The sequence below is a fragment of the Anolis carolinensis genome, chromosome 4, assembly GCF_035594765.1.
Source record: "Anolis carolinensis isolate JA03-04 chromosome 4, rAnoCar3.1.pri, whole genome shotgun sequence".
Classification (NCBI taxonomy): Eukaryota; Metazoa; Chordata; class Lepidosauria; order Squamata; family Dactyloidae; genus Anolis; species Anolis carolinensis.
This window is the reverse complement of record NC_085844.1, coordinates 123,030,552-123,174,730: the sequence shown is the minus strand read 5'-3', so window position 1 is coordinate 123,174,730 and position 144,179 is coordinate 123,030,552. Positions and strand designations below refer to the sequence as shown.

Below are 144,179 nucleotides of genomic sequence, written 5' to 3'. Positions count from 1 at the left end.
TGGAATGCATTGCTAGGCAGCAACACACCCCGGGCTTCCCTAAACCGGGCCTCCCTATTATCCAACAGATCTGTTTATCTGACATTCGGTCCGACCATTTAAGTCGGATAACCGGAACTCCACTGTATTAACTTTGAAAGCATCTGCGGAGCACGTGAAATTGTTGATATAGTACACATATTATTTGATTGTAAATTGTATCAGAAGGTGAGAGACTTGCACTTTGGTCTATATATCAAACGGACAATGTATTGGGAATCTCACATCAGAACAAAATATTTTATTGTGGCCCAGACCCAAAAATAGCATATAAAACAATTCTGTATTTAAGCAAAACAATGTACAGTAGAGTCTCACTTATCCAAGCTAAACGGGCCAGCAGGAGCTTGGATAAGCGAATATCTTGGATAATTAGGAGGGATTAAGGAAAAGCCTATTAAACATCAAATTAGGTTATGATTTTACAAATTAAGCACCAAAACATCATGTTATACAACAAATTTGACAGAAAAAGTAGTTCAATACGCAATAATATTATGTTGTAATTACTGTATTTATGAATTTAGCACCAAAATATCACGATATATTGAAAACATTGACTACAAAAATGGCTTGGATTATCCAGAGGCTTGGATAAGCGAGGCTTGGATAAGTAGGACTCTACTGTATTTGAGAACCACGTATGTGGGGCTGGTGGGGTTAAATTGTAGGGGTTGTGATCGAGGTGACCACCCCCCCCCCCCAGGACTTTGTAAAAGATAGTTCAAAAATCAAGACTTTATGTTCTATATTTCATATATTTATAGTAGAAGGTGATTGAGACTTTTTACTGGAGTTTACTGTGGATTATCCCTGCACTCTGAGGCAAGAGATAACAACTTCATGAATTGTAAAATCATGCTGCTAAAACTCCACTTTTATGAATTTCCATATTGGGTTCCCCAGATGTTATGAACTTCGTACTTATCAAATGTTTTTCAATTGTTTATATCACTCATGATTCCCCTTTATGCAATGTAACTCACTTTTATGGATTCTCCCTTATTTCCATGAAATCTATCTATCTGCCTATATGTATTTGTACTCTTTGGGATCCCCGGAAAATATGTATTTTTCCCAGCAGGGTTTATATTCCAACTTTGTTTTATTTTTCATTTTATTTCATATAATTGTCAAGTCATGAAATCAAATGGGAAATATTTTGACCCCAACATGAACCCCAGATCCTATGACCCAGGCTTCCCTTCCCAAAAACAAAAGGATAATCTGCCACAGCTTAATCCAATCTTATTCAGATTGCATGGACAATATAAGGCTTGAGTCACCAAATTCGGAGTGTTGTCCTAAAGGTGATTTGCCCCCAAGGCAAACATTGTCATATCTCATCCTAAGGAAATTCCAGGACACCTCAGGAAGGCGCCCTGTGGAGCCTGTCAATTATGGCTCATCACCACCCATCACCACTTCCCCCCCTGACACCCCAAGGCATATCTAAAAACTGTATATGCGACAGGAACCCTTGATTGCTGTCATTAATCCCTTTAGAAATCGGCCGGGCAGGAATTAATCCGATCTTTCCTGCCCTGTCACTTCATTGTTCCAATAACTCCCGCCTTCTCCTTCCTGATTGGCTCGAGTGGGGACAAAAAGCAGCTCCCTATTGGGCCAGCAGAGCAAGGCGGGAAACGAAAGCCCGCCTCGTTCAACCCTCTAGCCTATCCGCGATCAGATGGGCGGGGGAGCGGGGCGGGAAATTCAAGGGGCTGTCAGACTGAAACATTGTATAAATATGGCTTTATTTTGGTTATGTGGTACCCTAGTAGACTGAATGATCACTACTAGAGTCCTTTTCAGCTGAATCGCTCAATAAAGACTCCTTGGCGGATTTTCCTTCAACTTTGGCGGACCTGCTTCATTTCGGCTTCAGGTTGTATTGCGGCTCATATTTTCCTATTGGCTCCGCCAAGGTCCGTTCTCTCAGGACCGGATCGGGACTCTCCTTAAGGGCCCGATCCCCTAAAGCGCGGTCGACAACAGGGTGATAAGGAAATGTGATGTATATATTCAGTTTTATCATATTTATTTACTTTATTGTTATAAGTGCCTTATTTTAACTTACTACATAGAGTGTAATCAAGTCTTATCAAGCCTTTTTGTTTAGTTTGGTATTGTGATATGGCTTAAGGCAGTGGTTCCCAACCTGTGGGACCCCAGATTTTTTGGCCTTCAACTCCCAGAAATCCTAACAGCTAGTAAACTAGCTGGGATTTCTGTGAGTTGTAGGCCAAAACACCTGGGGACTCACAGGTTGAGAACCACTGGCCTAAGCTAATCATTAAAAAATATTATTTTGAAAGTAGTTGCTATAGTCCAGAAACTTCATTTTTGTGGTTGCTTTAAACTATGTTTAATTGGTTGAGACTCTATGAGATATTCATTGAAAACTATAGCAAAATGTGAAGGATAAACTTCTATGTTTTTATGATAGAACCAATTAGGAAATGACATATATAACCCAGGAACAAAACTTGTGTTACATAGTGTTATTTTCTACTAACAATTCCTAAGGATTGCCATCCCAACCCCATGGAATGAGATGTCTGGCATGGTTCAAGATCAAACAATGGACCAGAATCAACCAGTGAAGCAGCAATAGGTCTTTTTGGAGAGTGAGTGGATGTCATTAACCATATGAATGCAAAGCAAAGAAGTACGACAAGGCTGATATTTTAGTCAGAACTGAAAGCTGCTAGCAAGAAGAACAAAACCATGAGAGGAGGGATGAGTCAATTTTAACTCCCAGATCCTTTAAAACATATTCAGCAAATGGAAGTATGTCTTTCAAAGAGACTAACCCAAAGGAAGATTAAAATAGGAATGCACTGTGTCCTCAAGTTGTTTTTGACCCTTCATGGTGTCATTCTGGATTTTGTTGTTGAAAGAAATCTTAAGAACTTGTAGTTCTCCATCATTCTGGTATATCTTTTTATCTGCCTTTCAGGATGGACATGAAAACAGAGGAAAGAAAACACGTTTACTCTGATTTTATCCAGAATAATGACTGTGACTTTGACATTTACATTCTCCATAACTGATTTCTTTCCTTTCCTTTCCTTTCCTTTCCTTTCCTTTCCTTTCCTTTCCTTTCCTTTCCTTTCCTTTCCTTTCTTAAGATGGTTGAAGATACTTTGCAACTGGTTGTTTTCAATCACAAGCTGTTTGCTCAATCAAGTTCTTTATACTGTGCATAATAATCCTACGCCACCCACAAAAATCTAATTTTATGCAGTTTTGTTTAGACTAAGGGAGAAAGACATAACAGAGGCTTATAATATTTTGAATGGCCTTAAGAGGAAAATTTTGCCTCTTAGTTTGTGTGTGTGTGCATGCCTCAACTTTCTCTCTCTTTCACAAAAAAAAAAAAATACTTTATGAGATAGCATGTCATTAGCTTGTGGAATCCAGTACTCCAGTGACCGCTAAATCAAACAGCCTTTAAAAGGGATTAGACAAAATGATAGAGACTACATTTACTAGGGACTGTTAGTTATGAATGGTTTCTCCTTGCATAAAAGAAGTATGCCTCTCAATGCTGGGGCTAAAAGTGAAGGGGAAGGGTATCATTTGCATACACTTCTCCCTTGTGAGCTTTCAGAGACAGGGGGATAATTCATTGCCACAGTGGAGGATCTCAGCTCATAAAGTGGAACTTTCATCTCTGCTTGACCTTTGCAGTCCCCTGAAATCTGCTCTCAGGGCTGAATCCACACCTGCAAAATAATTCATCCTTACTTAGGTCAGAGTCCTGTTTGAACAACACTACATTTCTCTATTTTTGAAGTGAAAGCACTTTTGACTCTTAGTGCATTTTTAAAAAATGCCTTTTTTACTCTGCAGTTTCTAGGAAAGAAATGGCTTTTTACACAAGGGCTATCCAGAAAGTAGATTACGTTTTGGAATTAAAAATGAACAAAGTATAGGAGAAAACATTTACCATATGCAGTTGAAAGCCAGACCCAAATACCACTTCTCAATATATTTATTTATTTATTTATTACAATATTTATATCCCGCCCTTCTCACCCAACAGGGGACTCAGGGCGGCTTACAATAAAACACATATATAAAAATTGTGCAATACACTATAAATCAGTTAAAAATTTTAACTTACATTTTTAACATAGTTCCCATTGAAATCTAGGCACTTCTCATAGCAATAAAAGAGTTTGGAAAGACCTTCCCCACCCACCAGGAGGGTGCCCCTCTCTGCAGCTGCGCATGTGCATATGCTCAACTTTCCCCCACGCTTGTCATGGATCGCTCTTCTAAGGTTTTGCAAGAAGCATATCTTTCCTATCCCAAAAAACGGTTGCCATAACCTTCCTTGCAAGCATTTGCAAAACAGAAGAGCGATCCAGGAGGAGCGTGGGGGAAAGTTGAGCACATGCATATGCACAGCTGCGGGAAGGGACGCCTGCCTGGTTGAGGACATAAGCCAAGCGGCAAAGTTTGGTGTACTGTATGCTGGAGCTGAGATATAGCCCTCTAATAACAGAAAGCATTCCATCATCAAGAGAGGCTAACTTGTTTAAATATAAGAATAGGTCACTGAAAGCAATAGGGCTAGAGCAGGGGTGTCAAATTCATTTTCACTGAGGGACACATCAGCATTATGGTTGCCTTCAAAGGATCGTTTGTAATTGTAAGACTGTATAAATAAATATAACTATGTTGCCCTGGCATTGAAAGTCTCACGGGCCACATAAAGTGATGTTGTAGGCCGGATGTGTGGACTAGAGTTGCCCATTATTTTATTTAGATTCTTTTGATGTTGGTGGGTCTGATCAACAGAAGAAAAGTTGAAATACTACATCACAGTCTGAATTTTTAAACTTCATGAATCTGTAACTGCATTGTAGAAATAAAACAAAACTCCGTCAGTTAATTGTGAAGGTACACACTTGTGCTCCCCAATGTACATTGGACACATATCCAATGGGAATTCTGTTTCTGATTGTCACAGCCTCGATTGTTAGTTGGAAAGGGTTAGAAATGTCCTTCTTGCATCCCAATTGCAAGCTGAGGTGACTTAATTCACTTAATGTGGCTGCTTGCTAATAAAGTAGGTTGAGGAGTCATTTATGATTGTGGCCATTGTGTCCTAGTCATAATTAATAGTGTTGTGGTCAAATTTAGAGTCAGGACCATGGATAAGAGGATCCGTGCCCGGCAAGTGTTCAGACTAAACCAAAATAGACCAGGACAGAGAAGTCACTCAGGAGGATGAAGACAAGCCATAGAAGTTCATTTGATCTGGCTGGAAAGGATGTGTGTACAAGCAAACACTTTCAAAGGTATAGCGTAACATGAATACAGGGACACAGGTTTTACATTTGACAGCCATTTAAACTTCCTGCTCCCTCCCCTGATTGACTGAAAGAGAGGCCAGTTTGGATCCTCACCCTGATTGGCCAGTATTCTGATGATGTTGCATCCTCCAGGTGGGGATTCTTTCTGGTGTAGAGACGATGACGGATTGGTCCGAGAGGGCCAATCAGATGTGAGAGATAGTGTCCAATTCTACACCAAAAACAGCCTTAGGCATAAGTGTAAGCAAGTAAAAAAGGCTTTACTTCAGCCAAAATAAAGATAATGCGATTAGAAAACAGAAAGTACAATCTCAATGATACTGCATGGTCTTCAAGCAAACGTAAAGCAAAAGTCTTCATGACAGACAGCAAATAAAGTCTTTGATGATGACACACGGTCTTTAAGCAAATGTAAAACAGAAGTCTTCACAGCAGACAGCAAATAAAGGCCTACGAGTTGCAAACAACAGGAGACTTCAGAGATTCCATGCTGGACACAGTGCTGGTAACAGACAGACACTTTCTCGAAAGTAAGTCAGTTGCAGCCAGCACTGAACCCTGACTTTGCTGCTAATTTATAGCCCTGAGCTTCCCAGCACAGCTGACCCTAGGACGAGGTTTGATTGCTCAATGTTTTCTCTGCTAGCCTAGCTGATCTCCTTCTGACTTCTTTCTCCTTTCATTGCTCCAGAAAAGTAGGGATCTCTGCTATATCTGCCATCTCTCCTTCCTCTTCTTCCTCACTACTTAACCCCAAATCTCCTGCCTCATCAAGCACCTTCTAAGAATCAGAAGAGCAATCCACAACAGGTGGGAGGAGATGAGCTCTGAAAGATCTGTGTCTGTATTTGAAAAATGGAAATGAGTTTTTTAGTGGTTCAGCTCCAGATGATGGGAAATTTCTTTGGAAAACAAAGCTGAGGTGCCACAAGAACAAAAGGAGATGATCTCCTTGAATGAAGTCACGGACTCGGAATAAAAGGAGTCTACAAATGTATATATCTTAAGCTTCTGTTTCCGCAGTCAGCAATCTCTCAGCCCAAGCGAGATACATGGCTGCATAAACATCGGCTGGCTACCCTGTTTCCCTGAAAATAAGACATCCCCAGAAAATAAGACCTAGTAGAGGTTTTGCTGAATTGCTAAATATAAGGCCTCCCCTGAAAGTAAGACCTAGCAAAGTTTTTGTTTAGAAGCATGCCCATCAAACAGAACACCAGAGCATGCAGGATTGATAAATGTACGTACCATATACATGGAAATAATGGTAGTAATAAGAAATTCTTAATAGGATTCACAGTTTGTCTGGTTATGCTGGTTTGTGATGACAACTACTGTACAGTATATATTAAATTTTTTTTTTTTGTTCAACAATAAATGTGAATTCTTCTTCATGGAAGAATAAGACATCCCCTGAAAATAAGACCTAGCACATCTTTGGGAGCAAAAATTAATATAAGACACTGTCTTATTTTCGGGAAAACATGGTATATCAGATTTAATACAGAAACTGTCTATTATTCTACAAAATGGGTCTTGATTATTGCCTTGCCTGGGATAGCCAGGGGGATCAGCACAGCCTCTCCTGTTCCAGGAAATTGCGGGGTAGCTGAAAGGTGAAGACCTTGGATGCTCATCATTTATATTCTATAGGGGTAGAAATGACATTAAAGGATACAAGGCAGAAAGTTGAAAGAAATATACATTTTATTAACAGTTTGGAAACAATATAATCTTTACGGAGGAGCTGCTGCTGGTCTGTTGCTGGTATTATTCTTCTCCGCAATTGCGGAAGTCCAAAAAATAATTTAAAAATAAATAAAAATTATGTTTTTATTCTGATGCCCTTGGAAACTATAAATCATTACTGGGTGGGGTTATCGTGTTTGATAGCAGTGTCACTGAATAAGGAATAGAATTCAAAGACACAACCATGTTTTTTTGCATTAATATGCAAAACAATATGGTAGCACCTTTGAGTCTGAGAAAAATATGCTTGTGGCATAAGCTTTCATAGACTGACGACCTCATCACATGGGAAAAATGAGCATCCTAACACGCTGCTAGAACGCTTCCTTGACAGAGCCTATCGGATGCCATCACATGACATAGGGCTACTTTCACTTTGGCTCTGTAGAGGTAGCATCCTGACAGTTTGCTAGGAGGCTTCCCTGGGAACATGGGAAGTCTCCCGTGTTCCATGAAGAAGAATGGAGGGAAGCCAGGTGGCGATGCTTCCCCCGTGGGATGAGGTAAGAGCTGCAGCAGGTGATGCAGGGTGTAGGACAATGATTTTCCCCTGCTGCCCCACAGATTTGCAACACTGCATGACAAATCCCCTGCTGCCTCTCACCAATGTGATGAGGACCTGAGTCTGTTTCATCAGAATATACAGCAGTTGCCAATCTGTAGCTCTAGCTTACAAATTTGTCACTGCAATACAGAATGCTATCCACCACCTTTAGGAGAATGCTATATTTTTGCCTATTTGGTCTAGGAAACTGAATCTCTTTTTGCCCAACTCCACTCGCCGAAAGTGAGAAATGTTGTGGTAATCTCTGAATGGTTAGACTAAATTTAACCCTCTCTGGGGGAGATTCCACCAAAATGCAGCAGAGTAGCAAAAGCAAAAGCTTTCAAATGCAACAGTTACTTACATGGGGTGAGGAAAGAGAAGCCTTTCAGTTTAGGATGCAATCGATTGCAGAGTCTCAGTAAAAGTTCAAAAAGTATTTATTCAGGTAAAAAGAATTCCATTATAGATAGAAAGGCTTGGGAGCTGTGTAGTCTACTCTAGACTGGTTTCTAAGGAAAAATAAGAAAGGAAAAATAACAAACATCTAAATAGTTACATCTTGCCAGGAGAGACAGCAATATGCTGCTTGTTGGCTAGAAGAACAAAGGGAGAAGAATGAACCAAAATGGTGCCAACCTCATGGTCCAGTTTATTGGGGCCATAAAACACATTCTGACCAATGAGAAGTTAGTGTCCCTAAAGATTCACATTTCTACTAACTTCAAAGTAAGGGATGTGACGTACACAGGATAGAGTGAAACACAGTAAAGCCTATCTAGGCATGCTTTGGAAACAGGGAAAGGATTCCCTCAATCTAACTCTATCATCTATCTGACTACATTTAGACTTGAGTAGTCCAGGGTGATTCCCAACAAGAAAGACATCCAACAACACAGGAACTGCATTCTGCCAGTCCTGAAATGCTTTCTGGGTTGAAAAGTAAGACTCTGGGCTTCAGTTCTTTTCTTCCAGTGCCATTACAAAATGAATGCAAAAGAATAGGATTCTGACTTTAGTTATGCCTGGATAAGATATAGTCTTGGTGTCTTCTTCCACACAATCTCTTTGGTTTTGATAATGTTTGTGTATTTTCTTTTTTTAATGTTAGCACACATCATAGCAAAGCTGCCTCTTAAATATTTGCCTCCAAAAATGTAGCCTGTGTCTGAAAAAGAATGATTTGGCACCAGAGATACATTTTTCAGTATCCCTTTACCAGATGGATGGATTTGTTCAATACAACAGAAAAAGTTAGTAAACTGTGTGGAATGCTCTTAAAATACATTGCATTGTTTACTAGATTTCTCGTTAACTGTATGTCATATGGTATTTCATAATGAAGTACTCTTAAATTTTTTTGCTTATCCTAACAACAACAAAAGAGCTGAAAATGCATTTCTACAATATCATGATGGAAAAATGTGCTAAAGTATTTCCATAAATCCAATGTAGCACTTTGGCAATAGCTCTGAGGCAGTAAATTTAGAAAATTAGGACCAGATGAGTTTAAAATAGAAACTTACATAACTTTTTGCAGAGATACATTTTTATAATTTGTGAGTGTGTGTGTACTTGGATAAGTATGTGTGCTTAGAATTAATCAGATATAACTTTTACAAAAATATTGTGGTAACTGTCTGGGTGGAATTTGATACTGGAGGAGATTTGTAAACATAGATAGGCTTAAACAATTTTCATAAAATATTCTTAGGTGGAGGAGGAAAAACATACCCTTCTCACATTGTTTAAATGGACAAAATCACATTGTTTTCTAACCAAATAAGGAATGCATTAGCTATCCTTTCTTCTGTTTGAATTATACCCTCCAACGTTGTTCAACCAGGACGTAGTGGTCAAGAAACATCAGTGTGCTCAAGATGGCAAATGTTATTGAACAGCCAAGCTAGGAGAGCTTGTTGCAGTTTGCTTCTCTTCTCATCCTCCACTGAGTATAAACTATGTTTGCAAGCCGCGGTGCAATGAGTTAAACTCTTCTGCCAGCTGGGCTGTTGACCTGAAGTTTGGGTTGCTAACCTGAATGTTGCCAGTTCGAACCCGCGAGACAGGTGAGCTCCTGTCTGTCAGCTCTAGCTTGTGGGAACATGAGAGAGGCCTCCCAGCAGGATGGTAACACATCCGGGCATCCCCTGGGCAACATCTCTGTAGACGGCCAATTCTCTCACATCAGAAGTGACTTGCAGTATGTTCTTAAGTCGCTTCTGACACGATAAAAAAAAACTGTTTGCATTTTGAAATCGGTTTGCATTTATTGAAATAAGCTGAGGACAAAGGGGAAGGTAGGAGGCAGTAGAAAAAGAAACTGGGACATTTTAAAGGTTGCTGAAAAAGTGGGATGATGGAGCATTAATTGGAACTGTTCCAATAGTTGACGGGCAAGTTAAATGTTGACGACTGTCCTGTTATTTCAATAGTGAGAGGCTGACCTTGGCTACTGAGCTATCACATAGCCCATCCTGGTATTTGAAGTCTGAACTCTGTTTTGTTTTATAGTGATGCTGTTCTCCCCTCCCAGTTTCCTGGATACAACCAAGTCAGAACTGAAACTTGATTGGTTCTTGTAAGAAACAAACTAACCCTCCATTTCCTCTCCAACACAGCCAGTATCTGTCAACCAGATTGAGACAGATAATAGAGATTGCTCTGACTTTTAGAGGAAATGTTACCGTTTTCATAAAGTTGATGGTAGTAAAGTTTCACCCCATCTTGCCTCTGACAATTCCTTGTTCAAGGAGACAATGGTGACGTCTAAGGGCAGACGTCTTCAACCTGGTGTTACAAACAAGCCAGATCTATTATCCCAATGATCATGCTGTTCAGGAGATTTGTGAAATTGTAATCTGATACATCAGGAGAGCAGCAAGTTGAAGAAGGCTGTTGTTTGAAGCAGGGTCATTCTGGGCCTTGTGTTCAATTTTTTGGTGGAACAACTCAATTTGCTCAAAATCAACCTCTATTCCCCCCACCAAGCCAATGGAGAACTTGCTATGTCCCTGTAACTAGATACTTGACAATGAAAGAATCATCAAGGACCTCCAGTGTTTTTTGGGTGAAAGAAGTCCTTCAGAAGTCCCAGAGGATAACCTTGCCTATGTATTGGCTCATCATTCAAAAACATATTGAATACCCTATACATTCAAAGATAAGCCGAGTTTTTCAGCCCTTATTTATGAGCTGAAAAAAGCCTCCCCCGGCTTATATAATCGGGTCAAGGTCAAGGCTGGCAATGGAGCCTGCAAACCATTGCTTGCAATATATGATCTATTTCTCTCTTCTCCTCCCTTATCAGTGTGTTTTCTTTTTCAAAGCCTCCCTCTCTCTTAACGAAGGGAATGTTTTGAAAAGAGAAAGACGCCCTTGCATGTCAGGAAGAAGAAAAATATATATTCATTAATCTTATGAAAGCATTTCCCCCTGAAATATTTGTTAAACTCTCCTACAGATATATAGGCATTAACCCCTTGCAAGCTTTTGCAATCTCTATGTACCTTTATATTTGTATCTATCTATATACAATAATTTTAGATATGAATTTTCCCCTCATATGTTTGCAGGTCTTTGCAAATCCTTTATACATATAGATTCATGTACCTGTGTATCTGTAGCCATACATATACATTATTTTTATATATGAATTTACCATCATATCTTTGTAAGTCCTTGCAAATCCTATATAGATATAATTATCTATAGATATCTGGATCGTGATGAATATATTCTTACCTACCTATATATAGGGCTTGCAAAATTACGGGGGGAAATGAACACACAAATATATATAGACATGTCTAGATAGATATGAATATATATATATACACATACACGCGCACACACGGCTTGCAAATATTGTAGGAGAAACGCACACACACATACACACACACATACACACACACAGAGGGGAGATTTGCAAACATTTCAGGGGAAAATGCATATGTGAAATTAGTATCTATAATTATAGATCTACATCTAGCTCTGCATTGTTTATATAAGCATTGAATGTTTACCTGTTACTATGTTGGCAGCTGGCCTGAGTCCCCATGGGGAGATAGGGTGGGATCCAAATGAAGTTTTTATGATGATGATGATGATGATGATGATGATGATGATTGTTATTATAAGGTTATTGTTGGTACCATATTGCTTTTGTTGCCCCTACTTTTCCACTTATAGAGCTAGTTTATTGTTTTTCTTTGAAATACGGTAAATATTCAAAAACATTTAACCTACTGATGCCTCGATTAATGAAATTGTATTGGTATCTATTTTTATTTTGAAATTTACCCGTAGCTGCTGCATTTCCCACCCTCGTCTTATACTCGAGTCAATAAGTTATCCCAGTTTTTGTGGTAAAATCAGGTGCCTCGGCTTATATTCGGATCGGCTTATACTCGAGTATATATGGTAGTTCTATTCTAGTTAGAACTAACCAACAGGATGCTATTGTTGACATCCTGGGAGTAGTAGTTTTACTATGACGAAAGAGGTTTGGTGTCTTTCCAAGCTACAGATGTCAGGATTCCATAGCACTGAGCAATGGGCAATTAAAGTGGTGTCAAACTGTATGACTTCTACAGTGTAGATGTACCTGTGCTTATAGCTGTTTGGTTGGTTTGTATCTTGAATGAGCTGCTTTTAGCTCTTTTCCTGTACTGTACTTGTTTTTTTTACTTGCCTTTAAAATAATGTTATTCTACATTTTGAAGCAAATGCTAACTGTTGTATTTTTTTGTTTTGATTTGTATTTATTTATATTTGTATTTTACACAGAAACTAGCTAGTATAATTCAGTACATAAATTCACTTCTAATTCATTTCTAATTCTAAATTATTCCTATGTAGTGGGTGTACTCACAGCATCTGAAATTGTGGAAATGCAATTGTAGAACAGAAAAGCAGTCAAATGAAACCTGAATGCACTATTGAGTTGTTCCCTATATTGTTCACTAAGGAGTTCATGCCACACAGTAACACTATTGTCTGTCCTTAAAAATCTCAGAGTCTCCAGTTATCTGGGTGCGGCAGGGAGGAAATCAAAAAGTTATCTTGAGGGGTACCGGACTGAGATTAAAGAGGGGGGGGGGTGAGATGATTATATTTTTGGGCTGAAGCATAGGTGCAAGGCAAGGCCACACATGTGTGCAAATGCAAGCATTGTGTTAGCACTGAAAGATGGCTCCACTCTTTGAATTTTAACCATTGTTTTGGTGGGAGTTTTTTGCCTTTAGCAGAAGTAGGAGGTTTGGCATTTCACTTAACATACTGCAGTGTGTCTGTGTATTAATGTGGACACTGCCAACTTGGTTTGGGGGAAAAATGGTTGGAGCAAGACAAGAAATGAACATTCAGTGCAGAAGGAGACTGCTTGTCGGCTTTGTTTCAGAAATGAAAGAATCTTTTTAAGTGTCACTTAAAGCTGCAAACTAGAACAAGCCACTTTACATTCCATTCCTTCTGCGCTCTTCCCTTCATAGCACAGATTCTTCCTCTGATATCAACAACACTGGGACCCCTTCTTCACTGCCATATAAAATCCAGATTATATGCTTTGAATGGGATTATATGGCTGTATAGACTCATATAATCCAGTTCAAAGCAAATAATGTGGATTATCTGCTTTGATAATCTGGATTATATGGCAGTGTAGAAGGGGCTTGGGCTGAACAACAACACTGAGTGAACAAACCAGCATCTGGAACCAGAGCTGTCTTCTGGGGCCCCACCTACACTGCCACATAATGCAGTTTCATAATGCAATTTAACATAATGCAGTTTAAGGAGCTCCACTGGCTGCCGTTTACTTTCCGGGCCCAATTCAAAGTGCAGGTTATCACCTACAAAGCCCTAAATGGTTTGGGACCCACCTACCTTAGAGACCGCATCTCCCCCTATGAACCCACACGTTCTCTTCGCTCGTCGGGGGAGGCCCTTTTCTCGCTCCCACCCCCCTCGCAGTCGCGGTTGGTGGGGACGAGAGAGAGGGCCTTCTCCGTCGTGGCCCCCCGGCTTTGGAACTCTCTTCCTAGAGAGATCAGGCAGGCCCCTACCCTCCTCTCCTTTCATAGGAGCTTAAAAACCTGGCTCTTCAAAAAGGCCTTTGATACCTAATTTGATGTCGGACTGATCCATCTGCCCATTTTATAATAGCCCCCATTTCGAGATGTTGCCAATGCTATTTTGCACTTTATTGTCCATTTCTACCAGCACATTCTGTTCTGGATTTTATGAATTAGTCTCTTGTTTTAATATTGTATGTTTTTCGTATGCTTCTTGCCGATTTTAACGATTGTTTTATTGCTATTGATGTTTTACTGGTATAATTGTTTTATAGTTGTGTTACTGATATTGATTGTTTTATCGGGCTAGGCCCCATGTGAGCTGCCCCGAGTCCCTTTGGGGAGATGGGGCGGGGTATAAAAATAAAGTTATTATTATTATTATTAACTGCATTGAACTGAATTATATGGCAGCATAGACTCATATAATGCAGTTCAATGAAGGTAAAATGCATTATGAAACTGCATTATATGGCAAAGTAGATGGGGCCTGGTTCTCACATTAAGGATATGGTGGCACAGTTGGTTAAACCACTGAGCTGCTGACTGAAAGGTCGGTGGTTTGAATCCGGGGAGCAGGGTGAGCTCCTGCTGTTAGCCCCAGCTTCTGCCAACCTAGCAGTTCGAAAACATGCAAATGTGAGTTGATCAATAGGTACTGCTCTGGCAGGAACGTAATGGTGCTCCATGCAGTCATGCCAGCCACATGATCTTGGAGGTGTCTAAGGGCAATGCTGGCTCTTTGGCTTAGAAATGGAGATGAGCACCAATCTCCAGAGTCGGACACTACTAGATTTAATGTCAGGGGAAACCCTTTACCTTTACCTACAGGTCACATGTGTAACAACTCAGGAGGAAAGTCTGCAAGAAGAGATTCATAGACATTAAATCAACACGACAACAAAGGACTCTATTCTCATCCTATTTCTGTCCTTCCCAAATGTACTCTCTCCCCATTTATTGTTGGAAGTGTTCGGATTCTCAGTGTATTGTTGGCAGGCACTGAATAGTAGATTTCTCTGGGGTGCCCATGCTTTCTTTGTTCCACCGGGCAGTTAGAACTGCCTAGGTTGATTTGTGAACATCTGGAGTATGGATGGTTCTGTCTGCCTTCCAGCAGGGAGCTGGACTAGATGGTTCCTAATTTCACACACAATTTCATGCCATGTTAATGTCAGGAATTATCATCAAGATGACATCAGGGCTATGATGCCTATAGTATTGTATCTGGGGTCTTAGTAAGTACCATATAATATTTGTCAGGTCTTTGGGACTAGGTCTTCCCTTGTGTTCAGACAAATGGCAGAAATCGTGGTACAAGAACACTGCCTTATTATGTGTGGCATTTTCACGTGAATATTACTGTATATAAGACAGTGAGCAGTGCAGGCCAAAAGAAGGTACTACATCGAAGTTGTGAATTATGTCCCAACTGAAGTCAAGAGTCTGTTAGCAAAGCAGCATAGTGAGCATTGTCTTCTGCTGGTTTCCTTGAGATAAGAAGCATTGGCGTGTTAGCTGTTACTGAAGTACATAAGTAAATGGCTCCATATTTTTGACTGCTGTAAGGTTCCAAGTCCAAGCTGTGTTGGTATCCAGTATAATGTAATTCCACTAGTACGGCAAGTTTAATGTAACTTCATTAGTACAGATTCATGCTATACTGAGGCTATATAAGATCTTGACCCAAACAAGTACAGTAGTTATCAATTTCCCCTTTTTAGATTGCAAACTCTCAACATCTTTCTCATGGCCATAAAAGGACCCCCCCCCCCAATGTTCTGGACTAAATGAGCAAGCTTTCTTAGAGCTCATATATGCATTTTTTTCATGTCAGGAGTAACTTGAGAAAATGCAAGTCACTTATGGTGTGAGAGAATTGGCCGTCTGCAAGGCCGTTGCCGAGGGGACACTTGGATGTTTTATCAGCCTGTGGGAGGCTTCTTTCATGTCCCCGCATGAGAAGCTGGAGTTGACAGACTGGAGCTCACCCTGCTCCCCGGATTCGAACTACTGACCTTTCAGTCAGCAGTCCTGCCAGCACAACCCATTGCACCAACGGGAGCTCTACATATGCAGATAATGTGGGGGAAAGAAAGGCTCATGGTGGGGTAGGTAATATTTATTGCAGTCATACAGTACCCAATGAAAGAATAATGAAAACTCATAAACAAAACCAAGATTTTGCAGTGACATATTTGTGGCAGTAGACTTTAAAGCCATTTCTGGCTTAAGGAAACTCTACATAGTCACGTTTCCAAGTTCAAAACACAGGGCTGTCAGGAGTGGGAAAGAAGGCCAACTTGTACATTTTGTGAAATATAATTCCAAATGGACAAGTCCCAAGTCGTGGTATGGGGTGTTGTGCCTTACTTACTATTAGTAAAACCAGTCTTTACTCACTTTGGACTCCCAGACTTTGATAGAGTACAAACCCCATTATCTACATCCATTGAGCTATCTGCTAGGATGATAATGTTTGCGGTCAAGTAACGTATCCATATTCCATGTGGGCTGGAGGAGGGACAAGAAACTGAAGTTTAGGTCTGGTAACACCAAGGTTTATTGTGGAAGTGGTGTCTGTTCAGATAAACAGCAGGAATGGGTATTGACACCTATCGTAGTCTGGTTCCTGTGATACTGGAGGCAAAATGAAGACATCATGAACATTAGCCATAATCTTTATTGGAAATAGCAACCTTCCAAGCCTCTCATTATTTATTTGTTAATGTATATATTTGCTAACCTGTATTCTATGTGTATGTTGATTTGCCAGTTTGACTTACCTCTTTGCTGTTGGCGGGGTTATAGACATATGATTGTACTGAGCATGTTCAGATTCAGGACTCCATTTTGTATTTCCTTTTGCATCAAATCTCAGTGGAGGTGAATGCATGTATCTATTTAGAGATTTCAATAGATGTATGTATGCTTATGGATTTCAGTGAGTACACCTATACTTAAAGACTATGGACTATTGATTAAGAAAGAATAATATACCCTGTGTACTCAATAGGAAATGTGCCTGCATGGTGCATTAATACAAGATGTTTATGAGCAAACAAGATATGTTATTTTTCAAAGAAGATTTTGGTTTTTATCACTGAGTACATATTTTAAACTAAAAGGTTTTTAAAGGGAGTGTATATGTTTTGGACAAATTACAATTACAACTACAAAGAAACAATCATCCATTGCTAACCAATTTCTTTTTGTAGTGACATGCCTTTGTCCTTGGCAGTTCAAAGACATGGTTCTTCATTTTAACAGCTGAGTTACTTATGTGCCATTACATGAATGCTTGTGAATATCACTTGTTCAAAGAGTTGACTTCTAACCAGCTCATGCTTTTCTTGACTAGTGGTTTTCAAAAGGTAGTCACCATATATTCATGGAGATTCACATTTGATAAAAGGATATGTGCCCAGAGACTGGGTGCAGTTATTTTCCAATTGGTTATGTCCAATAACTTTGCCTTGCATGGATATGTCTAATTCCCTTTTAAAGCTTGAATGATCACATTAATGAGTGAAGTCATCTTTGTATTTCTTGCCTAAGAAAACTCTTTCAAGGTAACTTGAAAGGACACACACACAATTTACTGATAGTGTACACTAGCCTTTTCTTAGGTTAAATCTGCAGAGTTTTCTGGATTTCAGATCCTACCATCCACACTTGCTGATATATTGATAGGATGATGGTGATTTTAGTCAACAACATCTGGAAAAGGCTTAGGATTAGTCAAATACATATTCAGTCAGTTTTTAATGGTCTCAGATGTCCCTGTTTAGAGGCTGTATGTTTCTCTGTGTACCAGATATGGAAATAAACAAAGGGGCAGCTCTAGTTTCATCTGCCTAGACTGCCATACTAAATGCCTGTTCTCTTGTTCCTCTTCTGCAAAGATGACTCATTTTCCATTCATGCCAGTAGTGAGAGTACTAGAGAATGAGAGTAAATAAAGGGAAGTTAACATTTTTTTTTTCACAGTGAGTGCCAAATATTTCTTAAGAAGAAAAAAAATCCCAGTCGAACTCAAAACATGCATGAAGATTGGTGTCATTGATTTACCTCTGATATATATGATTCAGGGCCCATAAACTCTGTGCATGTCATATACCCATTGAACAATAAGAAAACCTTTGGCATCACAATCCTATACTGAGTTACTTGGTTGAAATTCAATAGGAGTTTGTGTCTAATAGACTTACACGATTGTCCTACAAGGGTTTTTTAAAATTTCAGTGACGCAAACAGAGCCAAATACAAGACAAAAGCCACCAGAAGGTGAAGACAGTTAAATTTTCATTGACCCAGTCCTAAACCAAATGCACTAAATCAACACCCCATCAAAGTTCTCCCACAGTTTTACACACACAGTCAGCCAAATGACTAACAAAGGCATGCTAAATGCATGAGTATCGTGTTAAGTAGATGTGAACTGGATCATTTGTTATCTTTGGACTCTTTTGGAATAGGAATGGCAGAAGAATCTCCTAGTCAACAAACTGGATACATGAAGCAAAAGTGCATGGCTTCATTGTCAATTGTTTTTAAACGAACCTTAAAAACTCACTTGAAAGTGTTGCAAATTGGGCTAGAATCATCATTATTTCATTTTAAAAAAATTATTTGTGAAAGTTGTATTTACATAAAATAAAATATTAGCTCGAATGAGCTCAACTGGGGGAGGAAAGAGATGGAGGGAAGGAAAAAAGATGAGAAAAAAAAGAAACAAAAAGAAACAAAAAGGGAGTAAATTGGGATAGGGTATATGTGGATATTGTTGACTTACAGTCTCTACAGCTGAATTCGATCTTGTTTATATATAAAGTTGTTCTTCTTTTGTTGAATTCCATCCCTTAATTTGCGTATTGTCCATTCCTTTTTATTCTATTTCCTATCTCGTCTTTGGTTGTATTTTAAAATTTGCTTTGTAGGTTAATTTTTCTTTTGTAGATTGCTTTGGGAAACTTTGATCCCAACAAAGGTGCATCTACACTGCAGAATTAGTGCAGTTTGACACCACTTTAAGTGCCATGGCTCAGTGCTATGGGGTCATGGAAGTTGTAGTTTTACAAGATTGTTACCCTTCTGAACCAAAGGGTGCCAATGCATCACCAAAATACATAGCTCAAGATTCAATAGCATTGAACTGGGGCAGTTAACATGGTGCGAAACTGCATTAATTCTAGTGTAGATGCACCCTTAATCAGGGATTGGGGCGATCCAGGCCTCCAAAGATTGCTGTACTTATTGGGAGATGCAGTACAAAAGCATCTGAAGTGCCACCCCTGCTGCAAGTATTTTAATAGCAGAATGCTAGGAACTCAAAGCAAATAATAAATTAAATTAAAGTACCGGGAAATTCCAAATACTATTTATCAGAGATTTTCACTTCACAGATCTGCCAAAGAACCCCCAGGTGTGACTGCACAGTCACACCTCTAATTCATACAGCACTTTCAGTAGTTTTATTGAACAGTTAAATCAGAGAGGCTAAGTTTCCCAAAAGAGACTTGTAACTTAATATCATGCTGTAAAGCATTAACATATACTTTCAAAAAGGTAAGTAGTTGTATTAGCCGCAAATATGCCCTTTATGGAGTTTGTTTTACTTAATGTGCAAGGATTGAGGTGCATTTCTCTAATGTCCCTTTCAAATGGTATCCAATTTCTGACTTTTTAAAAGTCTCGAGAAACACAGTCACATTACAGAGTGTGTAAAAATGATCACATTAAACCAAAGCTTTTCATTACAGAGGAAAATAATTTTTAAAGGAAAACCCAAGAACAGATTGATATTTTAACATGGAGGGCTTGACATATTGACCTCTAAGTTCTGAGGACTCCCAAGTTTCAAGCATGGCTTTTTTCTTTTTTTTGTTCAGGGGTGGTATATATTTTTCTTCAGTAAAGATTGGCTGAAATCAAGTTAGAAGTGCTAGAAAAATGACACCTCTAAAAATGAAAAAGCAACTAGAAAATACTGTGCAATTGCAACAGTAAAAGTGACCTGCCCAACTTGTTATGATTGTCTTGAAATAAAAAATTTTTGCATCAGTATCTGCCATGAATAGGAGCCCCCGATGGTGCAGCGGATTAAATCGCTGAGCTGCTGAACTTGCTGACTGAAAGGTTTATATGTTTTATTGTATGCTATGTTTTAATTGATTATTTTATTTGATTGTTGTATCTTTGTTTTTAGTTTATTGATATGTGTTTTAAACTGTTATACTCTGTCTCTGTTTGGGCTGTGCCCCATGTTAGCCTCCCAGAGTCCCTTCGGGGAGATGGTGGCAGGAGAGAAAAATAAAGTATTATTATTATTATTATTATTATTATTATTATTATTATTATTATTATTATTGGTCAGCGGTTTGAATCCGGGGAATGAGGTGAGCTCCCACTAGTAGCCCCAGCTTCTGCCAACCTAGTAGTTCGAAAACATGTAAATGTGAGTAGATCAATAGATACTGCTCTGGCAGGAAGGTAATGGCGCTCCATGTAGTCATGCCAGCCGCATCACCTTGGAGGTGTCTATGGACAACACCGGCTTAGAAATGGAAATAAGCACCAACCCCCAGAGTCAGGCATGACTAGAATTAACGTCAGGGGAAACCCTTTATTTTTTATCTGCCATAGATAAAGGGATAATAGGGGGCATAGTGATGGCAGGAGTTCTAATGGCCCTTACATGCCAGAAAAGATGGATATCCAAGACTGTCTTCTTCCATATGATTCTGCCTGAAATCTACAATCCTCAGCAAAGGCTTGGTTATCACATTCCCACCTTTCCCAATTTGGCAGGGATAGTCCCAATGAGTTGTTTGTCATCGCTCTTTTCCAATTGCTTTTAAAGTGTCCCAGATTCTCCCTTCTTCTACACATTTCTCATTTTCTCTTTTGCTTCTATTGCTACAAAATGAGTTCAACAAAAATGGTATGTTTAAGTTTGCAGTAGGCTAAGGAAAAAGCAAACTGCTGTAGTCTCTCTTGACATGAATAGTCTTCTTCATTAGCAATTGTTTGCAATTTTCACCACATTCTGATGTTGCTCAGCTTCATGCAGTCTCTGGTATCTCGTTTATATACAAGGAAAGGTCAGATCTGCGCTGCTCTATAGCCCAGAATCTGATCCCAGATTATCTGGCAGTGTAGACTCATATAATCCAGTTCAAAGCAGATAATCTGGGATCAGATCCTAGGAAATAAGGCAGTGTTGATCCAGCCTAAGTCTGACTGAAGGGGTTTCCTTTATTTAAAAGGATACCTTTTAGTCATACAAGCTTCCCAAACCTCAAAGAAAGGGATAACCATTATAACAATGGTTCTCAACCTATGGGTCCCCAAGTGTTTTGGCCTTCAACCCCCAGAAATCCTAATAGCTGGTAAACTGGCTGGGATTTCTTGGAGTTGGAGGCCAAAACACCTGTGGACTCACAGGCTGAGAATCACTGCCTTATAATAAAGAACACATGCCAGCCTTCCAGTAGGGTGACACAAAGGGGAGATTTCTACTTCTTACTCTTTGGCCGCTTTGAATGTAACTCACTATTTTGCTCACAACCCATTATAATATGACCCCCATATCTGCAACACCAGTAGGGGATTTCACTTATCAATTTTTGACAAAATACCGTATGTCTTCTCCAGGCATTTTCTGGATCCGACAATGTGACTCTATGGTATTCTTGGGCCAGAATTCTTATGTTTCAATAAGGTTGTTGTGACTCAGCTGGAACCTCAGGTTGACTCTGATGAGGATGATGGGATTCAGGTTCAGAATCAGGTTCAATATGTCCCTGTTGTAGAAGATGAGGAACAAAGAGTGCAAGTTCATTTTCCCACAGCAAGGAATGATGTTGATGATACTGAAACTAGCCAGGTGCAAATTGACTTGGAAAAGGAGGACAGTTTTCAGTCTGATAACGAGACTCAGCAAACTAACGAGCAGGCTGACCTTGATGAAAGGGAATCTTTAGATCGAGCTGACTGTTTGGAATTCAGGGTTTGGAGAAGTGTGAGAATCGCTAACAAGAGGGAGGTTAGAGGCCAGAGAAATGCTTTCATGCTTTGCAAAGGGTATTAAAGCAATGTGTTTGGAAACAAAGCAACGTTCGTTCTACCAAGAAGCAAGCTCTCATTTTCCTGGATTATCTTGCAGCCTATGTGTTCATGTTCTTGGGACTTTGTCATGCTCTATTGGGACTTCGTTTATTCCTTGTGATTCCTGGAATTATTCTCTAAGACTGTATTTTGCAACGGTCTTTTGGAACTTTACTTTTGCTTTTAAAGAACTTTTTATCTTCTATTTTCTAATAAACTAAAAAGACTTCAACCTGTGTACAGTTTGGTGTACATAGCAAGGTAAAGCTAACCTGAGGTGCGACAAAGGTTCACTATTATTCATGCTTTTGTGTGTCCATGTGAAATCTGGGAGTGTGTCCACCATGGATATTGGAATCAAATTTGAGTCTTGGGGCAGAAATGGATGAAGACTGATAGATCCAAAAGATTACTTTCTCTCTTATCAACTTGCCCACAAACTATGATCTTTGTAAACTCAATGAGATATGAGGTTCTCATTTGTGGTAGAACCCCAGATATGAAATTCCCAAGTAGACCCAAACTCTCATGACTGCAGATCTTCTAAATTGAAGGTCTGATCCTTTTCCTTCTAATTGTTATTTATTCGTTTAGATGCTTCCGACTCTTTGTGACCTCATGGACCAGCCCACGCCAGAGCTCACTGTCAGCTGTTGCCACCCCCAACTTCTTCAAGGTCAAGCCAGTCCCATCAAGTCCCATCCATCTCATCCTTGGTCGGCCCCTCTTCCTTTTTCCTTCCATTTTCCCCATCATCATTACCTTCTCCATTTTGTCTTGTCCTCTCATTATGTGGCCAAAGTACTTCATCTTTGCCTCTAATATCCTTCCCTCCAGTGAGCAGTCAGGCATTATTTCCTGGAGTATGGACAGATTTGATTTTCTTGTGGTTCCTTCTAATACTTTTTTAAAAACTCCTAAAATTTAAATGGGTATGTTGCTGTTCTTTTGTATTTTGTAAGCTGATTCTTATTCTTTAAAAAATTGTCTTTATAAATGAATTATATAATAATAAAAAAGCAGATTCCCTCCACCAAGCCTATCTGCTCTGCAACAGAATCCTTGCACAGTAATCTGGTAACAGAATACAGCCTACTGTTCGTTTTTAGGCCATTGGAAGCCATCCGAGTCCATCTGTGACTTAGAAACACTGGGGCAGGTCCAAGTTGGTCAGAATAAAAGAAACAAAACGTTGAGCTCTCAGCAGCGGAATGCTTTGAGACTCAGACTGGAGATTTTTTCAGTCCAAATCATTTTGTCTGGTTGGAGTTTCTCCCAGTTGAGATAGTGAATGTCTGGCCAGGAATCATTTCAACCTAATAAAGAGGCCCACTTATAATGTATGGACATTGCGGGTAACTTTTGATTCATCTCTGCCTTGCCCTTGAGTGAACTAAAGCACCTTTTCTTAAACTGGTGCATCATTTAAATAATTGCCAACTTGGGAGGGGGGGCATCATCTATATTGTTTTAAACCACCTTGCCCTCCAGCATCCAATCAACTAGTAAATAAAGAACTTGTCCCCATGCCAAATGGAAACATTTGATTTTTAATGGTATATTATAGCATGAGTGTTAGGGAGGAAAGGACATAAGGAAAAAATTAAGGTGTGTTGGTGCGGAACCTAAACTATTAACCAGGAAAATTTTAGGATGCATATTCTCTCTAAAGCGAACATGAAACAAAATATTGGGAATGTGTTGTCAAAGGCTTTCATAGCCGGAATCACTGGGTTGTTGCAAGTTTTCTGGATGTATGGCCATGTTCCAGAAGCATTCTCTCCTGGCATTTCACCCACATCTATGACAAGAATGATCAGGATTGTGGATGACGGATGGAAGCTCTTATGTGTGCCCATGAACCCAGAGTCACCCTGTAGAATGATGCACCACTCAGCTTTGCAGAACAAATAGCACAAGAACTTTTACTAAGTCTAAGAGATCAACAGAACAATTGTATTTGCAATCGTCTCTCTGATTGCTTACAGAAATCAGCAGTCATAAGCAGTCCTTTCTTAGTCCATATATATGCTTCAGTGAAGATCAGCAGCAAACAAGGCCTCAGAAATAGTCAGGCCTCTCTGAGTACAGAGCTATCTTTCCAGTCAGTGCTCAGTAGACGCTCTCTGTCACACACAGAAACCTATTCAAACCGGTTCTCCAGCAGCAGGATAGCAACAGTTGCAAATCGATTCCCAGGTCCTTGCAAACTCAGTCAATCGGCTTCATGCATTTGATTTTCCAGTTAACACACATATTAACAAACCATGACAGGCTTCAAAGGCTTTCATAGCCTCAAAGCTTCAAAGGCTTTTATAGCCGGAATCACTGGGTTGCTGTGGTTTTCCGGGCGTATGGCCATGTTTCAGAAGCATTCTCTTCTGGCATTTCACCCACATCTATGGCAGGCATCCCCAGAGATTGAGACCTGAGTAGTGTTCTTTATTTACTGTCCTGAACATGGAAGGCACTGCAGACTAATCCAGCCAGGAAAGTCAGCCATAGCAAAGCACTTGACGAACCAGCCTGGACACAGTATATTATTGGAGAACACAGAAATGCTGTACCACTCTAATGACCACCATGTCAGACTACAAAGAGAAGCATGTGGACAATTTCAACAGAAAGGAAGAAATAATGAAAATGAAAAAAAATCTGGCTATCAGTATTAAAAAAACCTCTAAAATCAGTTCAGTAAATAAAGAACAACACTCTGAAAACAGGAATTCCAGACCTGAATCAATCAGGGCCAGCTAACACCTCCCAACTAAAGATTCCCACAGGCAGTAAGCAGCCAGACCTTGAAGCTGAAAGGCTATTCTGTGCTAATCAAGGTGGCTAATTGCACACACCTACCTCAGACAGAGAAGAGTTCTTTCTCCCACTCTGGACCTTCCACAGTTTCTTGACTAGTTTCTAACAGACTTCACAACATCTCAGGATGCCTGCCATAGATATGGGTGAAACCTGAAACGACAGGAGAGAATGCTTCTGGAACATGGCCATAAAGCCCGGAAATTTATTTATTTATTTGCTACATTTATATGCCGCCCTTCTCACCCCGAAGGGGACTCAGAGCGGCTTACAAATTAAATTTACGTACAATATTATATTATTAGCATAGTACAATAATGGTAATAAATTACTATATTGTACTGTTATCAATATATTGTAATATTATTAGTAATATTACATGTAAAATATAATATATAATTAATATTATTATATTGTATTATTAGTATTATATTGTATTACAATAATATTATGAATATTATATGTATATACAATATGTTATAATTATTATATATTATTGTATATTATATTGTATATTGTATATATATATACAGTAGAGTCTCACTTATCCAACATAAACAGGCCAGCAGAACGTTGGATAAGCGAATATGTTGGATAATAAGGAGGGATTAAGGAAAAGCCTGTTAAACATCAAATTAGGCTATGATTTTACAAATTAAGCACCAAAACATCATGTTATACAACAAATTTGACAGAAAAGTAATTCAATACGCAGTAATGTTATGTAGTAATTACTATATTTACGAATTTAGCACCAAAATATCACGATGTATTGAAAACATTTACTACAAAAATGGGTTGGATAATCCAGAACGTTGGATAAGTGAGTGTTGGATAAGTGAGACTCTACTGTACATATATATAACACTAGCATAGCATGTTATTCTGTGATTCCGGCCATGAAAGCCTTCGACAACAAATATAAGTACAGTAGAGTCTCAGTTATCCAACATAAACAGGCCGGCAGAATGTTGGATAAGTGAATATGTTGGATAATAAGGAGAGATGAAGAAAAAGCCTATTAAACATCAAAATAGGTTATGATTTTACAAATTAAGCACCAAAACATCATGTTATACAACAAATTTGACAGAAAAAGTAGTTCATTACACATTAATGCTATGTAGTAATTACTGTATTTACGAATTTAGCACCAAAATATCATGATATATTGAAAACATTGACTACAAAAATGCGTTGGATAATCCAGAACGTTGGATAAGTGAGACTCTACTGTAACACATTCCCATCTGTAGGTTTTGATAAAGGAATGGTGCTTAGAAGTGAGGAAAGAATACTCCTGGAACATGGCCATACAGCCCGGAAAATTCACAGCAACCTAACAAGTCTTATTTCGGGGTCAAAGTAAGCCTCTGCTGTGGCTCTGGAAAACTTTCCTGGGCTGCTCCTCCTCCTCCTCCCTTTCGTGCCAAGGCAGAGCGCTAATGAATGGCCCGCTCCAAAGGGAGGCGGGCAACGAGGAGGCATTCGCCCCTTGCTCAGGGACGTCTGGCGGGCTGGCCAATGGCGGAGAAGTATGCAAATGAGCCATCGCTTTGCCCCCTCCGCCAGGCAAACAATGCGCGGAGAGCGGCGGAGACTCCGAACGGCGCTCGACCTCCGGCGGGAACGCGCCTCACTCACTCCACGCGCGGGGACGCGCTTCGCTTCCAGCAGGGCAAGGCTATGGTGGGCATTGGCAAGGCGATTTCTCTGTAAAGTGGCTGGATTTTGACAAACGGGGACGATCCCTTCATTGAGCGTGCGAGGATGAAGTACAAGGTAAGAAAGCTGGTTTTTCTTTTCTTTTGGTGTCTCTCCAAACTCCAACTCTAAAGGATTCCAAAGCAGTGAAAGTGGTGTCAAGCTGCATTGATTCTACAGATACACACACAGGGAAGGGACTCTTCGATCTAGAGAGTTAACTTTTCTCCTCAGCGCTTTTTCACAGTTTCAGGAGCGAGCGTGAAGTTTCTCGCGCCGGCGACCTTTGCAGCTCAGCAGTCACTGGCTTCCTCCAGTCACTCGCTTCGCTTCCGTTCGGTTACTCCGGATTTAAGGTCTCTTTCAAGACCCAAAACTGATGCGATCCGAGCCCAGGCGCCTTCTGCCCCCCTTCCCTGCGAGGAACGAAGCCCTGGGGAGCTCAAGGAGCCCCAAAAGGGCAGGAATGTTTTGCCCAAGTCCTTATTTCTGAGCAAACACTTTTTATGTTAAAAGTTTTGATCAGAAACTTCCGTTTAGACACATACACACACACACACTAGCTTGGGTATCCGGCCTTGCCCGGGTCCTTTGAAAAAGTCGATTTTTAAGTGTCCAAAATGCATAAGGTTGTGGAATTGTTCACATCTTGCCAAGTTAACCCCGAGAAACTCCATCAGTACTTAAACTTTGTTCAATTGGGCAAGTTTGCTCTAGATGCATCATCTGTTGGGTTCAGTGTGCTCCCTGGCTGTAGGGTAAACTACAACTCCCACTATGGTGAGTCAGTCCCCTCAAACCCCTCCAGTAGGTTGAGTTAGTCATGAAGGTTCTGTGTGCCAAGTTTCATCCAGCTCCATCATCCCTGGAGGTCACAGTTTCTGTAGTTGTGGGTGAACTACAACTCCCAGAAAGGAAGGTCAGTTCCTCCGCCTCCCCCCCAAACCCCTCCAGTAATCAAATTTTGGCATATCAGGTATGCGTGCCAAGTTTGGCCCAGATCCATCGGTGTTTGGGTTCACAGTGCTCTCTGGATATAAGTGAAGTACAACTCCCCCAAATCAAGGTGAATTTTCCCCAAAGACTTCTGGTATTTTTTGCTGGTCATGGGGGCTCTGTGTGCCAAGTTTGGTCCAATTCCATCTTTGGTGGAGTTCAAAGTGCTCATTGATTGCATGTAAACTATACATCCCAGTACCTACAATTCCAAAATGTCCAGGCCAATTCCCCTCAAAGCCCACCAGTATTCAAATTCAGGCATATAGAGTACTAGCTGTGCCCGGCCACGCGTTGCTGTGGCTTAGTCTGGTGGTGTTGGTCAGTCTACATTAGGTTGTATTTATGCTGTGACCTCCACCTTCTTTATACTCACATTAGTAGTAGTATTTGAAGTCTGTTACCTTCTTCAGTTTTTGTGTTGATTGATAATTGCTTGAGATCCCTGTTGTCTTTGGTTTGTTGTTAGTTGTAATGTCTGATTCTGCTGAGTGCAGTTTATATTTTTATTGTGGTACAATAGTCTTTTTTTTGTTTTACCTGTGTAGGTGTTTATTCTTGTTGTTGTTGTAGTGGTCATGAAGGTTGGATAAGTTAGATGCTACTGTACTGTTTTTTGGAGGCCCAGTGTAGCACTGTCTGGCCTCTCAGCCTCAGTGCCTGGCTGTTTCTTGCCTGTGATGGTGTTGATTCTTATTGTTGTTGTTGTTGTCATTGTTATTATTGTAATTGTTTTATTGGAGGCCAAGTGTGAATGTAGGGATTGGGGAGGTGGATGAGTTGTGTTGTCAAATTTTGTATTTATTATAGTCACAATGCGTTGCTGTGAGTTTTGTGGGTCCGGATTGTGGTTTTGTGGTGTGGTTGTGTTGTTACAACTGAGAGGCAAGGCTTTTGTGTTGTGTTGCCAAGTTTTGTATTTCTGGGGCGTTTAGTAGTGTGCCACGTTTCGTATTACTGGGGCGTTTAGTTGTGTATAGTCACGATGCACTGTTGTGAGTTTTGTGGGTCCGGATTGTGGTTTTGTGGTGTGGTTGTGTTGTTACAATCGGGAGGGAATGATTTTGTGTTGTGTTGGCAAGTTTCGTATTTCTGGGGCATTTAGTTGTGTTGTTATAGTCATGATGCGTTGTTGTGAGTTTTGTGGGTCCAGTGTGGTTTTGTGGTGTGGTTGTGTTGTTACAACTGGGAGGCAAGGCTTTTGCTTTGTTTTGCCAAGTTTTGTATTTCTGGGGCGTTTAGTTGTGTTGTTATAGTCATGATGCGTTGTTGTGAGTTTTGTGGGTCCGGATTGTGGTTTTGTGTTGTGGTTGTGTTCTTACAACTGGGAGGCAAGGCTTTTGCGTTGTGTTGTCAAATTTTGTATTTCTGGGGCGTTTAGTTGTGTTATAGTCACGATGCGTTGTTGTGAGTTTTGTGGGTCCGGATTGTGGTTTTGTGGTGTAGTTGTGTTGTTACAACCGGGAGAAAAGGCTTTTGTGTTGTGTTGTCAAGTTTTGTATTTCTGGGGCATTTAGTTGTGTGCCAGGTTTCGTATTTCTGGGGCGTTTAGTTGTGTTGTTATAGTCACGATGCATTGTTGTGAGTTTTGTGGGTCCGGATTGTGGTTTTGTGGTGTGGTTGTGTTGTTACAATCGGGAGGGAATGATTTTGTGTTGTGTTGGCAAGTTTCGTATTTCTGGGGCATTTAGTTGTGTTGTTATAGTCATGATGCGTTGTTGTGAGTTTTGTGGGTCCAGTGTGGTTTTGTGGTGTGGTTGTGTTGTTACAACCGGGAGGCAAGGCTTTTGCATTGTTTTGCCAAGTTTTGTATTTCTGGGGCATTTAGTTGTGTTGTTATAGTCATGATGCGTTGTTGTGAGTTTTGTGGGTCCGGATTGTGGTTTTGTGTTGTGGTTGTATTCTTACAACTGGGAGGCAAGGCTTTTGCGTTGTGTTGTCAAATTTTGTATTTCTGGGGCGTTTAGTTGTGTTATAGTCACGATGCGTTGTGAGTTTTGTGGGTCCGGATTGTGGTTTTGTGGTGTAGTTGTGTTGTTACAACCGGGAGGCAAGGCTTTTGTGTTGTGTTGTCAAGTTTTATATTTCTGGGGCATTTAGTTGTGTGCAAAGTTTCGTATTTCTGGGGCATTTAGTTGTGTTGTTGTAGTCACGATGCATTGTTGTGAGTTTTGTGGGTCCGGATTGTAGTTTTGTGGTGTGGTTGTGTTGTTACAACCGGGAGGCAAGGCCTTTGCGTTGTGTTGTTAAGTTTTATATTTCTGGAGCGTTTAGTTGTGTTGTTATAGTCACGATGCGTTGTTGTGAGTTTTGTGGGTCCTGTGTGGTTTTGTGGTGTGGTTGTGTTGTTACAACTGGGCGGCAAGGCTTTTGCATTGTGTTGCCAAGTTTTGTATTTCTGGGGCGTTTAGTTGTGTTGTTATAGTCATGAAGTGTTGTTGTGAGTTTTGTGGGTCCGGATTGTGGTTTTGTGGTGTAGTTGTGTTGTTGTAACCGGGAGGCAAGGATTTTGCATTGTGTTGTCAAGTTTCGTATTTCTGGGATGTTTAGTTTTGTTGTTATAGTCACTGCGCCCGCAACTTTATCCTTTTATATATATAGATGCATTCCAAGTTTGGTCCAGATCCATCATTGTTTGGGTTCATAGTGCGCTCTGGATGTAGCTGAACTACAACTCCTAGAAATCCCTGCAAAGAGCTCCAGTAATTTTTTTTGTTGCTCATGGAGGTTCTGTGTGTCAAGTTACTTCCACATCCATTGTTGGTGGAGTTAAAAGTGCTCTTAGATTGCAGGTGAACTATACATACCAGTACCTACAACTCCTATAAATTATGGTGAATTCTCCCCAAATTTCTTTAGTATGTTCAGTTGTTGATCAATTTCTCTGTTTGCTGTGTGCCATAGAAAAGAATAGGAAAGGGTTATGGGAGAGGCAGTGGGCGGGGTCATGCAAATTCCACACCAATGGAGAAAGGAACACTGGAATGTCTGTGGTGGAGGAAAAACAGAAAATCTAGGAAGAAATTGTCCTTGAATGAAAGCCTTCACTTGGGTGGTGGGCAGTATGGTGTTTGTGGGGGACATTGGCAGGGCTCTTGGACATGTTCATGGCGCTCACTATAACCTGCAATGTCATTGGAATGAGGGCCATTGGTGTCTCCTGAGTAGTGGGAGCTAAAGCTCTTTGTGGAGGAAGGAGCCTGTCTGTGTAGGTGGATAGTACCTCAGCCACATATACATATTTTCACTTTTATTATGTGTATAGATATATCTTAAATTGTTGATGTTCCTTCCTCAAGTGTCACACTACTTCCTCCAAGTCGAATCCTTTATGTATAATTTCTCCAGCATAGGAATGTATTAAGCACCAAATGTTGCTTTTGGTGTCACTCTAGAATTCCGTTCTTTAGGAGTAATTGACAAGTTCAGGATCAGTTCTATGAGATGTTACAAGAAGTTTGGACTGTTCACTTGAGTGCACCTAGGATTCTCCTCCCTGCACACCATGCTCCATTTTGCATATATATCTACTCAGACTATCTGTCCCACGCCTTTTAGTACTTCCTTAGTAAGTTATAAGCTGGGTTGGTTCTTTTTTACAGAGAATAGTTTTGAAGGGCAGCAGTGCTAACGTGAATAGAAGCAGGCCTTGTAGAGAGTTGGGATCAAAGTCCTCCCCCCACCCCAGCCTTAAGACTTAATGGATGACTGGGAGGTTAGTCACTTCATCTTGCTGTTTTATCTAATTGCTTTCCACTGTTTGGGTGAGGATAAGAAAGGAAACCACCTGATCTTGGAAGCAAAGCAGGATCAGTCCCGATTAGTACTTTTATGGGAGACCACCAATAAATAGTGGGTGCTTTTATTTATTTTTTAACCCGGTGACACAGCAGGTTAAACTCCTGAGCTACTGAACTTGCTGACTGAAAGGTCAGTGGTTCGAATTTGGGGAGCGGGGTGAGCTCCCGCTGTTAGCCTCAGCTTCTGCCAACCTAGCAGTTCGAAAACATGCAAATGTGAGTAGTTCAATAGGTACCGCTCTGGTGGGAAGGTAACGGCACTCCATGCAGTGATGCCAGCCACATGACCTTAGAGGTGTCCATGGACAACGTTGGCTCTTTGACTTGGAAATGGAGATGAGCACCAACCCCCAGAGTCGGACACGACTAGACTTTATGTCAGCGGAAAACATTTACCTTTACCTTAGGTTGTATTTCAGTGGAAGGAACTGGCAAAACCTCATTGGAGTATTCCTTGTTTAAGAAAATTCTCAGAAATTTATGAGGTGCCATAAGTCAACGGGGACATTGAAGGCACACATGCACATTCAAGAAAGGTTGGTCATTGTGGATTCTATGCTCAACTCCTTTGAGGAAAAATGAGTAGTGAATTAGAATTAATAGAAATAGGTTAGTATATATACAATCATGCTATATTCCTTCCAAAACTACTGACAAGAGCCAGTGCAGGTTTGAGTGTTGGACTACAGTTCTAAAGATCAGGTTTGAATCTTTTCTCAGCCATGAAAATCTATTGGTTAATCTTAGATAAGTCATACTCTTTCACCCTCAGAGGAAGGCAAAGTCAAGAAAATCCTGTGATAGGGTTGAAGGCACAAAACAAGAACTAATATTCTAGTTTTATGGATAATTTTTGTTTTGTGTTGCATCACAATAAAATATTAAGCATTTAAGGAAAGTTTATTCTCCAGGGTTATCAAGATTGTGGTTTCAGTCTTTGTCCTGGCAGATGTTTTTAGACTTCATTACTAGAAGCCCCAGCTAGCATGTCCAATAGCCAGAGCTTCTACATGCTTATTTAGTTACCGTGTCAGAAGCAAATTGAGGATACAGTTTTAATGTATTTAAAAAACAAAGTTAAAAACTTGGCATTGTACTAGATTTCCTTTGATCAGAAGATGGCCAGTTGGAGTGCCTCTGGTGTCACTGTAAGAAGATCCTACTTCTAGATCAGTGGCTCTCAACTTGGGGTCCCCAGATTGTTTTGGCTTTTAACTCCCAGAAATCCTAACAGCTGGTAAACTGGCTGGGATTTCTGGGAGTTGTAGGCCAAAAACATCTGGGAACCCCAGATTGAGAACCACTGTTCTAGATGCTGGAGTAGGAAGACAAGGCAGGTTTGGGGCAGGAGTAAATTGTACAACCCCTTTTGAAGAGCATATTCAGATCACCCAGCTCTTTTCTAGAAAAGGAAAGAAAAAAACTATTAATTCATCCTCCCCAAATATTGTTGCAATCTTCTCTTTGCAGCCAGGTAGCCAAAAACAAACAAGCTAGCACAATCTATACTTATGCACATGCTCTCAATGAGAGCTCTTGTCTGTCTCTTCAAACAACAGGAAGCTTTTCCCAACATGGAACTAAGCTATGCGAGACTTTTACAATATCTTTTCCAAAGATGGGATAAGTTACTTCTGTGGATTACACCTCCCAGAATCCTCCAGCCATCCTGGTCAGTGAGCAATTTCTTAATAAGGGTTCTTTCTCTTTCCATCCCAACAACACATACAAGTCATCAGTGAATCCTTCCAGAACATTGTCTTAATTGCACTAGCTTTATCTCAAGGTTTCATAAAGACACTTGCTGATCACATTGACTCATCTTGCTCTGTTAAGTGAGTATCTCATTGACACATTGGGCCCTTAGCCATATAACACAGAATATCAAGGCAGATAATCCACAATATCTTCTTTGAACTGGGTGATCTGAGTCCACATTGCCATATAATCTAGTTCAATGTGGATTTTATACAGCTGCATAGAAGGGGCCCTTGAATTCCACACTGTTTCATTCAAGATGTTCAAAACCCAGTGTGAAAGACCAGCCTTGTCTGGAGCTTTTTCTGGAGACATCAAACAATCACCCATACACAGGGTAACATAATGGTCCAGGCCAGTGGTTCTCAACCTGTGGGTCCCCAAATGTTTTGGCCTCCAACTCCCAGAAATTGCAACAGCTGGTAAACTGGCTGGGATTTCTGGGGGTTGTGGGGCAAAACACCTAGGAACCCACAGGTTGAGAACCACTGGTCTAGGCACTCAGAATGTCTCCAAAACTAATGAGGAAGACATAGATCAAGCTCTACTGATCTGGGGCTGATTCCAGACAAAATATGAACAAGTAGCTGACAGTGGTGAAGTGGGAACAAAGAAATAAAGTTATTTGAACTCCCCTTCCCAAAACTTGGACATATCTTGGCTATATTTCAAGAGGAAGGGTCAATGTAAATATTACAGTAAGACCCCCATATCTGAAAGACCAGTACTGTGGTTTCATTCACCCATGTTTGACAAAATATGTCCTCTCACAGCCTTTTCTAGGTCTTCCAGTGTGACTATATCAGTGGTTCTCAACCTGAGGATCCCCAGATGTTTTGGCCTTCAATTCCTAGAAATCCTAACAGCTGGTAAACTGGCTGAGATTTCTCGGAGTTGTAGGCCAAAACTCCTGGAGACCCACAGGTTGACAGCCACTCCTCTCTATGGCATTCTTGGCCCAGAAGTCCTACATATTGATTATTATCCATGGGTTCACATATTCACTCACAGTCTGAAAATATGTCCCCTGTGAATTCATAGGTTGCATGTATTCTGACTGGGTGAACAACTTTTTACCCTCCATATGTTGTTGTTACACTTGCTTCTATCAGCTTCATGCATCATGAGAGTTCCAGTGCAGAAACTGCTGGAAAGCCACTAGTTGCCGCCCATGAATATTTCTAGATGTTAATCATATTCTTCTGCCACATGTCTGTGCTCTTTGTTATAGCTCATAATTACTTATTGTTGGATCCAAATTCCCCTAGCCTGCAGGCTTTTGAATATTCTGGCAACTTTTGTGTCTGATATTATAATTAAGAAGGAATGAGCCTTGAAGCATGAATTATCATTATAGTGATCTATAGGTTTTCTGTTTGCCTTCCCATGCTCAGATGTTGTAATCACAAATTGTGGCTGCAGCAACATACAAAACACATATGGCCAAATATTATTCACAGTGTGAGAAGGCATAACAAACATCAACATATGAAGAGGGGAGGAGAGAGGGGAGAAAGGAGTCTTGTGGTCTCTTTAAGACTGAGCAATTTATTTCAGCATAATATTTTGCAGTTCTGAAGAAACGGATTATGGTCCATGTGGAAGTTTCTGTTGAGCAAACAAGGCAAGGAAAGGACTTTAAAAAGCTCTTTGTTTCACGTTGACCTTGACTTATTTCTCTTCATCATCAGGAGGGGAAAACACACCCTTTCCTTCTCTTCTGACTCTGATTCCAACAACCCAAAATGCATTTACTAATCTGACCTCAGAATGTTATTACTAGACTCATAATAGTTATAACTAAATTTCAGACTTCTTGCTCTTGTGGCTTATGTGTTGATGTTGTACATCCTTATTAGAAAGACAAAAACCTTGCTAAAATCAACACAGTTTATTTAAGTTTAAGCTTCCAACATAGTTTGTTACCATTATAGGCACAATATATCCCTAGTGTCACAGCGGGTTAAACCGCTGAGCTGCTGAACTTGCTGACTGAAAGGTTGGCAGTTTGAATCTGGGGAGCAAGGTGAGCTCGCGCTGCTAGCCCCAGCTTCTGCCAACCTAGCAGTTCGAAAACATTCAAATGTGAGTAGATCAATAGGTACTGCTTCAGCGGGAAAGTAATAGTGCTCTATGCAGTCATGCTAGTCACATGACCTCGGTGTCTACAGACAAAACCGACTCTTTGGCTTAGAAATGGAGATAAGCACCATCCCCCAGAGTCAGACACAACTAGACTTAACATCAGGGGAAAACCTTTACCTGTGCAACAAAACCCCAATTGTTTCACTTTCCCCATTTCTTAAAAGCAATCAAAGCAATTCCTTGATAATAACTAAAAAGCTCCCTACATCCCATATTACAAATCACTGGTCTACAACAGGCTCCCTCCTTCTCTTCTTTCCTATTGCCTTGGCCCTCACAACATTGAATGTATTATTCTTCCATAGCCTTTGTATCACAAAAAGAGTGAAGCAAGACAGAGACTGAGATGCTGAACATTATTCATACCTAGAATTCTTATATTTGCTGTGTTTGCATTCCCTTGGTAACTTTGCCGGCCCCTTTTCTTCGGCTGTCTCAACTCTGTTGCTAAATGTTCAACAGAAGTTTTAAGTTACTGCAATGCTAGAAATTTGAGGACTAAAAGAACATTTTGGGGGGAGAGAATTCTTATTGGGGTAGCAATACCATCACATACACACACGCATATGCACTGCTTGATGGAGATTTATCTTAGAGCTTCAGATACACACAGAGCAGCAGAATGACATTGAATGCAGAAGATGACAATTACATTATTAACATTGCCGTTAAACATTCTGGCAATAAGTGAGGGACTTTTTAAGAACGTGTATGGATTGGAATTATTCAAGGATTGAAATTCAGAATACATCCTTCGAAATCATGTAAATTCAGAGCTGATATATGAGCCACCGGTGGCGCAATGGGTTAAACGCTTGTGCTGGCAAGACTGATGACTAACAGGTTAGCGGTTCAAATTGGGGACAGCAGGTTGAGCTCCCTCTGTCAGCCTCAGCTCCCCATGTGGGGACATGAGAGAAGCCTCCCACAAGGATGGTAAAACATCCAGGCATCTCCTTGAAGACAGCCACTTCTCTCACACCAGAAGCAACTTACAGCTTCTCAAGTTGTTTCTGCCATGAAAAAAATTGCTTTCACTCTCAAAAACCATGGACATATTGCCATTAGTTTTAGTTGTGTCTGAGGTCCTTTGCCTTGGTTGCACCTGGACATTTCTGGCTGCCCTCCCACACAGCTAGAAGAAAAGATCTTGTTTCATGCAGTTTCCCTTCTTAAAATACTAAATAAATTATTTCAGCAGGCAAAAATCTTCTGTTTCTTAATGCACTTTCTCTGTATTTTGTTAAAATTAGAACCTTCAGTTCAGAAAGCCATGATGTAATTGTAGATGGAACAGGCTAGGCAAAGGGAAAGAAACAATGAGGGAACCATAAAACCTTTCTGCCAGAGGAGTGTGTTTACATTTCTTCAGATGTCTGAAATATTTATTTAATCTATTTACCTAAGGCTAACATTCTTAAGCTGAAGTGCACAACTCATTGGCTCTGGAGTAATTCTATTGATTCTAGGGACACTGTTAGAAAGTTGCCGGTAGTTGTTTGGGCCAATAACTATTTTTGATTCAGTTAGATGCTCTTCTGCTGCCTTTATCGGAAATAAGCCAACCTATCAACCTGAAATGCATTCCATATAATAAAGGTAAAGATAAAGGTTTTCCCCTGGCTTAAAGGCCAGTCATGTCCAACTCTGGGAGTTGGTGCTCATCTCCATTTCTAAGCCTAAGAGCCGGATTTGTCTGTAGACACCTCCAAGGTAATGTGGCCGGCATGACTGCATGGAGCAAGGTTATCTTCCCACTGGAGATGTACCTCTTGATCTACTCACATTTGCATGTTTTCGAATTGCTAAGTTGGCGGAAGCTGGGGCTAACAGCGGGCACTCACTCCGCTCCCTGGATTCGAGCCTGCAACTTTTTTGTCTGCAAGTTCAGCAGCTCAGCGCTTTAACACGCTGCGCCATCAGGGGCTCCATATATTGCATTCTGTTATTTTTGTTTGTGTGTACAGCACAATCCTCACTATTATGGTGGTTTAAGTGTGGTTTTGATTTGGATCTAATAATGCAAACTGGCTTCAGGTATGAAGCTCAGTAGAATGGCCTATATCAAATCCAGGTCTCTCTGTCCAGTCATTTTACATTTTGTAAAGGAGGAAAAGAAGCATTTTGCAGGCTGCTTGGATTTTTCAACCTCTGATTAGACTCACTGATAAGTGCAAATAAAATGCCATCAGGAAGTGTTGTGTTCTCTTTTCCAAAATGCGCCCTACTTTTTGCTGTGCATGAGAAAGCCTACACAATTACACAGAGAAAAAAGTGCAAGAGACTTAAAAAGAAAGAAAGGGAAGGAAAGAAGTATTACGGATTGATGATAATAAATGGAAGCTTATACATGTGCCCACAATCCAGAGTCACCCGCAGAACAATGACATGCCACTCAGGTTTGTAGAACAAAAATACAGGAACTTTACTGATTCCAAGAGATTTTTTAAAAAATGTCATATTTACAATGGTCCCTCTGATTACTTACAGAAGTCCACAGTCATAAACAGTCTTTTCTCGGTCCACAAATCTGCTTCAGAGAAGAATACAGTCCTGGTTCTTCACCCTCTTTTGTCAGCAGCAAACAGGCCTCAAAATAGCAAGCCTCTCTGAGTACACTGCTCTCTTCACCAGCAGTACTCAGTCAGCATTGAAAGACTTGTCCAAACTGGTTCTACAGCAGCAGAACAGAAACAGTATCAAATCAATCCCCAGGTCTTTGCAGGCTCAGCCAATCAGCTTCATGCACTTCATTTTCCAGTTAACGTACACACAGCATAGTGCCTTTGCAAACCATGACATAAAGTACAGTTGAGCAGAAAGGGGTTGAGTTAACACAATGGCAGGCAGAGTGTGGAATAATTACAAAGCATAACATTAATTGGGGACCCCAAAGATTGTCCTCTTAGAACAGGGGTAGAATTTGTGGATTTCTTACTGTTGGATACCATAGAATCATAGAATCAGACTTGAAAGTGACTGCATGGGCTATCTAGTTCAATCCCCCACCATGCAGGAAAAGCACAAAGTACTCCTGACAGATGGCCATCCATGAATGGACCTCCACCACATTTTGATGCCAGACTCTTCTAGCTACCATCCCCATTTCTTGTTTAACTGTTGGATTCTGGGAGATATAATACATTGATGTTTGTGTGTTAGCCCATTGACCCATCAAACAGATTTATAATGGCATAATTTTTTTGCATTCTGGAGTCAGAAACATAAGGAAAGATTTACACTGATCTGTTTTTCCAAGTCTTTCCTTGTGTTCTCTATATGCCAAAATAATCTGATGTGCGTGGACATTGTTACATAAATCTGTCCCCTACTCTATAATTTTTTCTTATGGGAGTGACTTGTGGGAGCAGTCCCAAGACAGAAAATTGTAGCTTAGGGAGTGGCTGTAAGCCAGTGTTGTGGGGAATGTGTGGCCCCCCAAATTATGTTGTACTGCAGTTCGGTTAGTTTGGTTAACCCTTGCCAGCCTAGCCAATGATGAAAGATTGGGAGAGTTGTCTGTCAAGGTCCTAGTTCTAAGCTCTGAACCCTAAGAGCAGCAGCAGTCATCAGACTGGGGAGGAACTGGAGGTAACTGGCTAGGGAAAATGACAGTATACTAGAAGAACTTGAATCAGTAAATTCAGAGAAATGGCAAACTTGGGAAGAAGATACATTTTGGGCTCCAGATTTGGGTGTGTCTTCCACAGCCCTAACCAGAGCTAGTTTAAACCAAGTGACTATAAGACCAGTTTCCCAGGGAGATCTTATTTCTTCTGGAAGGTTGTCATTAAAAAACCCAACCAGAGCTTGTAAAATGTACTTTTTTGAGCCCAGAAGATCTCAGTTGGCATATCCACTGGCCAGAATAGGTTGGTGAGGGCAGGTCTATGAGTTGCTGTAGTCTTAAAAGTAAATTTTATAAGCTCAAATAAAACCAACAACCCTTTTGCTTTGAAAGTTTGGTGCATGTTTGCTCAGTTTGGAGTATAAGCACGTATGCTTGCATTTAGAGATGCTTCAGGGCATAGAAATGTAAAGAGTGTGATTCACCCTTTTGTAACAGATTTCAATTAACCTTGTTGTAGACACGAAGTCTGATTATTGAAATCAGATCACTAAGAGCAACTAATAATTGTCAAATTAAAAAAAACACAGAATAATATATTAGCCTTTATTTGTAAGATATGTAAATATTTCTCTTTCTTTTTATGCTTCTGCCAGGAAAGGGGGGGGGGGCGTTATCTTAAATTTGACAGGTGTTTTATAGATTTAAACGAAATCTGAGAGAAGCCTAAATACTTTGGAGGCACCAGGTCCTGTCTGGTCTTGAAACCTAAGTAGAGTCAAGTTCTAGCCCAAAGCACCATAAATGCCCAGAGGTTCTCTGCACCTTCTTTTGGATGACTCAAAGCAAACTAGAAAAGGGCCCGGTGTCTTTTAATGATTGTGTAAAGGAGGATTCTTTTTACCAGATATAGTTCCTCATGAACAAGGCTGAAAGGTATAGCTGGCTCAAAACCTTGTTTCTCTGCTTCAAAGGTAGAGGAGTCTTGGCTTAGCTTTGTTTGCTGGCCCATATACGTTGCATATCTAAAACCATGTTTGATGGTAACCTAAGAAAATTGAGAACATTTTTATTTTGTAACTTGCAGTAAAGTATTCCAAGATATACATATGCTTGTACAGCAACATGAACTGGAAAAGACTTGGTATGATATCAAAACCATATAGTTCATCTCGGGGCCTTTTTGCCTCAGTTTGCCATTAAGTACATCACACAAACCTTAACTGTGTTTTCATACTTGGAAAGACTAATATTTGCATATAGATAAGAAAATGCTAAGGCAGCTTTAGGCAAAATTTGGGGTTTTGTTCCTTTTGCCTGGTACTACTTTGCTGTGAATGGCAGAGACCTTTGAAGATCTTACAGAAAGGGCACCTTGAGATCCTTTTAAGTGGCAGTGCCAGGGAATGAATCTGACAATGTCACTGTCAAAAACATGTTTTTGCCAAGTTAGCTAAAAGAGCTGCTGTTTTCAGCAGTCATCTTTCTTTTAGAGCCCTTCCACACAGCCATATAACCCAGAATATCAAGGCAGAAAATCCCACAATTTCTGCGTTGAACTGGAATATCTGAGTCTACACTGTCATATAACCCAGTTCAAAGCAGATAATGTGAGATTTTATACAGGTGTGTGTAAGTGGCCTGAATGTGCAAATGGAACCACCTGAGTCTGGGAAAGTTATTTTTGAGATTATAGATCCCAGAATGATTGTGATGGCTTGAGCAATCTGTGAGCTGTAATCCTTCAAATGGCACTTTTCCAAATCTTAGGAGTTTTCATATAACTTTACAATTACTGTCTGTAGAAATGACATTTACCTTAAAATAGAATAAAGCAGACTAACTGTTAAACATTGGGAGTTCTTTAACCATAAAGGTTTGCTAGTGAATTAAGAGCCAGAAACCAAACTCACTAAGGAGGGAGTGGGTTGTTCATGATGTACAAGACATGTTGTGTTACTTACTCCCACAGAAAAACAGTATGAGGTATTGATTATCTATTTTTAGATAATTTGTAGGAAAGGAAGGGGCCTAAGCAAATTGGTTTGTAATGCCTGCCTTTTGGACGGTGCCACGGTCTTTAAATATGAAGTTGGCTTGCCAAGGCAAACAAAATCGTGTCACTGGGAAGAATTACTGTATTTTCTAACCATAAGTGCTTGCGAAAAGCTGTCGGTAACCAAGGCAATGAATGACTTGAAGCGTTTAACTATGTAGAGGGGAAAGAATGGCATGTACTTTGCTGACCAAAGCTCTGGAGGTAGTGTTTATTCCTAACATTCCTGACATTATCCACTGACCGTCAAGGTACAAAGTGTGGCCAATGAGATCAGTGAAATCTTAATCACCAATGGCATTATAACCACGATGTTCTGAAATCCATAATGGGATAATGCATTTCTTAGACCAGCTGAAAGGTCTTAAAATAAGTATGTATGCTTGCAAGTCCTCCAGAACTCTTTGTCAGGCAATTAGTAGACAATCTCAGAGATGGAGGAGGAGGTGGCCACAGAATGGATATGTATGTGGAACCTTCAAATGTCCTCTGCAGGTTTTAGACTACAGTTCCTGAAGTCTTCTACTATTGACTATGCTGGCTCTGATTTCTGAGAGCTGAAGTCCTGAACATCTGGAGGACCAAACATTCCGTACTTGATGCTTTTAGGTGACACCTAAGAGTTTCCCAACAGCTAGTACTAGAATGAAGACACAAATAAAATGTATTTGCCCATTTTTGTGTCTTATTCTCACAAGATAATTTCAGAAGTGCTTTAGTTATGTATTCCTGCATGGGAAGAGGTTGGACAAGATCCGTGGTTCTCAACCTGAGGTCCCCAGATGTTTTTGGCCTTCAATCCCAGAAATCCCAACAACTGGTAAACTGGTTGGGATTTCTGGGAGTTGTAGACCAAAACAGCTGAGTACCCACAGGTTGAGCACCACCGATCTAGAATCAGAGAGTTTCGTCATGGCAGAACTTAGAAAAGTTATTTTTGGGGGACTGGTAAACTGGATTTCTGGGAGTTGTAGGCCAAAAACATCTGGGGACCCCAGGTTGAGAACCACTGGACTAGATGGTCCTTTAGACCCTTTCAGCTCTGTGATCTAAGATATGGTAACTAGCAATTTTTATAGTCCTATGGACATATGATATTTTAAAAGCTGTGTGTCATGCATAGAAAGGAAAACGAATCAATGAAGCACTTGGACACATTTTGTCCTCTGTCATGTGGTGTTAGCATAAGTATGGCACGCAATTCTTCTCCTGTTACAATCTTGCATCCTGATGAAGTGGGTGCAAGATCAATGTCCCATACATCATATGGAGTCAATTTTAGCATGAGTGAAGAGGACAAATGCAAACCGAAGAGAGTTTGAAGAGCATTTTAAATTAGAATTACAGGACATCCTTACTGATCTGGATGCCCCAGAGAACATGAAGAGAGCTTGGCTAAAAATGGGAGCTGTGGTTTTATGCATATAAAGTTACAGGAGGGACTGTGTGTCGATTTGGTTTCTGCTGCCCTGTTAATGAGATGTGACCTTGAGTTATGTTTACATTTAGGTCACAAATCTGTACACAGTAAGTCCCATTGAATTCAGTGGGAATGTTTCTGAGACAGACAGACATAAATTGCATGACTGGAAAGTTACTAGATAAAAGCAAATAGCAAGCAGTTCAATGAGTTTGGGATGTGTATGCATGCATGTATGTATTCAAAATGTTCATTAGTTTCTTAACTTATATAGCTGGTGGGAACAGCTTTTTCTAGAGCAATGGTTCTCAACCAGTGGGTGCCCAGATGTTTTGCCCTTCAACTCCCAGAAATCCTAACAGCTGGTAAACTGAATGGGATTTCTGGGAGTTGAAAGCCAAAACACTTGGGGACCCACAGATTGAGAACCATTGTTCTAGAGGAAGTTTACTATTTGGGTATATTTATTTATTTCTATACCAAAGCTTTTAAAGGTTACCTTTAGACGAGTAGTCTCCAAATTCCCCAGCCAGTTTGGCCAGTTGGCATACAATAAAATGTATGAAGTGATTATAAATTGGTATATATTCAGTGTATTATGTCTGGTAGGGAGAAATTTATTTTACTGCACAGGATGTGATCTATCAACTATAAGTGAGAACATGGTGCTTCTTGAGGAGAGCACTTGCTGCCCGTCATAAAAGTTAGATTTATGCAAACTAGGCCAAGTTCTAAGGGTTTAAATCAGTGGTTCTCAACCTGTGGGTCTCCCAGAAATCCCAGCCAGTTTACTAGGTGTTAGGATTTTTGGGAGTTGAAGGCCAAAACATCTGGGGACCCACAGGTTTAACCCACTGATTTAAATCAAAGCAGAGTCAGTCCTAGTTAGTACTTGGATGTGCACCAACAAAATGAGCTGTATTTCAAAAAAAAAAAAGGAACTGGAAAAATCACTTCTGAATATTGCTTGACCCTATTAAAATCCGGTTGCTCCTGACACAAAAAAAATAAAATAAAATCATGAGGTTGTCATAAGTTGACAAGAAACTTGAAGACACACATAAACACACACACACACACACACACACACAGGCTAAGTTCTTTTTGGGAGCTAACCCAGGATTTTATCAAAGTATGTTTTTTTGTATATGTGACGTATTTGTTTTATTGATTTGTTTTTATACTGTTGAATTTTTATACTGTTCATTTCGCTTGGCCCTGGCCCCATGTAAGCTGCCCCGAGTCCTTTCAGGGAGATGGCGCAGGGTATAAAAATAAAATTATATTATTATTATTATTATTATTATTATTATTATTATTAAGTTCTGAAGTCCTTTTGCTTGTGACAATTTGTATTTTAGAGGAATCTTCCAAATTCAACCTGTTCTTTAAAATGATAGTTTCCCTTTTGTTCTCCCAAATTTGAACATAATAATAATAATAATAATAATAATAATAGACTTTATTTATACCCAGCCACCATCTTCCCAAAGAGACTCAGGGGCCTCACAAAAGCACGCCACACATGAAATAAACAATACATAAGCCTAAAATCAATAACAACATAAAATTACAACTGTGAACAAAATGAACACACATAACATCACACAGCCCTCAAAATACTTGTGTAATGTAATTCTCCAGCCCAGTTTTGTATCTGAATAGCAGTGACAAATGAAAGAACTGTTAAAATTTCAGTTGGGAAGCACTGTGTAGGATGATAAAAACAGTCTAGCTTTTTTTTTTTTAGAGGAAGAGAGGCCAAGTCCTGCTGTTTGAAGTTTGTGTTTTACACCCCTTCATTCATTCATTGATACAACCAGGCTGGATTAGTATTCTCAGAAGAAGGGAAGAACTAAGAATGGATTTAGCCTACATGAATGTAGGCAGCGTATTCAGAAGCCTTTCTTAAGATGTGCCCCATTGACTGGGAAGTTGAAATTTCAGTGGAGGAAACCCGGTGCCTCAGAGAGAGGGACAATAACCTTTGAGGAATGCTTTAAAATCGTGGGAATAAAATCTTTCTTCCCAAAGAATGAAAATCTAGATCATGTAAAAAAAGAAAAGGGAAGGACCATGCAGAATTGATTGAAATAATGCTTAATCCATTAGCATTAAAGAAATTCTTTATGCAGGAAAATTCAAAATATTCGGACTCGAAATTCACTAGGTACAGAATGGAAGAAAATCATTTATGCACCAAGAAAGAGATGATGATAAATATCACTCATAAATGTTATTTTTAATTATAAAATTGCCTGGTGATCACTGATATTTAGACTGTTCTTATTAAATTATGACATTTTAGACATCTGACGGAACTGATCTTTCTGTCTGAATGTCAGCGAGATAAGAGCGTTCTGTAGCATTCTGTTGGACAAAATGCTTACTTATGGAAAGTTCAGACCCAAGTGTTGCCTCCATTCTCTACTGCATAAGGACATATTTCAGGCAATCCTTTATATCTCAGATAAATGATATTTCCATTATTGGATACAAGATGACATTTATTATAGTGACCGGTCACACAGTATGTCCTTTCTTCACACAAACAGTCCTAGCCTTCAAAGGAACACACTGTGTGAAGATGTAGGTCATAAGTATAGTCAGCTATAATTCCTCCACCCGCAGAAAATATGAGCATATTTATTGAAAGCAGTTATGTGCTGACTTTCCAAGATAAGGTTTTTGAGATTGTTTGCAATCCAACTTAAAACACAAATAAAATAAAATTCAAAATCCACATTTAAATATAAGTTAAAAACCCACATAACTCTAAATCACGTGAGGCTAATAAAGAAGGAATAACAAAGTACTAAATGAATGAGTAGCTAAATCATTTTGTCCTTTTCCAAGGGTATAAAGTTAAGGCAGAGTTGAAAACAATGTAAGTTAGTTTTAACCATAGGGTGCATCTACGCTGTAGAATTAATTCAGTTTATTACCATTGTTCAATGCTATGGAACCTTGGGCTTTGCAGTTTGATGAGGCTCCAGTTTTGGCAGAGAAAACTAAAAGCCATTTAAAAATGACACCTCCCAAAACTCCATAGCATTGAATTGTTTTAGTTCAGTGGTTCCTAACCTGTGGACCACCAATGGTCCCTAAGAACTAAAATAGGGACCAGGGCCTCACCGTTACTACATTGTTGCAATGAGTGCGACTGATCTCACAAAACCCTTATAGTGATGAGGCAATGGGGATGTTGGGAGGGGAGAGATTGACTATCCATGAAAGGCGCAACAACAAGCCTTCTGACTGCTGCTTCTCCTCCTCCCTCCCCCTGAGCGGAGCTGTTCCATATGGCACCTGGAAGCTGGGGTGCCTTGGTGTCTTCATTTTTAGGCCTGTTCCTGCGGTTATTTGAGGTATTAATTCAGAAAATTGCATTGGATAGACGACATCAGCTTTAGATTATTAAATATGGTGGTTGAGCAGATGACGATTACTGAATGGCATATTTTCTGTTTCAGAAACTAGAGTTGATGTGGTCTATCCAATGAAATTTTCTGAATCAGTACTCCAAGTAACCAAACCGAAACTAAAGTTGACCAAAAATTGATTCAGTGGTCCCTGGTCAAAGTGGTCCCTGGTCAAAAAAAGGTTGGGAACCACCGTTTTAGTTAAAATGGTGTCAAACTGCGTTAATTCTTCAGTTTAGAAACACTCATAGCAGCTCTGAAAAGATTTCTTTCATAACTGAGGTCCTACCAAAGGGAAGGTTCTGCTCTCATTAGCTTCCATGACTGGGACATCCAGATCAAAGTCTTAGAAGACAAATTCAATTAATCGGTCTCGAAAGATGTCATTCAGTAGAGATGTAAAAATACATATTTTCTCATCCTTAACCAGCAGTAACATTATTGAAAATTTGCACTCATTAAAATAATGGTCAACCACTGCCATTTTATTTTGTATCCTGGGATTTTGTTTTGCAGAAATAATATGAAAAAGCACAAAATAAGAAATATTTTGTGTTTATCCCAACTAGAGAAGATCCATTGAATCACAGGATGCATTGATTCAACATTCTGTAATTGATTCAGCAAGCTGTTGTAGTTACGGCAAACCAACACAATTCAGGCCAGTGTCTTATGCAAAATTGTTGCTTTCGGCGTTTTTTTTCACATGATATTATTTTTGGTCCAAAAGATCCCAAGTGGGAAGTATAACTGAAAATGTAAATTTCACCCAACAGGCAGATCTTGGAGAATAAAACCAGGAAGGGTTTACATTCCTTTTTCTCAGATGTGCAAATGTTATGTGAATGTCATGACTTCAGTCTTGTTTTAAGTGGTTTCCCTCACATTTTATGAGAGTTACATCTATAATGTTGTATTGCTTTCTTTCTTCCACATATAGTTTTGTTAGTTTTTTCTCCATAGCACTCAACTGCCAATCTCCTTTCACTAGGAACTTGGTTGATGGCCTGGGGGAATTGTGTGTGTTTTTCCACCAAACAATTCTGTTTTTTTGGTGTGGCAGTAATTGAAAATCATAAGTGAGATCATACTTGCCTTCCTTGGTGCCCCACCTTCAACTGCCTGACTTTTGGTTTAGTTTTTTCTTTTGATCATGGTATGGAAGGCACATTAAAATTGCTGAGATAATAAAAGAAAGACCCCATAAGTTTTTCTTTTAAATAAAACTGGGGAAAGTTTTTTTTAAAGAGGGTTAAAGATGTATGGACAAAATTATTTGCATCTGTGGACTGCCCAAAGCTTTGACTAGTGTGAGCTGGGAGGGAGAGGGTGGGGTTTGCCTCTTTACAAAAATATGTAAGGATACATCATTGCAACACTGCTAATATTCCACTGGAAATACCCATGGAGTTCTGGAAGTGTGATCCCTCCTTGCATGCTACACTGTTTTCTTCTAGGAGTTGTACTCCTCTTTTTATCTTCCATATCTTACAGGGTCTTGATCTTTCTGGGCTTATTCCAAATGCATAACAAAGGTCTATGGTAGGCATGGGCAAACTTGGACCCTCCAGGTGTTTTGGACTTCAACTCCCACAATTCCTAACAGCCTACTGACTGTTAGGAATTGTGGGAGCTGAAGTCCAAAACACCTGGAGGGACCAAGTTTTCCCATGCCTGGTCTATAGGTATATAGTGAGAATTCCAAGTTCCTTAAGTCCATAATAGAAGGCTGAGTCTACATGGGCAAGAAAACTAGACTCATCTTGAATTGACTTTGGCTATCTCCAGAAGTACATTTTCTTCTAATGAGTATTATGGGTTTTCTAGCTTTAAACAAGCTTTGCCCCATTTTGGGCAAAGTTGGGTGGTATTCCAGAGTTTATTATCCCATCTGGATAGTAGACTGGTCTGAGTTAAGCTTTAGTATCACTGTAAGTCAGAAATGACTTGAAGGCACATAACAACAATAAAACTCCCAGAATTCCCCATTTGGAATACAGTAGAGTCTCACTTATCCAAGCTTCTGGATTATCCAAGCCATTTTTGTAGTCAATGTTTTCAATATATCATGATATTTTGGTGCTAAATTCGTAAATACAGTTATTACAACATAACATTACTGCGTATTGAACTACTTTTTCTGTCAAATTTGTTGTATAACATGATGTTTTGGTGCTTAATTTGTAAAATCATAACCTAATTTGATGTTTAATAGGCTTTTCCATAATCCCTCCTTATTATCCAAGATATTCGCTTATCCAAGCTTCTGCCGTCCCGTTTAGCTTGGATAAGTGAGACTCTACTCTACTTTGTTTTCTAGACTCTTTTACATGTACACCCAAAACTTTATTATGTACATTTGAATTGTGTTCTCCTTGTAGAGCAGAATTGGGCAACCATGGTCCTCTAAAACAGAGGTTCTCAACCTTTAGTCCTCCAGGTGTTTTGGAGTTCAGTTCTCATAATTCCTAACAGCTGGTATGATGGCTGGGATTTCTGAGAGTTAAAGTCCAAAACACCTAGAGGACCAAAGGCTGGGAACCACCTCCTAAGGCAGTGGTTCTCAACCTGTGGGTCCCCAGATGTTTTGGCCTTCAACTCCCAGAAATCCTAACAGCTGGTAAACTGGCTGGGATTTCTGGGAGTTGTAAGCCAAAACACCTGGGGATCCATAGCTCTAAAACTACAATTCTTATCATCTTTCATTGTTCATGCTGGTTTGAGTTGATATGAGTTACAGACTGACAACATCCAGAAGGATGTGTCATAAGGCTGATGACAACATCATCAGCCTTATGACACACTAACTTACCCAACCCCAATCAAAGGGAAAAGCAGATGATAGCACAGTTAAAGCCACCATTTTAATTCTCCTATGGCCTTGTTTTCCCCACACTACACCATGTGGACATATTTTTGAAGACATCTGGGATCTCTTAGTACGTATACATTCAGACATGGGAGTGGTTAGTGCAGTGTATGAGGACAAGGGCATAATGTACTGCTTGGGTATGAGACTGCAGTGTGAGAAAGAAAGATTCAAAACAACAATGAAATCACTTTGCCCTGAAATCTGTTTTGAGTTTTGAAATGCTTGTTCACAGGCATTTTAAAGGAATAACAATAATGTAAGCAAACAAACAGGCCAAAATCCAGCTCTTATCCAGACAAGCGCCAGTTTAAATGTGCTATTCATTAATGAGGCTTCTTGACAACCATGCAAAGTCATGAACATTTATATGGTCTGCTTGCAAACGTGGGCTGCCATAAAACCTGGAATGCTCTCACAGACAAAAAGGACCAACTCCTACATGTGGTTTGCTTCTTCAGAATCTATTTGTGTTGACTAAGCTGTTTCTGAAAAGATGCGCCTCTAAAATGGCCCCCTAATGCTAGAATGACAGTAAGTCTCTCATGAGTCGTGATTGAGTGCCGCCTTCATAAGCAGAAAGGAATCTGTGATGAGCCAGACTCAGGTGCTACTTTTTCACTCCTTTGCACAGCTTCTTGGAAAAGGTTTGTTTTCAAAGATGAGAATCAAGAGGATAAAGTAAACAGGATGAAATAAAATTAAATCGGGACAAACACTACATGGCTTTTCCCATAGTCCATTAAGGTCTAACAGAGACTCTAATCTCATGCTCCCACTTTTGTTTATATCTTTTAAGTAAACTGAAACATAAGCTTCCTTTTTCATACTTTTTCAAGGTTCAAAACCTAGCTTCACTTGAGCACAGATATTGAATAAATGCAGTGTTAACACTCCTCACCATTGACTATTTTTACAGGAACTGGTAAAAGTTTCAGTTTAGCCAATTGCTCAGTGTATTCTACATACTTTGGAATAGTACTGTTTGAGGCTACAACTTTCAGACTCATCCACCCAGCCTGGCTGTATTGACCAGGACTGATGAGAATTGAAATCTAGCAACTTTTGTAGGGCTACACATTGCTCATCTCTGCTTTAGAACAATGTCCTGACTCTAAAGATGGGGAATGTATGACCCTTCTCATTGTTCCTAAACATTTCCAGTGCTTGGTTATAAAATGAGACAGTGGGCCGAAGGTAGATCAGAATCTTTGGATGATTCTGCAGTACAGATTTCTCTATCCCAGTTATTTAAAAATATCAGCAACAACTGTCTCTCCCTTCACCGTTGGTTATAGTCATGAACTGGAGATAGCTTGGGATAACTAGGCTTTTATTCCATGTCAGGAGCAACTTGAGAAACTGCAAGTTGCTTCTGGTGTGAGAGAACTGGCCGTCTGCAAGGATGTTGCCCAGGAGACATTCCCTGGATGTTTTACCATCCTGTGGGAAGCTTCTCTCATGTCCCCACATGGGAAGCTGGAGCTGACAGATGGGAGCTCACCCCACTCCCTGGATTCGAACCACTGACCTTTCCATCAGCAGACCCATTGCACCACTGGAGTCTCCTGACAGTTAGGGTGTAAAAGGACTATAAAGTCTGTTCTATCCTTGTGCTAAAAACAAATACCTCAACTCAGAATTATGGAATTTTATGTATATGACTTTTCCTCCTGAATCGGTGGGTTCTTGGATGCCAGTAAAAATAAAATAAAAATAGATCCTTTAAGCTTAAAGTCTGCTCATTTTGGTCTTAGAAGACACTGAGCAACAGGCTTTTACAGGATTAGTCCTAAAGTCTAAATCATTCCTCAACTCCATCAGAATGAAACCTCTGAAACCTAATTATTTTGTTGGATGTATGCCTGGAACACCTTGAAAATATGACTGGCACCACTTGGTATGTTTTGGAAGTGAATTTAGGTCATTGTGCCGGGAGAGAAAATGCAAGGCATTAATTCTTTCCCCTGAAGGGAGGCCCTTAATTACCATTAAAAACACTCTCGCGGATAACAGTTCATTTTAAGTCATTGTTGACCACACAATATTGACATTCGCCAGTATTTTCCAATACAGAGTGGAAACAAGGGTGTCTGAAATAGTGCGGCGGAGCTATGAATTGAAATCCTGGCTTTTCTTTGGTATGCGCCAAAATCTTTCCACACTCCGTTGCTTCCAGACATCTTGGCATTCCCATTCCTGGAGATGCACAAGAATGAAATGGCAGAGCATTCAGGACTCAGCGCCTTCTCATGGTTCCTGCCAAGCTCTTGGAAACCTTCACTTTTTATTTGCATTAAAAACACATCATATAGAGCGGAGGGTGGAGTGAGACAGTTGGCAGTGGGTGAGATACCTTTTTTGCCAAATCAAATGCGCAGCTGCCATTGTCTTTGGCTAGTGTGCTCTATGAAGAAATCCTACCATCACAAAATACTTGCGGGATCCATTACTGCAAGTATGTGTGTGTCTATGTCTGGAAATTGCTTGCAAGTATGTATAACCCCATGAAATTCATAGAGATGTCTTGGGAAAGGAATAGTTAGAAGTGGTCTTGCTACTTCTTCTCTGAAATATAACTTACAGCACTTGATTTTCCTTGGTGGTCTCTCATCCAGGAACTAACCAGGACTGATCTTGCTTCATTTCCATAATCAGACATGCCTTTAGGGTGTAAATAATGGCCTGGTCACTTATTTAATTATTTGGTTCTTGCAAATTGTAAGGGTCGGTAAAGGTTTTCCCCTGACATTAAGTCCAGTCGTGTCTGACTCTGGGAGTTGGTGCTCATCTCCATTTCTAAGCCAAAGAGCTGGGGTTGTCCGTAGACACCTCCAATGTCATGTGGCTGGCATGACTGCATGGAGCACTGTTACTTTCCCTCCGGACCTATTGATCTACTCACATTTGCATGCTAGGTTGGCAGAAGCTGGGTCTAACAGCAGACGCTCACTCAGCTCCCAGGATTCGAACCTGTGATCTTTCAGTCCGCAAGCTCAGCAGCTCAGCGCTTTAACACACTGCGCCACTGGGGGCTCCTTTACACTTGTACTTGGGTACAAATAAACCCAAACCATGTCAGATGTGAAAAGGAGTGATTTTTCTCTGAAAGTGGTTCCAGATCTTTCTAATGTTATATTCATTTGTTTTGTTTTTCTTATTTGAAGCATTACTGATATGGATCTTTACTTGAAAAGCCTCCCAAAGGGGGTTACGTGAAGTCAATAGCAAACAAGGCAGTTCATACCTGTCTTGTTTAATTGTTGTCAAATTTAGCCATTAGCCTAAGTGATATCTTAACCAGATATTCATACATTGTATAGGTCCCAATTGCACAAAACTAGTACATGATGGTCATCTACATCCCTAGAAACAAAACATATTTATTTGTTTGTTTTGTTTAATGTTATTTTCTATATCTGCCCCTTTTCTCTGAGAGTGGGATGCATCCAAGGCAGCTTCCAAAGATAGTAAATTAGATGAAGACTGTAAAGCCATAAAGTCATTATCTGAATGGAGAGTCCCAGTTCTCACAGAAGCTTCTGTTTTGTCCAGACAGATTTGCAATACTCAATGCTCCAGTAGTTTTCCTCCTTATGGGTGTAGTACAATAGGCACTTTATTCCATGGGTGAGAAATGAGGGAAATCAAAGAGGGGTTTGAAGTGAAAGCTGTCGCAAAACTATCTGCCAACTTCCAGACAAGAGATACTTCATTGTCAGCAAGGACAACATGAAATGAACTTCACTCTGTTCATTTCCTGACCCTGTTTTACTCTGTGATATTTCTTATTATTAATTCTAGGACAATGCACTTTTTCGTATTCTGCTCTGTGTGAGAACTGACATCTGAACTGGCAACTGGCCCATAACGCTATCATGGGTGATCACTCATGACCGAGTATGATTTTAAACTACTGACAATGCTGCTGGGGATTTTGTAAATTGTAGTATAAAAGTTAAACTGCTAAGCTGCTGAACTTTCTGACTGAAAGGTTGGCAGTTTGAATCTGGGAACGGAGTAAACTCCAGCTGTTAACTCCAGCTTCTGTCAACCTAGTAGTTCGAAAACATGTACATGTGAGTAGGTCAATAGGTACCACTTGGGTGGGAAGGTAACAGCACTCCATGGAGTCATGCTGGCTACATGACCTTGGAGGTGTCTATGGACAATGCCGGCTCTTTGGCTTAGAAATGGAGATGAGCACCAAGCCCCAGAGTCAGGCATGACTAGACTTAATGTCAGGGGAAAACCTTTACCTTTACCTTTACTAGTATAAAAGTATCATTTCCAAGCTCTGCTTAGTCCATTGGGGCTACACTGAAAGTTGAGGCAGTAGAAGGGGGACACTTTGAATTCATAAGAAAATGAATTTTACTTATGCAAAGGTAATTTTTTACATATCTCAGGTGAAGAACCTTGCAGTTGCCAATATTATCTGGTCTATACCTATGGCGATCATGGCTCCTCAACCTGACATGCCTCACTGGGTTTTTATAAGGATAAAAAAAAAGAATTACAGCTATTTTCAACTTTCTCACAAGAGGAGAAGGGTGAAATGGGTGATAAATAAATAAAATATCCTAGTTCTAGGAACTGACTTAGGATACTAAAGGTTTTCACCTGACATTTAGTTTAATCATGTCCGATTCTGGGGGTTGGTGCTCATCTACATTTCTAATAATAATAATAATAATAATAATAATAATAATAATAATAATAATAATTATTATTATTATTATTATTATTATTATTATACCCTGCTCCATCTCCCCAAGGGGACTTGGGGTGGCTTACATGGGGCCAAGCCCAGGCAATAAACAATATAAAACACAGTAATAAAAAACAAATCATAAACAAATAAAATCACATATACCAATAAACAATAAGCACACTTTCATAAAAACCTGGGTTGGCTTCTAAAAAGGGTAGTGGGCCAGAAAAGTGCAAATAGTTTTATACAGTACAGAATAGGAAAGAGGTAGGTACCAGGGACTATTATCCCATTAAGGTGCTGGAGGAGGCATACACCCAAAGATTATATACGGCAAGGAGTAAAAATGCTATAAAAATAGAATGGACAAACAGGGCAATCTCAAACTAAGGAAATAAGTCACCAAAAGCCTGTTGGAAGAGCCAAGTTTTCAGGCTGTTCTAAGCCAAAGAGTCGGTGTTGTCCGTAGACACCTCCAAGGTAATGTCGCCGGAGTGGTCTACTCATATTTGAATGTTTTCGAAGAGCTAGGTTGGCAGAAGCTGGGGCTAACAGCGGGAGCTCACCCTGCTCCCCGCATTCAAACTGCCGACCTTTATGTCAGCAAGTTTATCAGCACAGCGGTTTAATGCGCTGCACCATCGGGGGCTCCGAGGAACTGACTTAGGTCACACAATTTACAGTACCACCAATAATAATTTACAGTCTCTTATCTAGATAGACAAAAGATTATTTTATACCTATTTGAGTTTGGCAAATTGTATTCCCAAAACCCCTTACACCATTCTTTTTGCCTTTAGATCCTTCCCACCCCACCCACTTCCTAACCTCTCTTTTTTTCCCCCTTGCTGTGGACAGAAGGAGACGGGACAAACCTTTTGATAGTTTCAAACAGCTCGTAATGGAAGAAGGGAGGCATTTCTCATTTGCTCAGCAAAGGTGATAACTACCAAGGAAACTATAATAACAAACTCTGCGTAGGTGGCAGAAGTGAGAAGGAGAGGAAAAAGGTTAATCATTCTGGAACATGGCTCAGTATAGACAAGGCTACGTGCTTGCAGACAGTTTCTCCTCCTCCATCTGTGGCAAGAGAGTCTGGTGAAGAATGGATTGTTAAACTGTTTTCTGTATTCATTATTGCAATCTGGACAGAGGCTGTTGTTCCCTGGTATTTTGTTCCAGGGGCTGTTAGCCTTTAAAGGAGGCATTGTACATAATCTCTCCATTTATTATCACCTCGCTGTGTGTTTGTTTCAAGGCTGCTACGCACTTTCCACCGCCTTGCCATCAACGTCATTCCCTCCCTGTTTACTTTTATTAGGCAGGATGGATACTCCCAGCGTTCCCACCCTGAATCCAGCTGGCCTTTTTTCTCTTTTGCTGTTTTAAAGCTGTTAGTTTGTATCTATCTAGAACATTTCTATCATCATTCTGTTCAGAATGGGACGTGTGTGAAAGAAACAAATGATTCAAAAGTATCCTCTCTTTATCAGTGTTATAGACTTTTGCCCACATCATCGAATCATTTCAGGAATGAATTTTTTACCCCCTAATTTTAGGGAGAATAGCTTTTAAGGTTTGACTGTAGTTTTTATGACTTGTCTATGCATCAAAATAGAGCCCTTGGTGCACAGCGTATTAAAGCGCTGAGCTGCTGAACTTGCAGACTGAAAGGTGGCAGGTTCGAATCCAGGGAGTGGAGTGAGCGCCCACTGTTAGCCCCAGTTTCTGCCAACCTAGCAGTTTGAAAACATGTAAATGTGAGTAGATCAATAGGTACCACTCCAGTGGGAAGGTAACAGCGCTCCATGTAGTCATGCTGACCACATGACCTTGGAGGTGTCTACGGACAACGCCGGCTCTTCGGCTTAGAAATGGAGATGAGATGAGCACCAACCCCCAGAGTCAGACATGACTGGACTTAACGTCAGGGGAAACCTTTACCTTTACCTATGCATCAAAACAGAGCCCCTGGTGGTGCAGCATGTTAAAGTGCTGAGCTGCTGAACTTGTGGACTGGAAGGTCACAGGTTTGAATCCAGGGAGCGGAGTGAGCGCCTGTTGTTAGCTCCAGCTTCTGCCAACCTAGCAGTTTGGCATGTTGGGTGTGTGTGTCAAATTTACTAGTTCCATCACCAGTTTGGCACAGACTACTCTCAGAGTGTTGGGGAACTACAGCTCCCAGAATTAAAAAATATCCCCCCCAATCCCACCAGTATTCAATGTTGGCCATGTAGGTAGTGTGCCAAGTTTAGTGCAGATCCATTGTGGGCTGGGTTCACAGTACTCTTTGATTGTAGGTGAACTATAAATTTCAGCACCTACAACTCCCAAATGTCAAATTCCATTTTCCCCAAACTCCACCAGTGTTCACATTTGGGCATATTGAGTATTCGTGCCAAGCTTGATCCTGATCCATCATTGTTTGAGTCTGATGTAGGTGAACTACAACTCCAAAACTCAAGGTCAATGCTCACCAAACCCTTCCAGTATTTTCGGTTGGTCATGGGAGTTCTGTGTGTCAAGATTGGTTCAATTCCATCGTTGGTGGAATTCAGAATGCTCTTTGATTGTAGGTGAGCTAAAAATCCCAGCAACTACAACTCTCAAATAACAAAATCAACCCTCCCACCACCACACCAGTACTCAAATTTGGGTGTATGGGGTATTTGTGCCAAATTTGGTCCAATAAATGAAAATACCTCCTGCATGTCAGCTATGTACATTACGATTCATAACAGTAGCAAAATTACAGTTATGAAGAAACAATGAAAAAAATTATGGTTGGGGTCACCACAACATGAAGAACTATATTAAGGGGTCGCAGCATTAGGAAGGTTGAGAACCACTGGCATAGTAAAATGATGTGCCACATAAAATGGCAAAATAACGGTTGGATTTTTGTGTTAGGATGGGAGGATATTTTGGAGCCATGGATAGTTGAAGCCATTGAAGTGTACTCCATGGATACAGCAGGCCAATTGTATTTTGGGGGATTTATCTGTACTCTTTTAAACATTCATATGAGCGATATCTCTAAATCTGCTCTCCATATGACATCAGACCAGTGAGTTGAACTTGTTTTGGACTTCTAGCTAAGGGCCTTATCCAGTCCACCTGATTTTTGAGCAAAGAGGTAATTCCCTTGCATTAGCATTCACATTTCTTGTGACTGGCACCCAAAGTTTTGTCATTTTAATTTCTTTCCTGCGGGACCGAATGTATTTGTTCGAATTAAATACTGGAAATCGGACTGTCTCTGCTTGACTGCTCAAACTAAATGCCTTCTTTCTGCCCATCCAGCCGTAAAAAGGGAGACCTGGCACATGAGCTGGGAGAAGTCAAAGGTAGTTATAGTTGGTACTGACTGGCTTCCTAGAAACTAAAACTACAGAAACAGGTGTGTTTTATCCAGATCTGTCCCAAGAGCAATGTATAGAGCTCTGAAAAGAAGGAAGATGTTGACTTTACAGGTTTCCAGTGAAATGATGTTTGAAGTACTGAGAAAGACACCTGTGTTGATGCTTTATAGCATGCAAATGCATTTAAATGCAGCTCCTTAATCAGTTTAAAGATAGAGGATTAATCAGTTAAAACTATTTTAATTATTTTAATTAGTTACTTAAAATGCATTCTCTCTTCTGAACACCTTCTCCAAAGCTTATTTTTCTCTCTTGCTTTATTGTTGTAGTGTAGGATTAAACCCTTGTGCTGACCTGAAGGTTGGGTTCCTGACCTGAAGGTTGCCGGTTCGAATCTGTGAGACGGGGTGAGCTCTCGTCTGTCAGGTCTAGCTTGTGGGGACATGAAAGAAGCATCCCAGCAGGGTGGTAACACATCCGGGTGTCCCCTGGGTAACGTCTTTGTAGACAGTCAATTCTCTCACACCAGAAGCGACTTGCAGTGTGTTCTCAAGTCGCTCCTGACACGATTTAAAAAGTGTAGTATAATTTCCCCCACAATTTTTCTGAATAATCTAATGGTTAGAATTATTCATCATTGTGATACACAGATAAGGAACTTTCCTTTATTGGAAGTCCCTAAACAGAGGTCAAATGGTCAGTTCTTAGGGATACGTTAGCTGTGTATTCTTCCAATGGTAAGTGATTAGACAAGATATTTATTGGGGTTCCTTCCAGTTCTTTGATCCTATACATAACTTCAGAATATATATTCTATATAATGTTTTCTTTACAAATAAAGTCTATGGAAGTGTCATTTCTTGAAGTGCTACCACTAGTTGGCAGAGAAGACTCAGGGCGCATGCAGGCAGCACCTAAAATGCGTGCATTCCTGCGTTTTTCCCTGGGAAAACTGAATTGTCCCAAAGTAATTTGACAGCTGGAAAGATCCGGGTATTTCAGAAGGCTTGGGTCTTTCCAGCTGTGGGCACTGTGTGGATTGGGCCTGGGGATCACATCATGCGAATTCCAGTGCCCATCCATACAGCTGTCTCATGTTTTTTTGGGCTCCTGGAGTGCAAAAAACCCAAGACCACCCCCTTTGGGGGGAAGTTTGTGGAATTTAACCTGGCCCAATTGAGTTTGAGAAACCCAAATGCGTGTGGGTTAAAGTCCTGTGTGGAACTGCCCTAAGAGCCTTGTAAAACAACTCCCACGATTCCATAGCATTGAGTCATGACAGTTAAAGTGGTATCAAACTGCATTAATTCTACAGTGTAGATGTACCCTTAGGGCCTTTCCAGGCAGGCCCTATATCCCAGGATATGATCCCGGGTTTTCTGCTTTAAACTGGATTATATGAATCCGCACTGCCAGATAATCTGGGATAAACAGAAACCCTGGGATCAAATCCTGGGACATAGGGCCTGTCTGGAAGGGTCCTTAGTTTAATGGGGCTTATTCCTGAATAGATGGTTACAGGATGTCACGCCATCAATTTGGGATAGCCTGTGTCTTGTTGAAAGTGTTTCCGGAGGTGGCTAATCTTTGACTTGGTTAGCATGAGAGTTTTTATATCTGCCATGTCGGTGCAGTTTTTAGTGCTTCTGATAAATTTAGTTTTGTAGCTTGCCATTTATCTCTAGCAGTCTGCTTTTTCTGGAGTGCAGGAGTGGATGGGCTAAAATCTGCCAGTGTGCTTTGATATAACTCATCCAGCCAAGAAAATGAAGTGTTCTCGGCCTTTGTGAAGGTTTCCAAGAATGACAGCCTATGCAGTTTGTGTCTGCTTTCCTCCGAATGTCTAGCTGGCAGACCGTTCCTGCCAGACAGACGTTTGTGCAGAAAAGAAAAGTGAGAGAGTGAGTGTGAGGAAGACAGGGAAAACATGTTATGTCTGTAAACAGAGAAAGCATATTTTTAGATAGGTATGGGTTAGGTTTATGTTATAAAACAAGGTGGAGGACCAGGGTGCTATATAAAGCAAGGGAAGGGAATATTTGGCCTGCCATATGGTTTGGCCTGCAATTCCCATCAGCCTCACCAGCATGACTAATGGCTAAGGATGGGAGAGGTGTAGATCCGGTTCAAAACATCTGGAAACTCAAACATTCCCCACCCTGCTATGATGGACTTAAAGCCTGATATGTATGTGACTCTGGTCATATGGGACAGGGAATTTTTACTGGGTGTCAATTCTCCCACTCAAAGAGTTTATGAGTGGAATCTTCTCCACTACATACAATCTGGCATTCACATCGGTTTGAATGTACATGATTTTTAAAGGAGAAATACAACACAAATTTGCAAATGTATTTGCATAAGTCAGTATCAAAAATATCTTAATTAAGGAGATGAAAATTCCTTATAAAGTCATATCAATGTTGGAAAAGGTGTGTAAAATGCAACCAATTGCATATTGCTCTCTCTCCCCCTCCCCTTCAACCCCTCTCTCTATATGAGTGACATTTTAATTTTTATTTTGCACTAATTTGTAAAAGGCAATGAAATCATGCAGTTCACTGATTCAGTAGTATGTCACCTTTTGTCTCCACAAGGTTTATCCATTTGAATACACAATTGTTACATACTTAAAATGAGAATACAGTAGTAGCCAAATAAAGTAGACATGCTTTGGTTTGAATAAGGCAGTGGTCATAAGCCAACAACAAACCATAGGTTCATGTTATGGCTCATGCTTGTCAGCAGAGTTACCTATTTATTTATTTATCATGTCAGAAGCAAATCGAGGGTACAAGTTGCAATGTATTTGAAAACACAAACAAAGTTTTTTAAAACAACAACAACCATCTTGACATGATATTAAGTGTCCTTTGCCCAGTAGCTGGCCACTTGGAGTGCCTCTGGTGTTGCTATAAGAAAGTCCTCCATTCATTGTGCATGTGGCAGGGCTCAGACTGCATTGTAGTAAGTAGTCTGTGGTTTGCTCTTCTCTACACTTGCATGCCGTGGACTCCACTTTGTGGTCCCATTTCTTAAGATGGAGCCCCCGATGGCGTAGTGGACTAAAGCCTCATGACTTGAAGGTTGGGTTGCTGACCTGAAAAGCTTCCAGGTTCGGATCCCACCCGGGGAGAGTGCGGATGAGCTCCTTCTATCAGCTCCAGCTCCATGCGGGGACATGAGAGAAGCCTCCCACAAGGATGGTAAAAACATCAAAACATCCAGGCATCCCCTGGGCAACGTCCTTGCAGACGGCCAATTCTCTCACTCCAGAAGTGACTCAAGTTGCTCCTGACACGAATTTTTTTTTTCTCTTAAGATAGGCTCTGCATCTCGTGGTGCCAGAGCGCAGTCTATTCAGCGCCTTCCAAGTCGTCCACTTTTACCTATGACAGTGATTCTCAACCTGTGGTGTTTTGGCCTACAACTTACCAGCTGTTTACCAGTTGTTAGGATTTCTGTGAGTTGAAGGCCAAAACATTTGGAGAGCTACAGGTTGAGAACCACTGACTTATGATGTCCAGAAGGCACTTCATGGCTTGTGATGTGAAAATGATCAGTTTTTAGGAAGCAGTATGAATGGTACATTTGAATTAAATGATGCATTTTCTTTTGTTGCTGGCATGAAATATACAGCAGTTGACTTCTCCTGCTATACAGTGTTCCCTCACTATTTTGTGGTTCGCTTTTTGCGGATTTTCTGTTTTGCAGTTTTTCCATAAACTCTGAAAGAATATTATAAATCATAAAAAATTACAATTTACAGCCCAAGGAAGGGAGGAAGGAGAAGCTGAAGGGAGAGAAAAGGAGCCCAAGCGGCAACAGGAGGAGAAGGAGGCTATTTATCAACACAAGATTGATTGATTAAAAACTTAAAATAGTGTATAACTACTAAAATGTATAAATATATAATGTCCCTACTTTGCGGATTTTCACTTATTGCAGGTGGTCCTGGAACCTAACCCCCGCGATAAGTGAGGGAACACTGTATTTGATTCTAGGTGTAGACATAACCCATCATATTCTGATTCTGATAGCAGTATTTGAATTGTGTCTTTGCAGTTATTTGGATGGATGCTTTTCAAAAGTGGGGGCCCAGATGTGTGGTGGAGGACATTGGCAAGTGGACAGCAACTGGGGGAGAAAGCGCATGCGAATGAGAGCGATGAAAAACCAACTGTGTGATCATTGAAAACTCCACTAAGATCCTTAACAGACGACCACTCACATATTTTAAACATGTTTTCTACATCCAGAAGGGTTAGACACTTTCTTTTTTATATGTCAATGAAAGATGAATTGCTAAAGAAACTATTAGACCTATCACCTGAAAGTACAAGTGATAAAAACTATTACTGCATATCAGCAAATCTTTTCAGCTGCATTCCCATCCTTTGTTTGTGTCACGTTTCAAACTATTGTGTCCTCTTTACTTGAAAATCCATAACATTTTCCATACTGTATTCATTCCTTCACAGTTTCCCTCCTCCCAGAACCTACATTTTTTGCATCGATTAAAGCAGGGCAGAAGTAGTCCTCTGGATGTTATTGGACTGCAACTCCCAACATTCCCCAGCATTGACAATGCTGGCTCCATCTGCTGAGATTTGTAGTGCAGTTCCATCTCACAGCATTACACAAATATTGATACAGTATTTCTATACATTTGCCATATGAGAAATAGGACATTTTCGTCCCATTATATTTTTCAGATGTTAATTGAAAGTATGTACCATTGCTTTCTAGAAAATAGTGTGCTGAAGTCTCTTTCTGAAAAGGTTTTTAAACTATGGGTCAAGCTGAGATAATAACTTATTAAGTTCAGATTCTGAGCTTTTAACATGTGCAATGAAATGAAAACTATTGGTTTCTTCTATCTTATTGTGTTGATTAGAAATATTTGTTCTGTGTTTCATGATGAGAATCCTTGAATCTTGACTTCCAGGCTTCTTCCCATGCAAACATAACAAAATTGATTATGCTTCTGATTTTATAAATTATTCCTATTCAGCAACATGAAGGAATTACTTTAGGTACCGATTTCAGAGAATGTATGTGATTTTTGCTATTCCCTACTTCTTTTTAAAAATTGTGTCAGAATTGAATTGAGAACATACTGCAAGTTGCTTCTAGTGTGAGATAATTGGCTGTCTATAAAAACGTTGCCCAAGGGATGCTCATCCTGCTGGGAGGCTTCTCTCATGTCCCCACATGAGCTAGGGCTGACAGACAGGAGCTCACTTTGCCTAAGACGACTGCTGTTTGACTGATATTGCATCTCAGTGACTTTCCCATTCACACATATTTCTCTTCTTTAAAGAATTCAGATGCTTGAAGTTTTTATGCCTAGGTTCCAGGATATAGATATAGATATAGAGGAGTGTTTACTGAGTGTCCATTCTCCCATTTGAAAGTTTCATGAGTAGAAGCTTCTCCACAGCAGGATACAATCCTGATATTCAAATTGCTTAAAGATTTTTTTAAAAGTAGAAAGTCAGCACAGAGCTGCAAATGTGTTTACATCCCTCAATAACCTAGCAATTTTATTATATTGCCCAAAACCAAAATATATGTGAACTAAAAAGAAAGAAAATCCTAGAACTATAATCAAAATGAGTTTGAAACCACAAAGGATCTGGGATTGTAAAAATATATATATATATGTATTTGGGCATTATTTTTATCTTTGGTTTACAGTAACTGGCAAAAGGCATTGAAATAGGGTGGGACACATGGGGATTGTTGATTAAATTGCATGTTTCCATTGGGTATGTGAAAAACAGTGGTCATTGTCCACTTGGATGCATAGCTCTTACTTGAAAATGCTTTGCTAAGTTCTTCTGTATCTTCCATTTTTCCTGCAGAATCTTATGGCAAGAGCCCTCTATGATAATGTCCCAGAATGTGCAGAAGAGCTGGCCTTCCGCAAAGGTGACATTTTGACAGTGATTGAACAAAACACCGAAGGACTGGAAGGGTGGTGGTTGTGTTCTTTACATGGACGGCAAGGTATTGTTCCGGGAAACCGTGTGAAGCTTCTGATAGGCCCTGTGCCAGAGAGCCCACCCAGCCAAGACTTGTCAAATTCAGGATCAGTTCACCAACCCTTTAACCAGCAAAAGGTCTACCAAGTGCCAAGTGCACATTCTTCACCTCGGGATCCTGTCTATCAAGTGCCACCTTCCTGTGCGAATCAGGGAATCTACCAGGTTCCCACAGGCCATGGTCTTCAGGGGCATGACATTTACCAAGTGCCTCCATCTGGGCAGAGGGGCTTTGGTGCAGTCGAAGGCTCCCCAACAACCAACAAGGTGTGTACAAATTGTCTTTTGAAGGTTTAGTTTCCAAACTTGAGTGAACTATAGGAATGTTAAAGTCTCAAATCACCCATTTGTTTCCTACTACCAATGGCATAAATTTATAAGGGATATATGTCTGTGTAATATCTGTCTCTCCGAGCATTATCAGCTGATTGGTAGTATTTTCTGAAGATCTTTCTCAGAATCTGTCTTAGTGGCCTAGTAGCATGTCTGACTCCAGGTCATAAAGCTGAAATTGGAATCATGTCAGGGTTAATTGGATTTGAGAGATCCAGTTTAGATCATAGGCTTGAAGGTTGAACTACGACACTGATAGCCCAGGGTTTGAACCACCCCTAGGCCATGGAAATCTACTGGGTGAGCTTGGGAAACTCACACTCTCTCAGCCTCAGAAGACAGCAAGGAGGACTCCACTCTGAACTGTGATAAGTTCACCTTAGGGTCAACACAAGTCAGAAATGGTGAAGACACACAGCAACAGCAATCCCAGAGAGATGATCAAGTATTTCATGAGCCTAGTGGAACTCAATGACTGCATTTCATCCTCTACTTTCTGTTTATTCAAGCACATGACAGGGCCAGTAGCTGGACTAGCATCTTATCAACTTGAGCTCTTTACATGGTCCTGAATGATCCCAGGCATGCTACAGAAAAGAATAATAATAATGATCTCAAAGTAAACCAACCTCTAACTGCGAATTGTAACATAAAACTAAAATTACATAGTCAAATTGAATTATATCTAACCTAAAAACATGAACCTGGGTTTCAGAATCACTAAAGGTCCAATTAAGAAAGTTTTAAATTAATTATATTGCCATGATGTCAACAGAATCAACCGAGCTGACAAGGCCAAAGTACAATGGTAGTTTCCGGTCAAGGTTTATTAACTTATCTAGTCCTCCTCCTTTCCATATGCTAATGAGCACAAATAAGTTTTTAATTGTTTTTTGAAGGAGAGAAGGGAGGGGGCCATTTTTATTTCATAGAGGGAGTTCCAGAGAAGGTTCTTTCTCTTGTTCCCACCAGTAATGCTTGCAACGGAGGTGGGACCGAAAGTAGGGCCTTCTCCACTGACCACAGTGTCTGAGTTGGTTTGTAGGAGGAGATGCAATTTGTCAAATACATATACTGTTGTGTGAATGAAAAATCCAGAGAGTTCTGATGTATTCTGAAAATAGAATCCAAAAAACACTGTGTTTTTGGTGCTGAAATTTTTAAATGGTTGAACGAGTTGATTGAAATTTTAGATGATTAATCAACAGAGGAAGATATGTGTAAAGTTTTGGCTTCCCATCTGTAGTAGCTAGTAGCAATTAATCCATTATGGGTTTTACTATGAACTTTAAAGGTGCTATCTGGTTTAAAGATAGGATTCAATAGCTTAGATTGATTCCTTAAAGTTTAGACTAATACTCAGGATGGATTCATGGCCGTATGAATTTTCCATATACAGTAGAGTCTCACTTATCCAACATAAACGGGCCGGCAGAATGTTGGATAAGCGAATATGTTGGATAATAAGGAGAGATTAAGGAGAAGCCTATTAAACATCAAATTAGGTTATGATTTTACAAATTAAGCATCAAAACATCATGTTATACAACAAATTTGACAGAAAAAGTAGTTCAATATGCAGTAATGCTATGTAGTAATTACTGTATTTACAAATTTAGCACCAAGATATAACGATATATTGAAAACATTGACTACAAAAATGCGTTGGATAATCCAGAACGTTGGATAAGTGAGACTCTACTGTAGCATCAACATTCTAGGTCAGATTTGGCCAAGCTTCAGTTTTTCAGAATGAGTAGTCTTGCCAGTTCTTATAGCTAGATCTAGGGGGTTTTCTTCACAAAAAATCCCTCTTGGTTATTCTAAAGGATTTTCATTTGTTGCTGTGTGTCTTCAAGTCGTTTTTGACTTATGGTGACCCTAAGGAAACCTACCATGGGATTTCCTGGGGTTAAGAGTATGTGACTCACCCAAGATTACTCAGCGGAGTTCCATAACCCAGCAAAGAATTGAGCCTCGGTATCCAGAGTTATAACCCAATGTTGAAAGCACACCACCACACTGGCTGTCACTACAACAATTTAGGGCAATTTGGGGTAGTTGACAAGGATTATTTTTAAGATGACATCATGAAATAACTAGGACTCAGAAATTCTTGCTGAGCTATTGCAAATTAGTAGATTTAGAGCTGCCATCTGTCCATCCCTGGCTTAGATTCTTAAGAACTGAAAATCTGATACTGAGGTTTCGTTAGATGCCTGAGAGGTCTGTAATGCTATTAGTTTATTTATTATTCTTTGAAAAACAAAACTGGCAATCAAAACACCAATAAAGGCACTTCTTTTGTTTTGAAGATTTACATATTTTTAATAAATATATATATAACAAGATCTGCCAGTAGTGACCTATTGAGAAGGACAGGAAGTCTTAGATAAACTTGATTTAAAAGGCTGAGTGAAATATAAACCTAGAGCAAATAGAGCGATACTTTTGGCATTCCCCTCCACTAATATGTGCCCATCGCTTGAGCCAAGGCAATTGCCTCTTGAATGTTAGTGGAAGTACCCTGCTGTTGTTGTTGTGTTTTTAAATCCTTTGCAGTTTTATCAGATATGGAGCAGCTGGAAGGCAGGGCTATCAATAAATCCTCTGGAATATTTAGGGCTGGTTACTTAGCCCTTATAAATGTGTCTCAGTGACGTATTGCAGACAGGGATACTCCACCAGGAAGTGCATGTCTGGAAGGTGCCATAGTCTAATCTTTCATTGCCGTGGATGTTGGCAGGAATTCATTCCGACTCTTTCCTTTTTAAACCACGGCTGCAAATCCTTCCAACTTGTCCTTGATTCATGGCATTTGCTTCAAGGTATCTCAAGACTAGACACTGCAGCTTTCTGAGAACCATTATTTTCCATTCAGGATCTTTTAAGAATTCTTTCCTGGTATCCTGACTGTTAGTTTTGTTTTTCTCTTTTCCGGTGCTAATGAGCAGATTTTCTAAAGGCAGAGAAGGGATCATAAATCCATTTGCTCACATTCCGCCTTGAAAAGTTGCTTTTGGTGCCCCTGCCCACAGTTACATGTGATAGTCACATGCTTATATACTTTCTATAGTCAGTTCTTAGGAAGCAACTTTCTATATGCCACAGGAGGCAGATTAGTGATACTTTACAGACTTGCTCTGGGAAATTCTGTTCCTTAAATTCTGGAATCTTTCACTGGAAGAAAGGAAGCATTAGTAAGATAAAACAAGCAAGTGCAACACTGCCTACAATGTTTTTAAAATTAGGAAATTCAGACCGGCATAGTTTGTAACACTTCATACCAAATATTGTGTACTAACCAGGTGGGATGTCTGCTGCTTTATAGGCCCCTGAAATAAATGCCAGGTGCACATTCTAGCTCTGTGCTGCCATTGAGTTTTCTTGTCTCACATAACTGGGCAAGTTACCAGATATACTCTCATGCATAAGTCAACTTCATGTATAAGTTGAGGGCAGGTTTGGGGACCAAAATTTTGGATTTTGATACTCATCAGTCCAGGATTCTTCTCATCAGTTTCCATACTTAGCTGGATAGACTGAGGCTATAATCCTAGAGACAGTTAAGTGAGTGCAACACTGACTTATTTACTAAATTCAAGAGTTAAGTGGTAGGTAAATAACTCTAGCCCATGGAGAAGGTGTGATAAGAGGCAGCCATCCACACCTCTTTGCCAGGAGCATTTATCTCTTGGTGGTATCGCAGTACAAGAAGTGTGCATGTGTGTGTGTCCCAGCAACTAGCACCCTAAAGTGGCTGTCTTTCCACTATCAAGTAAAGGCTTGACTATATTTCTGCCATCAAGTGGAGACTTTTTATTCCAGGAGCATTTGGAAATCTATTTGTGCTGTACTGCTTTTAGTCTATATCTTTAAATTACTGATCTATATGGTTTTTAATTCTATAGTAACAGTAAAGGGTCCTCTTTGACGTTAAGTCTAGTCATGTCTGATTCTGGGAGGTGATGCTCATCTCCGTTTCTAAGCCGAAGAGCCAGAGTTGTCCGTAGACACCTTCTAGTTCATGTCACCAGCATGACTGCATGGAGCATCGTTACCTTCCTGCCAAAGTGATACCTATTGATCTACTCACATGTGCATGCTTTTGAACTGCTAGCTTGGCAGAAGCTGGGGCTAACAGCAAGAGCTCACCTCACTCCCTGGGTTCGAACCACCAACCTTTCGGTCAGCAAGTTCAGCAGCTCAGCGGTTTAACCTGCTGCGCCACTAGTGGCCCATTTTAATTCTATAAAGACCATTTAATCTTAACTTTCTCTGTTTTTAAGCTCTAGTATGGCCTCAGTATCTGCTGAGGTTGGATTCCAATAGATTCCATGGATATCAAAATCCGTGGCTGTTTAAATCCCGTTATAGCCAATGATGTAGCAAAATTGTATCTCTTATATAGATTTGCTTTTAGAATTGTATGTGTGTTTGTATTTCTGTAAGGTAAAGGTAAAGGTTTCCCTTGATGTTAAGTCCAGTCATGTCTGACTCTGGGAGTTGGTGCTCATCTCCATTTCTAAGCCAAAGAGCTGGTGTTGTCCGTAGACACCTCCAAGGTCATGTGGCTGCATGGAGCACCGTTACCTTCCAGCCGGAGCGGTACCTATTGATCTACTCACATTGGCATGTTTTCGAACTGCTAGATTGGCAAAAGCTGGAGCAACAGCAGGCGCTCACTCCGCTCCTGGGATTTGAACCTGGGACCTTTTGGTCTGCAAATTCAGCAGCTCAGTGCTGTAACACACTTCACCACCAGGGCTCCTTTGTATTTCTGTATCTATCTATTTATCTATACTGTATATCTTTTCAAACCATGAATGGTTGAATCAGTGGAAACGGAGGGCCAACTGTGTTTAAACTTGTGTTTCATTTTATTGTGTAAGCTACCTTCAGTTCCACTTTGGGGAGAAGATAGATACAGTAGAGTCTCACTTATCCAACATAAACGGGCCGGCAGAATGTTGGATAAGCGAATATGTTGGATAATAAGGAGAGATTAAGGAGAAGCCTGTTAAACATCAAATTAGGTTGTGATTTTACAAATTAAACACCAAAACATGTTACACAACAAATTTGACAGAAAAAGTAGTTCAATATGCAGTAATGCTACATAGTAATTACTGTATTTACGAATTTAGCGCCAAAATATCATGATGTATTGAAAACATCGACTACAAAAATACGTTGGATAATCCAGAACGTTGGATAAGCGAATGTTGGATAAGTGAGACTCTACTGTATAAATAAAGTTTTTGTGTGTGTCAGGAGCAACTTGAGAAACTGCAAGTCCCTTCTGGTGTGAGAGAATTGGCTGTCTACAAGGACGTTGCCCAGGGGACGCCATGATGTTTTGATGTTTTTACCATCCTTATAGGAGGCTTCTCTCATGTCCCTGCATGGGAAGCTGGAGCTGTCAGAGGGAGCTCGCCCACTCTTCGCAGATTCAAACCGCCGACCTGTCAGTCAGCAATCCTGCTGGTACAAGGGTTTAACCAGGGGCTCCTATAAATAAAGTGATTTATAGATGAATTGGAGCATTTCCTCCAACTCTGCCTTTGATAATCTTGTCATGTTGCTCAAGTCAGGGTTGGAGCAACAAGTGGACTGCAGAGAAAAAGGAAAAGTAAACTCTTCTCCTTTCTCCTCCCCCTCCTGATTTTGTTACTGTTCTTATTAGAGTATTGTTAGACTAGGTTCTTTCCTTTGGGAACTTACCCTCACTTTCAACTTGGAGATCCTGGATAGTTTCATTTTAAAAAACCAAAACAAACCCCAATTAAAAAGAGATTTTTAAATCTGCTCTGGCTTCTCTTCTCATCTAAACAAGGCTGTCTCTCATCCTAAATCCCTCATCCTCGGGAGATCAGTAAAACAATCTTTAAGTATTTAAGGGCGCTTGGCACTGGGAACAGTTGAGCTCAAGGTTTCTTGCCTTGACGTCTGAAAAGATGAATATCTCTCCTTCAGCTGGCAACACCTGTCCCCAACAGATTAAGTGAACTGCTGTGCCTGCTTCGTCTAATACAGGCTACGCTTGCAAGTATTCTGTGTGTCTTGGCAAGGCTCAGGAGTTAAAAATATTCCATCAAGTATAGAGCCTTATTAATAGCAGGGGGTCAAAATATCTACCGGGCTGCAAAGAGCCGACTTCTCCTTCCCAGCCAGACTGCTCCATACAACCATCTTGTAGCACAACTGGGCATTTGTTTTTTTCATGTATTATATTGATTGGTTGAAAACAGTATAGTTTAGCTATACTCCATATTTAGCAGTAGGATGGATGATCTTTTGTAACCAGGAAAAAATAGTACTGTACTTACCTAAAGTCGGCCAGAGCTTGGAAAAGGTTATTTTTTTGAATATATAACATGAGAGGAGGGTTGTCCATGCTAGATGGGGGATTGTAGTACAAAACACTATTTTCCCCCACTCCATGAAACTATATCAAAGGCTTGCCCAGGATATAGTTGGCTGAAATCCAATGTAAAACTAACAACTGTTTGGACAATGGGCCACTTTTCCTCTCTCATCTATGCTGCAGCCTTATGTGTTGCCTAAAAAACCTGCTGTACAGGATCTTGTAGCTCTCTGGAGCAGGTTTCGAAGCTGTATAAGTGAATGTAAGGGGATGGGGAAAACTGTACAACCTTGTACTCACTATAATGATACCATGTTGTCGAAGGCTTTCATGGCCAGAATCACAGGGTTGTTGTGTGTTTTCCAGGCTATATGGCCATGTTCCAGAAGCATTCTCTCCTGACATTTCACCCACATCTATGGCAGGCATCCTCAGAAGTTGTGAGGTATATATCTCACAACCTCTGAGGATGCCTGCCATAGATGTGAGCGAAACGTCAGGAGGGAATGCTTCTGGAACATGGCCATATAGCCCGGAAAACACACAACAACCCAAAAAGATACCTTCATTTTAACAGACAGTGGGAGATGTACTTTGAGGAGAGAAAGTAACAAAGATTAACACTTGGAAAAGGTATTTTTTGGAATGTAACTCATAGGGCCCTTCCAGACAGGCCCTATATCCCAGGATCTGATCCCAGGTTTTCTGTTTATCCCAGATTATGTGGCAGTGCTGACTCATATAATCCAGTTTAATGCAGAAAACCTGGGATCAGATCCTGGGATATAGGGCCAGTCTGGAAGAGCCCGCAGAATCCCGTAACAAACATGACCAGTGGCTGGGTGATTCTGGAAGTTGTAGTCCACCAAGGTAACACTGATTAACTCTGCAAGGGATGTGTGTGTGCAAATACAAATACACTTTTACCTGATTTGTATAGATAGTTGGATGCTCATTGGAGCGGGGTGAAAGAATTCCGAGGTGGTAGAATGGGCCTTGTATGATGAAAAACACCATACAGATAAAGAACAAATCCAACAAGGCATGGATATGTTTAGAACTTTTCTTCATTGTGCGAGTTGTTTGTTTGCAAGGAATAGTTTTTTTTTACCATATAAAGCTAGGGATGGAAACTAGTGACTGAACAATATTTATCTGTAGTTTGCTTATATTGCCTCATTATTCTTCCCATCTGATTCTGCCACATGGTTTAGTTTCTCTTTCTGTTTAGGATCAGAGAAACAGCTGCACACTGCACCTGCCTCATAGGAAAACTGCCTTTTAATGAAAGAAGCATAATAACTGGAAACATCCAGGAGAGAGAAAAAGGGAGAGTCTCAAGATGTTAAAAGTTTTTGGTTTTGTTCAGTAAAATGCCAGTACATTTCAGCCTATGGTGCTTTCTCCAAGGGCTGTTATAAAGGAGAAGGGCATATAGTCACATTCCTAATAATCTATATTTATAAAAGGGTAATGAAATTTCGGCCTAGGACAAAACAACAAAACTACACATCCCAGAAACACTAAACTTGGCAACACAACCCCTCATCCATGCCTCTACGTTCATACAACAAAAAGAAAAGAAAAATAAAGTCCTAATTAGAGGGAGAGGAATAATTGTTTTTATCCAATTGCTGCCAGTTAGAAGGCTAAGCTCCACCCACTTTGTCTCCTAGCAACCCACTCAGCCCAGGGGACAGGCAGAGTTAGGCCTCACTTAAGCCTCTTCCACACTGCCTATAAAATACAGATTATCTGATTTTAACTGGATTATATGGCAGTGTAGACTCAAGGCCCTTCCACACAGCTATATAACCCATTTATAATGGACTTAATGTCAGGGGAAAACCTTTACCCTTTGCCTTAACTACCACCAATTCCTCAATACTTTATTTCCCATACCACCATACTTCGCCACAGCAATGCGTGGCCAGGCACAGCTAGTAATACATATAGATTGCATCCACAATTCCACTGTTTTGTATGTCAGGTCATCAAGACCTTAATAGGGTTTCTTACATAAGGAATGTTCATAGATAGCTTTCTATTGCTATCCTTGAAAAAATGTAGTATAGTAGCCCTCCATTTTCATGGAGGATAGGGATACAGAACTCATGTAAACATGGAAAAGCATTCATTTAAATATTCTATTTTAAACCTGAGAAAACACTAAACATCTATCTGTAGGTTCTCCTGCCAGAAATTGACTGTAGAATCATGTTGGAAGACCTACAAATGCCTTATGTTTTGTCTTGGAATCTCTAGGTCCTCCACCAGATATGGACCACAGACCCATGCTAGGGAACCTAGAGATGCCTAGAGAGAACATATTAATTGAATCTACAAAAGTTAAACCTGCAAATGTATAGATTAACTTGCACTTGAGATTTGTTTGTGATCACCAACCAAATGGTAGCCAGGTTTGAGACAGCTTAGTTTTACAGGTTATACATATCAATCAAATAATAGTACATACTTACAGGGATGATTGAGAGCACATCCACGCAGTGTGGAAAATGCGCAACCTCCCGTGCTTTTACCTGAGGCGTCCAAATGATACCTCAGGTAAAAGCAAATTAATTTGAGACAAAGCAGGAAAACCCTGCTTTGCCCTGAATTAATTTGGCACCTGGAAAGACCCGGCTCTTTCAGAAGACCCAGGTCTTTCCAGCTGTGAGCCCTGTTTGGATTGGGCCCGGGGATCACATTGCACAACTTCCGGGCTCAATCCACACAGCTTTCTCAGGATTTCTGGGCTACTGAGCCCGAAAATCCAAGACAGCCCCCATCCCCGCCAAAAACCACCCCAAAAAGGGCAAACAAGTAAAAATTACTTACCCAGCCACCATTAAAGTGCTGCCGGCTGTCTCCTGGCACATAAAAATGATGTGCCAGGAGAAGGGTAGAAGGAGGAAAATAATTCCTCCGCCATCTTCTCCTGGCCCGGCATTTCTACACACCAGGAGAGGGCCGACAGCATTTTAATCTTGGCCAGGTAAGTAATTTTTACTTTTTGCCCTTATTGCAGGGTTTTTCTTTTGTGTCTGGGTGCTCTGCTGGAAGGTCTGGCAGGGCATCTAGACACCTCTCCCCAAAAAGTGTGGGTTTTGGGAGCAGGCATGTGGACTTTAGCCCATGCCCAATCGGGTTTCTTAAATCTGATTGGACAAGCATTAAAGGACTGTATGGAACCGGCCTGAGAATCCATTTTCAAAGTTCATTAAATAGCAAATGGTATTTTATCAAGGGGAAGTTGCAGTATATTTTTTTAAAACTCTGATTCATTTTGAGAAGCAGATGTTTTTCAGGGTCATATCAACTCATCTCAACAGCTCTTAAGCACTCAATTTCCTTTCCTCACTCTTCTTTCATTCCACTTCTTTAAGAAAATTTCCACTTGTCAATATCATCTCCTGGATTTTGCTGGGAGTCCCCCCCCCCTCCCAAAAAACACCCTTGAGCTGTGAAGGTTTCAGGAATTTAATTCCATTTATTCAGAATCCATAAAGCACTTCTCTAATCCTCATTCCAGATTAAGCAGCATTTAGCACGTGTGTCATGCTGCAGAACAGCTGATATCCATAGAGTGCAGTGGTTCAAGGGCACTTTTGAAAAGGTGTGTGCACACATTTGCATCATGCTCTTTCGAACACTGTGGTGTTTTGCTGCCTTACCATTTCCATTGAATAAGCACTAAGTATCGTAAAACCATGCGAGCTCAGCAGTTACTGCTGGCAGACATGGCAGGACAGGTCAGAATAACATCTCAAGGCAGGTGATTAAATGATGTCACAACCAGAAAATGCTAAGCTGTGTCAGCTTTTCTTCTGGTACTGAAATACTCTTCTGAAAAGAAAAAGATCTCAGATTGGCTGAAATGCATTACGGAGTGCTTGAATGAGCCTAGCTTTCTGAAACCCTCATGGAAAATGAGGTTTTGAATCAAGAGTGGCTCATGGTGCAAGAAAAAAGTCCATGAGTTGGTTCATGCAACTGTTCCTTCTTATGTAGTTCTTGCCAGACCTCTATAAAAAATACAACTCACAGAATCCCCCAGTGGCTATCCATTGAAGTCAAGTGACTGGAGTTTTAGAAAAATGACACCCATACCCCTGGCTTCCTCATTCTAATAAATTATTATCTCAAGGTGCATCTTCACATACATTTTTACCCAGAAGGGGTCCTGAAAACAGTTCTGTGGAGGTTGCACCACCCACTGAGTTGGTTTAGCTTGACACAGCCTTGAGCTGCTTTAACAGAAGTCACGGGATACTCTGGAGCTTCTCCTAAATATGAATTAAACTGTATCTTTGGGCACATGTAATCAGTTACACCTCCATCCTGCTTTCACTGGGCCCAGGGACAGGGGATGGCACCTACCTTGCCTCCTTGAACTTCTGTTTGTGGTGCCACTGGGCAAGAACAAGTCACTGTTATTTGATGCCTGGAGGGACAATATCCAGAGTGGTTCCCAACCTTTTTTTGACCAGGGACCATTTTGACCAGGGACCAATTGAGCAGCTACCACTTTGGCCAGGGACCACTCTCCAACATTAGTACCAGAAGGGTAAGAATCAGTTTTTGGTCAACTTTAGATTCAGTTTGGTTATTTGGGGTGCTGATACAGAAAATTGCATTGGACAGACCACATCAGCTTTAGTTTCTGATACAGAACATATGCCATCCAGTAGTTGCTGTCTGTTCACCCACAGAAAACCATATTTAATAATTTAGAGCTGATGTGGTCTATCCAATGCAATGGTCAGCTCTGCAGAAAGGAGCAGATATAAAATAAATAAATAAGGAGGAAGGAGGTTCGCGGACCGGATTTTCATTTTGCCGCGGCCCACAGGTTGGGAACCACTGATCCAGAGCAATGAGAGCTTTCTTTTATTAAAATTTCTTTACCCCCAAAAATCTGGTTTGCCAAGTACAGAAAGCATCACTGTTGTTGCATTCCTTCAAGTCATTTGTGATTTATTGCAAGCTTATCATCTTGGTAGGACTGATTCAGAGTGAGTTTGCCTTTACCTTCCTTTGAGGCTGAGAGAGTGTGACCCACTCCGTGTCACTCAGGAGGTGACCATGGTTGAGCAGGGATTTGAACCCTGGTCTCCAGAGTCATCGTCCATTCCTCAAACCACGGCACCCTATTGGCTTTTTACAGCATTATAAAGCAAGCTGAAAAACTAATGTACAATATATTTAAAAGCTCATATAGACATGGTTTTCGTAAAAAAATACAGAGGAAATATTTCATTGTTGCATGTACAGCACAGCATCCACCACCTTAAAATGCTTAGAATGAAGAAATAAAAGACTTACAGTCCTCCCAGGCACGGCTGGCAAAAGCTCATGAGTCTATTCACCGTGTCATCCATGTTCCCATGTCTTTGCTTCCAATTAAGCTACAATTACAGTGCAAATTGAGAGGAGAAACAATGACCAAGAGGATCTGTTCCAGAAATACTCTCCCTTGCCCATTACTGTTTTGCTGCTCTTTGTTCACCAGCTTATTTAAAAAGCCAGAAGCTTTGGTTATGGTGAAAGTCACTTGGGTGTCTTCATTCTTTAGGCACAAGACATTGTATCTTCAAAGGAAGAAAAACATCTGCAGTATTTTGAAGTTCGGTTGTGAAAATTTTTTTCCATTTGCAGGACGCTTTCTTCTATTCCTGCTCCTTTGCTGCCTTCTTTTTGAAAAGCCCTCATTTTACCCTTGATGTTTTATGATGCCCTAGTTGTTTTTCAATCCATTGTGTATTTTAGAAAAGCAAACCTAAACAATTGTACAGTTTTGGTTCCAATTTCACAGTTGTCACAAAGCAAGGCTCTATTAAGGAGGCTGCTTGGTTCAGTCTGAAATTGCTCTGGCTTCTCTTGAAAGCTGGTTCACTTTCACTCAAATAATTCCTCACCCCCACTCCCTTGCCCCAATAGTGCTGTTAAGGCATCAAATAACTCCTTCATTAAGATGTACAGTGTGCCTGCCTTGTCTGCGGGTTCACAATCCACAGATTCAATTTGCTGTAGATTCAAGTATTCACCATATTGTATTTTTAAATCTGTGGTGGAGAGCATGTCAGCCTCTTGTTTCTGCCTTTTATATGGCAGGATTTTTTCCACAAAGCAGAAGCAGACAGCTGGCAAGGTTTGTCACCATCTCTACTGCAACCTCATCCATTTTTAATAGGGACTTACTTTACAAGCCGGGGCCCCCTGGTGGCACAGTATGTTAAAGTGCTGAGCTGCTGAGCTTGTGGACCAAAAGGTCCCAGGTTCAAATCCCGGGAGCAGAATGAGCACCTGCTGTTAGCCCCAGCTCCTGCCAACCTAGCAGTTCGAAAACATGCAAATGTGAGTAGATCAATAGGTACCGCTCCGGCGGGAAGGTAACGGTGCTCCATGCAGTCATGCCGGCCACATGACCTTGGAGATGTCTATGGACAATGCCGGCTCTTCGGCTTAGAAATGGAGATGAGCACCAACCCCCAGAGTCGGTCATGACTGGACTTAACGTCAGGGGAAACCTTTACCTTTACCTACTTTACAAGCCTCGTAAAGCTTTGTAGTCCCTCTGGAGAGCCCTTGCAATACCTTGCAGTACCACCGGGGAACACAAAGAAAGCTGTGCGCCTGGCATTTTCTCTGTTGCTGTCCTACATCATTTTTAATATGAACTTGAACTTGAACTCTTTTTGGTATCCATGGGGTGGGATCCTGGAATTAATCCCCTATTAATGCTGAGAATCTGTTGTAGATATTTTCTCAACTTTTCTTGAACAGGCCCAAGGCTTCATTATTATTATTTTTAATCTGTCAGAAGCGAATTGAGGCAAGTCGTTTCTGGTGTGAGAGAATCAGTCATCTTTAAAGACATTGCCCAGGGGATGTCCGGATGTGTTACCATCCTGCGGGGGGCTTTTTTCATGTCCCCGCATGGGCAGCTAGGGCTGACAGATGGGAGTTAACCCCATCTCATGGATTTGAACCAGCAACCTTCAAGTCAGCAATTCAGCCAGCACAAGGGTTTAACCCATTGCGACACCGCGGCTCCGGAAGGCTTCATTATAATAGATATAAGGAAATAATATAACCCAAAACGACTACTAAATAATGCATAGTATTGCTGTACTCTTCCAGTAATAAAAATGTAACCCATTTTTAATGAATATCTCTCTTAACTATCAGTAGTAAGATACAATGAACTATCCTTTAACTTAAAGCATGCTTCCCAACTTTGTGGGCCATGGCCCACTGGTGGGCTGTGAGACCTAAAATAAAGTCTGTGAAATATACAAGGAAAACCAGCTCTAGATTATTAAATATGGTTTTCTGTGGGTGAGCAGATGGCAACTACTAGATGACATATGTTCTTTATCAGAAGCTAGAACTGATGTGGTCTATGCAATGCAATTTTCTGAATCAGCACCCCAAATAACCAAACCGAATCTAAAGTTGACCAAAAACTGATTTGTAACCCTTTTGGTTCTAATGCTGGAGAGTAGTCCCTGGTCAAAGTGGTCCCTGGTCAAAGTGGTCCCTGGTCAAAAAAAGATCTGACTTAAATTCAAGTCCTTTGGCATTTGAAGTAACTCATTCATCAAGTTCTCATCTGATGATGCTAGCCATATAGGATTTTGACTGCCTGATTCAATGTATAAGATCTGCTGTATTCACAGTCCTAATTCGATAGCTAACTACTGTATCTGTGATTATTCATCAGCGTTTGGGCTTTTGCAGAAAACCACTGGCTGAAGAGTCCTTCAGCCATGAATATGCAGTAGTAAGAAACTACTCCCCAGGGTGACTGATGAGCTTTACACAGATTATTCAGATTTAGTTGAGAGGTTTTAGATGGTTCTGTAGGAGTAAGTGAGCACATTCATTTTTACTCCCAAGCTGTCAACTGAACATTAATTGCTTCTGATCTTCATGGTGCATAAGTCTGTTTCAAAGGATAAAAAAGTTGTGTGGATTTTGATTAGATTGCAGGATTGTGTTTATGAAGCTTGGTTGAGAAGATGATAGATTCACTAGGAGATAAATCAAGTTAACAAAACTAGGATCATATGTTGCAGTTCTTTATATAGTCCTCTGAGCAGTTGTAAGTATTTAATTTACGGACTGTTCTCCATCGCTGTAGTTATAGCTGTTGATTCTCCTGTCAGGACGGCAATGAATCCACACCTGGGTTTAGTATGAACTAAGTATGGCAATTTGTATGCAAATATACTAAGAACTGATGCTGTATTTTTCTGCCACCATATTATGTTGAAATTTGTTTAAGGACCAGAAGCTCATAGGTGGACACCAGTCCCCTTTGGGTAGCACTGCTCTAAGATTTCTTGACTTGCCATAAACAATTATTTAGTAGCAATAACGCCTTCCCTCAGAAACTGCTGCCTTATTAGAACCAAAGTAGGTTTTTATTCACTTCTATGACTTATAAATAGATTGACAATTTGTGTTCTCTGTCGTTGAGTCACTTTCATGGAAAGAGGTAATAAAATCCCCCTCGTGGGTTGTTGGGTGAGTTGACTTTTCTGGGATACTCCTCATTACACCTACACAAACTGTGTTGCAAAATGTAGTTTTCAGACATTATCTTTGGCCTCTATGATTAACTCAACAATATTTAGGGCCCTTCCAGACAGGCCCTATATCCCAGGATCTAATCCCAGATTTTCTGGTTATCCCAGATTATCTGGCACTGGGGACTCATGTAATACAGTTTAAAGCAGAAAACCTGGGGTACAGATTCTGTCTGGAAGGACCCTAAGATAAATAAGCCATTTGGGGTTCCATCTATCAGCTGACAACAGTGTCATATATCACAAAACATACCAAAAGGTGGTCAAAACTAAGGGTGGATTCAGCTCTCCCTGCTGCGGGGTTACTTCCGAACATTGCAGCTAAACAGTAGTTGAAATCATGTGAGGGAAATGTTGTCCAGGCATGTCTTGAAGTAAATTTGACCAGCTGTTGACAGCCAGTCTAACAGTTTTCAGAATAGTTTTCAACTTTTGATGAAGGCTGTCTTCAAGTCTGGCCTGCAACTGCTAGGATTTTTTTTAAAGTCTAGAACTGATTGCTGATCAATTTATAATCACATTCACTAGGATTTAGGATGAAGGGCCACCAGTAAAGTAGAAAAGCTGTGAATAAAAACACTATTTTTACCTATGAGAATACCTTTCTAGGAATCTATAACAACAACAGCAACAACAACAACATTGAGTTAGGTTCTCCAATATGGCTTCGTGGTCAGTTTCTGGTAGAAGTTGATAATAGAGTCACAATACAAGACCTAGAGATTCCTAGGTTAAGGTAAAGGTTTTCCCCTGACATTAAGTCCAGTCGTGTCTGATTCCGTGGGTTGGTGCTCATCTCCATTTCTAAGCCAAAGAGCTGGCGTTATCCGTAGACACCTCCAAGGTCATGGAGCCAGCATGACTGCATGGAGCACCGTTACCTTCCTGCGAAAGCGGTATCTATTGATCTACTCACATTTGCATGTTTTCAAACTGCTAGGTTGGCAGAAGCTGGGACTAACAACAAGAGCTCACCCTGCTTCCCGAATTCAAACCACCAACCTTTTGGTCAGCAAGTTCAGCAGCTCAGCGGTTTAACCCGCTGCACCACCAAGGACTCTAGAGATTCCTAGAGAGATCATATTAATTAAATCTATGAATAATCAAGTGTAGGAACCCCAAGATTTGTAGAAGTAAAAGAAACGAAGGCCTGAAGATAGTGGTTATGCATCCCTTCAAATGTTATTGGAATATGGTTTAGGCAGCCTTGACCAGGATAGTTAATGGGAAGGCATACTGGGAAATGCACTTCTACATATTTTATTTATCCCTGAAGTAGAGTGATAATATTTGGAGAAATTATTTCTTGGGCAATGACTTCCAGAATCTTTCCCATCAGCATATCCAGTAGAATATTGATGATAACCAAAAACACGATTTGAGTAAATGCTCCCAGTTTGTTTCTAATATGAACTGGAAATTTGTGGGAGTCTTGAATCTGAGACCATACATATGCAAAGTGTGCATTCTACACCGAAGCACTTGTATAACCACCCCACCAATATGAGTGTCACGGGTTCTTCTGGTTCCTTTACTACTTGATTCAGATTTTATATCTGTCTTTAAGTAGTTAAAGCTGGGACTGAAATCTCTCTGTTGACCAAGCTTGTAATTTATTCTGATTCGTAATGTTTGATTCTGTGGTGTTGGTGCTTAAAATTTGTTTTTATTCCCATACCAATAGAGAAATAAGAGGAGTAGTTATTATTAATGTAATATGTAAGTGCAGGTATGTTACTACATCACTGATTCATGAAGCCAAGATAAACAGAGAGGTATTGTTTATTCACAGATAGTAGTGAATCAACCTTTGTTTGCATCAGATGCTGTAACACAGCTCCACAGACTGGTTGGGACTGGCCAAGGCAATTGCTCTTTCACACCAACGCAAGGGACAAACTGTAGTTAAATATGGAATGTTATCTTTCACACGTTTCAATTGCTTCGGCTTATCTGAGCAAGTGATTTCACTTGACCTTATTTCTGGTTCTCTAGATGAATTGGAGCATTGTCTCCTTGAGTGTTACCACATTCATTTGAAACAAATTCCTGCTTTTCAGCTTAAAATGCTTAAAACAAGCAAGAGTACTGAGTAGTCAATTCTGTGACTGGTACAGTAAGAGGGAGCATTCTAAACTGAAGTACGATTTTTCTCATACACTACATAATGTTCATGTTCATTGCTTTTTTAAAAAAAAACCTTAGATGTGTGCCTGAGAATGTACCATATGAGAATTTTATAGACTGTTTTAAAAGGGGGAGAGGTTAGTTGTTCAGTAAGATTGGCTGTCACTCCCTGTTATACTGGGACCTATTCAAGGCATTTTAAGGGAAAATATGGGACCCCTCCTATGCCATGTTCAAAGTTTATAGAAATAGTCAATACATCTGTGTTGCCTGGAGGCACCAAAACTAACTTAGGAGGTAACAGTGGATGTTTCGTGGTGCGTCATTATCTTTTCCCTACTTCTTACTGCTACCTCTTAACATCCGTTGCCGAAGACAAATGTCTCAGTATGTTGTCGAAGACTTTCATTGCCGGAATCACTGAGTTACTGTGAGTTTTCTGGTCTGTATGGCCATGTTCCAGAAGCATTCTCTCCTAATGTTTCACCCGCATCTATGGCAGGCATCCTCAGAGGTTGCGATGTTGTGAAGACCTCACAACCTCTGAGGATACCTGCCATAGACGTGAGTGAAACGTCAGGAGAGAATGCCTCTGGAACATGGCCATACGATCAAAAAAAACTCACAGCAACCCAAATGTCTCAGTCTTTCTAATGGTAGAGCTGGCACTACTGAGATTAGTAGTAGTGGTGCATAGGGACACTTGTTGTACAATTGCATGGATTTTTTTCAGGGCAAACATTTTTTTCAATGCCTACATGTCTGTCTTATGTTGGAGAAAAATAGTGTTGCAACTAAAGGGATTCCCTTTTCCATGAAATATAGCAGAGAACAAATCTCTGCAAAGCTAAGCAGAAGTCAGAGTTGAAGTTGAAGTAGGAGTAAGAGTAGTAGTAGATGTAGTGATGGTGCTGGTGGATGATTTCTTTCTTTCTTGCCTCTCTTCATGGATGAAGATGTAGAGCAACAACTGATAAAAATCTCTCACACATACAACATACGTTAAAATCCATAATGCCCATTAAAGCGCAACACACAAACAATATGTTTCCCACCTGATACTGTCCAGTTATTCCTGGTGTGTGTTTTAATCCTCATCTGACATGTTTATTGGCAAATCCCCTCTGAACAAAACCACAGAATTGCCTTGATGGCATACAGCAATAACAAGATCTATCAGAAGATCCATCATATATTGGACATTTAAACATAGGCTGCTTCGTGATGTTCAATTTGTGAACTAATGTCTTTGATAGTATCAAACAATCCTTTTACGAAGTCGATTGCATCAAACCAGATTTTTCGCTCCATCCATCTTTTGGGAGGGTGGATTACTAATCTAAATTTGAAATGAATTTCTTGCTACATTTCAATGCAACAAAGTTGCTAAAAAACTGGAGAGAACACTGTGTTTTTCTTCTTCTGGACAATCATCTTTAATTATACTCTTGTTTGTGAACATATTATCTTCAGAAACTGCTATTCATTAGAACCCGACTTCATTCAAGTGCTGAAAATATAAGACTACGAAGCTTCATCAGAAAAGAAATACTTAATCCACTTCACCTGCCTCTGCCAATCTTGCTCAAAAATGGCATTCGATGGGGAAGTTGCCCTGCTTTATTCTCAGATTTGACCCCTCTTGTAAGTCAAGTCCCCCTTTAGATAGTCCTTCAAATGTTTTTTTAAAAAATATATCAAGCACAATTTGCCTTTAAAGGCTCTCTTTAGTTTCCCAATTGCCTTCTTCAATAAGCAAGTCCAAGTCACTGTTAAACAATTTGCCTTTGGAATCAAATACCATGTCTAGTTGCTTAGTTGATAGAAAATGGATAGGCAAATCTCTTGGACTCACTGAAAGAGTTTTGGGCAAATTACCCAAAACAATAGTGATGGTGGTAACCATTCATGTTGCCTTCATCGTGATGTTATCCTCGTTTTTTTTTTTTTGTTTTTGTTTTTTTTCCCTTGGCAAGATCTGCTCAAGAGAAGTTGGTCATTGTCTCCTTCTGATGAGACTGAGAAAGTGGGACTTGTACAGAAACATCTCCATGGCTGAGTGGATATTCAAACCCTGTGCTCCTAAAGGCCTCCTTCAGCACTCAAACTACTACACCATACTGGCTAGTGTTAGTGCAGAAACTGGGAGGAGACTACGTTATGGAGCTCCATTTTTTTTTTCCATGAACAGATTCTAGTTTTGAAACAGCTTCCCTGTCCTCTTTTCTTATTGCATCCCTTGTATGAGCTCTCTAGTTGTTCTCCTGGATGAGATTTGGGCTGTATTGGGCGAGGTGGAGCAGAGTGGAAGGGGAAATCCACTTTTATCGGTTAGTATACTTGGAGATGAGTACAACTGGATGTAATCCAAACCCTTAGGAAAGAGATATAAAGAAGTAGTCTTGCCAAATCATTGTAATAATTCCCCAACAGCTGGAAAGGTGTAGGTGTGAGTGTATGTATACGTATTTTTTTATTCATTTCCTAGGGATTGTGTGTTAACGTTGGCCCTTCAGGGGACCATGGAGGTCTGTTGCCTCTTCACTGCAACACTTTTTTTCTTGTTGTTTGTTTGTTGGTACAAAACTGGCTTTTTAATGTTTTTCCTAGGTGGCTAGGGGAGATTTCATCAAGTCTTTGGCTCCTTAGTCAATTTTTATAAGAATAATAGAATCATAGAGTTGGAAGAGACCTCGTGGGCCACCCAGTCCAACTGCCTGCCAAGAAGCAGGAAATTCGCATTCAAAGCACCCCCAGCAGATGGCCATCCAGCCTCTGCTGAAAAGCTTCCAAAGAAGGAACCTCCACCACACTCTGGGGCAGAGAGTTCCACTGCTGAACAGCTCTCACAGTTAGGAAGTTCTTCCTAACTTTCAGGTGGAATCTCCTTTCCTGTAGTTTGAAGCCATTGTTCCGCAGCCTAGTCTCCAGAGCAGCAAGAAACAAACTTTCTCCCTCCTCCTTATGACTTCCCCTCACATATGTATGCATGTCCCTGATTATGTCTCCTCTCAGCCTTCTCTTCTGCAGGCTAAACATGGCCAACTCTTTAAGCCACTCCTCATAAGGCTTGTTCTTCAGACCTTTGCTCATTTTAGTTGCCCTTCTCTGGACACATTCCAGCTTGTCAGCATCTCCCTTCAATTGCGGTGCCCAGAATAAGACACAGTGTGATTCCAGGTGTGTTCTCACTAAGGCAGAATAGAGGGGTAGCATGACTTCCCTGGATCTAGACACTAGACTCTTATTTATGCAGGCCAACATCCAATTGGCCTTTTTAGCCGCCGCATCATGTTGTTTAACTTGTTGTCCACGAGGACTCCAAGATCTTTTCCACACATACTACTGTCCCCATTTGGTATCTTTGCATTTCATTTTTTTCTGACTAAGTGGAGTATCTTGCAAGAGTTAACTCTGATCAAAAAGGAAGTAGCCTCTTCTCTGAGTAGTGTGGCAGAAGCTAAGACCTTAGTCCATTCTGGGAGAAACCCCAAAAAGCACTGACTCCCCTCTGCTCTGTCATTACTCCTTTGAGGAAAAGCACTAGAGAGCTGCCACTGCCACTTTCTGCCCAGACATTCAAACAATCCAGAAGCGGTGCCAGAGCAGAAAGAACAGAAGAGGTTGGTGCTTTATTCATGTTTTTCATGCATTGGCTAAGTTCCTTCTTTGATAGGAGTTAAAATACAGTACTTACCAGTACATTGACCTGTGGATAAGTTGATCCAGGTTTTTGAGGCTGATTTCTTTGTTAAGATTTCTAGACTTATATAAGAGCATATACAGTCGCTCACATTGTTATTCTTTGCTGAAATAATGCTGGACCATTTGAAGCATTCTCCTAGCAAGGTCGTTCTTAATACATTCTTCAATGCTCTATTTTCTATGTTAGGTAATTAATAGGAAAGATTTTCCCTCCCGCTCCCACCCCCAACACATACACTTTTGTGTAAGGAAAAGGGATTTAATGAGCCCCAGAACTGGAAGGTTGACAGGGAACATGCAGACTCAGCATTTCTCTTGGTAAAAGAACACAAAGTTGGCATAGAAAAGGCCCAAGTCACCACCGTTGCAGAACTGAGAGCTTTGACAGGCTTTCGGCTTTGTTCTTCAAAAAATTATTATTATGCATTGCTTTATATTACAGGCTTGACATATGCTCCTTTCTTTTACCACCAGAGCCAAGTCTTGTTACCTCTTTGGCCAACTGTTGGAGGGAATGAGAAAGAGAGAGATTGTGGGTAAACCATCTGGTTCTATTAATGCGTAAACAAGTAAAAAAATTCTGGTTTGCAATGTCAAATTTTCAAGAACCAGATGACCACAGGCATTCTTCTACAAGAAAGAGAGAGGGGGAAATGACAGCCTACAGTTCATTGACATTTCTCAGCAAGCAAATTGCTGCATACCAGAAGGACAAAAAGAAGACGAGACCAAAAAGAGGATGGGGAGAGAAATATTTTTTCTTTGCCTGTCTATTGGTTTCTTCCTTTAGGATCTCATTAATTTAAAATTGTAAATTGTGAAATATGTATATCTCATTCTCCTAGGAAGGGCAACATCACTGAACCCCAGGACAGAGGAATATATATGCAAAAGTCCTGTCTGTAGGCCAACTCATCCCAAGCAAATCCAGAGTATTTCTGAAAGTTAAACTCCGATTCCTGACCAATTCATATGTTACCAGAACTGCTTTCACGTGGCTGGAGCCCACAATGTCCTGGCAAGATCTGGTAGGAAGGAACTAGGGGTTGAGTGAAGAATGTAGATCCTTTCCACATTCTTGTGTTCGCCAAAACCCAGCAGGGAGGGACAACATTGGCATGGTTGCCAACCCACACAGTTTCTTCCTGCAAGTCTTTAAAATCATTTAAATGTTTCCACCTCCCCTGAACTGTGCCTGTTTTTAGCTGTTGCGTTGCGTTGCTTGTTTTTTTTCCCCCACTGCTTGTCTGATTGGATTTTATTTAGTGTGACCTGCTCTGGAATCAATTGTGGACAGTATAGAAATATTTAACAAATATAGATTATATAATGGAATAGAATGTCTTGAGCCAGCAGTCCATTCCTTTCCAGTATGACTCTGTCATACTTTACTGGAAGGGTTCATCTATATTAACAGTAGATCTCAACCTGTGGGTCCCCAGGCCGGGCTGTGGTGCAGCTGGCTAGTAACCAGCTGCAATAAATCACTACTGACTGAGAGGTCGTGAGTTCGAAGCCCGGGTCGGGTTAATCCCCCAACCATTAAATAGCCCGGCTTGCTTTTGACCTATGCAGCCCTGAAAGACAGTTGCATCTGTCAATTAGGGAAATTTAGGTACGCTTTATGCGGGAGGCTAATTTAACTAATTTACAACATCATAAAACTGCCAGCAAAACACGAGGAATGGAATGAGGAAGTACAGCCACTACTGGACAGTGAAGCAACAGCTCCCCCTGTGGCCGGAATCGTGAAGCTGGAAAAAATGTTAAATGCCTCTGTGTCTGTCTATATATGTTGTTTGTCTGTTGGCATTGAATGTTTGCCATATATGTGTTCATTGTAATCCGCCCTGAGTCCCCTTCGGGGTGAGAAGGGCGGAATATAAATACTGTAAATAAATAATAAATTTTGGGCTTCAACAGCTGGTATATTGCCTGGGATTTCTGGGAGTTGTAGGCCAAAACACCTGGGACTCTATTAAGGATTGTAGATGATGTTAAGTAGAAGCTCTTATGTCCACCTATGAGCCATTACCATGCAGGGTAATGATGTACCACTCAGCTTTGTAGAACAATTAACAGGAACTTTACTAACTTCAACATGGTCAAACAGAACAATAATATTTACAATAATCTCTCTGATTGTTTACAGAGAACAGTTGGAATAAATAGCCCTTTTAAAGTCCATAGAATTGCCTCAGTGCCTAAGAAATAACAGGGCCTTTGAGAGCCAGCAGCCATCTTCTCTCCTGGCTGTTTTCAGTCAGCATATACACACTCACTCTGAGGAAAAAACCTGCTCAAACAGTTCCCCAGTAGCATGGCAGAGAAATTGACAAATCAGATTCCTAGCTGTTCGCAGGCTCAGCCAATCAGCTGCTTACACATACTTTTCCAGTTCACCCATCCATAATGGTGTCTTTACAAACCACAACAGACCCTTTCGGTCAGCAGTCTTGCCAGCACAAGGGTTTAACCCATTGCGCAACTGGGGCTCTTCCGTATTTTGGCTTGATCCTGTGTCCCAGAAATCCTAGCCAGTTTACCAGCTGCTAGGATATCTAGGAGTTGAAGGCCAAAGCATCTGGGGACCTACAGGTTGAGAATCACTGCTGTATTATAAGATATCATCTATGTGAAGCTACTTTTTAGATTAGATTAGATTGAAACAAATAATTTTTTAAAAAACATTTTAAAAACAGTGTGTAGTAACCAGAATCCTCATATGGATTGCTGCAACTGAATATTTCTTTTCTTCAATCACTTGATTTGTTGTTTTAGTCATGAATTTAAAAAATGCCACTGACATAATTCATCAACAACAACAGCAACAAAGGAAAACTACAAAACTAAAAGCATGGGTTGTTTCTGGATTGATGTATTGCACAACTTTTCTGTGTGTCCTGGGCTCAACTATTTTTCCTGATAAGAAAAGTATGAAGGGACAAGGGAAGGGAAGGCCAAGACAATTTGAAATAGATGACAACCATGTCTGGATCTATGGTAAAATTCCATAAATAAAGTAGGAACGTCTTGTCTTGGCAACAAGTAAGTATGACAGTAGCATTCTTATGCAGTTATCTTTGACCGAAAAGTAAATAAACTCTGATCCATGTGAACAGCTTCAGAAATGGCCATAAAAATAATCTAGGCCATAGTTGGGAGATATTACTGTCATACTTGCTGGGAAATGCTGAACTATAGTCCAGAGAAGTCACTTTAAATGAATTAATAAATGCTGCCTTGGGTTCTCTGTAAGGAGGAAGTTGCGATATATATAAAACCAACTTTGCTCTTGCCTAGTTCTGACTTGGGAAAAAATGATAAACATTGGCCAATGTAAACTGTGATTTGCATTGTCCTCTACTGTATTGCAGTACAAAAATAGCAAAGAATTCGGTTTATTTTGCTTTGGGGTATTTTTTTCAAAATGTGCAAATTTCTTTGCAACTTTCTTCTGAAAGTGGAAGAAAGGAAAATTATTCATTCATTCACCCAAGTGGCAATTTTTAAAATGTTTGAATCACTGTTTATTAGGTTTGTGGTGCTGAAATAAGTTCATTGCCTCTTCTTTGTGGTAAGCTCTTCAAGATTAAGGGCTACATGGCAGACAAGGGTTTGTTTGTTTTTTCCCGTGTCAGGAGCGACTTGAGAAACTGCAAGTCGCTTCTGGTGTAAGAGAATTGGCCATCTGCAAGAACGTTTCCCAGTAAACACCCAGATGTTTGTTGTTTTACCATCCTTGCGGGAGGCTTTTCTCATGTTCCCACATGGGGAGCTGGAGCTGACAGAGGGAGCTCACCCGCTCTCCTTGGATTTGAACCACCGACATTTAGGCCATCAGTCCTGCCTGCACAAGGGTTTAACCCACTGCACTATCAGGCGCTCTGGCAGACATGTAAAACATTGTCAAATCCATTTGGCAAATAGTTCTACCTTTGTGTTCAATTGAAATTAATGACTGAGAATGTTGTTTCATTTATTTTTTAACACAGCTTTACAAAATTTAGAAATTGCTTCGTAATTATGATACAAAGAACTTCAGATTTTTTAAAAAATCTGAGTTGCAATAGTAAGCAAAAAAATTGGCATATGCATTCATTCCCATAAAAATAATCATAGAGTAGTAAGAGGCCAAGGAAACCTAAATGGAATTTCCAACGTATGTATCTAGTTACTTATGCCTTTGGCCAAGTTCAGGAGCAGTACATTTCAACATTGCCATGATTGAGCATTTTTCTACATACTTTGTATGAGCAGCCTGACGCCATACTTTAAAGCAAGGATTAACATTTAAGGCTGCCTTGGGAAGAGGCTTTTGTTTCTAATTTGCCCTATCTGTTCTCCTGGAGGATGGTTTGTAACACCTTAGGGACTTGTTATTTACATAAAGCAGAATCTCTGCAAACCATAAGTCCTTAGGGGAGAAGAAATAAAATGTGCTTACTTTTTCTTTCAAGAAGTCATTTATGTTCCAAAGCATTTCTGCAAGTATGCTTAGTATTTGGAATTAGTAGGTCAGACCAATAATAAACTTGTCACTGAAAGATCTGATGTTGATTTGTGGGGTTTTGGAAAAACACAGCTCCAGAATCATTTATGTGCTCAAGGGAGAAGAGAAAGAGATATGGCACTCGGTTTTATGTGTGAGAGACAACTTTGGTATTGCTATAAGCAGTTCTCATCTGCAAATATACATAGAGCCATAAAGATATGAAATGCCTTTTATCTCTACTACACAAAGACAGAATATAGAATCTGTTTTGCAATTTTTATCTAGATGGTTGGGCTATAGGCATATTTGATGAATCTATATGGATGAAACTAACTGAAATTAGAACACAGATTTGCACTTTAAAAGATCCCAGCTCACTTCCTGATATAGGAGCCGTGGTGGCGCAGTGGGTTAAACCCTTTTGCCATGTAACAGATTAGCCTACCTTACAAAGTCGGTGTACAGACAGCTACAGGCCTTGCTTGGAAGAGCTAAGCAGAGCAAGGGGGAGGAGTGATCAGGCAGCCATTACTAGAAGTGCAGTCTGATTGGCTGATGTAAATGGGAGAGTTGCTTAGCAATTGGAGAGGGGTGGAGCAAAAGTGACAGTTGGAGCTATGCAACCAGATAATTATTATTCAGATAGTCAGTTAGGGGGTTGGTGTTTAGAGTGTGAAGATAGAGATATTCTTGGGAACTGTGTTTTCAAAAAGAAGCCTCTTTGAGGAATATAGTTAAAAGCCTTCAGGGAAGAAGGGCTAAGAACTATACTGAGACACTATAGTTTTAGAGTGCTGGTGTTAAATCTCAGGATAAGGGGATTTAACGGTTTAAACTGACCTGTTTGTATTTCCTGTGGGAAGGAACATATTTCCACAGAATTCAAGTTACAAAATCATTCTTCGTAAGAGTAAAGCCTAACTTGTTATTGAAACCGCTATGCATCTTTACTGTTTAAGAACAAATAAACAACTTCTTGTTTTCCTCACATAAAGTGTTCCATGTGACTTTCTAAGTATCCTAACACAGAGGAGGCTCCTGAATATAACATTGGTGGCAATGTTAGCAGTGGTAACGAGTTTGAATCCTCCATATATTTGTGTCAGTGAGTGGTGATCTGTCTAATATACATCGAGTCCTCCATAATTTTGGTGGCAGTTGAAAGTAATCCTCTGCATGCCGGCTGAACTGCTGACCTAAAGGATGGGCTGCTGACCAGAAGGTTGCCAGTTTGAATCTGTAATATGGGGTGAGCTTCCATCTGTCAGCTTTAGCTTGCGGGGACCCGAGAGAAGCCTCCCGGTAACACATCTGGGTGTTCCCTGAGCAACGTCTCTGTAGATGGCCAATTCTCTCACACCAGAAGCAACTTGCAATATGTTCTCAAGTCGCTTCTGACACCATAAAAAAACTTTCTGATATTCTCTGTTTGAAAGATAAGACAAAAAGAGCTAGGCAATACAGTTGGCCCTCCATATTGGTGGACTTAGAATTTGCCGATTTAAATGGATTCTAGTAATATGTTGTCTCTAGTTCCTCCAACCAAACTCTGGTCAAATTTGACCTTGGAGTTGCACTGGACGACCTAAAGATTCTTAAAGAGAACACTGTTCTAGGCATTTGTCGGTCCTCCAGTGTGATTCTACAGTCAACTTCTAGCTGAGTACAAACTGTGGCACTTTGGCATCACTAGGATCGAGGTCACCCAGTACAGTAACTCATAGTGTCACCCTCCATACTAGTGTTACTTATAAATAGTAATTCCCAGATATCATTAAATAGAATGACAAAACCAGTGACTGTAAAATAAAGAGTAGCAAAAATGAAAACTTATAGCAGAAGAAACCATGTCATTTTAACTGAGTAATAGTGCCAGTTCTGACCAACACACATGTGCATTGGAAGATCCAAAATATAAGCTAGCAAGGAATGTTTAGCCTTGTAGGCATATTGATACCTTACATGTAAGCTAATCTTAAGAAAAATAGGTTTTTGTGATTATAAAAACCATAACAGAGATGTTAATAAACTTCTGCTAAAACATGAAACCCCTTTGATGGTCTCACCCAGTGAAGTTTGCACCTCCTGCAGCCCCCAATGATACTCCTGGCCTTTGAACCCATTTGCCAGCAATTAAAATAAGCTGAGCACAAAGGGGGAAAGATAGAGGAGGAGAGAGAAACTGGGATATTTTTAAGCAGTTAAAAATTGGTGTGAGAGACAGTCACGTTAATTAGAATTGTCACTGCCAACTTAGGTTTAAATGAAAGAATGAAAGAACAGGATCTTTCCAAGAGCCTGATCCTCTGTTATCACGATTGGAACCACCATAAGACAGCACTCTTTGCAACTAAATTCTCCGTAACACTTCAGAATTAATGGAAATCCCTTTTTTTTTTTGGCTGGGCCTTACCTACAAAATAAAGCAATATTCATATAAAGCCACCTCTTTGCTAAACTACACCTCTTAAGCATCTGTTGGTGCTATACCTACACTTCGAAAATTGTGAAGCTGTGTAACATTTATTGTTTGGGGAATATCTGTTTCTGTTATAAACTCTGGTTAGAGATGGTTTTATAACTGAACTGAAAGTTTGCCATGCAGATGTTAATTCCAGGCTGAAAGCATTTGTTTTGTTAAGCAAGATTGGCCTTGGGGGCAGTATGTTACAAAAAACAAGAATGTAGGTGCTCGAGTCTGTTCTTCAAATCATTAATATGCCAATGAAGAAGAAAAATCAGTAGGGGGTAGAATATTTAATTCAGCACAAGGCTTTGCAGGCTGCTTTATCTGTAGCAAAACCCATGCCAAGTAAAATGTGTTAAGTCTTTAAGGTGATGGAAGACTCATCATTATTTTTGCTGCAACAGACTAAACATGGCAGTTCTCCTGGAAATTAATGCACGAAGTTGCTAATAGTTAGGCAGCCATCAGAAGCAATCCTGCCCAAACATAGGTACTGAGTTTAATTCCCGATCTCTATTCCAGTAGTTCTCAACCTTCCTAATGCTGGGATCCCTTAATACACTTCCTCATGTGGTGACCCCCAACCATAAAATTGTTTTTGTTGCTACTTCATAACTGTAATTTTGCTACCGTTATGAATTGTAACATAAATATCTGACATGCAGGATGTATTTTTATTTACTGGACCAAATTTGGCACAAATACCCAATACGCCCAAATTTGAACACTATTGGGGTTTGGGGGGGATTGATTTTGTCATTTGGGAGTTGCAGTTGTTGGGATTTATAGTCAATCTACAATCAAAGAGCATTCTGAACTCCACCAACGATGAAATTGAACTAATCTTGCCACACAGAACTCCCATGACCAACAGAAAATACTGGAAGGGTTTGGTGGGCATTGACCTTGAGTTTTGGAATTGTAGTTCACCTATATCCAGAGAACACTGTAGACTCAAAAAGTGATTGATCTGGACCAAACTTGACACAAATACTCAATATGCCCAAATGTGAACACTGATGGAGTTTGGGGAAAATAGACCTTGGCATTTGGGAGTTGTAGTTGCTGGGATTTATAGTTCACCTACAATCAAAGAGCCCCTTGAACCCCACCAATGATAGAATTGGGCCAAACTTCTCACACAGAACCCCCATAACCAACAGAAAATACTGGAGGGATTTGGGGTGAATTGTCAGTGATTTAGGGGTGATGTAGTTCACCTACTCCCGGAGAGCAAAGGGATTCCTTAGACCATCAGAAATATGTGTTTTCTGATGGTCTTTGGCAATCCCTCAGACATCGCCCTCATGAACGTCCCTCCCACTAGAAACTAGAAACACTGCTCTAGTTTAAGAAATCACAGCATTAAAGTACAGGAAAAAAATCCACAGATGCATGAAGTCTAAGAGGTAAGATCAGTTACATCTGGCCCACCAATAATCACCACCCAGACATATAAATTAAACAGTGACGGTAAGGTGTAGTAGAGAAGTTGAATGGAAAAAAGATTTAAATGTATGATTATCAATTAAACTGGATGTATTTTTACTATTAAAAATGATGGTTGCTTTGGGTATTTTATTTGTAAAACTGCCATACTGTAGTACATCAGTCAAGAAAATAAATGTGTGCTCAAGGACTCTTCATATGTCCAGACTGCAACTGTGTAAGTGATTGAATACTTATGTCTTTCTCTTTCAACCCTTAGGTAATAACTCCAGTCAGGTCAGGACAAGGTTATGTTTACGAGTTCCCTACCAAATACCAGAAGGATACATATGATATCCCACCAGCTCGGCCTCTCCAAGGGGTAGGTACCTATAAAAATGTCAGTGGTACTGAAATTAATCTGCAGTTGAGGTCTTGGCATTTTGTCAATTTCCTTGTCTATTTCCTGAGCAGGAGAGCATGTTGTTTCATTCCACATCAGAAATATATGGCAATCACACACTTAGCAGATAAGCAGAGATGGTTGGTTTTACAAACACTTTGGGTATTTAGATTCCCCAAAACAGAAAACTCACATCTTATTTTTAAGGGACACAGTCTTTTCAATCCATCACACAGAATACCTCAAGTCTCCAAACTAGGAATAAGAATCATGCAGGCTTGTAGCCTAGATAGTTGTGAAGAATGCTGGGAGTAGTATCCCAATATAATTGGCAGGCTATCTCTAATCTAAATATTTTCATCCCTAGCAACTCTATTTCTCAAGAAAACCATTTTCTCACATTCTTCTCAGACCAGATTCTCAATCTGTGGGTCCCCAGATGTTTTGGCCTTCCCCTCCCAAAAATCCTAATGGCTGGTAAACTGGCTTTGATTTCTGGGAGTTGTAGGCCAAAACACCTTGGGATCCACAGGTTGAGAACCACCGCTCTAGACAGCCATTCCCCTTCTTTATGGAAATAGAGTATACTTGTCAAAACTTGGGAAAGTTCCTTTTAAATGTCCTTGCCGACTGGAAGGAATTTCGTAGTTATAGTTCAAAAATGACTTTTCCAAACTCTAGTATTTGTCTGTATATTGTTTTTGTTTAGGCACCTATTCCTGTGAACTGAAGTTGGGAACAACAAATTACACCCATTTCGCAGTTAAAAGAACATATAAAACCAGTGCATTTTAAACATCAAAACATATTTTCAAAATCATCTGGATAGGCCTGCCAGACGATACTTGTTTTTAGTGCTGTTTTAAACTCAGACAGCACATCCAACTCTTGAATCACTTCCAGCAGGTCATTCCACAGTCTGGGGGTGGCTGAGGAAAATGTCCCTTAGGTAACATTTGCCATGTAGGACTGATATAGGATTTTTCCATCAGCTGGGGGCAGGACGAAGACACACAAGGAAGAAAGTGTTCATTCCTGTATACACTGGGGAGGAAAGGGTATCATGCTACCCTCTAGATATCTTTGAACTGCATCTCTCAGCATCTTTCCTCCTCCTCCTCCTCCTCCTCCTTCTTATATTTATTTATACCCCACCTTTCTCATCATCAGCAATTCTGGGTAGGATTTATGTAAATTGCAGTTCAACAACATCTGGAGGGTCTCACAATTCCCACCCTGTCCTTGAGAGAATTTGTACACAGGGATAGGCATGCCAGTTGAAGCACTGAACATTTATGTTAGATCCCCCATGAACTGAACTGGCTGCTTCACAGCAATCCACGTACACAACAGATCTAGCTATTCATTCCAGTGTATCAATGCTATTTCTTGTAAATATCTGTAAATACCATGTGTATGCCATATTATTATATTCCATAGGAAATGATGCCAAATGAAACAGTTGTTTTGCATGTTACATGTGTGAATGATTGCTAATTTGTGAAATTTCTTAAGACAGTGGTTCCCAAACTATGGTCCTCCAGGTCTTTTGGAGTTCAACTTTCAGAACAGTTAGCCAGCTTGTCCAATGGCCAGGGATTCTGGGAGCAAAAGTACAAAATACCTGGAGCCCTAAAGATTGGGAAATACTACCCTAAGGGTACACCTACACTGTACATTTAATGTAGTTTAGCACTGCTTTAACTGCTGTGGCTCAATGCTATGGAATCACGGGAGCCAGGGTAGTGCAGTGGATTAAACCCTTGTGCCAGCTGAACTGTTGACCTGAAAGTTGGGTTGCTGACCTGAAGGTTGCCGGTTTGAATCCATGAAACGGGATGAGCTCCTGTCTGTCAGCTCTAGCTTGCAGGTACATGAGAGAAGCCCCCCAGTAAGATGGTAACACATCCAGGAACCTACATGGATATGTGGTGGGATTGTAAACATGTAAAAGGTTTTTGGAATTGGTTATAAGGGAAATAGAAAATATTATGAATATAAAAATTAGAAGGAATCCAGTAGAAATATTACTTTTAATTAAAAAAGAGGATGAGAAAGATAAGAGGGGGAAAATTAATAGATATGCTATTAACAGCAGCTAGATTACTAATTGCAAAATATTGGAATGGAGAAATGAAAATACAAATTAATGGATGGTATAAAGAAGTTTGGAGAATGGCACTGAATGACAAGTTAACATCAAATTTAAAAGTAAAGAAGGGATTATGGGGAAAAAATGATTTCGAAAGTATTTGGAGAAAATTTCTAGAAAAATTATTGGAAAAAGAAGACGGGAATTTACCTCCAAATGAAGAATTGAACTTTTGGTGGGACTACAGAAGAAGAGATGGCTCTGGAGAAGGGGAGCACAGGGGTGAATGTAAATAAAAGAGGGGAAATGTATAAAATATGTTTATATAATTCTAACTTTTTCTCAAATAATAATAACAATAAAAATTAATTAAAATAAAATAAAATAAAAAGCTCTAGCTTGTGGGGACATGAGAGAAGCCTTCCAGTAACACATCTGGCCATTTCCTGAGCAATGTCTCCGTAGAAGGCCAAGTTTCTCACACCAGAAGCGACTTGCAGTATGTTCTCAAGTTGCTTTTGACATGATAAAAAATGGGGACTGTCATTTTATGTGGCCTTTATCCTTCTCTGCCAAAGACTGCTAGTGCCTCACCACATAATAAATCTTTGGATTCCATTGTATTGAGTCATGCAGTTAAAGTGTTGGTAAATGGCACCAATTCGACATTGTAGATCCACCCCTGAGAAAAAGAACTTTTGGCATTCCAGTTGTTTTCTATGATAATTCCCATAATCCCTTATAATTGTTCATTACCAGTGTCATTTAATAGAAACAGATGATCAAAACATCAGAAGGGTTCAATTCCTTCTCTAATTTTTCCGCCTCTCTTTTTCCCTTGGTTCAGCTACATCCATTATGCCCCTAAAAGGGGATTATCTTGAAATCAGCTTCTTTCTCCTACTGCTGGAACCAAAAGCAAAGTGATAGTAGAACTTTTAAGATCCCAGGCAGGGGAAACGGAGCACATATGTGCTGATCTCAGTGGAACAGAGTGAGGATGGGACAGTGGGGTGGCGGAGTTAATTCACACCTCATGAAAATGGTTAGGGATTAGGCATCAATTACCATCAGCAGCTGTGCTCATACTTCACTGGAGAGGGAGAGGGAGAGGAGGGAGAGTCCACACCGCTCTGTGAAAATAAATTACAAACGTCAAAGCCTGCAAAGGATGGAGCCCTGTGTCAGAGGTCTCACTGTTTAGATTTAGTTTTCTGAACTCTCCCAGGCCAAGGCGTGGGTGGAGTAAAATATATTCCATTCTATTTTTATCCTCCCTGATAAGCCCAGTGGGGTTCCTTGCATTGGGACATAGTTAACATGCTCTGGATCACTATTTAAATTTGGACTAGTTCTTAGATATTATTGTTTCTTTCACTATTGATCATGATGTCCAGAGGATTTTGGGAAAACAGTGCTCCCTCACTACTTCGCGGCTCGCTTTTCACGGTTCGCTTTTCGCGGACTTGCTGTTTCGTGTTTTTTTTTAATGAACACTAGTGTGTGTGTGTATATATATATATATATATATATATATATATATATATATATATATATATATAAATGTAATGCTGAATCAAATCACACCAAATTTGGCCACAAAAGACATAGTCATCCAAAATATGTCTTTCAGTCAAAAAAACCTAGAAAAATAGTCCAAATTACAGAGGATGAGGAAGATCCTTTCTCCCCCTAACTGCCAGTTAAAAAGGTAGGCTCTGCTGCCTTTAGCCCCTCTCCCTGCTGCCTTTAAGCCCCACCCCCTTTGTATCCTAGCAACTCCCTCAGCCAAAATGGCACCCAGGGCAGAGGCAGAGTGCACTTAGGCCTGATCCACACTGCCTATAAAATACAGATTATCTGATTTGAACTGGATTATATGGCAGTGTAGACTCAAGGTCCTTCCACGCAGCTATATTACCCATTTATAATCTTATATTATCTGCTTTGAACTGGATTATCGTGAGTCCACACTGCCATATAACTCAGTTCAGTGTGGATTTTATACAGCTGTGTAGAAGGGGCCTCATACAATCCGCTTCTAAGCAGATAATATAAGATTATAAATATAATATGAAATAATTACTGTGGTATAATAATACAGAACAATATTATCTCTAAAACTAGGACAGTAAATAAAGAGCAACACTCTGAAAGCAGGGAAATTGGGAATTCCGGATAGGAAACAATCAGGGCCAGCTAACACTTCCCAACAAAGGATTCCCCCAGGCAGGAAGCAGCCAGGCTTTGTAGCTGCAAGGCCATTAAATGCTAATCAAGGTGCCTAATTGCAGCATTCATACCTATCGCACTGAGACTATTAATTGCTATTCAAACTGGCCAACCAAAATTCCTCAAGGTAGAAAGCGGCCAGGCTTGCAAGCAGCAAGGCTATTCAGTGCTTTTCAACCTGGCCAACCAAGATTTCCCCTAGGTGGGAAACCCCCAGGCTTTGAAGTCATGAGGCTACTCCTTCCCATTCAACCTGGCCTAGCAAGGATGCCCTATGTAGAAAGTGGCCAGGCTTTTAAACTTGCAAGACTATTCAGTGCAGTTCAAGCTGGCCAAACAAGGATTCCCCTACAAAGGAAGCAGCTAGGCTTCAAAGTGGCTCTCTGATTGAGGGTGCTACTCCAGCTACTCCAGAAAACGGCCAGGCTTTAAGGCTGCAAGGCTATTCACTGCTATTCCACCTGGCCAACAAATGATTCCCATAAGCCACAGCAACACATGGCCAGGCAAAGCTAGTAATATTATAAATCATAAAAAAATTATGATTTACAGTGGCGGGGCAGAGAAGGAGGCCAAATGGCAGCAGAAGGAGAAGGAGGCAGCACCATGTCCTTCCTTCCTTCCTTCCTTCCTTCCTTCCTTCCTTCCTTCCTTCCTTCCTCCCTTCCTCCCTCCCTCCCTCCCTCCCTCCCTCTTTCTACTTCCTTCCTGAGGAGAAGCCTATCATACCTACTTCATGGATTTTCACTTATTGCGAGTGGTCTTGAAACGTAACCCCTGCGATAAGTGAGGGAACACTAGTAACTTTTCCCAGCTCTGCTTCATTCAGGTCATTTAGCAAAGCACTGTGTCATTCAGCAAAGTCCAAAAAGAGAGGAATTAATAATCCGGTCCTAACATTTTTCTGTGGAAAATGTCTTTAATATATGTGTGTAGTTTAAAATACTAAGCAGCACAAAGCAAAACCCCAAACCTCATCCTGTTTGTTACAGAAATGACTGAGAGAATACATGCCAGTTGCTGAGAGAAAGGCGGTGGGCTGGATGAATGTGAAGAGACCATTTTCATGTTGCTTCTCTTTTGCTTCCCTTTTAGATCTATGATGTCCCCCCTGCGTCTTTTAAAGGTCCCGGGCAAGTAGCTCAAATGAGTGATGGGAAATCTCAAGGGGTCTACGATGTTCCTCCTTTAAAAGGGGTAAGCCTGTTGCTCTGCCTTTTAGAACAAACATGTAATTTCACGCCAGGGTGAAGGCATGTTGAAACAAAAAACCAAAATTTTGCTCTGAAAGAAGGCGGGAGAAAGAGCAGGGAGTGCTTTGAACTCCAGCCCTTTAAACATCACCCTCAAGCTTTTAGTTCATTTATTTTATTTCATTAAAAAACAGTATCAGAGATAAACTTTGGAGCATAATTACTAGCCTTATGTAAGATATAGTCTTGTAATTAGAGTTAAAAGCAACACATATGCAGTTAGTTGATGATATCTTTCTGCCTCATCTAAGAAGAGTTTGTCAACTTTGGCCCTCTATCAAAATGTAATTACTGTTGAAGCTTTGACCACATGAGCATAAATCAAAAAGATCATTAGAGTCAGTTGGTATATTTACATGGCTCAATAAGCCATTGATTTTTTGTTACTAGAGTCTGCTTCTTGTGCTAGGAATTGTACGGTAGATGCTGTTTCAAGCCATATTTCCACAAATCTGGTTGTAGCAACCTGTCAATAGCACAGGCCAACAAGTATTTTTCATCAGATATAATTTTATGTCATTCTTGTAGAGTTTTTTGCACTGTATTCAGTGGTTTTTGCGATGAGACTAATTGCATAACTAAAGCATTTACACACTGATATCAATAGAATCTCATTAACCACACAAATATGATGCGGAATGTGCAGACTTTATAGTAATGTCACCACTGATAACACGTGGTTTGTTCAATGGCCACAAACCATACCCTGAGCTCAAGGATTATTGGTTTGTAAGCTCTGGGTTTTTTAAACCTTGACTTGCCACAATCCACATGGTTGCTGGATGGGCCCAACTACACAAGTCAACAAAATTAAACTTTTTGTAATAATCAGAAATGAGAGTTGCACAGTTTAAATCAATTATATTCTGATTTTAAATATGTCGTTATTTTTTTCCATCATGTCAACTTTTAAAAATATTATAAATGGCACATTACTATAAAGTCTGCACATTCCGCATCTTATTCGTGTAAAACTTCTTGAACGTATTCAGCGACAAAAGTTCTAATGCATGAATATGTTTGGAAGTAATAGGCCAGCCATGATATTAAACATGAGTTACTTCAAAGCAGGAGCAAACAGCACTGACAATTTTTCTGTCCTGCATTCACCTGGTAGGCCACACCTGCATGTTTTGGCATACTTCTAATGATTCAATGTTACTTCTGGCCACCAATTGGTTAATTTTCAGGTTTTTAAAAAATCAACCTCTCTCTATATGTGCTTCAAGATCTATACCTAGGAGCCTCAAGGACTACATATAGCCAGTGGGCTACACATTATCTCCTTCCTTGCTAAAATAAGTCTATACTGCAAGGCTCTATTAGTACATAAAACTGTATCACTACTGTTATTTTATGTGAAGTATCTCTATCATAAAAATGGTGCTTGGTATGGTGTACCTGACCTTGATAGTACTGCACCTCAACAAAGGGAGCCCCTGTTGGTGCAGTGGGTTAAACCCTTGTGCTGGCAGGACTGCTGACCGAAACATCAGCAATTCAAATCCAGGGAGAGCGGGTGAGCTCTCTCTGTCAGCTCCAGCTCCCCATTCAGGAACATGGAGAGCTGGAGCTTCTCACAGGATGGTAAAACATCAAACAACCGGGCGTCCCCTGGGTAAATGTCCTTGCAGACAGCCAACTCTCTCACACCAGAAGCAACTTGCAGTTTCTCAAGTTGCTCCTGACATGAAAAAAAAAGAAACCTAAACAAACATTGCTTTTACATAGTCCGCATACAAGACATACTTGTTACAGAGGAATTGTCGAGATCAGGTGGATTATGGTCTTCCATCCAATGTCAGTGTTTGTCTTCCCAGCCATTGGGATACTGCTTCATAATGACATCCCAGCTTGTGTGATTTTATAGATAGGTTGTCCTGAAGGGAGTATGCGACAGGGCAATACTTGGCCAAAGGTCATGCCAAAGTAATAAAGTGTCCATTTGCTTTTACTGTAAATATGTTCTGTATATGGAGGGAATATCTATCATCATAAGTGACAACTAGTCATGATGGAAATACAGTCTCTCATACATCAGAGATAAGCATGCCTGTATACATTGACTGATACACAGGAGCTGGCAGGTATTTTTGCTGTCATATCCTGGTGATGAACTTCCCATACACATCTGGTTGATATATATGCAAACAGAATGCTTTTTCTTGATCCAGTATATCTCTATTGTCTTCTTTGGGAAATGTCATCCTTGAGAAATGATTTTGAATGATACCTGTTTCTCCTTATTATGACAGTTTTTCTTGTATCACTCACAACATTGCATTTTTATGTTCCAGACCTATGCCATTGCCCCTTCGGCATGTAAAGATGATTCCAGAGAATGCTCACCAGATTCAGCTGCTTGCATGAAGCATGAAAAAAGACCGGAGGGTGTGTACGATGTCCCTCCACCCACACCCAAAGCAGCTACAAAAGAGCCTGGGCAAAAATGTTGTTGCAATCCACCCATCTCTTCCAACTTATCACCACATCCCCAAGATGTCTATGATGTCCCTGTGAGCCACCAAACTCAATTTGTGGGACAGCTGGTTGCTCCCCAGAATGATGTCTATGACACTCCCAGAGGAGTCCCGTTCCCTGTGCAGAACTTGGAATTTGGAGACAGTCTAAATCCTGAATCAAAAGAAGGTGTATATGATGTGCCTCCACAAGTAAGCCAGGACACTAAAAAAATGCAGGATGTGACTGATGGAATGAACAGGTTGTCTTTTTCTAGTACGGGGAGCACAAGGAGCAATATGTCCACATCTTCCACCACCTCAAAGGAATCATCCTTTTCATCCACTCCTTCTCAAGACAAACGATTAGCACTGGATCCCGACACAGCCATAGAAAGACTTTACTGGCACCAGAACACAGTGGAGACCACTGTCTCCAGTTTAATGGCCCTTGTCACCCCTGAATGGCGGTCTTACGAGTACATGGAAAAGCACATCAACAAGATCCACACTTCTATTGACAAGGTGGAGCAATCACTAGTTGATTATCTTCATTTTGCGAAAGGGGCAACAGCCAATGCTTCCTTCCTTTCAGAACTCAGCCTTCACAGTAAGCTGAAGAGAGAACTGCAGAGACTGGAAGATTCTTATCAGATTTTGACACAGACTAGCCAAGACCTCAATAATTGTAGCTGGTCCTTGAACGTCCTGGCCCGCAACAAGCCCCAGAACAAATGTGATGACCTGGATCGATTTGTGATGGTAGCACGGACAATACCGGATGATGCTAAACAACTGACCACCAGCATCGGTATCAATGCCGAGGTGCTCTTCAAGGAAGGGCCTTGCAGCTCCTACACAAAGAATGCTTCAGATAGTTTGGGGCCAGCTGTGGATTATGTGTATGACAATCCTCAGGCCCTGATGGCTCAGCCTGGAAGCAAAAGCCAGGACCACTGCACTTCATTGCCTCCACTTCTTTCTAAAGGCCAACATTACCAATGCAACAGCAGTGATGGTTCAGAAAAGAGCTGGATGGATGATTACGATTATGTACACTTGCAGGTGAGCTCTATCTGGCTACACCAAGCCTACTCCATTGTTTTTATTTCCATAGTAACCAAAGCAGTATCTCTTACATCAATGGTTCTCAACCTGTGGGTCCCTAGATGTTTTGGCCTTCAACTCCCAAAAATCCTAACAGCTGGTAAACTGACTAGGATTCTGGGAGCTGTAGGCCAAAACATCTGGGGATCCACTGGTTGAGAACCACTGTCCTAGATGATTATAAGCAGGGTTCTTCCCTGCCTATCCACGAATTGTTATTCTCTTCCATTGAGAATATTGAGTGAATCCCATAGCTTAGAAATGTTGCTTATTTGGACAGCAGTTCCCAGTATTTAACTAGTATGCCTTCATATGAGTCAAGTTGTCAGGGTTCACCTCCCTCTTATGAAATAAGCAATTTATGGTCCACCAGATATTCTAGAATAGTGTTTCTCAGCCTGTGGGTCTCCAGATGTTTTGGCCTTCAACTCCCAGAAATCCTAACAACTGGTTAAAGTGGCTGGGATTTCTGGAAGTTGTAGACCAAAACACCTGGGAACCCAGGTGTTCTAGAATTATTCATTCCCATCATTCCTCACAATTGGCTATGCTGACTAGGGTGCTGGGGGTTGCAGTCCAACAACATCTGGAAGCATAATAGCTTCCCCAATAAACAGGATTGCGTGATCTGAAACTGTCTTATCACTGCTTGGCAAAAGTGTAGAAAAAAATTATTTCACAGCTCTCAAGATGCCATAATCACTAGAGGTGTGGACTTAATATATCTAATAACTAACGGAAAAGCAGTGGAATGTGGAAATAGGGTCAAACCATCCTGTCTCAGCTCATGGTAGACTGAGCAAGAACATGCTCAAATCCTATTTCAACTCCCTGACCCCTTTCACTACCCTATGTGTCTTCAGTTTCCTCTGATACAAATTTTCCAACCTGCTTCCCCAAATGATGTGGTTTTGATGGTGAGAAGGGGTATTCCCCAGACCGGATGCAGTATTCTAACTATTATATCACAACAATAATAGCATATGGCAAGAAAACTATACACACAGTTCCCTGCTTTCCTTGTTACTGACATGCGATTTTGTCACTGTACAGTTTTGTTTATTAGATTCAGTTTTAACCATAAGTTCTTACTGCTCTCATATATTTTCTTCTCCATATTCATTTAAAAAGTAGTTTGAGAAATATCTGGCTGTGCAATAAAGAACTAAGTTAATAGGTTGGCTGTTATCTCACTCGTGTGACGTGGCTTCTTTTTCTGAAATGTTATCTATCCAGGGGAAGGAAGAATTTGAAAGGCAACAGAAAGAGCTGCTAGAAAAGGAAAATATCATCAAACAGAACAAGATGCAACTGGAACATCATCAGGTAAGAGATCAAAGTGGTAACACCAAAAAGGAATGGAAAGGAAAGGGAGAGGCAAAATTAAAGCTGTACAGAATATTCACAGGGCTGTCTCTTTTGAGAAAAAGGGCCACAACAAAATTCTGTTGAAATAATGAATAGATTCACTGGCCTAGAACATATCAGACTATAAGTATTCTGGACTGTAAATCACAGAAGCTTGAAGAATGTCGAGAGTTGCTGTCCAACAACATCCAGAAGTGCCCCAAACCTGGTCTGAAATAAAGTAGGAAGCATGTATTGGTCATTTTGCACCGCTTTCAGTCTCCTTTGTGGAGAGATAAAGTGGGGTATAAAACATGAGAACAACAATAATTTTTCAAGTTTTCCTAGTAGCACAAATTTTCAGGGCATACTTTTTATTTCCTAAGCTATAGCTATAACTTTCATTTGTATCACTCTTTGCCCAGAGGAAGCTATATGCTGGAATGCAGATGGTTACATGGTTTTGCAAAGCATGACAGGTGTGTAAGTTGTAGTTGGAACAAGAGAGAGCTGCAATAAAATGTTATAGAGTAGCTCATCCCTCTTGCTCAGGAATTGCAGTCAAAAATGTATTAAGAGATAGATGTAAATGTAGAGGTAATAATCCCTGCCCACAAATTTACAATCTGAAAGAGACGATGTTAAAAAAAAAAAGCTCTCACTGTGTTCACAATTGTGATGTCATAAATCTGATTTGCAACATTGTGTTTCATTTTCTAATCCCAAAAGAGATTAGATTAGCCCGTACCCGTCAATCCTTCCATTCCAGCCTGAAAACATGGATGTTCAAACAGGCTTTTGACCTCAAGTAGGCTGAATGGGCCCATATGAAGTTGACACTTGGCACTTTCTGAATTGATGGCAGCTAGTTTTATCTACTGATGTTTTTAAAATTATATTATTTTTTTATTTTATGCTATATATGTTGACGGGGGTTGTTGATATAATTTTATGTGACTTTGTTATACTTATATACTATTTTTTACTTTCTATATGTTATAAGTGTACCTTGAAGTGCCTTTGTAAGCTGCCCTGAGTCCTTTTGGGGAGATGGTGGCAGGATTTAAATAAAGATATTATATTGTTATGTCACAGCAAACAAGATAGATATGCTGGATTTCGTATCACAAAATCACAAGTCAAACACTTCCCAAGTGTCTAGGACTGTGTAATAAGATATTATTATTATTATTATTATTATTATTATTATTATTATTATTATTATTATTATGCCATTGCAGTGTCCAAAAGATGTAATACTATGGTACCAAAACCTACCTTTTAAGTTGCATACTCCTAAGTGGCCATTTCTGAGTTGCTGGGTAATGGAGAAATAGGTGATCATGAACCCAGTCCTCTTTTTCTCTTTATTTATTTATTATTTATTTATTTATTACAGTATTTCTACCCCCACCCTTCTCACCCAATAAGGGGATCCAGAGCGACTTACAAATATGAAACACACATATAAAAATTACACTAACATTTCAATTCAATTTAAAATTAAGTTACATTAAAACATTCATAAAATGCACATATAAATATACATTTAGGCACGTTTCGAGTCTGAACCGGATCTGTCATTATATCCTGAGGCATATAGTTGTAGTTGATGCTGCTACTATTGATCAAAAGCCAAGTCTTAACTCTTTTACGGAAGGATAGGAGAGAGGGAGCCTGCCAGATTTCACTTCTGATGAAAGATCTCAGCTAGTTTTTCAATATGTCATGTTTCCGAGCACCACAGGTTCATTCAGACATCTTTAAACTGTTAGTGATTCCAGTCTTGTGAGCATTCATAATGCCTAAGTTTGAGATTCAAGGGAATGCTGTTGTGTCAGATATTGCTAGTATTGCATTGACAATTGGCATTGATTCTCTTGCTTGCCTTTCAGCTGAATCAGTTCCAGTGGCTGGAACAAGAAATCACAAAACCTGTGGAAAATGACATCTCAAAGTGGAAGCCACCTCAAAGCCTTCACCCTGTGAACAGCCTGATAGCCTCCCAAGAAAGGCAGCTGCTGTTATTTTATTCGGACCAATGTGAGACTCATTTCATTTCCCTCTTGAACGCCATTGATGCCTTCTTCAGCTGCATTAGTGCCGCTCAGCCACCAAGGATCTTCGTTGCCCATAGCAAGTTTGTCATCTTGAGTGCCCATAAACTGGTATTCATTGGGGACACTCTGAGCCGGCAGTTAACAGCTCAGGAAATACGCAATAGCGTCATGAACTCCAGCAACCAGCTTTGTGAATTGCTTAAAAGCATTGTCATGTCCACCAAGGTGGCAGCCTTGAATTATCCAAGCACATCGTCCCTCCAAGACATGGTAGATCGCGTGACCGAACTTTCCCACTACGCACAGTTGTTTAAATGTTCCTTGGTGCACATGGCGTCTTAGTGAGGTGCGCAAAATGGACTCCAACCCTATGGAAAAAACGGATGCTTCAGAAAAGAACTGGAAATATTTTCTATATTGTGTTTTTAAAAAATTTAACTTGATCATTTATTTTTTCTAGATGTTTTATATCAAATATTTTAAATTCATTTTATGGATTAGGCATTACAAAATTTTCTAGCAATCTCTGTCATCTCTTTATCAAATTAAAATATGCATATATAAATATAAAATGATACTCTGCACATATGTATATTTTGTGACATTCCATAAAGTTTCTTTAGTAAGCACCTTAACGAAAATATCCATCAATTTTGTGGTGTATATGTGGTCTGGAGTTTTCAGAAAATCCATTAACCGAATACTACTATTGCATTGGGGGAGGGGTTTATAATATGTACATATATATATATATATACACAATATATATTATTTTAGTTTTAATTATCCAAACAATGTTGTAAAAGCTGTGGCAGTTTTTAAATATTATTATTTTAGTCCCAGTTGCCTTCCCAAAACAAATCCTACTTGGCATAGGTTGCTATGAAATAAAATTGTACTGACTTATGCTAATGTACTACTCCTTTATTTTGAATCAAAGAACATTTATTTCCACAGAATACACTTCAAAATGAGCCACACAGAAGAGTAGTTTTTCATTATACTTTGTGTTCTGCAATTTTGGGTTGTACAAACTGCCTTTTTGGCACAAGAATTAACCACTCAAACGATAGCTCAATTGTACTAATGAACATATCACCTTGTCGCAATTCCATTTCAAACTATATATGAGATATATGTACAGTATGACCTCCATATCTGTGGGATCCATATCCATGGTTTCGTTTGCCCATAGCTGACAAGGTGTGCCCTATGTGTTGTCAAAGGCTTTCATAGCCGGAATCACTGGATTGTTGTGCATTTTCCGGGCTGTATGGCCATGTTCCAGAAGCATTCTCCCCTGATGTTTCACCCACATCTATGACAGGCATCCTCAGAGGTTGTGAGGTGCCTTCCATAGATGTGGGCAAAACATCAGGAGAAAATGCTTCTGGAACATGGCCATATAGCCCGGAAAATTCACAGCAACCCAAGGTATGTCTTCTTTATGCATTTCCTAGGTCCTCCAGTGTATCTCTGTGATATCCTTTCACCAGAAGTTGTTCATTCAGCCGGGGTCAATATACCCACTGTTTTGAATATCTACATGAAATACAGGAATGTATTCTCTGGAATGTGGACACAGGGCTCATACTATATGTAGAAGATGAGGAATCCTGGAAGTTGTAGTCCAATAATATCTGGAGGGTTGCATAATAACTACCCTTGATTCGGCTTATATCTCCTAAATTGCAAAGGGTTTTACATATTTCTGGAGTAATGGCTCAAGGTTTTGTCAAATGCCTATCATGCCCACACACCAGCCTTACAGCCACATGACTTTGTGCTAAATTGCAGAGAATTCAATTAAAAAGTATTCAACTACACCCTGTCTTCATAAAGGACTATGTCACAAAATTATCTGAGCCAGCTTAAACAAAATTGAGTGCATGGCCATTTTTGCTCTTGCTTCTTTCATCTCAAACATGCAACAGGTGATTTTGATACCAGACATAACGGATAGTTATTCAAATGACCATTGTGATGGCACACCCAAGCCTTTGGGAAAAACTATAGTGTCTGGCTTTTCTTGGGGGCTATCTGCATACCTTCTGTTAAGATCAAAATGCTTAACATACAGAGGCACTTTAGGCAAGGTGAAAAGATAACCAAAATGAGTTTATTGAAAACAAGATGGATAAAGGGTTAACTCCACCAGGGATTATTATAAAATAGTTTAAAACAATACATTACAAAAGGAGATTTTGCTGGTTGCAGTCATCTCTCTGGAGTCCTTGAAAGTCTTCTACCTCTGAAGCAAACCAATGGTTTACAAGCTAATGCTTATAAGCTGTTTCAATCGTTTACTTTGTAAAGCTTAGGCTGACCAAAAGCTTCTGCTGTCTCTGGGACTGGTGGTATATGAATACTGATGAATGCAGGTGCTAAGGATGCCTGTTTGAATTGCTTGGGCCTAGGATTACCAGACAATGCCCAAGCCTCTAATCTCTGTAGCTCTGTTGCAGAAAGAGGAGGAGTCTAGCAAGAGAGCTCTGAACAGGCAAATGGCATAGACCAGGGGTCCCCAAACTAAGGCCCGGGGGCCGGATGCGGCCCTCCAAGGTCATTTACCTGGCCCCTGCCCTCAGTTTTATAATATAATATTTTTATATCAGTTTTAATAATATAATATTATATATACATATAATATTGATAGTAATGTTATAATGTAATACTAATAATACCATATAATAATATTAATTATATATTATATATTACATGTAATATTACTAATAATATTACAGTATAGTGCAGGGGTCCCCAAACTAAGGCCCAGGGGCCGGATGCGGCCCTCCGAGGTCATTTACCTGGCCCCCGCCCTCAGTTTTATAATATCATATATTGTATATACATATAATATTGATCATAATATTATAATGTAATACAATATAACACTAATAATAATACCATATAATAATATAGATTATATATTCTATATTACATATAATATTACTAATAATATTACAGTATAGTGGTATAGTTCAATATAGTAATATATAATGCTAATATTGTGCTATGCTAATAATATAATATATTGTATGTACATATAATTTGTAAGCTATTCTGAGTCCCCTTTAGGGTGAGAAGGGTGTGATACAAATGTAGTAAATAAATGCAGTAAATAAATAAATAATAAATTTTAGACTTAGGCTCGCCCAAAGTCTGAAATGACTTGAAGGCACACAACAACAACAACAACAACCCTAATTAACTTGACTATCTCATTGGCCAGAAGCAGGACCACACTTCCCATTGAAATCCTGATAAATGTATGTTGGTTAAAATTGTTTTTATTTTTAAATATTGTATTCTTTCGTTGTTGTTGTTGTTTTTGCACTACAAATAAGACATATGCAGTGTGCATTGGAATTTGTTTGTATTTTTTTTTTCAAATGATAATCCGGCCCCTCAACAGTCAGAAGGATTGTGGACCGGCCCTCGGCTTAAAAAGTTTGAGGACCCCTGGCATAGACCAACTAAGGCTGGCCTCTAGGGGTTTTTATGCTCCACCCAAAACTAATACAAGGGGAGGTATCTATACTATATCTATACTATTGGGAAAACCTATAAACAGGGGGAAATAAAGCAAAGGAAAGGAAAAGGCAGAGCCAAGACTTCACACCAATCAAGGTGCAAATATATCTTGTTTTCTTCTTATTTCTAAGCTATTCATCCCTAACACAACTTTTCCTTTGGAATATTACAAAGAGTTATAATCGCATACATGAAAGCAATGCTTCTTGTTAATGTTCAGAGCTTCACTTTGTCACAGATCTTGAACAATTGCCTTTTTGGACCACAATATTTTCAACCAACCTGGCCAGGCAAGCCTGTAACCCAGTGGTTTCCAACCTTTGGGCCTCTAGGTGTTTTGGATTTCAGCTCCCAGAAATCCCAGCCCGCTTACCATCTGCTAGAAACTGTGGGAGCTGAAGTCCAAAACACGTGGAGGCCCAAAGGTTGGGAACCACTGCTGTAGCCAAATAAGTTCTTACAAGGATGATGATGCTTGAAACTGTCAGTCTTTAGTATGATGGAAGTCTGTCACATTGTCCCGTTAGGTTATGGAAGTCCTCCCTGTTTTCTTTTTTAATTTGAAACTAAGCTCTTCAACCTGGGTCACAATTAAATTACAGCAAATGTTGAGTCATCTGCCATGATTTCCCTGTGAAATATGGTGTCTCCCTTTGATTCTAGAGAGCCTCTTACTTGCAATTTTGATTTGAAACTGGACCCTGCAAATTGGACAATTGCCAAAACCGGTGTGTCAAATTTTAAATCATCCAGCACAAAAGCTTAATGAAAAATCTTTCTTTTTTATTATCATAGATCACAAAGGCACACACCTACGTGCCAGCCAGACTTCACTAGAAAAAATGTTTTGCGTATGGGCAATACAGAATAAAGTATGTTTACAAGCTTTCAGGCAGAGGAGCTGGAAAGGAGATGCTAGAACATCTTTTCCTTCCAATTGGGCTCTTAAGGATTAAAGGTAAAGGTAAAGGTTTACCCTGACGTTAAGTCCAGTTGTGTCCGACTCTGGGGGTTGGTGCTCATCTCCATTTCTAAGCCGAAGCACTGGTGTTGTCCGTAGACACCTCCAAGGTCATGTGGCCGGCATGACTGCATGGAGCACCGCTGCCTTCCCTCCAGAGCGGTACCAATTGATCTACTCACATTTCCATGTTTTCGAACTGCTAGGTTGGCAGAAGTTGGGGCTAACAGTGGGAGCTCACCCCACTCCTCGGATTCGAACCAATAACCTTTCGGTCAGCAGCTCAGCGGTTTAACCCGCTGTGCCACTATCTAACAATAGAGTAGGTGAGAGTTAACTGTAGCTACATAGGACTTTCTTGTGGTCCCCGGAGTCCATTGCATAAAAATTGGGGTTTCCTCGCTCACCAACCCCCAAATGCCCTCTATATGGTATTAAATCATTTACATCACATTTATTTGCAGTCTTTCAACAAATTTAGGTCAGGCTTTCCCCACTAAAATATGAAGTGACAAGGAAGTGGATCCAGTCACTTTCTATTGACAAAATTGGTATACACTAGTATAGAACAGCAGTCAAGTATCTGGTAGTCAAATATCAAAAGGATGTTCTAGTACAGAACACATCATCCTTTTGAAAATTGACTATTATTTCCAACAGTTTTGGCCAGCTTGATATAGGATGAGGAATGATGGGAGTTACAGTCCAAACAGCATCTGGAATTCCACACTTTCCTCATCCTTACTATAAAGCAAGGATGGGTAAAGGTAAAGGTTTTCCCCTAACATTAAGTATAGGCGACTCCAACTCAGGGGGTTGGTGCTCATTTCCATTTCTAAGCCGAAGAGCAGGCGCTGTCCATAGACACCTCGAAGGTCATGTGGCCGCATGACTGCATGGAGTGCCATTACCTTCCCACCGGAGCGGTAGTTATTGATCTACTCACATGTTTTCAAACTGCTAGGTTGGCAGAAGCTGGGGCTGACAGCGGGAGCTCACCCCGCTCCTCGGATGTGAACCGCTGACCTTTCGGTCATGAAGTTCAGCAGCTCAGTGGTTTAATCCACTGTGCCACCGGGGGGTTCTCTTATGTCCTTACCTGGAGACAAACACTTGAGCCAAAATCATATTGGTAATCCAAACTGCAATAGGCCCATTGATTCATCATTCAGTATATGATTCTATTAGTCTAGTTCATAATTTCCAACAGTTCCTATTTGCCAAGGGCAGTCCCTATTAACCCTGTTTCACTCAATTTTTCAAATGCTTTAAAAATGTCCTAGTTTCTCTCTTTCCCGTCACTTCTGCCTTACTTCAATTGCTGCAGACTGGGCTCAAAGTTCAGAGTAATCTGTAGTCAACTCAGCATAGGGAAAAGAGAGCAGATGGGGTGTCAAGCCCTTTCCAGAATGCTAATTCAGAAACCACCTGTTACAGACTTTCCTAGCTAGGGAATTCTTTTTCATTTTTATTTATATATTTTTTGCATCTCTTTGATGTTGCTGGGCCACATCAATCGTATTTCCATTATTATCCATGAAGTGGTGAAGGGCACTCTACTCCTAGCAATGGCCTAGCAATTGGATTCAGACCATTGTTTGTGTTTTGGACAAGGTAGCTGCAACCACTGGCTGAGATACAAATTCAGCGTTCCTTTTGAAATATTTGCACTTGGATAAATATCCGAGGAATCTATAATGCTACTGGGATTTTTCTTTTTTTTTCTCTTTTTGGTAATAATTTTATTAGAGGTTTTCAAACTACTTATACATCGAAAGAGGGGGAACAATATTTATAGGAAAGTTTGGAAAAATAAGCGAAAAGCCAAAGAAAAATGAAAAAAATAAATAAAAAAGAAGAGAGCAAAAGGGAAAAAAAATTAAAAAATATATTAAAAAATTTGAACTTCCATTCAGCCCTTGTTCTTGTTCAAGTTTCTTTTAATCTGCTTCTTTTATTTCTCTCCCATTTACTTTAAAATAAAATCTTTTTGCCTATCTGTTCTTCAAGGATTGTACTTTAAATTCATATACTCTTTGAATACCGACCAGTCAGTCTTCTTTACACCCTTGCCAGTGTTTTTTTTCAAATAATATGTTAGCTGGTCCATATCTTTTATCTCCCATACTTTTTTTAACCAGTCTTCTCTGTCTGGTATCTTCTCCAACTTCCACATCTTTGCAAAGACCATCCTTGCTGCCGTTGACAGAAATATGATTAATTTTTCTTTATTAATATCCTGAAAAATGTCTTTGTCCAGAATGCCCAAAAGGTAAGTCTTTGGTTTCATTAAGTAGTTCATCTTTAAAATTTTCTGACTTTTGCCATGCACCATATTCCAGGATTCTCTTGCTTTGTTACAAGTCCACCAACAGTCGTAGAATGTGCCCTCCTTGATCTTACATTTCCAACATTTATCGTTGGCTTGTTTATACATTAGACTTAGTTTTTTGGGAGTCAAATACCATCTATGTATCATTTTCAAACAATTTTCTGTTAGATCCGTGGCATAAGTGAACTTCATTCTTCTTGTCCAAATCTCAGTCCATTCTGACAAAAAAAAATGACCTACCTATATTTTTGCCCAATTCACCATCGAATTCTTGACTACTTCCGTTTCCGTTTCCCATTCCAACAATTTATTATATAATTTTGTTATTAGTTTTCTTTCCGACTTTAGTATACTTTTAGTATACTACTGGGATTTTTCTAAGCTCCAGGGAAATATCTCACTAACTCTCCCATTGGGTTTCTATCAGAAGAGAAAGATGGGACCAAAAATATCAACTTAGTTTCACCTTTTGATTCTCCTCCTGCTATTATATGACCACAGTAACTGCAGAGTCAGTTGTATTAAGGATTAAACAACAGGTATGCCTGCAGTGTTCAGTCATTACAAGATAGAAGACTCAATGGTTTTCTGTCTTCTGTGCTTTGTGATCATTTGGACAAAGATCTCTCATGCATCTGCTTAGGCAGCACCTTGCTGCTAACTAAAGGTTGCTAGTTCCAACCCTGTGATATTGACTCAAATAATGCCTTCTTGTTCTGCACAGCACAGCATGCTTAATTTTATGGTTAGCAGTGTCTCTTTCATGCTTACTAGTGCTAAACAGTTCAGGGTTTATCCAACAATCATCTACAAAAGAAAGTCCCACTGATTTTACTAGAATTTGTTCCCAGGTATATGTTTTTAGGATTGTTGCCTTCCATGCCTAAGAGACTAAAGGTCTTCAGTATCATATTACAAGCTTTAATATAAGGCATTACTAAAACAGACTGCATCTTTTGGAAACAGCTTGAAAAGCAAAAAGTGTTGGAACATAAGAGTAACGTAGTGCTCTACTAGGATGACTGAGCCTCCTTTGGCTCAATGTGTTAAACACTTGTGCCTATACAAAGATTGATGGTTCGAATACAGGGAGCGGGGTGAGCTCCCTCCTGTCAGCTCTAGCTCCAAAAGCAGGGACTTGAGAGAGGCTTCCCACAAGATGGTAAAATATAAAAAAACATTCGGGCATCCCCTGGGCAATATCCTTGCAGGCAGCCAATTCTCTCACACCAGAAGCAACTTGCAGTTTCTCAAGTCGCTCCTGACATGGAAAAAAAATAAAAACTAGGATGACAACTTCACATTGAAATTGCGGGAGCCTCAGTCCCCCAAGAATTGCTCCAAGCCATACAATTTTATCTAGCATAAGCTCAGTAAAAGGGGGACAGGCACATCTCCTATAATCAATAAAAAACATTTTGCAAAAAAGAAACTATGTTTCCCTCAGAAAAGAAAAGGGTGTATTTTACAAAAGTTGTAAGCCATGTTTTGTTCCTTGTTCATAATATATAATCTACAGTATCATAAATGTTTTAATAATGGATCTGATCCAACAAATACAACTGTTCTGGAGGGTAACGTCTCAAGAATGCACAAAACTGTGTGTAACAGTTAACCCTTTTGAATCAATGACTTTTGGTCAAAGCATACCATAGAGTCATGCCGGAGGGACTAGGACACGCTTAGAGAAGACACATCTTTAGGCATTGCTAGGAGCCCCCAATGGCGCAGCAGGTTAACTGCTGAGCTGCTGAACTTGTTGTCAAAAGGACGGTAGTTCAAATCCCGGGAGCGGAATGAGTGCCTGCTGTTAGCCCCAGCTCCTGCCAACCTAGCGGTTCGAAAACATACAAATGTGAGTAGATCAAAAGTACCGCTCTGGCGGGAAGGTAACAGTGCTCCATGCAGTCATGCCGGCCACATGACCTTGGAGGTGTCTACGGACAATGCCGGCTCTTCGGCTTAGAAATGGAGATGAGCACCAACGCCCAGAGTCGGACACTTAACATCAGGGGAGACCTTTACCTTTACCTAAGCCATGAGCTTCACATATTTTTCAGGGCATGTACATTTATTTCAATGAGATATAGCTCATGCTTTTTTACTACTTCAGAAAATTCTTTGCCTGAAAAAGTAAAATATCAAGTGATGAGTCCAGTTAAAAGAGAATACTCATATCAACTGTTTCTGTTTAACCTTTACAAAGCAAAACATCACAAAAATACATCAATCACAGACAGCACAAGGCTTGAGAAAGTCTTGAAAAAACAACTTGCATTCTGTACTCTTTCAAGAAGGGTCAGAATTCAGGAATGGTGTTGTTGCATGTTGTGGGTTCAGGGTAATCTATTCTGGGCTCTTTTCCGAGTGAAAACTGAAATCTCTGCCTCCAGCTATCTGGGAATGGAAAAACCCGGGAGGATGAGTGTTTCGGGACATGAAAGGGAGAGATGGATTTTCAGTGCCTTTTCATCCTGCAAGACTTTGTTTCTTTTTGAAAGACGATAAAATTCCTAAGTGCAGTCTACATGAAGGCTTTTATCTTTTAGGCAGAACTGAACCAGCCATCAATAGCTGTAAATAATGTGCCTTCAAATGGAAATTAAAAATAACCTACTGTGCTTTGCACTGCACTGGCTTTTTAAGGAAACAGGACAACTTTTAGGAAAACAAATAGGTTGGCTAGTGGCAACATACGGGCTACAGTTCTTGTCCTATTTTGCTGCAGTGGTGCTGCTCATACTTATGGATTATGGGTCTCAGAACTATAGGATTAATCCCAGTATATTGGAGTGGAGATATGGAATTCATACAATTTACCTACATGTTGGCTCATCACTCAGCACCAGGTTTATTGATTCTGCATTTGTTGAAACTCATCAATACACTTCAGCCTACCTCTCCCTCTAATTTTAACCATTGGCACAAAACCAATTTTTGTGGCAAAACCCATACAGAACAAGATCTCTCAGAAAAGAGACCAGAATGTATTCCAAGCTAAATCTGGAATGTAATTGTTCCAGGAAATGACCAGTTCTTGCTCGGTGGCGCAAAGGGTTAATCCCTTGTTCCAGTAGGAATGCTGGCCAAAAGGTTGGTAGTTTGAATCCTGGGAGCAAGGTGAGCTCCCATCTGTCAGTTCCAGCTTTCCATGCGAGGACATGAGAGAAGCTTCCCACAGGATGGTAAAACATCTGGGCTTCCCCTTGGCAACGTCCTTGCAGACGGCCAATTCTCTCACATCAGAAGCGACTTGCAGTTTCTCAAGTCACTCCTGACATGAAAAACAAACCCAGCTCTTTAGTTAATTGATGTTGATCAGTGTCCTCGATCTATATTACATAACTTTATTTATGCAATAGGACCTTCACATTAATTGGAACTAGGAGTGCAGAACTCCTGAGAAAGTGGGGGAGAAATACACATTTAAAAGGATCCTCATTTTTATATTTGATCCTATAAGCTAAAAGAAAAGCTCCAACCAATCTATTAATATTAAACTCTGCCTAAGTGCATATTTACATCCTGCTAGAGGATGTGGTAGAAAGGCAGCATGGTAAAGTGGTTTAAATGTGAAATTTTGTGGTGCCAAGGTTTGAATCTCCGTTTAGTTAAGTGAAACCACTGCTGATCTTGGGCAAGTCACACACTTTCAGCCTTAGAAAAAAGGCAATGGCAAACTTCATCTGAATACATTTTGCTAAGAAAACCCAATGATAAGGTAAAGGTTTTCCCCTGACATTAATTCTAGTCGTGTCCATCTCTGGGGGGTGGTGCTCATCTCCATTTCTAAACCAAAGAGGCGGTATTGTCCGTAGACACCTCCAAGGTCATGTGGCCGGCATTACTTCATGGAGCGCCGTTCAACTTGCTAGGTTGGCAGAAGCTGGGGCTAACTGCGGGAGCTCACTCTGCCCCCCGGATTCTAACCGCCGATCTTTCGGTCAGCAAGTTCAGCAGCTCAGCGGTTTAACCCGCTGTGCCACCGGGGACTCCAAATGGTAGATCTGTAATAATACAGAGTTGACTTGAAGGCCCTTAAACACAAAAACAAGGACGTGGAGCTGATAATATTTCATGGATATTTTACTGCACTTCATTTATTATTATTTTATTTGTTTAAAACATTTATATTCTGCCCTTCTCACCCCGAAGGGGGCTCAGGGCGGAGCACAATATATGTATAGCAAACATTCAATGCCAGAACATAAAATAAACTATTAATATACATAAACATTAAAACTAATTATCTATATTGGCCAGACTCTGTTCTAAACACTAAGGCATTAATATTTCTTACTGCCTGTGTATACATAAAATGTTATTCAAAACTGGAATGGGAGAAGAAGCAGCTGAAAGGGTCTCCAACACAATTTCTGTGCTCATTACATCCATCAGTATCCCGTTGCCCAGTCCAGTCTGTAATACACATACAAATTCTAAAGCTTCTTACAGCTGAAAACTGGAAGACATGCAGCCAACCAACATCAGAGTGTAGTTAAGATGGCCGAAGATAATAACAGAAAGAATTGACATACTAGAAGAGAATGCATGGGTTTGCTTTTGCCCAACAACCTCTTCACATGGGGCATTTTTGCCCCATTTTGCCGCTTTTATGCACAGCAAGGACACGACGCATTGCAGGCCCCCCACACATATCTCCCAAAGTGGAGGGGAAGCACCAAAAGGTGCTTTCTCCTCCACTATGGGGAGGAAAGTGTAGTATGGGTAGCTCTAACTAAGCTACATGTACTTTCCTCCCCTTTTTGCTGTGTGATGGTAGAAAGGGTGGCAGGGCAAAGCACAATTCCGAGCGTTGCTGTCCTTTCTGCTATCTGATGATGTTTCCTGATGATGTTTCCTGATGATGTTTCCTGATGATGTTTCCTGTTCTTTCCATGTGGTGAGTGTAGGGATTTGTAAATGGGTTGACTGGAAAGACATGTGTCAGCAGCTGATTGGCTAAGCATGCCAGTAGCTAACATTCTGATTGGCTACTGTCTCTGGCTTGCTGCTGAGAGAAACGGTTTGAGCTGGCACCTTTACCTCCGAGAGCAAAGAGATAACAGCTAGGGAATTAATGGCTGTTGACTCTTTGAAGCCTGATAATTTCTAAGGCAATGAGGCATATTTAAAGACTGTTTTAAAAGGACTGTTTATTCTCTCTATTCTCTGTAAGAAGCCAAAGAGATTACTGTATATATTGTTGCTCTGTTTGAGCTATTGAACTGAAGTAAAGTTACTGTTACTTATTTCACAAACCTGAGTGGCACGTTATTACACTACAGGGTAAACTTTGGTTCAGAAGCTGTGGTAAAGCTTCTATTTATTTACATCTACAACATCCAACAATGAGGAGAGGAGGAAGGGTGTGCAGGGCGCCACAAGCCATCTCATGAGTTTTCCCTTTCGCTGGCAATTTTCAGCACAACGGCATGGCCCAAAATGGCTGTGTGAAGATGTCCCAAATCTATAGGGACGGGCAAGACCCCCCCACATCCTATCCTACCTGCTGAGTGCAGACTACTTTTGCATTTTGAACTCATTTTACAGCAATTGGAGTAAATTAAAATTGAAAGGGGAAGGTGGGAGGAGATAGAACCTGGAACATTTTTAAAGCTGCTCAAAATGCAGAGAATTTATTGGGACCATCCCTGCCAAATTGGGTCACTTGGAGGGTATATATATCTAGGCTTGAAAGCTATTAGCTAATCTCTAGCAGAGCAAACCCTAAGATGGATCAATGGTTGAATGGTGAGTCAACATCCCATTGGGATATCCCTTCGAATCAATCGGTTTACTCTAGTTGGTACTAACAATAGGATTTATGTCCTAGAATGCTAACAACAAGAAGAGCATTAGGGAAAGATCAAGTTGAGGCACCTTTTACCCATGATAACTCTTTCAGGAGTGAATTTCCCTTCCAAGGGGTCATTTCTGTCCTTTCCTGTTGTCTCACCCCCATCCTTATCTATGAGTAGTTTGCAAGTTGGATGCTTGGAACTCGGAGACTGCTTGTGCTTTCTCTGTACTGCAAAAATACATACAGTATACAAATTATGTCAGGGCTTTGTTGGAAGTGGATTATTTGAACACTAACAGGTGGGCAAAGCATTTGAAATCATTGAGACAGTGAGGAGTTTTCCTTGCCCTGGATTGCACCAGTTGTGTGTGTGTGTACATACATTCGTGTGTGTAAGTGGAGAATAATATACTGAATGCTGTTCTGCTTCTAAATTCTTAAAGAGACATCAAAGCCCTGGCCCAAAGTAAAAGATGGCAACACTTACATTTGCTTATACTTTGCAGCTGCCAGCAACTGAGTGATGAGCTAGGCAGACGGATTGATTCAGGGTATCCTTAAGCAGAAGATCCCGTTAGGTCAATAATAGGTCCACTGAAGTGGTTTGTCTTTTAAATTTGCTGTGGTATTCAATGCTAGATACAATTGTGGGGAGGGGAAGCAGAAGGGGGTCATCACATTTTCAAAACACTATGCAGTGCTGTTAACTGGTCACCCCATTCTCATCAAGATGAAAAGATCGAGTTACATTCCAGTGCGGTTTCTTTCAGGCTTGTAAAGCACAGCCTGACACGCACAAAACACACAGAAGCAAACAAATCCCTATCCTGTATCCATGGAATCTGCATACACGACGTAAGAATCTCCCCACACAAAAAAATACAAAAACCAAACCTTATTTTTTTTTCCATTTTATATAAGGGTTGTGGTGGCGTGTGAGTTAAACAGCTAAGCTGCAGAACTTGCTGACCGGAAGGTTGGCAGCTCGAATCTGCAGGATAGGGTGCGGTCCTGTTGTTGGCTCCAGCTTCTGCCAACCTAGCAGTTCTAAAATATGTAAATGTCAATAGATCAATAGGTACCGCTTTGGTGGGAAGGTAATGTCGCTCCATGTAGTCATGCTGACCACATGACCGTGGAGGTGTCTATGGATGATGCTGGCTCTTCGACTTAGAAATGGAGATGAGCACCACCCTCCAGAGTCGGACACGACTAGACTTAATGTCAAGGGAAAACCTTTACCTCGGGCTGTGGCGGAGGCTAGAGAGCAGCTGCAATGAATCACTGCAATGAATCACTCTTACCAGGAGGTCATGAGTTCGAGGCCTGCTCGGAGCCTATGTTTGTCTGTCTTTGTTCTATGTTAAAAGGCATTGAATGTTTGCCTATATGTGTAATGTGATCCGCCCTGAGTCCCCTTCGGGGTGAGAAGGCCGGAATATAAATGCTGTAAATAAATAAATAAATAAATACCATTACTTTATATAAGGGGTAGGTAAAGGTAAATGTTTTCATCTGACATTAAGTCTAATCATGGCCGACTAGGGATACCATTTTACTATACCATCCTATATTATAGGATTTTGGTATCCATGGGAAGGACTGGAACTAAACTTCAGCAGATACCAAGATCCCACTTTATAATTGTTTAAATGCATCAAGAGAATATTGGAAATAGCTAACAAATTCAGAAAGACTCGAAAATATCAAAACACAATGTGTTTTAGAGACACCATCAGTTGGAAATGACTGGAAAGCAGACAACAATAAGACTAGCAAATCAGAGGATTAAAAATTATGTCCAAAACTGTGAAACCATTGCAGATTTTCTGACAAATTGTTGGCAGTTTTAGCCAGTTGCACTTGGAAGAGACTGGTCAGAAGGAGCAGTTTTTATATCAATTGCATGGAGGTTTATAAAGGGAGAGCATGATGGGGTTTTTTCTTTTCCAATCTGCTCTATAACTGGTAGAACTTGCTAGATTTTTATTATTAAGAAGAAGCCCCTCCCCTTTTTTTCCATGTCAGGAGCAACTTGAGAAACTGCAAGTCATTTCTGGTGTGAGAGAATTTGCCCAGGGGATGCCCTGATGGTTTGATATTTTTACCATCCTTGTGGGAGTCTCCGCATGGAGCTGGAGCTGAGAGGGGGAGTTTATCCGCGCTCTCCCCGGGTGGGATTCGAACCTTCAGGTCAGCAACCCAACCTTCAAGTCAGCAGCCCTACCAGCAAAAGGGCTTAATCCACTGCACCACCGGGGACTCCAAGGAGAAGCCCCTGCAAATAGGCAAATATTCAAGGACAAGGCTTTCCTTATTAGTCCAACAAATGCCCATTGGAGCAACCAGAGAGATAATCTTAACAGTTTACATACTCTCCAACAGCCCTGTTTGATATGGATAGTCTTAATTAATCTCTTATCGTTCCACTTTTTAGCAGCTTTTAAAACATCCCAACTTATCCCTCTTCTTCCCACTTTCTCCTTTGTTTACATCTTATTTCTGTTGCTGCTAACTGAGTTTTTAAATGCAAAAGTAGTTGAATTTCATATAGATACATTTAAGAGCACCATCACATCACACTGTTATAGTGCTATTATTCCACTTTAATTGCCATGGTGAAACCCTATAGAATCCTGAGATTTGCAGTTTAGGGAAGCGCATTTACAGTTTTTAGCTATAGAACTCTTAGGCCTCACTAAACTATGTACAAAACTCCCAGAATTTCACAGGACATATCACACTGCACTGTTACAGTGTAGTGTGATATGTTCCCTAAGTTATCTGTGGTTTTGTGTGAGTATAGCTAACTCCCTTTGTATTTGATAATAAGATCATTACGGGACAATACTGGTGGACAAACCCAAGAAAAGCAGCATGTTTTGTGGATTTTAACTGTCCCCCTCTAGAAGTTTTTCCATTGAAGTCATTACCAAACACATGCCTCTTTTATTACAATGTAAACCGCTTCACAAGAGTTAGAGCTGTGGGATGGCTTACTTCTCAGATCATACTAAAAATAGTATTTCTTTAGATCACCATTAAAAAAAAACCTTTTCCCCACTTCACCACAGTGGCTCTTTAGAAGCCTTTGAAAGACTTTGTTTGAACAATGACTAAATCGGGTGCTCTTATGAACCATATGTGGGTTGCTAGTAGTGAGAGGAACCATACCTCCATTGTTTGTCAATAGAAAGTAATACCAAAGTAAGTGGACATCTTCCAAGCCCCTCCCATGGCTGATGACCTATTGCCTGCCATGATCCTTGCCATTGGCTAGGATGGCAACTGCAGAGTCCGAGGTCTCCACTTCTGTTCTAGAATGTTGTTTTTAAGATATTAGACACAAGAGCTCGAATCTTGTATCATCATTGCAACTACAACTATGGAGGTATAATTGCACCATAATGGTAGTTCCAACTGACGATGATGATGTGTCCAACAACTATCTTCACAGTCTGGTAGTATCCCAACCAAACTATTTGAGACTCTGGAGACTTTCTTGTTTGTAGGTGCATTGAGAATAAAAAGATGGAGAGACCCTTGCCACAACTGCATCTACATGGTAGAATGAATGTAGTCTGAGGGCCATTCCACACAGCCATATAACTCAGAATATCAAGGCAGAATAACCCACAATATCTGCTTTGAACTGGGTTATCTGAGTCCAGACTTCCATATATCCCAGTTCAAAGCAGATAATGTGGGGTTTGATTCAAATGTGGGGAAGGGGCTTGACACCGCTTAGAACTTCAATCGCTCAGTAATAATAATAATAGCCTGCACTTTCTGTGGGCACTGTCTACAGTGGCGGGCTGTGGTGCAGGCTGGTTAGCAGCCAGCTGCAACAAATCACTCTGACCAAGAGGTCATGAGTTCGAGGCCAGCCTGTGCCTGCGTTTGTCCCTGTCTCTGTTCTATGTTATGGCATTGAATGTTTGCCTTATATGTGCAATGTGATCCGCCCTGTGTCCCCTTCGGGATGAGAAGGGCGGAATATAAATACTGTAAATAAATAAATAAATAAATAATACATGTCCTACCGGGAGAACAGCGAGACAGCCAGCACCCCCCCCAAACCCCTAAAACCCCTTTTAAAAATAAAAGAACTTACCTGGCCTCCATTAGCGTGGTACTGGAGTGATTTTCTTCCTCCCTCCCTCCCCCTTTCTCCTGGCACATCATCCCTACACACCAGGAGAGTTCTGGCACCATGCTAATGGAGGCTGGGTAAGTTCTTCTATTTTTAAAAGTGGTTTTGGGGAGGTTTTGGGAGTGAGTTAGAGCCCTCTCACGTTTCCTGGGTGTAATTCAACCTAGAAAACGTGAAACAGCTATGCGGATGGCCCCTTCTGGATGCCCTTTCAAAGTGGTTTCTGCTGGATGTCAACCATAAAGTCATGCTGGAAGACTAAAAAAATTAGAGTTCTGTTCTCTCAAGTAAAATTTCTTTATTGAAGATTTTCACTTTGGAGGGGTGGGGGTGGGTGGGTCCTGTGCCCCTAACCCCAGCAAGTGTGGAGGGTTGGCTGCATTTTCATATGATTTGGAATGTCACAGCTCATTCCATTCTAAATTAATTGTATACAGCATAACCATGGGGAATACAATCTAAGACCCCATAGATACCTGAAACTACAGATAATAGTGAATGGAATATTTTCAGTATGCCTGGGCAGTTTCTCAAGTTGCTCCTGACATGGAAAAAAAAAAAAAGCTATACCTGAGCTAGAAGCATAGAATCGCATGGGAAGACTTAGGCTACAAACACTGCTGAGGGGAATATTTTTCAGAGTGGGAAGTGAAATCATGGATATTCAATCCATGCATAAGGAGGTTGTGGATCTAGCATGCTCTTATCTTCTATGAGCAGAGTTCTGCTTATTGTGGCACGGGTCATTCCATCCTTTGCCTTGTATTGGTGCCTCTGTCACAGAGTCAGCCCTGCAGTTAAACTGATGGAAGCAGCTGCCCCAGGAAGAACAAAAAAGAAGATGATGATGGATGCAGATAGTTGGGTCTGGAGGAGTAGGAAGAAGGACATACAGTCAAATCTGTACTTGCAATGTGGCCTCTTCTCCCTGCATGCATGCTATGCTAAGCAGCAGCAGAACTATTACTTCTACTAGTGTTAAAGTAAGATTAGAGGGAAGAGTCATCTTGTTCCAAGGGGCCGTTCACACTACACAATTAAAGCACTATGACTCCACTTCAACTGCCATAGCAACACCAGATGGAATCCAGGCACTTGCTGTTCAGGGAGGGGTACTTAAAATTCTCAGACAGAGAAAATATCAGGCTATAAAAATACCAGATGTTATTATGGAGGTGATGTGAAATCAGAGCACAAAGCAGGCAAGCTGTGGCCCTCCAGATGACTCCAACTCCCACACAACTAATGGATAGCGACTGTTGAGGATATAGGTAAACAAATCTTGAAGGGCTATTGGTAGCCTAAATCAAATTGCTAATCTCTACTAAGGTAAACCCATTGAGTCAATGCTTTTGACACAAAATAAAAAAAAATTGAGTCAATTGCACATGTTACCATTCATAAATTGATTTTAAGGTTAACTTTAGCTGGGTTTGGCCACTGGATTCAGGTCTTTGCCATTTGCCTGGACTAACCAAGTATTTTGGATCAACTTCGATTAGGAAAAAAATGGATGGGTGGATCTTCCAGAAGGGCATGGGATTCATGAAATTATAATAGGAAATGGCAAAGAAGCATAGTTCTTTGATCCTGACTACAAGCAAAAGTATTTGAGACTGAGGCCTCAAGCCACATTTCCAGTCTCTGTTTTGTACCTGGCCCTTTTTGTGCCTTGCAGCACCTTGTTTTTAAAGGAAGATTGTGTTCTAAATCACTGCTTCCTAAGTGAACTGGCAGTTTTTCCTACCAGTGTGCCAGGGACCATTTCTATATTTGTCCCTTTCAGCTACAATTGTTTCTTTCTTTCCTGGAAACTCTCCTAATGGCTTGTGGAATGGCATTGGTGCACAGACCACAAATTTGAGAAGCATCGCCCTAAATAACCAAAGGGCTTGGAAGTGATGTAAGCCAGATTTGTTGTTGTTGTGTGTCTTCAAGTCATTTCTTAAGATGAATCTCAAAGCCCGTGTAGTGTAGTGGTTTAAGCATTGGACTACTACTCTGGAGGTCATGGTTGGAATCCACACTAGGCCATAAAATTGTCAGGCTGACCTTGAGCAAGTCACACTCTCTCGGCCTCAGAGGAAGGAAACCCTCTTCTGGACACATTGCCAAGAAAATCCTGCAGCAGAGTCACATTAGTGTCACCATACGTTAGATACACATTGAATGAGCACAGCAACAAGATGAACCTATCACAAGATTTTCATGGCATAAGTTACAAGGGAGGATGAGTTACCACTGCTGTCATCTATGGCTGAGAGAATGTGACTTACCCAGCGGCTTTTATGGCCCAAGGGAGTGGAGCCCCCGGTGGCGCAATGGGTTAAACTCTTGTGCCGGCAGTACTGCTGACCGACAGGCTGGCGGTTTGAGCAGGTGAGCTCCCTCTGTCAGCTCCAGCTCCCCATGCGGGAACATGGGAGAAGCCTTCCACAAGCATAGTAAACCATCAAATATCTGGGCATCCCCTAGTAACGTCCTTGCAAACAGCCAATTCTCTCACACCAGAAGCGACTTGCAGTTTCTCAAGTCGCTCCTGACACAGAAATAAAAATGGCCCAAGGGTTGAAATCCTAGTTTCCCAGAGCCCTAGTCCAAGACCCAAACTACCACACGTCACTGGCTCTCACAGGCCAGAGTAAAAAGTACTTAAATAAGTAACGGTAGACAACGAAGTTCAAACTTTAGTAGCTAAAGGTTTCCCCTGACTGACTCTGGGGGTTGGTGCTCATCTCCATTTCTAAGCCGAAGAGCCGGCGTTGTCCATAGACACCTCCAAAGTCATGTGGCCGGCATGACTGCTTGGAGCGCCGTTACCTTCCCACTGGAGCGGTACCTATTGATCTACTCACATTTGCATGTTTCCGAACTGCTAGGTTGGCAGAAGCTGGGGCTAACAGTGGGCGTTCACTCCGCTCCCCGTATTCGAAACTGCGACCTTTTGGTCAGCAAGTTCAGCAGCTCAGCGCTTTAACACACTGCGCCAACTTTGGGTCCCTGCAAAATGTTCCCTACCTTTGTTTGCTGGCCAGAACTGAGGTATGGTACACATATTATCCATATTCTTGTGTTTAAATAAATAGGCTCAGCAAAAAGTCAAGAACTTTTTAGAGCTGCTAGCAAAAAAATCTCTAAACCTGGTTAAAAGATGCCACCTTGTGGTGAACCATCAAATACAAAACAGAGCTGTCTTGTGTTGTCGAAGGCTTTCATGGCCAGAATCACAGGGCTGTTGTGTGTTTTCCGGGCTGTATGGCCATGTTCCAGAAGCATTCTGTCCTGACCTTTCACCCACATCTATGGCATGCATTCGCACAACCTCTGAGGATGCCTGCTATAGATGTAGGCAAAATGTAAGGAGAGAATGCTTCTGGAACATGGCCATACAGCCCGGAAAACACACAACAACCCAGAGCTATCTTGGCTGTAATGATTTTGTTAACATGATCACATGGAAGGAGAAACTAGGAAGGAACCAATCTGCCAAGGTTCTCCTCTTCAAATTTCTCATCTGGCTTGGAAGGTTTATCTACACCCACTTTAGATTTTTCACTTTATATGCATATCAATTGCTAGTTGAAGTTTCTTGATAATTGTCTCAAAAAGACAGGCAACTGGTTATAACAGGGAAATATCTGGACACAATTTAACCTTGGCTTTGTGCCAAATCTTTTAAAAGTCCTGCTGCAAAATGATGGTGTTGATGTCTTAGTGGATCATCTTTGTCTTTGGCCCAGAAATCATATATTAGGGAAGCATTGAAAACCGCACTCTCTTTCTTCTGAATATTATATTCCTTTTGTTCCAAGAACTGTACATGGACAGGTGTGATGCTAAACAGAACAATATCTAGACATCCTCTTCCTCCTCTTCTAGGTCTTATTAGCATATTTTTATTTGTAGGTAATGAGAGTCAAGTCACATATTTCTTTCATATATGTATATCTTGTTTCACATATGCTCTTAATTCATTAAAAGAAAAGTGAGATAAATATATTATAGGACTCCATGCCTTTCTCGTTTTTTCTCCTCGTCACATCATTGCTATAAGGACAATGAATAATCAAAATAGAGTTATGATCTGCATAACTGCAGAATCCATATCTGCCTTTTCACTTCTCTGTACTTAAGGGAAAATGGACTCTCTAGGAATTTGTTAGGTCCTCTAGCACAATTATTTGGTATCTTTTCCTTAGAAGTTACCATAGACTCACACTGGAGATGCCACATTGGAGCCACAGTGGCGCAATGGGTTAAACCCTTGTGCCATCTGAACTGCTGACCTGAAGGCTGGGTTGCTGACCTGAAAGTTGCTGGTTTAAATCTGCAAGACGGGGTGAGCTCCCATCTGTCAGCTCTAGTTTACAGGGACATAAGAAGCCTCCCAGCAAGATAACACATCCTGGCCTCCCTGGGCAAAGTCTCTGTAGACAGCCAAGTCTCTCACACTAGAAGCAACTTGCAGTATGTTCTCATCACTTCTAACACAATTAAAAAAAATTAGAGAACCTAGCAAATTCAAAAAGAGGGTATGTTTCTAATAATCTCTAGATCCTCTAGTGCAGCTCTAGAGTCTGCTTGGACCAGAAGTCTGATAACTGAATGGCACTCAGTCATATCTATGATTTCCGATAACTGCGGTCTGGCTAGGATTGTATCCCCCACAGAAATAGGGTTCTTACTGTACTAAGGGATTATAGCTGTTATGTGCATTCAAGTTGTTTCTAAAGACAATACTATCACAGGGCTTTCTAAGTAAATGAGGTAGCATTCTCCATAGCCCATCTCAATTCTACACCAAATAAATTCAAGTTGTGCAGCACACCAACAGACAAAATGCAAGCAGCATAACCTACATAAACTAATTCAGCACGTCTCACATAGGCACAGCCTATATTTCATTGGACTGAATAGAAATTTAGTCATACTTAAGAGGAGAAGTTGGTCAGTCAATGTGGGATGATCACTTTGACTTAGGATTAGTCAGACCTATAAAATCAACAAGAACTTGGTGAATCAACACTTAAGCAAGTTCCACAGAATAATTCTTTCAGCATTAACTCTACAATGTAGATGCAACCTTAGAAGATCTGTGGAAGAGAGGAAATTTTAATATCATAATACAAAGGATTCTGTAACTGGAGACTTTCATTACATGCTCTAAACTTTGGAACTAGGTATGATATAAATCAGTGGCTTCCAACCTGTGGTCCATGGATCACGAGTGGTCCACAAGAACTAAAATCTGGTCCATGGCCTCACCATTACTACTACAAATAACACAGCCCAAACCAAAATAGTTATTGGTGTCTTCATTTTTAGGCCTGCTCCTGGGATTATTTGGGGTGCCGATTCAAAAAAATTGCATTGGATAGGCCACACCAGATCCAGATTATTAAATATGGTTTTCTGCGGGCAAGCAGATGGTGACTACTGGATGGCATATATTCTGTATCAGAAACTACAGTTGGCATATCCAATGCAATTTTCTGAATCAGCACCCCGAATAACCAAACCAAATGTAAAGTTGACCAAAAACTGATTCGTAACCCTTTTGGTACTAATGTTGGAGAGTGATCCCTAGTCAAAAAAAGGTTGGGAACTGCTGATATAAACGAATAAGCAAATAAACCAATTCACCATTGCAACAGGTACAAAAACATGTGGGCATCTGTATCAAGTTGTGTTATTTACATATTTATTTGTCAAGTTATTAGTGGAGTCAGTTTAAATAAATAAAGAGAGAAAACAATAGTCCACATGATAGATACAGAAAACTCAGAAGCATTTGGTAGAGGGTTGTTTTTTTTTTTTTTTAGAAAAAACCCAGTGAACACAGATGAAGAATAGAAATCTCATTTGTTACAGCTGCCGTGTACATATCATGATGAACATGTCTGGAACATACTATGATGCAAGTCAGCTCACTGCGTGGTGCAACATAAGCAGCAAGCTACCCATTGCCTGTGATACAGTGTAGCACGGCATTTCCTACAAAGCAGGGCTTGGGATCTTCTGGCCCTACTGATGTTGGGACTCCAATAGCCATGAGAAAGAGTCCAAGGTGATGGGAACTGCAGTCCAACAGCATCTGGAGGGTGACAACTCCTCCAGAGTTGCTATAAGTGCTTTCAGTAACAGTGATATATAAATGAATTGATGTTACAGACAGTGTAATTCATCTGAGCAACCAGCCCAATGCTTCCACAATTCTGTTGGCTATATTGCAGCACTGATAACAGGAGTATTTTGCCAGAAAATGGATCTAAAATGAGATCTTCAAAGAAAACGTAATAGTAGTGCCCATTTCTTTTCATTGCAATCGACCTCTCATCTTCAATGAGGTTATGTGCTTGTTTGAGTATCTTTAGCACCTTTTGACATTTAATTTTTTACAAAATGTCCAAAAGTTCACTCCAGTCTTCCAGCTGGGTCTATATCTACACGTAAAACTATTCAGTCTCATCAACACTGAAATGGCTGCAATATTAAACAGAAAAAAACATAGCGACAAAAATAAAAAACACACACACAGCTGTCTACCCGTATCTAGATATATAAATCCATGGTTCAAAATCTGGAGAAGTCCTTGGTAACAGCTTCAAGTTGTTGCAACCTCCACCCACACATAAAAAGATTACCACGTGGTTTACATGACATCAGGATCCAAGAGTCATTTCATATAAGGATAGGAAAATTACTACATGAAACATCACACAACCAACATGTGTACTAACTGTATAAAATGTCTTTCACACTTGGTGCTAGGTGGGACACATGTGGTGTCAGTATTAGAAGTGATCTGTTCTAGAGTTTTATAAACACAGGTGGCATTTAAAAAAGTAAAATCTCAGAAACATCATAAAGAATTCATTAGATGAATTCTGTATGAGATTATTGTATGGATTCTATAAGATAAACCTTTATAAGAGAGGGGAGAGAGGAATGGGGCCAATCCATCTGAACACAATGAGCATTATTTAATTTCAAGTATTTCTTTCAATTGCATACATCCACAGGACAGATGTAGTAAAAATCTTATCAATACACTGGAGCCTTTATTTGTGAAATTTTCAGCCTGGGAATCTAAGGACTATGAATCACAAAGGTCTAAAGCAGTAGTTCCCAACCTTTGGTCCTCCAGTTGTTTTGGACTTCAACTCCCAGAAATCCCAGCCAGCTTACCAGCTGTTAGGAATTGTGGGATCTGAAGTTCAAAACATCCGGAGAACCAAGTTTGGGAACCATTGGTCTAAATGAAATGGCTAGTCCCAATGAGACTTACTAACTTAATAAATATCCACTGACTTAACAAGTCTAACCTTTTTGTGACTACCAACTGGATTTCAGTTCTTACATTTTTGTGGATATAATACCAAATTTGTTGCTATGTAATGCAGAAAAGAGGGTGATTTGCTGTATTAATTACATATTCCAGGATAATATAACTAACCCAGAATGAAAATAAGTTTTCACAGAAAGATTAAAGCAAGAAGTGTGAGTGTTTGAATGCTAAAACTTCAGGAAATTAGGGGTTGGGGGGAAGCAGAAACGTCAGGAGAGAATGCTTATGGAATATGGCCATACAGCCCAGAAAACACACAACAACCATTCTACTTTTTCCAAAAAAAAACAAAAAAGTGTCCACAGATAATTAGGAAAGGAACAAACTGATCAAAGCTGCTTCAGCCATATTTGAGACTCTGGAAGATCGTAAAAAGTTGAAGCTCAGGATGGTTGGTCTATATAAATAATCACATTGAAGCTTTGACCTGCTTTAAGAGACTTGTCTGGAGTCCTTCCTGAATCAAAGTGCTAAGGAAGAAGCTGAACCAGAAAAAAGCCAAGATACATCCTGGAGTCCAAGAAGAAGTCAGTTGTACAAGAACCCTGGAGGAATAATCCTAACTTCTCATATATTACAGCGTCAGTGGCTACTATGATGCCATGATCAACACTCATTCTGTCATAAATTGAGCAGCGGTTGCTCCTGATCAGAAGGCAAAGGAGAAGAATTTACTAACCTTCATCACCATAATTGCAGAACACCAAATATGAGGTCCCAGACACACAATTTAGCAAGACTGTATGAAGAAAAGGTATCCTCAGAGCTCTGTCAGATTTCTGTAACTAGTATCAACACATTTTTGGTGCAAAGAATACAAACAAACAAAAGGAGGGAGGAACCCACATTAAAGCCAAAGAATCCATTCTTAACAAATGACATTGGATACATGTTTATAGCAGATGCTTAACTCCGTTCTGTTAAAAGAAAGCAGAAAGGATTTGATGAAACACTCTGACAGAAGTCTGCCAAGATGTTTAGTGGTTTTGATTTAAAGCCTCCAAAATTGCCATGCATTGAAACAAAAATGCCAGGCTTCATTACCTGATTAAGATAATTCTTAAAACCTTTGCATGAGCCTAAAATTGATTTTCCCCTATGGGAGAAGCAGCCTTTCGAGCTATCTTCCAAAGCAGGAAAAAAAAACATTGCAGCATTCCTGTATAAGGCTCAAGGAATGCAGCTTTTACATATAAATATATATAAATGAAGAATTACACTAGATCCTAACTGCAAAAACTTGCCGTTTGTGACAAAAGCCAGCCACTGTCATTTCAATGCTGAAAAGCTGAGCCCATTCACACTCACACAAAAATACGCCAAATAAGAAAAGACAGGGAAGCACGCTTTCTCGCAAATTCCACCCGCAAAACATAGCAGGCAATTCCTTTGGCTAACTTCCTTCTTCCTAGTCCCATCTTGTTCTCCATTGAAATGTTGCCCAGATCTCTTCTGAAATAACGTATTCATGCCAGTGGAACCAGAAACATATAATTGCAGAAGTGCGGACCACCAGTCACTTGGGGCTTATCCAATATTCAATTTTAATCATCTTCGACAGGGATCCTTCGCTGACGTGCTGATTTCTGCCGACTTCTTTGTGGAGTAGAAGGCGCATCCTGTTCCGCTTCTGGCTCGGTGACTTCACTATCCCCTTGTTGGGACCCTGTGTCTCCTATCAGCTCTCGTAGAAACTTGAACTTGGATAAGAAGAGCTGCCAGACCACGTACCAACCTAGAGGACATGTTGAAAAAGATAAATTATCCCATGAACTCAAGTTATCTCCCCATATCTACAAAAAACGCACAGTCCAGAAATCAAGATGAGATTGTTCACCAAGGCATCGGTTTGGGTATATTTTCTGTAATATTCAGTCCAACCCCCAGCCATGAAGAAACACACAATGAAGGCTACTTAGGTCCTCATATCTACACAACAGATATAACAGTTTGATACCACTGTGATTTATTATGGAATCCTGGAATTTGTCATTTAACGACAGCATTTGTCATTTGAGACAAAGCAGAACTGTAGTTCTGGGCGTATTCCAGAGCTTTTAAGCCAAGAATTATAAGCATCTCACCAAACTACAGACCACAGGGTTATGTAGAATAGAAATACAATACTTCAAATGGTTCATTCTGCTATAACTATTGAGCTATTGGATTATGACCTGTTAGTATCATAAGCTATTGTGTAGCATAGTTTCAGGAGTATTCCTTTAATGTATTGGGTAATGGAAGATCACTGGGCATGTAAATATTTTGTTTCTATTTGATGCTCTCAGCAGACAAAGATTTAAGTACATTTCTTTAGAATAACATGTTTGTTTTACTCACAACTTAATGTATTTATACAGGTACATTTCTTGTCAGGTTAAACTTCAAAATGTTTCAGTTTGTATCCTTAACTTACAGTCTTTAACAGTCTCTTTAAAACTATGTTGCTTTGTATAAGCTCTCTTTTATAACAGTCTACTTCCAAAGAAACTCAAGCCTCAACTGACTTCTAGCTTCTAACGCTGCCATCTGTACTCAAACAAACTCAAGCCTCAACTGTCATTTCTCAACTGTCATCCCCTTTTAAACAGCATTACTAAACAGTCACATGGTCTGCAGCCCCTCCCACTGGCCCAAGCACATAGAGTTAAGAAAACTGTAAATCAAAAAAGACATACACTTCAGAGAATAAACAATAGATTGTAAACAGACAAAACATTGGATAGAGGAGGCTTGAGCGATAACATATAAAACAGCTCTGTATTTAAGCAAAACAATATATTTGAGAACCACAAATGTGGAGTTGATCAGGGTAAATTGTAGGAGTGATAAGGAAATATGATTTATATATTCAGTTTTTATCATATTTATTTACTGTATTATTATAAGTGTCTTGTTTTAACTTACTACATAAGAGTGTAATCAAGTCTTATCAAGCCTTGTTTGGTTTGGCGTTGTGATATGGCCTAAAGGCTAATCAATAAAAATTATTATTAGGAGGCTTGAGAAGGTTGCTATCTCCAGCAATAACTGTGAAGTCTAGATCAGTACTTCTTAAACATTTCCACTTAACAGTGAATTGGCATTTGCAAAGCTTGCTAAAAAGACTGGTATTCCCTTTTGTAGACTACAGCTAAAACATTATTTGCAGAGTGCACGGCACATTGGTGCTAACAGAACTGTATAAATGGGTAGCATTCTGAAATGTTTTGCTGTTGCCAAAATTTTCATGATCCCAACATTTAGTCAAGAGGATCCCATTTGAGATCGGCACCCACACCTTAAGAAGCAATGGTCTAGATCAGTGGTTCCTAACCTTTGGTTCTTTAAGTCTGGGAACTTTAGCTCCCAGAGGGCCCAGCCATCTTGACCAACTGTCAGGAATTATGTCATCTGAAGTCCAAAACAGTTAAAACAATCAAAGGTTGGGAATTACTGGTCTAGATATATTCATAGCAGGGACAACTGCCATGTGGGCAATGTTTTTCACCAAAAGGCCATTTTCTTCTTCTCTTTCCCTTTGCTATTTTTCTTTCGCACCTTCCCTTTCACCTGCTTTCCCTATTTTGCATAATATTTGGTATGAAACAAATGTTACAGACAACTGATGCTACGAGTCAGTTCCATTCAAATTGTAAGCAAAAACATCAACATCAAACCTGCACAAACTTTCTGCTTCTCATGTAGACCCTCAAATGGCTTGAGAAAATCTGAAAACTGTCAATTTCTGCGTGATCTTGCTTCCTCATTGTAACTTCTGAGATCACGTTTCAAGTTCTTTAGCTCTGGCCCTTTCTATGCTGGTACAAAGCTTTTTCTGTCTCTCCCTTCTAGGTTTAAGAAGGGCTGCACAGACCATTTCATTCTGGGTTCTTTTCATATGCTTTAACCAGACCTTGGAAACATCTCTCTGGAAGTTGTAGTTCAAAAACTAATTTTTCTGAGCTCTGGTTTCAATCTTCTGTTACGCATTTTCAAACAAACCAAGTCTAAGCCCACTCTCCTTCTTTTTTAATGAAGCAATTCCTGCATTGTCCTTTTTTCTTATCACATTATTTTCATTAAATATTTACATTTGGAGTCTGGGCGCCACATTGGTGGCCTTTTGGAAGCCTGAAAGAGGTTACTGATATATTCAAAATGAGAAAATAGACATACCTTCCTCATTACAAAGAGTAATAAATAAAAAGATACACACGTGTGCATGCAAAGATCAAATGAATACGACAATCAACTGTATAGATCACTGTGTTCAAAGTCTAAAATGAACGTGTTACACAAAATCTGTATTAAAATCCAGCTGCAAATATTGTTGCGGGGGAAAGAGCACTACAAGAAGCAAAGCTTATGACTAGCTGTTAAGTGATTTCAGGAGGCTTTTTATACCTTGCATTAAGTTTTATAAAGGTAAAGGTTTCCCCTGACGTTAAGTCTAGTCTTGTCTGACTCTGGGGGTTGGTGCTCATCTCTGTTTCTAAGCTGAAGAGCCGGCATTGTCCGTAGACGCCTCCAAGGTCATGTGGCCGGCATGACTGCATGGAGCCCCGTTACCTTCCCGGCAGAGCAGTACCTATTGATCTACTCACATTTGCATGTTTTCGAACTGCTAGGTTGGCAGAAGCTAGGGCTAACAGCAGGAGCTCACCCCACTCCCTGGATTTGAACCGCCAACCTTTTGGTCAGCAAGTTCAGCAGCTCAGTGGTTTAATGCCCTGCGCTACCAAAGGCTTTTTATAGGGCTTTATAATTCCTTCGTTTTCTTCATTTAGCTGTATCTCTCTGCTGCTGCATAAAAATCATGTCAAAGACCACAGTTTGGGACAGAATAGTATTTAATCCATATGAGATATCATCACATTTTCAAACCATTTGCAATCAACACGGGGAAGAGGGCAAAAGCCTCCTCCTCTACGCAAAATCAACGTACAAATTCAGATCTAGCACATTTTCTGTAATAGCAGAGTCAATCAGGAAACCTCCACAAATCCGCTTCTTTTCAAAGAACAGGTGTGTTGAACTTCAGCTGCCAAATGTCTCCGAGGCACAAACTGTGCCTTTCTGTGAAAGCCGTTTTTGGCAATGGAAGAGTTCAAAAACACCAAGGATGAGCAGCTGCATCAGTCTTAGTCCCAGGAGGATTTGAGCAATGCAGGGAGAGTGAGCAAAAACCCACTGAACTAGAAGTCTGTTCTTTGGGGTTTCAGCCTTGTAGACATTCATAATGCATTTAACTAATGTCCTGAGAATCGTTTTGCTCACTGGCTTAAAGGCCAGGAACCTGCACTTGAATGTTATCTATACAAAGTCCCCTTATCCATGGCTAGCAAGGCAATGCAGGCTTCTGTCCTCTTAGGATGAATCCATGTTCCACAATTAAAGCAGTCGAACTCATATGTAAGTCGAAGACAGGTTTTGGGATCAAAATTAATTTTTGCATGACCCATGGATGTCAAGGATCATTTTAGGAAAAGAAAAGAACAGTCATCTGTGGCTGTTACCATTTTCCCACCCAGGCATTCGAAATAGCCAGAAATGGTACCACAGAAAAGAGAATAGAGGAGCTTGATGCTTTTTTAAGGCTTTCCTGGGATGGACTGAACTCCTGCCTTTCACCACTCTACTCAGAGAAGGGGGACAGTACCTTTGGCAATAAGAGTTAAGGAACGGTACTTACTAGAGGTGTGTGATCCATTAAAAATGGTTCAAAAGTCATTACAAAATGGTGGGCACCGGTGCTTCATTGCTAAAGTGTTTCTAAAGTATACTTAGTGAAATATTTGTTACTATAGCAAGACTAACAGAATTTTGTTACTATTTCATTACAGTAATTGCGCATAATTAAATTACTATAATTGTGGAAACTTCAGGGGCTCCTATCTCCCTCATTTTTAAAGCTATTGCTACAGTGATAGAACACATTTACCACTATTAAAAGGTAAAGGTTTCCCCTGACATTAAGTCCAGTCGTGACCGACTCTGGGGGTTGATGCTCATCTCCATTTCTAAGCCAAAGAGCCGGCGTTGTCCATAAACACCTCCAAAGTCACATGGCCGGCATGACTGCATGGAGTGCCGTTACCTTCCCGCCGGAGCAGTACCTATTGTTCTACTCACATTTGCATGTTTTCGAACTGCTAGGTTGACAGGAGCTGGGGCTAACAGCAGGCGCTCACTCCGCTCCCAGGATTTGAACCTGTGACCTTTTGGTCCGCAAGTTCAGCAGCTCAGCGCTTTAACACACTGTGCCACCAGGGGCACCCTTTACCACTATTAGCCCACCAAATTTCAGAACATTTCACTTATCCACGGATTTCTGTGGAATTTTCAATTTTTTATAAACAACCTTTTTTAATAATACAGAAAATCTGTTCCTACTTTGAAAGTGTTCTTTTCTGTTTAATTGTGTACTCTTTACTTTGAAGGTAGTCGCTCTACTCCAGAAATTTTGTTTTTGTGGCAGAAACCTTGTTAAATTGGTGGAGACTCAACAAAGCAAAATGTGCTATAGGACGATGTCCCTTGTGCAAAGACCACGTTTTGCAATGTAATAAACTTTCACCGTGTTTTTATGACAGAACCAATTAGGGGACCAGAAATCATAGTGTAGAATATTAAAAAATATATTGGAACTCTGGTTGGCTACAGACCGATCTCTTATCCTAATTGGGGCTTTCAGATGCAGATGCATACTGGGAAATGTAGTTTAGGGCAGAGCGTTTTGAATTCTTTGGCATAGGGCTCCTGTTCTTCCCAAACTACATTTCTCTGAGTTCTATGCTGTTCCCAAAATGCACTGCTTCCTCTTTTCATGGCTCCTTATGCTGAGACTCCATTAATTCCAGGCAGGCAGGCAACCTTTTTGGCTTAATGGCTTTGCTTCCTTGCACTGAATATGAAACTGATTTTAGGAGACTTCCGAGATTGACAACACTAAAACGAAAAAGTATGGGGTACGTTTGGATTCTAAAATATTTGGTGTGAGCCACGCAAAAACTTTGGATATGGCTTACCACTTACAAAACTTCTGATTTCCAACACTTCCGAATTTTTTGCACATGCCAGTATTTTATTACCAGTATTGTACTACGCTAATATAATATTGTATGTAAATTTAATTTGTAAGCCGCTCTGAGTCCCCTTCGGGGTGAGAAGGGCGGCATATAAATGTAGTAAATAAATAAATAAATGAATAAATGCCTAGTACTTACACTGACTCATAGATAGATCAACCCAGATTTTTCCTGATTAAAATTTATTGACTTATACATGATATAGAGTGGTTATCTGTAAATAGTGGGTTTTTCTTCTTCTAAGCAGTGCCCATGACAATCAATTACACTTTGAAGGTTGTCATTATACTCCAGAAACTTCGTTTATGGCTGCCACAAACTATGTTGGATTGGTTGAGACTTAATGAGATATACACTGAAAAACTATAGCAAAATGTGCTGTAGGATGCCCCGGAAAAACAAAGTTTTTGCAATTTAATAAACCTTTTCCATGTTTTTATGCTAGAACCAATTAGGAAATGACATTTATAACCCAGGAACAAAAAAACATGTTACACAGTGTTATGGAACAACTTATTTTTTTTAACACTGTAAGAAATTAACCACATTAGGCTGCTTTTCAAATGCTGTAAAAAGTAACTTTTAAAACTCTGCCTCTATCTTCCAAGGGCTTGAAACAATAATTCACCTTTCTCTACAGTTTGAAAAACTATTTATGGATGACTACTACAGCCAATTGTTATGCTGTCTAGACAATGCTGGGAGTCAAAAAGTAACTTTGCCAAGCTGTGTCTTATGTCCAACTTAATGGAAGTATCTTCAGGATCTCAGCAAGTGTGGCTATCCAAGCAGCTTCAGTGCCAGGTTAGGAAGGCCTGGTTTAAGTTTGATGGAAAGGAAGAGATGAACATGAACATACATTTAACTGCTATGGTTCCAAAATTATAGCACTATGATTTCACTTTAACTGCCATGGCGATATGCTGGGATTTGCAGTTGAGGAGGGAGGTATTTACAATTATTAATAATAATAATACTAAAATCTTTATTTATAATCCACCCTATCTCCCCGAAGGGACTCAGGATGAATTCCAATCACAAAAGGGCAAACATTCAATGCCTGAATACGACAAGCAATACATACCCAACATATAAAAACAAATTATAACTTAATATTTAAACTTAAGATAAAACATAACCTATCAAAATAGAACAAAGCATCAAACAGAAGCCTCAATTTGCCAGCCAGAGAACTCTAGCATCTCACCAAACTATAAATCCCAAGATTCACAGGATGTTGTCATGGCATTTAAAGTGACATGATTGCTCTATAATGGAACAATGTGCAAAAGTTTAGGTTCCAGCTGTATTTCTGAAAGTGCATAGCCAATGACTGGGGTGGATTCTGGAAACTGTAGTTCAAAACAATAAGCTTTTCATGCTTTGATACCAGTGCAAACCATTTGCCCAGCACTCTCTTCTTTATTAGAGTGGCTGCCTCTGATCACAGCTTTTCTAGCACTTGCTGCCCAGTCTTTTTAGTTGGAGATGCCAAGAAGCCTTCTGCAAGTACATCATATGCTCTGCATACACTCATCCCACTATCATCCAAGTTTGGCAAGCTTTTGCAACACCTCAGATATTTGCCGAACCTGTTTGACTAGAGAGAGAGAAAGAGAGCTAAATAAATGAGGATATGCTACTCTGGAGTCCAGGACTCAGACCAATGGATTGAAATAATAAGAGAGGTTTCAACTGGACACCAGGTGTTGTATACTCCTTAAGCTGAGAAGCAGGTAAATCATCATCATACATTGTTGCATATTGCTGGAACTGTGTTGTACATTATGCTTGCTGCTCATCATCATCAGTTGGACACTGACTAAAACCTTGAGGACAGGTGGGTAACCGATTATTATTATCATTCCATCTGAACATTAGGAAGAACCTCCTGATCATAAGAGCTGTTCAACAGTGGAACTCTCTACCTCAAAGGGCCCTTCCAGACAGACCCTATATCCAAGGATCTGATCCCAGGTTTTCTGCTTTGAACTGGATTATATGCCAGATAATCTGGGATAAACAGAAAACCTGGGATCAGATCCTGGGATATAGGGCCTGTCTGGAGGGGCCCTGAGGGTTGTGGAAGGTCCTCTTTGGAGGCTTTAAAAATGAAGATGGATGACCATCTGTCAGGGGTGCTTTGACAGCTTTATCCTGCATGGCAGAAGGTTGGACGAGATGTGGTCTCTTCCAATTCCATGATTCTATGATGATGATGATGCGACTTGCAGTTTCTCAAGTCGCTCCTGACACGAAAAAAAAAGATGATGACGATGACGATGACAACAACAATGATTTGTGGCAGCAAGAGCTGTTTGAGATCGGAAAAGACTATCTCGGAAACTGGTATATTCTGCCTTTAAAAAAAAGATATTTGAATGGCCTTTTGTTTTTGAACGAAGTTTAGATGGCTACCTCTCAGGGATGCTTTAGCTGTGGATTTCTGCACTAACAGGGGATTGGGTATAGAAGATGGCCCTTGGTGTCCTTTCCAACTTCATGAATCTATGAAGAAGTCAGCGGGCAAACACTATCAATTATTTCAGCACCTAAGGCAGGGAATTTGTTGTTTCCAGTCCAGATCTGAGCCCAGTGAACTGTAAACTGGTTCTGTCCTTTAAGTATTAAATACAGTTGTCCTTCACATCCATAGGAATTAGTAGGGCAGGACCCTCACAAAAGTGAAAAGACTGTGAATAAGTTTTGATTCTACTGATTATATTTAAGACACCAAATAATTAGGGTAGATACATTTTGTGTATTTATGGCTTCCTAAACCTTTGCTTGAGCTTTGGTTACATGTTTTTAGTCTAAGATAAAAGTTTTCCCCTGACATTAAGTCTAGTCATGTCCAACTCTGGGGGTTTGTGCTCATCTCCATTTCTAAGCTGAAGAGCCCGTGTTGTCCATAGACACCTCCAAGGTCATGTGGCTGGAATGACTACTCACATTTGCATGCTTTCAAATTGTAGGTTGGCAGAAGCTGGGGCTAACAGCGGGAGCTCATCCCACTCCCCGAATTCGAACTGCTGACCTTTTAGTCAGCATGTTCAGCAGCTCAGCACTTTAACCTGCTGCGTCACAAGGGGGCTCATGTAGCCTATGTAGACAAAAAAAACACCCACTACAAACACATGTAATTATTGATGATAAACCTGCGTATAATCAAATCCACAAAAGTTAAATCCTATGGAAAGTCAAGCTTCGACTGTAATTATAGACTGTGGCTCTTAGAAACTGTCTGGGATTTGCTTTTATTTAGTGGCCAGTGTCCCAACTCAATGACAAGAAATAAAGAGAACAACTCAAAATAGCCATTCTTCATGGCTGCTGTTTCGTGAACTAAAAGCCACTGTTTGAACACTGGAATGACGTGGGGATTGCGTCACAATAACCTCTCTGATTAACTCCGGTCTTGTGGAAAGAAATCCAGATAAACAACTCTGTCTTTATCTTAATTTGCTTTCTGTGTCTCTCAATCCCCGCCAGCCTTATCTTCTGTCACCCCCGAGGGCCAACATAAAGAATAACATAAAGGTGGAAGAAGCCGTTTGAGCATCAAGGCACAGTTTTTATTTTCCGCCTAAGGAAAACACAAGTGGTTTAGCTGACATGTTAGACTGTATTAGAGAAATATGAAGCAAGGGACAGGATGAGTGTACCAGAGCATTTTCAGAAACAAGGCTGGGCTTCCAGCTGCTGCCCCCTCCTGACTGCTTCCAAGGCGGCAGCATTTCAAGGAGTGTCTTTTTTTCACCTTGAGATGAATGAAAAAGAAGAACTCCATCATTTTCCTGCCTTTTCATATACAACACATTCTCAGGACTCTAAGGATTTCCTTATCACCCACTCACTGTGATAAAGCAACAAGTTTAAAATGGTCCTCTTGTCATAACATTCATCCTTATTGACAGTATTGAGCAATCCAATTGGATAGGTTAATAATAATTATAAAAACAAAATAATAGATGCAGGCTCCCTCTACAGTGCCATATAAAATCCAGATTATCGGCTTTGAGCTCGATTATATGGCAGTGTAGACTCATATAATCCAGTTCAAAGCAGGTAATGTGATTATCTGCTTTGATAATCTGGATTATATGTCATTGTAGAAGGGGCCTCAGCGAACCAACACTCATGGAAACTGGTAGATGCTAGAGAAATGCAGTTTCTGGTTGCTTCTGAGTTATTATTTTTAAAAAGCCTATATTTTGTTCTATGCCATACCATAAACTCTGTATTAATGTGATATTAATACCAAAGTATACTAATTGAAAGCAAATAAAGACAAACTTAACTGGATGTAACAAAATTTTACTGTATTATAAAAACAGTTTCATGAACGTAATATGCAATTTTAGTTTTTTAAAAATTGCCATACGTTTGAGAGTTCTTCCACACTCTCATGCATATGGCAATTTCCACAGCGGTATAAAATTCACTGGATTATATGGCAGTGTGGACTCAGATAATCCAGTTCTAAGCAGATATTATGGATTATCTGCCTTGATATTCTGGGTTATATGGCTTTGTGGATGGGCCCTGAGGCCCCTTCTACACTGCCATATAAAATCCAGTTTATCTGCTTTGAAACAGGGCCCCTTCCACACATCTGAATAAAATCTCACATTGTCTGCTTTGAACTGGAATATCTGGCAGTGTGGACTCAGATAACCCAATTCAAAGCTGCTGAACTTGCTGACTGAAAGGCTGATGGTTCGAATAGGGGTGAGCTCCATCTGTTAGCCCCAGCTTCTGCCAAACTAGCAGTTCGAAAACATGCAAATGTGAGTAGATCAATAGGTACTGCTCCATGCAGTTATGCTGGCCACATGACCTTGGAGGTGTCTATGGACAACGCCGGCTCTTCAGCTTAGAAATGGTGATGAGCACCAACCTCTAGACTCGGACACAACTAGACTTAATGCCCGGGGAAAATCTTTATCTTTACTCTTTACCTCCTCTTGAGGCTGAGAGAGTGTGACCTGAGCAAAGTGATCAACTCTAGTGAACAGGGATTCGAACCCTGGTCTCCAGAATTGCAATCCAGTGCAATCACTACACCGTGATCAGAAGATTATTATTATTATTATTATTATTATTATTATTATATCACGTCAGAGTGACTTCAGAGTTGTAATCCAGTAAAACCACTACACCATGGTCAGATTATTATTATTATTATTATTATTATATCGTGTCAGAGCAACTTGGGAACATAGTGCAAGCCACTTCAGGTGTGAGATAATTGGCTGTCTACAGAGATGTTGCCCAGGGGATGCCCGTATGTGTCACCATCCTGCTGGGAGCCGTTTCTCATGTCCCCACAAGCTAGAGCTGACAGATGGGAGCTCACCCTGTTTCGTGGATTCAAACCGGCAACCTTCAGGTCAGCAACCCAACCTTCAGGTCAGCAGTTCAGCCGGCACAAGGGTCTTAACAAGGCAGGATATACATATGATGCATACACAATGAAGGTAAGCAATGCATCACAACTGTTAGTATTGCTGGACTTACCACAAAGCATGAAGAGCAGGACACAAGCCAAAGTGGCCAGCAGTGACAGCAGGGTCAGGCCAATGCTTTGCCACATCTTGACAGTTAAGATCTGGGTCTGGACGGGTCTTCACTGTTCCAAGGAGTCAATAAGGAGGAGGAAGAGGAGGAGGGATAGATGGGCAGCAACATCACGACCCACAAAGAGGGAAGGAAGCAGGCTAAAAAAAGGAAGGGCAGGAAGGTGAATCCCGCTGCTGTTGGCCAACTGCTCCAATAGAGCTGGGAGGGCAGGAAAACACACACTGGCTGCCCCCGCTTTTCCTTCCAAGGTCTTCACGACTTGCAATCACGAGGCGGGGAGTTCCAAAGGACCGCAGGCGAGGCAAAACAAAAGCCCTGCCTTCTGGGAACACAAACCAAGCACAAATCCCCAAGCTCTGGAAAGCCAAGAAGCGGATGGAGGAAGACAGACTGCGCTATTTCCTCCCAGCCCCAAACCTGGGCATTTCTATTCTTCTCTCTGCTGGAGAGAGGGAGAGACAAACGAACGTATCCCCCTCTTCCGCGAAGAATGGTCTCTCCCCCTCCGTCTGCCGCAGAGAAACCCGGGCGCTGGAAAGGCGGCGAGCGGGGGGAGCCTCTCCTCGCATCACCCGGACATGGCTCTCTCTCTCTTTTTTTATCCCCAGCCCAGAGACCAGCGAGGGGGCTGACGGGAAATGGAGTTCAAGAAACCGGCTGGCGCTAGAGAAGGGCGGAATGAAAGACTCGCATTCCCGCCGTGCCTTGCGACGAAACGCCCGCCTCCGCTGGAGCCAAGCTTTTGCAAGGAGTGGGATTGCTACAGGTCGAAATCAGTGCACGAATCAAGTCCCTCTGGTTTTGGTGGCCAGATTGTTATTGTTTTTTCATGGAGAGAAATGGATTACAAAGTGATTGAGAGAAGAAACAAGATCAGGACAGGAAATAACCATATTATAATCATATTACATTATTATTATTATTATTATTATTATTATTAATAATAATAATAATAATAATATGATTGTAATTATATCATTTTTTCCAATTACTATACAAAGAGATTTAGAGAAGAAACAAGATCAGGACAAGAAATAACAATATCATAATTATATTACATTAATAATAATAAGATTGTAATTATAACATTTTTTCTAATTACAAAGAGATTGAGAGAAGAAACAAGATCAGAACAGGAAATAACCATATTATAATTATATTACATTCATAATAATAATAATATGATTGTAATTATATCATTTTTTTCCAATTACAAAGAGATTTAGATAAGAAACAAGATCGGGACAAGAAATAACAATATCATAATTATATTACATTAATAATAATAATAATGTTGTAATTATATCATTTTTTTTCTAGTTACAAAGAGATTTAGAGAAGAAACAAGATCAGGACAAGAAAAAACCATATTATAATTATGTTACATAATAATAATATGATTGTAATTACATAATCTTTTCTAATTACAAAGAGATTTAGAGAAGAAACAAGATCAAAACAAGAAAAGGATTGGGTTGCTGTGAGTTTTCCGCACTGTATGGCCAAGTTCCAGAAGCATTCTCTCCTGATGTTTTGCCCACATCTATGACAGGCATCCTCAGAGTTGTGAGGTCTCTTGGAAACTAGACAAGTGGGGTTTCTATATCTGTGGAAGGTCCAGGGTGGAATAAAGAAATGTTGTTTGCCTGAGGCAAGTGTGAATGTTGCAACTGGCCACCTTGATTAGGATTGAATAGCCTGGCATGAATAAACCGCACTTGCCTAGTTTCCAACAGACCTCAAAACCTCTGAGGATGCCTGCCATAGATGTGGGTGAAACGTCAGAAGAAAATGCTTCTGGAACATGGCCATACAGCCTGGAAAACTCACAGCAACCCAGTGATCCTGGCCATGAAAGTCTTCAACAACATAAAGAAACTGATTGTTATAGATAAAGGTTTTCCCCGACTCTGGGGGTTGGTGCTCATCTCCATTTCTAAGCCGAAGAGCCGGCGTTGTCTATAGACCTCTCCAAGGTCCTGTGGCCGGCATGACTGCATAGAGCACCGTTACCTTCCCACCCGAGTGGTACCTATTGATCTACTCACATTTGCATGTTTTCGAACTGCTAGATTGGCAGGAGTTGGGAGCAGCAGGAGGTCATCCCACTCCCCAGCTTCGAACTGCTGAACAACAAGTTCAGCAGCTCAGTGGTTTAATCAGGGCCTCAGGATTGTTATAATCTTATTACAATTGCATTCTACTATAATATAATTGTAATTATATCAATTTTGTTGAAACTTGATATTTTATTTTGGATGAATTGATGTATAAGGATTTTTTTGGTCCCAAGTATTGTTCCATTTTCTGTATGCTGCTGCTGTTTTGGATTATAATTTTTGGACTATAATTTTCTTGTGGCATCCAGATTTTTTGGGTAACAGAATATAATTCACATACGTATTT

The 144,179-nt window shown here is 40.3% G+C and overlaps 2 protein-coding genes across 3 annotated transcripts; one reads left to right on the top strand and one right to left on the bottom strand.

Annotated features, from left to right (window-relative positions):
* Window positions 1-26,232: 26,232 nt before the first annotated feature.
* Window positions 26,233-105,895, top strand: nedd9 (neural precursor cell expressed, developmentally down-regulated 9). 2 transcript variants are annotated; one of them, XM_008114990.3, is made up of 8 exons: window positions 26,233-26,441; window positions 60,539-60,736; window positions 62,341-62,787; window positions 92,317-92,418; window positions 97,859-97,960; window positions 100,314-101,540; window positions 102,819-102,908; window positions 104,825-105,895. In XM_008114990.3, the coding sequence occupies exons 2-8, from the start codon at window positions 60,716-60,718 to the stop codon at window positions 105,329-105,331; spliced, it is 2,496 nt and encodes an 831-aa protein (XP_008113197.2). In that variant the 5' UTR covers window positions 26,233-26,441; window positions 60,539-60,715; the 3' UTR covers window positions 105,332-105,895. The 2 variants fall into 2 exon arrangements, with proteins under 2 accessions (XP_008113197.2, XP_008113198.2); XM_008114991.3 differs by lacking the exon at window positions 60,539-60,736.
* Window positions 105,896-129,320: 23,425 nt separating this feature from the next.
* smim13 (small integral membrane protein 13) lies at window positions 129,321-142,389 on the bottom strand. The gene is made up of 2 exons (XM_008114989.3): window positions 141,711-142,389; window positions 129,321-130,855 (listed from the first exon to the last, which is right to left on the bottom strand). Exons 1-2 carry the CDS (start codon window positions 141,784-141,786, stop codon window positions 130,665-130,667), a joined length of 267 nt encoding a protein of 88 aa, XP_008113196.1. The 5' UTR covers window positions 141,787-142,389; the 3' UTR covers window positions 129,321-130,664.
* Between the last annotated feature and the right edge of the window lie 1,790 nt (window positions 142,390-144,179).

What these genes read in the sequence shown, in the direction of transcription:
- smim13 (XM_008114989.3), bottom strand. Translation starts at nt 141,786, where the DNA reads ATGTGGCAAAGCATTGGCCTGACCCTGCTGTCACTGCTGGCCACTTTG. An exon ending in CCTGCTCTTCATGCTTTGTG is followed by an intron (nt 130,856 to 141,710) that starts GTAAGTCCAGCA and finishes CATGTCCTCTAG; the next exon opens with GTTGGTACGTGGTCTGGCAG.
- nedd9 (XM_008114990.3), top strand. Translation starts at nt 60,716, where the DNA reads ATGTTTTCTACATCCAGAAGG. An exon ending in TGTTTTCTACATCCAGAAGG is followed by an intron (nt 60,737 to 62,340) that starts GTTAGACACTTT and finishes TTTTTCCTGCAG; the next exon opens with AATCTTATGGCAAGAGCCCT. An exon ending in CAGCTCGGCCTCTCCAAGGG is followed by an intron (nt 92,419 to 97,858) that starts GTAGGTACCTAT and finishes CTTCCCTTTTAG; the next exon opens with ATCTATGATGTCCCCCCTGC.